Source organism: Gavia stellata, chromosome Z, assembly GCF_030936135.1.
Source record: "Gavia stellata isolate bGavSte3 chromosome Z, bGavSte3.hap2, whole genome shotgun sequence".
Classification (NCBI taxonomy): Eukaryota; Metazoa; Chordata; class Aves; order Gaviiformes; family Gaviidae; genus Gavia; species Gavia stellata.
This window is the reverse complement of record NC_082637.1, coordinates 72,026,970-72,171,148: the sequence shown is the minus strand read 5'-3', so window position 1 is coordinate 72,171,148 and position 144,179 is coordinate 72,026,970. Positions and strand designations below refer to the sequence as shown.

Genomic DNA, 144,179 nt, shown 5'->3' with positions numbered 1-144,179 from the left:
ATGTTCAGATGTTTTGCGTAACAATGTGAAGTGTCTACCTAAATTTTGGTTTTCTATTTCAGGTCAAACAAATCACAGTAAAAGATTATACAATTTCCGCAGATGCCTTTCCAAGAAGTTCCTTTATGCAGAGGTGGAGGGGAGGCAAGATGTTGGCATAGCTGTTGACCTAAAAACCTGCTATGCCAACATATTGTCATCTTTCCTGTCTGTTTGCAGCAGAGGGAAGTTCTACATTGCAATAGGCATTTGGAAAAGCTTTAGTCTTTATAGATATCTTGAGATGCCATTTCTCTGACCTCACTTTTGAGTCAATGTAGCAAGTGTTTATTAGTTGTATAACTACTGAAGGAGAGACAGAATTTGAAAGATTTTTTTGTTAATCAAATGACAAACAGCTTAACTTGCTCTGAAAAAGTTAGTGTAGAGATTCAGTAAGAAAGGGGCTGGGGAGGCTTGGGGACACCATCAGGGGACAGGACAAAGATTGAACGTTTCACTGCCTGACCTGTACATGTTTGCAGAGAGATTATGAGTTGTCAGTTAGCAGCCTGCATAGCAGTAATTCCATTTACATATTTTTTCCCTAATTATGATTATATACTCCTTCCCTATGTACTTTTGATGTTTGTACTTTCTGTTAAGAGCCATCTGGTAAAGGTTTTTGAGCAATGAGAATACAGTGGTAGTCAAAAAATGAATGAGCACCCACTAAAGAAATGTTGTAGCTGCATTTCACTGATCTGTTTCCAATACTTAAATAACAATAAAAAAACAGTAAAACTTGATCTTGAAGAAGGCCTCATGATTGCTGTACAGGGAACCTCAAGAAAAATATAAATTACAGGAACTATGAAATTGCTACCTGTACTTATTCTGCATAAGATGGAACTTAACAAAATTAGACTTTGTTTAGAGAATCTAAAATTAGAGTCTTGACCAGGAGTAGTAGTGCTACTTAAAAAAACCATAATGAAGCAGAAATTGATTCCAGGTTGTGTACATTTGCAGTAATCCTTTTACACTCAGAACTCTTCCTGTCACTTAAGTATTGAGTTCAACCTGTATATGAAAAAAAAAAGATAAACCTGTTATGACTAGGTTGTGTCACTGCCAAACCTAACTTTGGGTTAGTATCTGCACCCACCATAACAAAAGGATTACAAGTAGGATTACAAGTTAAATGTTCCTATCACTTTCAGCTATCTGTGTCTGCAGTGGGAGGTCACACAGGTAATCTATGAACTTCTCATTTTAGTATTCTAATGCACTCATGATCACAAACGTAGAGCAGTGCAGTAAATATAGTTGTAGAAAATTCCATCATTCTTGCAAAGATACAGAATTTTCCCCTCCTGATCCACGCTGAAATTAATCTGCTGTATAAATAACAAGGTCTGAAGGCCAAAGCACATTACATTACTTTTGTTCTTAAAGCAGGATGCAGACACAACTAAGCTCAGTTGTTGTCTAACTCCGCTCCCCTCCCGCCCTAAGCCTACCATGGGTCCACGAGCAGCTGTCATCTTTCTTGTGGCAAGATGACTTCCTGCTCTCCAGCAACAAGTAGCATCCCATTATTTGAGTGCCTAGCCTGTTGTCACTGCAGCTTGTATCAGTGCTACTGTTCTAATAATAAAATAAATCCTACTTGGTTTTCTGAGAAGAAAAAACGGTGGGAGGCTATCTAACCTTTCAGAATGAATTGAAGAGAAATGGATAGAGGTGTTTGATACAGGAAAACAGTGATAATGATCTGGTCTTCATTTTAGTGGCAGTCAAGTCATAAAGTAACTGCTGTAGAACCAGTGTTCTCTCCAGCACCTCACAAACAGAGATGACAAAACGCTTGTTTCTGCAAAGTAATAACTATTTCTCAAACTTTAAAAGAGAATTCAGACCTCTGTATTACTGACTTTTAAATACTGTGTTTTGGCTGGAGCTTAGTGAAATCTGCTAAAGTACCATTGTTCGTTACCTCAAGGGAACAAGTTTAAAGCATGTATACACAATATTCCAGTCCTAAGCAAAGGAGTAGTGTGAAATCTGAATGCTAGCAACAGAATTCATTCCGCATTTCTCTTTCATTGAGCCAGGATCTTTTTAACTCTGAAAATAACAGAAAGGATCATACTTTGTACTTACGGATGCAAGTTTTACTTGCTTATCCAATATCACAGTTGTCTGCATGTAGTCTTACTTTTTACAAAAATTCTTTCAAGTTCAGGTAAAATATACCTGTTTGAAGATTGCATTATCCTAAACGTAAAAGAGGTTATTAAGCAGACAGTGTACACTTTGAACTTAAGAAAATTGCACTCCTGCTGTCTTCAATAGATTCAGTAGAATTTAGGCTTGGTATTTTATCATCAAAAACAAAAATTCTGATCTTTTTGGTAGTTTTGCTAATGTTTAAAAGCTTAAGCTTTTTAAATTTAAAACATAAATTAATTTTTCCAGCATTCATCAAAACCAAATGCTTCTCTGTTTACAAAACACTTTTTCTGTGCTTTCCACAACAGCTATGGCTTAGAAGAGTAGCATACTAACCCAGCACAGTGCTGTTGACTCCTGTCTTAAGCCAGGGTATGTCTATCTCTATGTCTGGCAGTTGCAGATTTGCAGGGAATGTACTTCCTTGCTGATGAGTTTCTAGGCAATACCTTTTAGTTTTTGTTCCTTACAAGCAGTGGATATAGAATGCAATACAAGTATTAGAAAAGCCCAGGTTTTGAGTAGCCATCTAAATAACAAACCCTGGGTCTTGCAAAATAAAAGTTTGTGTCTAAAGGATAGTTTGCAAGTCCTAAGACAGTTTTGGTCATAATTCTTAAGTGTGACATACACTCACAATATTTTTCCTTTCCCTCCTCTCCTCTAAACTTGAAAGATTTTCAAAAGCTATTTGTATTTTTTCAACTTATGTTCACTAAACATGTGACACTGGAATGGTTTCTGTATTTTTTGTCTCAATTTAGGTCCAGATAAAAGTCTTTAAAACTCGTAGCACCATTTAAGAAAGTAGTTGCTTTTTTCCCCTTCCTTTGTGTTTATTAAGAAGTTATTTTACATTTGCATACTAATATTTCATAGATATTTCATGGCACTTCTTTCATTTTGAGTTCTGTTTACGATCATGTTGCTGAATTATATAGTCTGTATTATGATAGAGCCGTGACCCTCAGAATAGTCTTGCAGTTGTGGGCAGGCAGCCTTCTTTCTTCCCACAAGTGCTTCAGAGCCTCAAGCCTGTTGTATGTCATCTCATGAACAACTAAATTAGAAAAGGTCTCGAAAAAATGCAACCAAAGCCAGAAAATTGCAACTCCAAATATAAAAGGAAAAAATTAACATAATTCTACTTGAGACTCCTCAAATGTTAGTAACAGGCCAAAGGAAAACAGGTGAGCTTTTTATTTTCAAATTTGGAGTCACATTTTTAAGAAAAACACTCCATGAATCAGATATTCTTTATCTGACCCTCCTCCCAAATACATGTCGTTGTCATAATGCAAACATGTTACTCCTACCTCGTAACTTCAAGATGTTAAAAAAGTTGATTCCAGGTAAAACAACCTGGGCAAGACATACTTGCATCTGTACTGACATAAGACTATAGTTTTCTTGTGCCTTTCACTCTGAAAAGTAAGGCATTTCAACAGCAGATCATGAAGAATTTTTGGTGGGGGTATTGACTAAACTGACTAAAGCCTTAACCAGTTAACTAGACAGAGTGTAGCAGCATTCGTTACAAAAGACAACATTATAGGATGGTTTTGATGATAATCTGACATTATATACTACTATAAATTCCCAGAGTTTATCAGAAGGTGCAACTGTTTAGGTATTTATTTTAGTGTCTTAGGCATTTCCTTTTGTCTGCTGCTTTAAACTGGATTTAATTCAAGTAAAAACGGATTGGAAACCAAAACTCACATCTTGTGAAGCATTCAGAATTTTTTTGAGGTTTGCTGGACTGGGCCAAGAAGTTAATTTTTTTTAAACACTCTGAAAAGTTTTGACTTGGCATTTCAGCTGCACTGAAACTTTTTGTTTCAGCTCCAACTTTACACAATGCGATGTTTTAGTAATACACCTGTAGAGCCTAAACAATACTGAGCCTTATCTTCAACAAACTACATAGAAATCAGCATATTCCGTGAAGAAAGATGAATTACGGCAAAATCATATTATTTCTGTAGGAAACAACTGTGCTGTAGAAACACTGTATCTGCTATACTATATATACAGTAAATCTTATCTACTATATCATAAGAAATGTATTCTCAATAAGTGCACTTCAAGTAAAGGATAACTGGTTTACTTGTTTTGTGTGTATATAGATTTAAAATTTATGTTAACGGTGGTCTGATATGTTCAGAAAAATGATAAACAGGGCAGAAAAGAGCTGAACAAGAACAAAGAAAATGCTATGTATCTTTCTTGCCAAATACAAGACTGGGCAGAATTATAATGAAGGGGAAGGCAAGGGCCTGGGGTGAGATTCTGACCTTGCTGGTGTCAGCGTAACTACTGTTCCATCCTTGCTTAGGATGAAGATACAGCTGTGGAATTAAGTTCGCTGTTAACGAGGTTTTTTTTATAACTTCTTTTTTATGAAATTTTTAATGAACTACAATCCTTAAAAATGCTCAGGTACATTTATCATCCTAACAGATACTCCTTGTTACTAGCACTTATATACTCTGCTACCCCTTTGACACAGCAGTAGAGGGAACTTGGAGGCCTCTTTGTGCTGCCAGAGGAGAGAATTTGTCCAGGAAGGAGCTGGGGAATGCAACACATAAGCACTCCACCAGGCAGACTGGTGGGTGACCTTCATTAGTCAGCAAGATTCAACAGCAGTTGGCAAGCTCGACTCCTGTGATCATGGAAATATACTGCAAATATAGCACAAAGGTTGTCCAAAATAGGAAAATAGCATTGGGAGAGAAAAAAAGAAAAAGGTAATTGAAAACTAGTAACACAAAGTATCTTCAGAAGTAAGTGGAAGAAAAGAGACTTTGTATCTCCAGTGATCCCATTATCCTCTGGACTGGACTTGGCACTTAGAATCTCTATCTGATTTCACGTGACTACATGTTGTATATAGCATTGATTTTACTCTCCCCTGCTACTTGATAATTGCTACCACAATTGAGACATGCAGTGAGGCAAGAAAAGGCACAGAACAAAGATTTCTATTATTTCATACTTTTGTGATCATGGCCCAAATAAAAACAAACTGCTTGTTTCAGTCTGTTGACTTGTCTGAAGAGAAGCTGTCAAAATTGTTCTAGAAGACGAAGGTCTGTCATCACCCAGATCAACAGCAAAACTTCTTTTCCAGAGAGAGATTATAACTGTTCTTTCATAGCACACACAGACCTACTGCATAAGTCAAAACAAGAAATGCTTGTCAAATGAAGCACTGTATTGAAAGCCATTTGTCAACCATTGTTTGCTTCTTACCTTGTAAATTTTTTCAGTAAATGACAAAGATTTTGCTGGCCTGCCATAATGAGTGGCAATTGGAAGTATAGAAGATGATAAGGTGAAGGTACACCTCGATTAGATAAATCAATTTGAATCTAGGTTGGCTGTTGGTAACAGTTTCTTAAAATACTCTCTTTCATAACCAAGTAATTTCTTAGATTGTTTCCAAGAGCATACGCAGGCTAGTACTTGAAGAATACTCAGTTTTCGATAGCTCCATTGACAAATGTTCCCTGGCATTAAGTATTTTGGATGTACTTGGAAGCAGTTTCATTCATGGCTTCTGCCAGCTCTGTAGAGCATGTCTGATCTTTAATCATTCAGGGATAAATTGCATTATTTCTGATAGATTGTTTCTACACTATTAACTGATTATTAAGATGACTTACCTATTTAAGTTGTGGGAGCTCACTTTCTCTGTTCACTGCTTCATTTGTGTTCTTTCAGAGCTGAAAAGTTTTCCAGTGCTGAAATACTCTCCTAACTGGAGAGAAAGGAAAAGGAAAATGGACATAATTGAGTAGGAGATGGCATGAAACTGTCTGCTTATTGCCATTCAAGGAGGAAAAAGTAGGCTTACTGGGTAAAGACAAGACAAGGCTAATAATGGTACTAAAGAAAGTAGTCCTGTTTGTTCAAGAACAAGAAGGAACTGGAGAAAAGTTGGCATGTGCAGAAGGAAAACTATTTCAAGCCTCCTTTTCCATCACCTGATGAAACTTGCTTGTATTCTGCTGCTGAACTGTGTGCATGTGCGTATACGGAAAGGTTTATTGATTGATTTATAGGTAGGTAAGTATGTGTGTGTGTGCACATTAGCAATTCTGAAATATCTTGGTAAGGTCTACTTAATGTATTTTAAAATTAACACAGCACCAAGTCATTCTTTAGTTGACTTTCCCACCTCAAAACCAGTCTTTCTTGAACCAAAATAAACACAAAAACAGCACAAACACAAATAAACATCTCTTTTGTTCCCTTACACAGCACAAAAAGGAGTAGTTACAATTTCTGTGAATACAGTCAACATTTCTTACACCCCTGTTTTACGTCAGAAAGCTGGTATTCATATGGTTCATAAGAAATTGTCATTAAGAACACAAGAAATTGCTCATGTCTACCTCTAAATGCCTGTTGATCTTGAAGTGTGCATCTGGAATAATTTTAGTTAAGGTGGTACCTCTTCAGGCAATGTACTGGGTTTACTGAAGTAACCATCAGCTGGATGGTTGCTAATCTGGGCTCCTGGCTACTCACTTATACAGATATCCCATCTTCGGGCATAATATACATAATGCAGTAAATTGATGTGATCATTACTCTCCCAGTTGCTAAACTATTCTCCAACAATAGCCCAACAAACACTATGCACACTCCAGTGCTTCCATCTTCTACTGAGTTTACAAAACAGGATGCAAGAATTTATCTGTGTATATATATGTATCTGACGGTGCTTGGATGAGCATATCCTCATAATGAGGTCATAAAGCAGGTCAAAAGGGAGTAGAAAATCTCATCCAGAATTTGGTTGGCATGAAAGGTCTCCAGTGCAGTGTTACTTCTGAGCAGGGATGACTTTGCAAAAGTCTCAGTTGGGAGAGCTCTGCAGCTGCTTTATCCAAATGTCCAGACCTGCTGTAATGATGCTACAAGACTGCATTCTTTTTTAATACTACTATCTTTCACTTTAGACGAGGTAAGGAAGGGCTGAAGAAGGACGCAAACAGTAAACTTCAGTACTGTTGAGGAAGCTTATTTGAGTAACTGTGATTTCATGCATACTGCTTATCTTGATCACGTATCTTCAGTTCCCGGCATATAGGTCTTCAGGGCAGCATATTTCCCTCTAGCTTTTCCATTCCAAAGCGGACAAAGTTATTTCCAAAAGCTGAAGTCTCCACAGAGTAACCAGCACCCTCTTGTGTTCACGGTGCGCAGAGGCCAAACCCTGCGCCGGTAACGGGATAACTCCGGAAGCTCATTCACGGTGCTGTGCACCTTCCCCTGCTCCAAATCTGAGGTGACAGCAGGAACCTGAAGGCTCACACATGTTCCTCCGATGGCTGGCTATTGTCCAGACAGGAAAGTGGTGATTAGCACAGCTATATGTATCTCAGACGTTAATTCACACAATCACCATCAGAGATCTTCAAGCTGAGCAACTTTTGCCTCAGTATTTCCTTGGAGTTACCACCACCTTTCCAGGAAGTATGGAAGTTTCTCAAAAAAGAGTTTTCACTATGTCTTCAACAGAAGACAGAAAGTCTTCAGAGGGCTCTTCGAATCTCCAACACTTTGTAAATTGCACAAGAAATAGTGCAATAGCAATGAAATTACGTAAGTAGATCCAAAGCAGAACGAATAAACAGTTTGGCTAGAGTGCAGCGCTAGTATCTGAACAAAAGCACAATTGATGCAACTACCAGTGGATCAGTTCTCTTATTTCAAAAATGAAGAGGACTGCCAGGCCCTAAACTGTCCACAAATTAAAGATTTTTCCTGTTCAGATTGCTTCATACAGAAAATCAGAATTTAATATAGTTTGTAAAATGTTCCCTGTAGAAACTACTCAAGAGCTGTAGAGTTTAATAAAGAACTGCATATTTTTCGAGCTTTTCAAAATCTTCCTACAGAATTATGTAGCATATACTGTTCTTACTGCACAGCAGTGATTCTCCAAGAATTCTCCAGTATGACCACCATTTCCTGTTTAATTCTGTGGGTTTCTCAATGAATTAAGTCAGTCCAAGTATTTGTCACATGAATATAACCATATTTTATCAGGTTTGTATTAATGTTATCTAAGTAGATTTTTGTCATCTTTGCTAGCTGAGTCTTGAATAACTTTTCCACATAAAGATATTAGTAAAACTAGGTAAATTTGAAGCCAATTTAAAGTCACAAGGTGCCAGATATAAAAAGATGTATAAGAGTTTGTAGTAGGTGAGCTGAATACGTATAAAATATATTCTGAAGAATATGAGAAGCAACAATAGTGCCGAATGCACTCATGAAGATATATTTAAAGAAAAAAGTACTTCTGGCCACAAGAATTAATTCAGCACCAGGGAAAAGACTCCAATGAAATTTCTGGGCCTGGCACTGTCTCATGATTACCATCAAAAGTAATTAAAGCATCTCAAAAAACAGCTTTGTCTCCTGAACCACAGTGTTCCTTATGTATATAATGAAGGTGCAATATTAGATACTAAAAACTGCTAGATCAGCTCAAATGAGGGCGTGACATAATCCAAATTTCTAATGTGTATCAAGAATACAGCAATGAATGAGTATGAAGGGATGAGCAGCTGGCAGCCTGCTCTTGCAGCCTAGGTGGGCCGCAGTGCACCCAACCTAGGTGGTGTGCCTTCACATCCACTAGCCTCCATTGGTGCGTTATGGAGCACTACCTGTACCACTAGTGTTTATAATATACTGTCAGGAGAAAGAAAGTCCCACTTTTTTTTGGTGTCATACCTATTGCTACAAATAAATGAGCTAATCCATCTTTGATTCTGCACGTCAAGAAGTCTTAGAATTGCCATCTTTTGTCTACAAAAAGTAGCTTGAATAATGTAACACCCAGGCTGTATTGGTCTGTTCTTCAGGTGAGTTTAGTAACAGAGTTTTTTGAAAAAAAATCTGTGCTCAAATGCAGAAAAATATCCCCCCCTGCTGGACTTTGTGAAGATGACTGTTAATTTCATGAATACAAATGAGAGGAGAGATTATAATAAAACTACAGCTTGTACAGCATGCTCCATGGATATGGCACACAAAAAGTTATAATCTCTCATTTGCCTTTATGCTTTTCATTATACTCTTAATTTTAGTTGCATTTGGTTTAACACATCAGCCCATTGTGATCACTAGTCTCATTTCAGTGATCTCTATTTGGCAAGGACAGGCACATTGGTCTTGAAGTGTTACCTGTTTTATGGATAAATGCAAGCAGACAACAACTACCAATGTCATCTCCCAAATTCACAACCAGAATTCAATTATACTTTAAACAACTCTGTAGATTAAAGAAGGCCTGGAAGATGCTGAAGCAGACCTTCTAATGCTTAGTTATTGCATTTCTCAATTGTGGGGTGGTTTCTTTAATTTCTTATAGGGGGAAAACTAGCGCATCTAGTGTGACCTCTAGTGTGAGCAAAACTGTGGTGAAAAATGGATCTGTTCCATGATCTTCCCAGGCACAGAGGTGAGGCTGACAAGTCGGTAGTTCCCAGAGTCCTCCTTTCCACCCTTTTTAAAAATGGGTATAATGTTTCCCTTTTTCCAGTCTCCAAGGACTTCACCTGACTGCCGTGACTTTTCAAATGTCATGGAGAGTGGCTTGGCAACTACATCAGCCAATTCCCTCAGGACTCTGGGATGCATCTTGTCAGGTCCCATTTTGTTAGACCACAGGTTCATTTGTCTACTTCAGACATTCTTGAAGTGTGGTTTACCTTCTTAATTCGGAGATCAAGAGAGCTGATGACAGTTCAAGAAAAAAATATTCCTCGAAGCTGCTGAAATACCATTTTTTCCATTAAACCAAGCCATGGCCAAAAAACAAACCAAAGAACCTTTACAGAATCTAAGCCAGCATAAACTTAGAGGAACTAAGTGGATCTCTAACAAGTTTGCAACATCTAAGATTTTTTCCATGGAAGTTCTTAGCTCTGATTTATATAGCTAAAAGCAAGTTTTGTGTGTCGTAGCTAAGTGCCACAGTCTCTTTTTTAAAGGCAGCGATAATTATGTTTTTATAATGACATGGAAAAAATATGGCTTGGCTATATTAACTACACCTGAAAAAAACACCTTTTTCACTCCTTCAAGTTAATCTGTAATTAGGAGATGACTTCCAAAGTACCTACTTCGTGCCCAGTCCTCTGTTATTTAGCATAATAAATTTTGCTTTCGTATGTCAAAAAGCAGTACAGAAAAAAACCGCAACCGGTATATGTTAATCTAAACTGAGTAATCAAAAGGATACATTCATAATGCTGTATCTTTAGAAAGATAGTCTAAAGAACTAAAGGAAAGAAAACAACTTTTGAGGGCAAGAGGTGTGATCTAACAAGAAGAAAGGCTCTTTGCCAGGAAGCTTGCAGAGGGATGCCTGTCAACAGCTGGGTCTGCCCAGGCACAGGAGGCTGGGATTCACAGAAATCAGCATGAGAAGAAACTGCTCCTCTTCCTTGGCAAATTCCTCACCCAGAGGGAAACAGTCCCTCTATATACATACAGGAGGACCTATTGTGCTCTGCAGTACAGTGGCAGAAATCTAGAGCCCCCAACCTTTTAGAGCATTCAGGCCAAACATGCAGTTGGTGTCTGAGAGCAGGCTGGACCATAGCACTGCTACGGCTGTGTGGGCACACTTTTTCCTGGCTGAAGCTGAGATGCTGCTTAAGAGGAAGCCCTACTTCTACTTCTCCTGCCCAGGTCAGATGGATGGGAGATGGTGCTGGCCTTCCAGCCATTAGTACTTAGCTCAGGCTGTCCCTGAAACACACCTCCGCAGTGCGGTATTTACAAACCCCCCGCTGGCACAGTGGTGATGTGCGGTGCCTTGGTTTGTACCCTGGCAGACCCGGCCTGCATGCTGTCAGCCCCTTGGTAGGTACACGGAGCATGAAGTCCCCTGTTCAAGAGGGACGGGGCAGCTGGGCAGTTACAAGCAAATGCTGGGGAGACTGTGCAAGGTGGCTGCTGATACCACAGAACCACGGAATCACAGAATCACTAAGGTTGGAAAAGACCTGTAAGATCATCAAGTCCAACCATCAACTAACACCACCATGCCCATTAAACCATGTCCCACACTGCCTCGTCCACACGTTCCTTGAACACCTCCGGTGACGGTGACTCTACCAACTTCCCTGGGCAGCTTATTCCAGTGTCTCACCACTCTCTCAGTAAAGAAATTTTTCCTAATATCCAGTCTTCATATGGTGAGTGCTGTGGCCTGGATGCATGTTTTGCAGCAAGGGGAGCAGAGCTTCCTCCCACCCTGGCAGCAGCAGGGGCGTGTAGGCACCCGGCAAAAAAGGCACTGTGTTTCACTCTCCTCCTGCAGAGGAGCCTCAGCTTCTGGAAACATCAGATGCTGCTGCAGGTGGGAATGCAAAGCAGATGGAGGTGAGGGAAGATCAGGATGTCTCTGGTCCTATTCACTCTCTGTCCTTTGATCTCAGAGGCAGATTTTGACTTGCCCACCTATAAGTCCTGGATTTTGCAGTGATTTCTCCTAATAAGGTAGGCAGGGGTTAGGAGAGAAACCATGTAATAACATAGCAAACCTATAATAGCAATATGTGTGCATATGTCAATCAGCCCAACATAAAGTATAAAAGCTGGATAACCAATAAAATGAACTTTTAAGAGCGCAATGGGCTTGGGCTGGCTTCAGCCCACATATTCCTACCTAGTACCTGGGGATGCTCATCTCCATCCCCCACTGTCTTGATGGCCTCCCATGAAATCCCTCCAGTTTGTCAATGTCTTTCCTGTATGGAAGGCCCAAAGTGGACACAGTACCCAAGTGAGGTCTGACACACACTGAGCAGAGGCAGATAATCCCTCCTCTTGCTCTCTGGAATGAGCCCTATTCCCACCGCCCTGGGTGCTGCTGACCCTTGTTGCCACCTGGGCATAAGGCTGTTCCCTGCTCAGCTCTCTGCCCAGCAGGGCCCATAGCCCCATCCACAGCATAGTCCCATCACAGTCATGTTGGGACCTGCCAGGGAGAGGCAGAACATTTTCCCAGACCCTAGGTAAGTGCTCACATCCGTATTCCCCACCTCTCTCGGGCTGGATCCTGTGTCTGCAGTGGGCAGTTATTTCTCAACATTGAAATTAGTAGCTGAAAGAAGGAGAACCACAGCTTGTAGAGAAGCAAGCGCCTGCCTTCATTTCACAGTTAACCTCACAGTCAAGACTGGAGATTCATTCTCTCTTTCTTGTGAGAAGATGACCTTACACATTTTTTGCCTCAGTTTTGTATCAGGACAGTCCTTCATGCATGACACACTTCAGTGCAGTGTTTGTAGACCTGACATACCTGTCCTTTTTCCATTTCCATGACAATATCTGCCCCTGCGTCTGGGAGGAGGAAGAGCAGAGAGGGTGGTCAATCCAGAAATTCATCTGTCAGACACTCTGTATCTGCCTCTATTTTGAACACACTCTTCTGAACACAGTTCTAGAAAGCAAATGCATGTGCAGTGAAGTCACGTCTCAGAAGTAATAAAACCAGAAGCAAAACCCAGTTAAACCCTATACCAGTTTTATTCTAGGCCCTGTTCTGATGCCGTGTTTTCTGTAATGTCTGCTGCACTGATTGGAAATGGTTTGGAAAATGACATCTCAGTCAGCATATTTCAGAAGTCAGAGTATAGACCATCAGGTTTCAGCTCACCTTGAAGAGTAAACAGTTCTGGATAGAGCTAACTGTGATAACACAATTGCAAAATGGGACACTGACAGCATTACCACTATCAGATGTTACAGAAGAGCATTTTTCTTCATTGCATGTTTGTCCTGAGAGGCCATGGCAAAACACAGACTGTGGGAGGAGCTGGGTTAGCAAGCAGTATTCTGTTTTTGGCCCCACCAGAAATGCCTTTGAGCTAAGAGCATCGCTCTCAGAGCCTGTGCTTAATGTGCATGTGGAGGGCAGATGGTTAACATCTGCTGTGAATTTTATTTCGTGAATTTTGTCACTGAACTTTTGGGAAGTCTTCCAGTAGGAAAACAGTACCATAGTGTCTTGAGCACTCAGAAATTCTTTGGCTTTTCACAGATGCAGTAACACATTAAGGAAAAAGGATCAGCAACCTCAGCCTGTGATGATCCTCTGTCCATCTCCATACCTGTAGAGCTGTGTATGGGCATTGGTGACTCCTCCTCAGCTGAGGGATTTAGAAGGCAAGTGATGTCCTTTCCAAATACTTCCATGCAGTTGTTAATAAGGAACTCCACCAGCACCTTCACTTGCACACATAAAACCACTGATTTCAATACAAGGGGCAGAAAATGCATCAAACAGTCTTTCTGACTCCTGACCCTTTCTTATGTGCAGAAAGCTGCAGCCATGTCGCTGCTCTTACGAAAAGCTCCTCCACAAGCATTCAAGAGAGGAGACAGCAAGGTACTTCTCAACAGGAGTGCTCTGATCACCCCAGACTGGTGTAGCTGGTTCATAAATTCAGTGTATCTTGTCTTTTACCTCCATCAGCACCTCCAGTGGGATCAGGTTCTCCTCACTCAATATATTAGGTCCAATGCAAATGGCAAGATGGCTGGAGTCCATCCTGCTTGTTGATGAGTTTTGCCTGATGTGGTGCAGCAGAGACAGCAACCTCTTGAGGATGAGATTGGCTCTAGGCAATTTGCCAGCCACCCTAAGGGAACATGAACATAATGTAACACCACTTCAGTGGCTGCTACTTCTTTAAAAGCATCTATTTCATTAAACTTGTAGAAGTGATATGAGTTCTAAAGAGAGGAAAGCATGTGCTTTTTCCATGACTTAGCAGCACTACCATTCAAAAATCACCAATAGCAGCTCAGTAGTGGGTTCACTGTAAGATCTGCACTGACATGCTAGCATTACTGAAGCCCATGTGTTTGAGGACATCAGCAACATTAATAAATCATATGTTGTCAAGAGAAATCACTACATGCTTTCCTAAAGCAGATGAGAGCCTGCAGTTGTGTTGTGTAGCTTTCAAGGTACTCTAAGGCAGCTTTCAAATCTACTTTTCAGGAAGGAAGCATGGTGATGTTTTCCAGCTCCTTGTTTCATTCAGGCCCCCTCAAAGGAAAACTTGTTGTCCATGCCTGATTGACAGCAGAGGGACTACCTTCATTAAGACACTGCAACTGCTGGTCACTTCTTACGAGACTCATTTTGTAGAGCAATCTCAAGTGCCTTAAGGAAGTGTTCTGACTAAAGAAATGCTTTTCTGTTCCACTCCCCCCCCTAAATCCCACTCCACAGCAGCAATAAACCGCTGTCAGAACCAAGAGGATTTTACAAGAAACTGTTAGCTTGCAGGGCAGTCCCAGGCCTCAACCAGTCCCTCCATACCAGTGGCACTACTTGCAAAACTTACTTCTTCAGTTCTTCCAGTCTCTCCTCCTCCCTCAGCTTCTCCAAGGGTCACATCCAGTCCTTGATAGAGGTCAGCCAGTAAGAGTTTCAAGGGGATGTTTCAGAGTAAGACCTGCAATGCCAAGAGCTTCAAATAAGGCTTGGAATGCTCCCTCAGATATCACAGGGTACATCCCAGTGACCTTGGCTTGGAGGAGGAAGGTTGGTTTCAGTGACCTTCTCTCAGAGCTATCCATCAATGCTGACAGAGCAGGCAGCTGCCGGGGTATCGGCCAAGCAAACTCGTACTAGCCTGTTAACAGGACTTCCTGCTCTTCTCTGCCCTCTGCTCTCCCTAAGTCTCAGTGTGCCTCCCAGAGGAGAACACTCAGGAAGAGCATGAAGTGAGTTTTCCATGGCCATGCCAGAAACCAGTGGCAGAACAAGAGGAACAGAAAAGGATACAGAGAAGAAAAACACCAAACTTGGAATTGTAAGTCTGAGAAACAGAGTTTGGCTACACTGTGGCTTTAGCATGGACTCCTGGCTAGGTCAAAGCCAGTCACTGAAATGGAACGTGCAGTATAGCAGGGAGCTCCTGCAGCCTGAAATCAAACGAATTCACCTTTGCAATCACTGCCAGCAGGTGCACAGTTTGGCTTTCCTGGTCAACATCCCCTCCTGTGTCTAGGGCCTCCTTCAGCTCCCGGTATGCTTTCGTGCTGGCAGCTGGTCCGAATATCCCTTCGGCTGATGGCCCTTTCATGTACAATATATCCAGGACCTCCTGTGGGAAACATGGGCCGGGCTGGGAGAACAGGGACTTTGAGGAAGATGGTCCCTGTGGCATGTAAACCTCAGAGACAGAAGCAAGTTTGGACAGGGAGGCACACTCCACTTTCACCGGGATGGGATCTAGGTGTTGCTCCAGGGAAATCACATTGGGAGAAGCCTCATCTGCTAGCACAGAAGTAATTGTGTGCTGATGAACTCCCCTCACTGCCATGAAGACAATCCCACTTCTTTCCTAGAGGGAAACGGCACAGGTCAAGCCTTCACGCTCAAATCTCTCCCTGTCCCTTCCCACTCAACCAAGCCAGGATGTGTCCCCGTGCAGAGACTGCTTAAAGGGGAAGAAAGCCAGTCTTTTGGAAAAAATCCCCATGGGGAAACTGTCCAAGAACATTGTTAGCCCAAAGACAGTGTTTAGATACATTCAGTGCTAGCCCGTTGCAGAGGACTTTTTTTCTGAATACATAGAAATCCCTGGAGGTTTCTGATGCTGAGAGGAGTTATTTGAAGGATTTCTGTGAGAACACAAATATTCATGCAAAAGACCAGATCTACTTCTCTTATTCATAGCTCTGGGTTTTCTCCTTGGGAGCTTTCTTCCAACAGAAGTGGTCTGGTCCAGACCAACCCCCAGACGCGGCTCCTGCCATGTCTAGGCTGCGACCTAACCGGCAGGCTGTGGCTGTCAGAAGTGTGTGCTGGGAGGGAAACACACAAATCACCTGCCTCCTGAGGCCCATGGTATCTTTCCTAGGAATGCTGCCTTTCAGGAGAAGCGCAAGGGATGGGTACTCCCTCGCCAGGTTTGCTTGCCTGGATCAGCTGGGACAATGTGCCATCTTCTCCACAGCCACCAGAGGCTCAAAAAAGGATGCCCTTCTACAGCCAGATTCCAACTGTCCTGGCACATCTGCAGCAGTAGAGGTCTGTCACAAACCAAAGGGACAGGGTAGCATCTTCCTTCTCTGTGGCTTCACCTGCTGCAAATGAAAACAAAAATCAGTTTTAAAAAAATAGGTGAGTGCTCTCCCACCCTCCCCTGTGTGCCATGCAGTCCTAAGCAGTAGAGCAGGAGAAGCAGGGAGCAAACAGTTGAAACTGCAGCTCAGACTCAACAGCATCTGTGGTTCCTGAAAGGGAGTGTGCCATGACAGACTGTCCCAGATCTTGCCCTACCCTGCTGATGCTCTTCTCCAGGGTGTTGACAGCAGCAGAGGCTGTGTGTGCTTAGAGAAACAAGTTCAGCAGCTGCTGCCAAGAAGGTTTCCTTGCTCTTGCAGGAAATGTCCTCACTTGGCATGCCAGACCTCTGTTGCAACACTCCTGGAAGAAGTAAGCACAGCTCCTTCTGCTGAGGAACATGGACCCACCTGGCTCTGACACCAGAGCTGAGGGAGACACCACTGTAACTCCCAGCACTGTCCTCCCTGCTACTGAGTGCAAGGGATGAAACAACAAAGTCGGTACTGAGTCCACGATTGGGACGGTTTTTCCGAGATGAATAACTCAATAACAACTAGTTTGTTATCAAGCAGGCATTCTTTAATACAGCCCTGGGCAGCACTGGGAATTGGTCCGCCATGAGTGCTCCAATGGGTTAGCAAAGCACCTCAGTTCATATACAGAAAAATCATACATATTCATCAGATTCCCTGGAAAGGACATTCTTACGTGGATGAGTTCCCGGAACAAACTTATATAGTCCAAGCATGCACAGTAAAATTAGTGTTAGGGTCTTCTCACCCTCCGGTGGTCATCCATAGTCTTCCTCACACTGTCTGCTTAGTTGAACTTTGGGCTTCCTTTGTCCATATATAGTCATGGAATTAGCTCATTCATCCTTTGGCCCCAGAATGTTACAAGAGGGTCAGTTTAAACTAGTCTTTTGGCACTTATCTTGACACAATTGTCCTGAGTCCCTGTCGTCAGTGATATATTCAGGAATCCTAACGAACTATCTTGAGGCCTATTTGATCTAAGACTATGCAAGTAAAGCTTCTATGTATCACAGTAGGGTCCCAGCCAGGGACTGTCAGGGATTTAACCCTTCATCCAGGAACAGAGGTTGTTTGGGTGGGAGGGACCCTCTGAGGGCTCAGTTCTCTCACTCTGCCTTGTGCTGAAGGCTGTGACTTGCTCTGCGTGAAAGGCAGCAGGCAGCATGAGTTCAGCTCAAGGGGAAGAAAGAAAGATGGCCGTTCCGCAGGTTCTTTTTTAACCTCTCCTGGCAGAAACCACCTTCACTGCCAGAGGGGACCAGCAGAGGACACTGCGTGGTGTCAGCCTGCAAGAAACACACGACGGTTACAGAGCAGCCCCTCAGCAAAACAGGCCACCAGCCAGCTGCCTCAGCCAGGCGGGAACCTGCCAGAGGGAGGGAAGGGAGCGCAGAGGCTTCCTGCAGCCAGCCAAAAGTCCCGCCCCTTCAGCCACATGTTCTATTGTGATTGGCTGCCAGGACCAGCCACCCCATCCAGTCTACCCAGTGGTACGCCAGAGCAGGAAGTCCCTCCCCTCCATGCACAGGGAGCCACCATTTTGTTTCAGCCACCATTTTATGGCAGGTAGCTGCCAGTGTCTTGCCCTGCCATTGGCTGGTTGCTGTTCTACCCACGTGTCCTTTGGTGTCCCTCTGATTGGCTCCCTGCTTCCTTTGGTCCAGGAAATGCTCAGATATGTACATTAGTTTACAATACTTGCGATACAGAAGTAGATGTATAAAGGAGTGAACAAATATGTATAAGTTTATATTTTATTTATTTATACATAGATACACTAGCTTATATATCTATACACATCTACACTTATATACTTACGTATTGATGTATGTATATATGTATATGGATTTATAAATATACAGAAATTAAATACATATATATCTGTAAAAGCATAGGTATGAAGTAGATAAAACATGGTGTGCTATCAGCTAATGGGATGAACAATAAAGTTTTAATGTGTATAAAAAGTAATTAAAAAAGGCAGGTTTGCCCCCCCCCCCCCCCCCGCCGTGTGGCTGCCGAAGTACCAACACGTCAGGGGACAGCAGGAGAGCCAGCATGGACCCTCCGAGGGGCTGGCCAAGGGGGCTCTGTGGATCAGTAGGAGCACTGGGGTGTTGCAGAGCTTTTCAGCTCAGACTATGGTTATTTTGGGCCACAGAGGAGCAGCAGGCAGGATGGTGGCAATAATGGAGCTGTTGGGGCTTTTACTTCTGGGTCCTTGGCTTACAAGCCACCAAAAGCGGAAAAACTGTTACAACAAAGTGCTAATTAGGAAAGCTAAATGAATTTTACATCGCTTCAAGAGTCTTGTTGGCAAGAGGTTACGTGGACAAAAGGGCCCTTAACTGCAGACTGGCCCACATGGCCACATGGTGGGCCAGTGAATGTCTCACATTGGGGCAGAAGGTTGACTTCCGGAGTTAATACATGCATCACCCTCCTATCCAAGGGGATAAAGGGTTGGGAGATCTTTAAGCCAAACAGCAGTCTTAGATATGCCAAGGGCAGTTTCCTCCTTTTACACAATGGACATTATTGTGGTGTTAAGGATGTCAGAAAGGTATTTGGGGTAAGAAACCTTTGTGGCCTTTGTCATACACTGTATAACTTCTAAATATTATTTACAGCTCTGTTATTGCATGGCTGTGCAGCTAACCTGGGGACAAGGATAAGGTGTTCCAGTTGCAGGCTGCTGTGCAGGTCTGGGGAGTTTTTACAGAGGCACAAGGCCCTGACTGTTAAAAACCAAACTGATTGTTTGGCTAAGATTTTGTGTGAGACGTGTAAGGTCTGTAAAAAAAACATCATGAATGTAAAGGCTGGAAGCGTGCAACAAGCTAGGAACAGATCTATAATGTAAACAAGCACCAGTGATCAAAAATCATGCCTATGATCAAAAATCCAGGAGCGGGGCAGGGTTATATTGTCTATGACATGGAACATATGCAGGAACCTGGGATACATTTCCCAAACTACATTTTTACATGGAGATAGCCCTGGATGACCCTTCAGCTGAAGAAGTGGCAGAAAAGAAAACTGAAACGAAACAGGAGTTTAAAGGGGACACATCTCATGCACTTTATTCAGTTGTTTATTGACACAGAGTTCGGGGCTACGCTCTCCTAGTGCACAGTGCCAAAGGCTTTGATAGCTGCTTTATTGTTAGTCATTTTCTGAAGGAAAAAATGGATATGCAATTAATCACCCAAGGTGGTAAACTCATGTATATACATGTATACAGCCTGTGTATATGTTTCATAGAATCTTAAATTTTTTACCCACAAAACCAAGCAGTCTCCCCCATGCTTTTGGTATCCAGAGCTGCAAAGGTTATTTACCCCATTTTTTCAAAACTGCTGAAAAGGACCACCTAAAGAGAATGTGTTTTAACACATTTATGGGCAGATGAGTGGGTCACTATGACAAAATGAGCAGGTGAGCTTGCAGACTGCTTAGCTAGGACCAAACTGTCTACACTGTTGATCCCCAGAGATGTGCTTTTTGGTGGCAGCATAAATGCCATTTGACTATATTACAAAGCAGCTCCCAATGAAAAGCTGTATTGCTGTCATTTTACTAGCCTCTATCCCTTCATCAACAAAACATAACAATACAATACCCTCTTGGGCACCCCAAAGTTATTTTTGAGAATTTTGACACAAGCTGCAGAATATACCTCTAACGTCCACACCATGCACCACAGGGACACCTTGAAAACCAGGGATACCACTGCCAGCCTGGGGTCTATAATAATCCTCATACGTGGATGGGTCAAAACCTTTCTCAGATCTTTTTTTTGTTCTAGACACCCTGATGTGGTCTCCCTTTTCAAGCAGAGCCCCAGATTCCCTCATTTTAAACACACCCCCATAGGGTTTTCCAAACCCTCACAGGGTTCGAAGGGTTTACATCCACCTGTTGGGCTCTGATCACTCTGCAGAAGTTATGACTGTTGTTCTTTATAAATGCCAACAACACATCAACGCAGCAAAAAGTGTTGCATGCTGTAAAGTATCTCTGTCTCTTTGTTTTGAGCACCCTGTTAAAACACTCTGTGACAGAGGCTTTTACTTCATTACCTGCCAAAAAATGGTGATGATTACACTGCTTTAACAGCTTATTTAAAGTTTGATTTAAAAATTTTTTTGTTGGGTTGGTCTGTAATTTGTGAGGCTAGCGTGCCTGGATAAAAATTGTTGTAAAACCCCCTGCTATTTCAGAACTTGTTTTGCCTTGTAGACCAATGGCCCAGGCACGCTTAGATAGTATGTCTGTCACCATTAAGTTGCATTGCTGTTGTGTTTGGAAGACTGTTGCATGTTCACCAAGTCTGCCTGCCACTGTGCATCCACCTCTGCCACAATCACCCTAATTCTTTTGAAGTGTTTTCTGGCTGCCTTGTGTAAGTTGTAAGAGTCCTGGTTTGCAAGCGAGGCTTCTCTTCAAATCAGCAATTCATGTTTTAGCAGCTTTGAAAATGGCATTTATACCCCCCCAGAAATTCCCACCTCCTCAGGAGCATCATAAATGTCTTTTAACAAAAGTGATGCCGTAGACACGTCTACTGACATGCCACTACTAGACACGCGTACAAAATATAACACTGGACTGGACTTTACACTGGACTTTAACACGAATACAGAGAAAGTTTATTAACAGGGTGTGAAGGGAATGGGCTGCTAGTCAGGGTTCTTCAGGCTTTTTCCTTTTTTGCCATTGAACACCACTGTCACTTCCATATTCATTCCTTTTCTTTGGCTGCTGTTGGGTTGGACAGGAACACCAGCAGGTCACAGCACACTTCTGACTTCTCCATGCTCAGACTGCCAACCAGAGCGTTTTGAAATGTTCAGTAGGGTCATCGATCTTACAGACCTTCTAGGAAGCACTTATAGCACCAGCTTGCACCCTGTCATGGTCTTACAGGTTGCTGTAAGATCCACCACAACCGCCAGCAAAGGGAGCTCCTGGCCACCATCTGCCCTCTCTGTGCCACGTTTTGAAATGTAATTTGTGGTTCACAGACCCACCATCTGGTTCTTTGGGTTAGTGTGGGCTTTTTTGGGAATCCCGTAGGGTCCTACCAGCCAATCACAGTGGACCAGAAGTGGGGAGGGACTTCTGGGACAAAGTCTGGCTGCTGCATGGTCCTTCTGTTGCTCCCAGTAGTGCCTGCAGGGGAGAAGGCATTCCCTCTCCATGCAAAACAGGCAGAACCTCCAACTTCCCATCCAGTCAGTTACCTCATACAAAACAGTATTTGCCATTTACGAGGGAGGAGTTAAAAAGACAATACTTGAACGCTTAATCAGTATTTATGTTTTCATTTCTGATCTGGTTACAGCTGCCACTGCAGACAGACCATGTGGAAGGGCTCCAGGCAGGTCCCACAGCCCTTCTGCACAATCTTGCCAAAAGCATGGGTACAGCTGCAGGCTGCAAGAGGAAGGGCATGAATGAGCATCTCCTCCAACTGGCTGTCCAGGGCTGCCAGGCTAGTTCCCAGGAAAAGACACTGTGTGAGAAGCACCAAGGTCCCCTGGGCACGCATGGCCTCATCTTTTGGCTCCTCAACCAATGGGCACCCCCACCAGCTGCAGGGTCCCCAAGCTCCCGCTTGCCATGGCACAGGGGCAGCTTGTTGCTTACTCAAGAGCAAACAGGAGCGAGACTTAAGGCTGAGCAGCCTTGAGTCTCCAACGGCTGCAGGACCACTTTTTCGTTTGCACCTAAGTGCTGTGCCCAAACATCATCGCAGCAAGGGCTGTCTGCTTCCCAAGGGAAGGTGAGCTGGGAGCCAAGGTGGACCCCCACACAGGCAGTGCCCTCACCAGTGGGGCAGAGCTGGGTGCTGGTAACATGGTCCATCACCAGTCCCAGAGAAGGCAAGTGATGAACCATGTCCAGAATCCATCTGGGGAGTGCAGTCAGAGGAGATGGGGCTGGAGATGGGGCTGGAGACAAACTACATCAGCCAGATGAGGGGTCCATGCAGGAGACAAGATGCCTACAGCATAGGTCTGAGCTGCCTCCAGGAGACAGGGCTGGGGACTGACGGGCCCTGCCTGAGCTGAAATGGGGCCTACACAGGTGGGGTGAGGGATCAGTGGGGTGTCAAGCCCCAGATAAAGCTGCTCAGGGCCCTGAGTCCCTTTTTGTGCAGCCTCCCTTCCCAGCAAGGGGTGTCGTCACGCCTTGCAGAGATACAGGTTTAAAGGTGACTTGGGGGGGGTTGTGAGGGGTCACAGATCCTCTAGCCAGGCAAAGTATAGCTGTGTGCTCCAGCCTAATTTACTAAAAAAAAAAAAAATCCATTCCCAAAAATTGCATAATCCAGCCTCCCATTCATCACAGTTAAACTAACACACTCATTTAGACGAGACACAGCTGCTTGCTGAGAACTTCATTCCATTACAACACTGCCACCTCTTGTTCATCTGCAGATTTTATTTTGTCCAGCTCCAGCCCGTGGTGAATCCACCACCAGCAAAAGGCATAAAGCCCCCAATAATTCTGTTAAACTGAAACCTTACAAGACATAGCTACTGAGTGGATGCAACATCATGTACTTCCATACAAGTTACAAACAGGTGAAAAGCCTGAAAACATCCACAGCCATGTTATATCAGTGTTGACTGGTATGTAATTGTTTTCTCAGTTAACTCAAAGAAAGAAGTACTGAAAGAAAGGTTAAAAAAAAAAAAACAACCAACAAAAACCAACCCAATAAAAAATCCCAGAACCCAAGCAGCAGCAAAACCCACCTCAGCAGAAAATGTCATGGGATTTTTTCCAGGGAGTATGAAAGGTACTGTGTCCACACAACATTATCTCCAAACTCTGAGACTTCTGATGTGAATCTCAGTTGTCCTCTCAGTACTTGCCCCATCTTCTACCCCAGAGGCTGCCACCGAAAAGCATATATTCTCCTAATGCCTGTTAATGAAACACAGCACCTGTTCTGCCTCCACCAGGACACCAACTCTGTGAATTGCGTGGAAACCTCCTGGAGAAGACTGGGCTGTAGATGAGTAATGTAAGTTAATCAACTTTGTCTTTGGGTTTCTGACTAGGTGGTTTCTGGGAAGAGGTTCAGCATGCCTTAGCAGCAGGTGGACCAGAAGGTGGATTACACTCTGTGCTGGCAGGTACAACATGGGAAAAGCCCACAGAAAACAGGGAGGAGAGACAAACAGCACACTCCAGCTGGGCCACTTTGTCCCGCTGCTTGCCATTCAACTAGCTCATTTGGTTGGGGTTAGGCTGGTGACAGAGATGGGTTCTCTGCACGGGTTCCTTGGTTTCTATATTTTGTTTCTGTTTCCTTCAGGCTGATTTAGAGATCAGTAATAAATAACACTACCTTGAATTAACATTTTTTTGCTCTTCTTTTTCATGATGTTTCTGTGTTTCAGTCCTGGTGTGTACAGTAGTTGAGAAGGAGTGTAATGCATTTAGCCAGACCCAAGTGCCTGGGAGCTGCCAGAAGCCCCAGAAGCTGATGAGGAGCCCAGGCCCACAGCAGTGATGCCCTGGGCAGTGGTGCCGGAAGAAGCTGCTGGTCAACCCACTGCACAGAAAGAAGGGACCTGCAAGCCAGCCTGTCAGGAGTAGTTTCCTCTTCACATCTCTTTCCAGCTGGAAGATCCAATCATAAAGAAAATTATGATCTTGAAATGGAGTTACCAGCAGGCAAGCAGATTTACCATGGTTGAGTCCTAATGGGCTGACACTTGAGGCAGCTGGGTTTTTTCACTTCATACTCAACAAACACATTATTTCTGAACCATAGGATTGAGTCCAAACTTTCTTACAGCCCTCTGCTGTCTAAACCCAAGATGAACCCTCAAAAACTGTGGTGCTTGTTTCGGGCGCTCTGCTAAGTGGTGTGTAGGGCCCACCTTGAAAGTGATAGTGATGTTCTCTAGCCCCGTCACCGATGCCGACTAAGACAGCCTTGCTTTCTGTTCTCATAGGTGCCCCAATCCAGCCACAGGGCTCCATTTGCTTTTCTCCAGACTCTAGAGTCAGCAGAGGCACAGGATAGTCCAAGAAGGGTTTATTCCTGAATAGTCTTTCCATGACAGGTCAAAACCACGGCAATAAGCATTTGTTCTCTCCACAAGCTGCTCTGGGAGGCTGTCCCCCTTTCTGCTGTCTGCAGAACTGTCCTGTTTCATTCAGCAATCTGTTGAGGAATGTGTCCTTGATGTTGATCTCATCACTTACCTTGTCCTCTGGATCAATGCCCACAGAAAACTGTGTAGAAACTGCTCTGCCCCCTCTGTTTTTTTTTTTTTTTTTCTGTGGGTAAAAAAGTGATGCCTGCAGAACCCAGACACAGACCCGAAGAAGATGTGAAGCTGAGACTGCTACAAGGCCACGTTAAGTTCCTGTTGAGCTGCATGATCCTCAGCTATGTGGTAGGACCCAGCTCTCCCACTTGGGCCAAGAGACCCCATCCTGGTGCCTGGGGCTATTCCTCCCCAGTGCATTTCCCTGTGTTGAACTGCATGGTACACTTTGGACCATCGTCCACGTCAATAATGAAGATGTTAAATGGTATTGACACCAGTGTTGCCCCTGGGGCACACCACTGACAACTGGCCTCCAGCTGTCGGTCTCCCACAGCGCCTGTGGGTGCACCCTGTCAGGCACTGGGGTGCATCCTGCAGGGGCTGCTGGGGGCTGGGAACCTTAGGGGCTGCCCCCAGGGTGGCAGGGAAGAGCCTCAGAGCCAGACCCATCCCACCCCCCGGAGAGGGAGAAGGGCAGGCCAAGGGGCATCAGGCACCTCCCCAGGGATGGGGATGGGCCAGGGCCAGGCTGGCACATCAGCCCACAGGGCCCATGGCCGAGCAGGACAGGGCTCTGGGGAGCAGGAGACCGGCACCCTATGGCATCAGTGGGGCATGGGCTGAGGACCCCAGACAGGGCTGAACTGGGGTGCCTGGGTGATGGGCAGGGTGGGAAGAAGACCTTGGAGGGCAGGAATGGCCCTTGAGACCCATGGTTGCCTTTGAGGACGTTACAGCTTCCTGTTTGAGGGACGCCGGAGACCCCCAGAGGTGTAGGCACTCCCCTGCTTCTAAAACACCACGACAGAGTGTGTCCAAACCCCTCAAAAGGGAAGGTGAAATCAAGTGATCTTTTAAATGAAAAACGGTGTCATCTCATGTCATTGGTGTTAGGAGTGAAAAATATGCAAATGCCAACTCTATCCTGACTGTTACAGCACAGGTTTCCCTCTTCACTTGCTTTTTTCAACCTGTACAATAGAAATCACTGTAATGTAATGTAATGTAATGTAATGTAAGTGGTCATGAGCATAATCAAAGTGATAAAAGCCCTCAGGCTGGTGTACATACTCTTGTAGAGGGTATTCTTTTAATGACAGCATCATGCAAGTGAACCATAAATCCCCGTTTCCTTAAGTTACGTTTTGGATTTATAATTCTGATCTTTATTTAAACCACATTTATAATTTTGAGCACTATGATCAGGCAAAACAAGAACTATAAAATTAACACACAAGTTTGAATCATTCTTGATATATTTTAGTCCAGTATTTCACATTCCAGTCTGATTTTGTGTAAATAAAACATCAGTAAAATTGATACATGTTGAGATGATCTACACTGGACCTGGTTCACTGAGATGGCTGTGGTACCTGGGGCTGGACTCAGTGCTGAGGGTACCACAGAAGAGCAAGCCTAAGCGCTCCATGCCTGAAAGCATCCAGCACCTAAATGTAAGTTCTTTTTATTGTAGGCGCAGGGGGGAACCAAACCCAGATGCTACAAGAATTATTTCATTATTCCACAAGAAATCAAGAGTAAATGCCTCTACAGTGTCTCTGGGAAATACCATAAAGACATCCAGAAGCACAGTTACCAATCTACAAAACCTAACACACGCCTCCAGCCCAGCGAATGCACTATCACACCTCTCCCCCACAGGCCAGCACCCACCCACAGGCACAAAAATTGCAGTCACAGCTCTGCCTGGAAAATCCCACTGCTCCATCCCTGCTCACTTCATATCCTTTTCTCTTTGTTAAGTCCTCCCTGAACAGTGTTCCCACCATTTGCACCATGGCTCCTGCCCTACTTTAACACTCCCCTCCTGCCCCCCCCAACATACACAGCCCCCCCAGATCGGTGCTACCCAGCCTGGTGGCCCCATCTGCTCCACCAGCCTTCACAATCTCTCTGGATGTTTCCAGCTGCCATTTATTTTCTCTTTCTCTGGGCTAAGAAGAGCTCGTCCCTGTCCTGGAAAATAGTAATAATAACAACAGTAACAATGATAAGAAAACAAACAGTGACATGTCTCTTTTGCAGTCAGTTTTTCTGTACCTGTTTCAGCCAGACATGCTCATGTGCTCTTACTCTTCAGGAGTAAGGCAAGTGCCTTACAGAAATCTCTTTTTCTCACAAGTCTCTGGGTTTCTCAGCTGAATTTCTCTCTCTTTAGCACCAGATATGAAGCCTGTTTGGAGGAGTGCTTTTCCCCCACGTCTGCCTTGGCCCATGCAGACCGTCATCTCCCTGCTAGTAGAAATAAGAGCTGATATTGGCACAGACACCCACAGATGAATTGTGACCCAGGGAGAGGCAAGAAGTTCTTTCAGTGGTCCCTCTTTTATGGGAATAAAACGCAAGCAGCAAAGATGATCCAGCCCACGGTGGTTGCCCCCCCTGCATTGCCTCCCCAGCCCGATCCCTGCAGCTGGGGTGAACCCTGCCCTCTCCCAAGGGAAAACCTGAGGTCCAAAGTGTCTCTGCTCATCACAGTCCCTCTGGGCGCCCCTGGGGCAGGGAGCAGCCATCGGCCGAGCCAGCGCCAGAGGCATGAACCTCAGTTTCCAGCCCTGTCCTGAGCCGGCTGACAGCCTGGCTAAAGCACACAGAACTGCAGGTGGTTGCGGTAATTTTGGAGTAACCCTCAGCCTCTCCCTCTGAGTCCTAGGGATTCCTGTGAGTGAAATAAAAAATTCTTCCATAACACTGTCATCAGAACAGCGACTTTATTAACAGAGACAAACAAAGGATTAAAACACATTAGGAGTTTGCTGAAACACACAGTGTATCTGTGGAGGACAGACATATTTATATACATCAGTTCATCGTAGAAACGTGAGCAATTTGGTCTAGATGACTAGGATATCCCCTGGTAGTTTGCAGCGGATCCAGACAGCTTTCTCTCCATGGTGGCTCGGTAAAGCAACCGGTTTCCCCCCAGCCCCACCCCAGCCAGGCTACTGCCGGACCCCTGAACGGCACCGGTCTCTCATGCGGGACTTCATCCAGCGCAGGGTGAGCGCGGCCGGACTCGGCCTGAAACCGGCAGCGCGGGTGAAACCCTGGGGCCGGCTGCGTGCCGCTCCCTCGGGGTGTGCCGAGTTGGGCCCTCTCAGCTGTGGGGCAAGAAAAAGGGGGTCAGGGTGCTTTGAATACATTTCCCCCCGCGCCCCGCCAACCACCCAGGGGATCCCCTTGCCCTGGCCCCTCCGGCCGGCAGCGGGCTCGGGAAGGAGCCGGGCACCCCGGGGCACGGCACGGGGCCAGCCCCGCTTTCGGGCACGGCTTGGGCTCTGCACCGGTACGACACTGCAGCCCCCGGTACCGGCACCTCTACTCGGCAAGGCACGGGCTGGGTTTTTCCTGGACGGACAAAATCAAACGGGGAAGGAGGGGAGGGAGGGGAAGCGGGGAGGAGGAGAGAAAGAAGACAGCTCCACGGATGTCGGATGTCACGGACGGCGTTACGCGGGGGCTTCCCGCCGCGTTTCTCGGGCGGACGAGCCACGGGAAGTCGCCGCCGCCGCCCTGGGCCAGCACGTCGGGGCGGGGAAACGTCGGTGCCTGCGCTCCCGGCGGCTTGTCCCGCGGGACCCCTGCTTACAGGCACTTGAGGAGGAAGGAGTTGCACGAAGTCCCCCGGGGGCAGTCGCAGAGCTTCCCGATGCGGGCTCCCTTCCTCACGGCGCACTGCTCCCCGGCGTCGCACTGCGGGCAGCGGCAGGCGGTGAGGGGGGGCGCCGCCGGCGACCGCCCCGTCCCGCCCCGCCGGGGCACTCACCATAGGCACCTGCCCGAACTTCTTCTCGTAGTGCGGGACCCGCTTGCTCTTCAGCTTCTCCAGCACCTCCTGCAGCGCCTCGATCTGCCGAGAGACCCCACAACCCCCGTCAGGCCGCGCCCCGCCGGGCGGCGGCGCCCCACACCCCGGCCCCGGCCCCGGCCCCCCGCCCCACCAGCTCCTTCTCTCGGGAGGCGCCGCCGCCGCCGCCGCCGCCGCCGGGAGGCCCCAGGTCGCGGGCGCGGCGCGGCGGGGTCGGCCCCTGCCCGCGGGCGCCCAGTAGCAGCGCGGCCGCCACGGCGCAGAGCGCCAGCGCCCGGCAGCTCTCCATGGTGCTGCCGCCCCGCCGCCGCCGCCGCCGCCGCCACCGCCTTTATAGCGCCGCGCCGCCCCGCCGTGCGTCAGCGCCCCCCGCCGCCGCGCCGCGCCTCGGCTCCGCACGGCACGGCACGGCACGGCTCGGCTCGGCTCGGCTCGGCTCGGCTCTGCTCGGCTGTGCTCGGCCCGACTTGGCTCGGCCCGGCTTGGCTCGGCTCCGCACGGCACGGCACGGCACGGCACGGCACGGCACGGCACGGCACGGCTCGCCTCGGCTCGGCTCTGCTCGGCTCTGCTCGGCTGTGCTCGATTCGGCTTGGCTCGGCCCGGCTTGGCTCGGCCCGGCTTGGCTCGGCTCGGCCCGGCTCGGCACGGCTCGGCGCCCCCCACCTCCCGACCGCCCAGGCTTTTGCCCCGAAGCCAGCTGCGCCGGCAGAAGTTGTCCCCGGCACGGCTCGCCCTCTGTCCAGCCAGGCTCAGTGCAAACAGCGGAGCCGCCTCTGAAAGGGAACGAGGGGAAAGCGGCCTGCCCGCCCGCCCGCCCGCAACACCCTGTGTCCTGTCCACGGCAAAGGGCCAGGTCGCCCCATGTTGTGCGAGAAGAGTGGGAGGCTCTTCCCTTGCTCGTGGGGGTCGGGAAGGAGGAGGGAGAGGGAGGCCGGTGGACACCGAGAGAAGCGAGTGGAGGTTGGGCTGTCAGGACGACCAGGCTTGGAAATCAGTGCAGGGATCTGAGAGGAGGGACAGTTCGTAGCCCGTGGGCTAAGGAAAAGCGTGGCGTGATGGGAGGAAGAGCCAGGATGGGAGGATTAACCTGAAGGAGTCGGGGAAAGGGGGGAAGATAAAGACGGTGAGCAACCAGCTGATGAGGATGGCATGCTTGAATGAGGACAGGTGGGACTGTCAACAGGGTGGGAAGGCTCAGGGCCACAGAGGTCAAGGTAAGGAGCAGCATCAAAAGGCCCAGGATAAAAGTAATTGCTGGTACTTGGAGCAGAACTGTGAAAAGGTGCTTGAGGCCAAATATACCACTGAGCAGGTGCTCAGTGAGCACCATCCACCCTGTGTGTGAAATGAGGCCACCTCCTTTCGGGGAGAGAAAAAGCAGTCGCCAAAAGGAGACCTAGCATCAGTGCAGTCATCTCCGTTCAGACCTTCCCACTGACACTTGGCTCTGCAAGCTCAGTGGCCTCGTGCTCATCGATACCATGGCCGAAAAGCTCCCTGGCAGGCCCAAACCTGCCCAAGCCTCATGGCCGTGGTGGGAGCAGGAGGGAGACAGGAGCAGCTTCCCCCACTAAGAAAAGCAGTGGCGTGCCAAGGAGAGCATGGAAGATGAGGGGCAGTGCTCAGCCCTCTCCAGCCTCACGCCTCCAGGCCACGGCTGGGGCGAAACAGGGGAGAGCTGAGCAGCAGCTTTTCTGGCATGAGACGTTGGGTCCTCTGGCATGACGGTTGTGGGGATAAGGAGGCAGAGAGCAGGGTCTGCCTGCGAGGAGGCTCCACTGCCAGCTCCCAGCACTGCAGTGGCATGGGGATGTTCCTGCCCTCCAGCCAGTGGCAGCAGGAGCTGGGCTGTGTCCCTGGGTGGAGGGAGGCTCATATGGAGGAGGAGGAATTTGGAAAGCCTTGTTAACAAAACTCTCCTAGCTGGTTGTTTGTAGAGGAGCTAGGAACAGCCTGAAAAGGCAAAGCAACGTGAGCAAAAAAAAAAAAGTTGTTTAAAGAAAATCAAACAGGCCCAGGGACATATTTTTCCAAACAGGAAGGCAGTGTTTAAAGGGACTAAGAGGACTGTGGCTTAACAAGTAATTTTCAACAGCACCATTTTGTTTGAGGCAAAAAAGACTCCAATCTCTCCGACTATCGTATTGCTTGCCTCCAGAGCTGCGTGTTCACCTCTTGCTGTTACCTCCTCCCACACACTCCTATTGATCATCGCATAGAGCAAAGGTCTCATTCGTAATTGCTGTTCGGAGTAGAGATTGTCTATGTGTTTGCATGAATCCTTCAGTCTCCCTTTGCCACAGGGAAGACTAAGATGTCAGACATCAGGCTGGTTGTGAAGGAGAGAAAGACTTCACTGTCAGGTTCAAATTAACAATTTATTTGAACTTCACTCACAGGTCCAATACGCGACTATTGCAGGTTCTTTTATGGATACAATGGAGGAATGCACTATTGCAATTAAATACACAATTCACAAGCGCGCTAGATATTAATACCTTAAAAGAGTGCACTAATCACGATCTTAAAGCATGCCAAATACCATACGTATGTTTCTTAATCACTTACCCTCTCTCTCAGGTAAGGCCTCTTAATCCCTGGGAAGTTACCTTGTACAGCGTCCTGGACAAGGGGGAAAGAATCTCCTGCATGCCAGCTGTATCCTTGGAAAAAAGACTCTCTCCATTTTTCTGCCCAAACCTTAGTTTTTATTCCCTGATTTGATGGGTGGGGGCAGGCTTATGCACGAATGTCTATCTCTGGTGCCTTTGTGGCTCACCTCCTTAGTCTGTATGGTAATTTAGTGATGTCTAGCACACAAAGTTACTGAATAGTGGTGGAATGGTACTCAGGGCATTTTGTTTGTTAAGGGATCATTCATGGCTCCATTCGGGTTTTGGCAGTGTTCAGGCAACCCTGGGCTGAGCCGTTTCCGCAGCTCCCCCCAGGTCACCTCTGCACGGATAAGGATCTGTCAAGGTGAGACAAAACTGATTCGAATCACAACTCCCTGCATCTCGCCTTTGTGCTCTGAAACCGGTTTATCCGGGTGACCCCATACAGTGGTGGTGAACCACTCATAGCGAATCCCGTCCCAGGCTGGAGCAAAAACACAGCTCTGTGAAGTACTGGAAATGATGGGCTTGCCGAAGCAGAGTTTCTTGGAGAAGAGAAATAACACAGGCTAAGAAAAATGCAACACTTCACATGGAGAGGCAGATATATGGCCTATTCAGCTTTGAAATCAGCATCTGTGAAGCTTGACCAAAAATTCAAGCCATATTTTATAGTGTGAGGATTACTCACGCAGTGTTGAAAACACCAGAGAGATACTCAGAAAACACTGCTGTTTTCTTTCCAACTTGCACTTCCAGTAAAAAGCTGAATTTGTTAGTTCTCCCACTAAAGTTATTGTTGAATGTGGAGGCAATTACAAATTTCTTTTTCCAAAAGTCGTTGTATCTGTCTGGCTACAGACACCCACAGAGCTGTATGTTTCTCTGCCTGTTACTGACTGTATCCCACTGTCTTTGCAAACATCACTGTACCCTGCTCCCTATTCAGCCGTTCTCATAGACTTGTAGTCTCCAGCACTAGGGGGTATAAAAAGTCATAGGACAGAGGATAGCTGAATATTAAATAAGTGTCAGAAGCTACCATGTCAGGGAGCAGAACAGGGTCAAGGTATGAAAACACAAAATCACTGTTTACAGCTGCAAAAAGGCAGGTACTTTTTGACAGCATCAGTAGCCAGTCATAAGACAACTGGCTATGAAATTAGGGGAGTCTGTGGCACTACAGAGCTCAGCTCCAGATAATCTACACGAAATGCCGTCAGACCTCACAGACGGACAGCTCTGTTGTAGCAATGCATTAATTCAAGCTTCTCAAAGTTAATTTACTTTCTCCATACGAATGTTATTGCAGCTGAGGTACAAACAGGACACAGCCAATGTGCATTAACATCTGCATATCAAATGGATAATTTTTGAAGTTGTATACAATATATGCTTTTTATAATCACACTCTTCCATCATGATCAATTAATTGAATGTACTTCTAAAAGCGGGAAAATAATGGAGGTTTCTGTTGATGCTGGTGTCAAAATAATGGAGTATCCATTGAGCAGTTCTGATGCATTTATGTGTTCTAGTTTTGGCTTGACGTAGACAGAGAGTTGGATGGATTTTATGACTACTAGACCATAGAGATTAGTGTGAAGCATTTGTTCAAGTGCTCTACTGAATCAGAGCCGTGAAAGTGGACATCTGGCTTTAAGTGGATGCTTTAAGGCTTTGCTGAAAAGCAGCGGGCTTTATAAGTGCTTTGTTGAATTGCCTTAATTTATAAACCTCAGTTTAAAAAAGAAAAAGCTAATATAATATACCATTGTTGGTTTTCTGAATCAAGACATTTCTTTGGCTGAATTCTGGAACAGTGAGGAAAACCTAAGATAAATTAGGGTTCTGCCACATTTGAAGCAATAATAAGAGTCCAGAGGCATGCTTTAAAGATAACATCTGTTTCAGCAGGAGATACCAATTCATCTTGATGAGTAACAGATTGGAAAAATGCCATCTAAATAAAAGATGGGTTCTCACAAGAACAGCACATACACAAATACTGAGGCTACAAACTCCCCATTAAACTAACCCCAAAATGGGTGGAGGAAGGGTGGGGACAGGCACCCAGTGGCTTCTCAGAAATTACATTTATAGCCTCCCCATTTCTGCAGGCAGAGCTATCGCAGAGGCTGTGGACTAGCCACATCTCATTTCAGCCTTGGAAGCAGGCACAGAAGCCTGACAGTGATTGTGTGTACCAGAGGCTCTGCCCTTGACGTTTGTTATACAAACTGCCACCGATTTTGGTTGGTGACCACATTGTAGGTCCCAGTGGTTCCCAGCACCTTCCTAGCTGCCATGAGAATAAAAAGGTGGCAATGGGTAGGTTTTGTGATCCATCCTGAATTCACCATCTCAGCCCAGGTAATTTGAGAAGCACCCTTGGTTACTGCAACAGTCCGCAGGGACACGATGAGCAGCTTAGCGCACCTCATTCGCAGTTTTCCACTTCCTTCTACAGAGGTGTTTGAAAACACCCTTAAGGTCACAGCATTGGCCCTTTTAAACTCCTTGTACTCAAATGTTGACCTCTCTTAAATTGGCCATGTCCAGCTATCAAAGACAGCTGGAACTAGGTAACATCTCGGCCTTGCCACTGCTCTGAGGCAGGAGGGAGGCATACAGCATACATAACATTTCCTTTCATTAAACATCCAAAAGAGATCCTACTGGTAAAGAAATGGCAATGGAAGGTGAGAATGACTATGTAACGGAGTCCATGTGAAATAAACCTAAATAAAAGGTAGCTGTCACTGCAAGGGCATAAGATTCCTGATGGCAGAGGCAACACAGGAGCTGTGGGTGACTATTTTGAGACAGCATAACTATATCTACCAACATCACCAAATGCATGGGGTCCAACTCCTCGCTCCTGGTGGGTCCACAGAGAACAAGGTTTTCCAGCAAACCTCAGCATGGCAAGAGGCCATCTCTGCCATCAGAGTGCCATCACAGACAACGTGCATTGCGTGCAGTCAGTGCCTACATACGAAGCACAGCACATTAACCTGCAAAAGCTTTTCCAAAATAGTCTGCTTTGCAGTGGGGGAGTGATAATCGCTAGTGATTCCTTGAATCGTTCATCCGCAGTGAAGGTCCCGCTCTGTAACCTCCCCAACCAGAACATGCTGACAGGATGCTAAGCCCGTGCTGATGAATTTCATTTGTTTAACAAGTTTCCAAAAATAAGTATTATTAAGGCAGAACATTCTTATTTATGCAGAGACATGTTTTGACTTGGCTTGCACACATATTTAGAGGAAGAAGTTTTGATAACTAAATAACTGTCAGTTCAGACATAAGAAGTGATAGGGAGTTACCATCCTCAGAAGCATGAATCCTCCCAAACGTATCTTGTTCCATTATCTGTATCCCAGGATTATCTTTTACTGTCTCCAACTCAGAACGATTTCATTACCAGTCTCATTGAAAGAATATATTCAAAGCAAAAATATTATTCCAAAGTGATCAATTTTCTTAGCAGAAAAGGGCAGTACTCCTTACGGCTTTGGGAGTAACAACCTGGGAAGGTGACCCCCCTAATTTAGAGCAGAACAACAACAGATGCCTGAACTGATTACTCAGCTGTAGTAGGAGAAAATACAGAGTGTTTCTTTTTATTGGAAGCCATTAATAGCAACCATTTCAGGGTCTGAAACCTTTGTTCTCCCTGGCTATACTTTATATATACATATTTAAAAGTAGGGTATTTTTAAAGGCATTTCAGAAGTCCAGCAACCATAAATAATATCCCTGTACTTTCAGGATAAAGAAATCCCGGGACCATGCCCAACGTGTTTACAATTCATGTAATGAGACAAGAACAAGAATCAGTAGCACAAAACCACAGGTCTGTGCCTAGTTGCCATTTACTGCAGTATTTTAAACTATTACTCTCTGCTAAATATGTATTTATTATACTAAGAACGTGCATGTGGGCACGACAATGAGATTACATGTGTGCAGACCTACAGAAGTAATCTTTCTAGTGGTGCAGAACACACCAGGATTTGGGTAGATTTCTTCTCAGTAAAATGAGAGTAAAACCTGGTCTTCTAGTGCAATGCAGAGGCATAGCAGGGACCCCAAAGCTCAACGAATGCTGGTCTGCCTGTATTCTACATTGAAAAATCCCCATTCCAAAGAATTATTTCATTTTCACTTTTGCATCTGCCTGAGACACAACTGAGAGGGCTAGTTGTGGTGGTACAGTCCTTCCCCACCTCCTGGGCCACTCTGCGATCTCAGGAATTCCAGGTAGGCCTTCGTCTTTGTGCAATGAGTTGGGTGGTTAAGTGTCCCCTGACCATACCAGGGACACTTGCATGGCTAAGGTGGGGAGCAGCACTGACTGTACCAAGCACTCCTGCTACCCAACTCAAGGCGGGTAACAAGAGTGGGAATGATCAGTCATTCCCTGACAGCCTAGGAACATCCCTTACCTGGATGGTAGCCCAAGTGGAATGGTACCAATGTTACTGGAATTCCAGTAACTTTCCAGTAACTTGCTGATGACTAAAGCCAATCATCTTGCCAATCTATGAACAGTGGTCCCAAGTGAGACCTTTGAGCTCTCCTGGACCGCAGTGGGCTGCAACCAGCATCTCCCTCTGAGCGGGACACCTCTCAGAGCTCACAAACTCTCCAGTTTGCAAAATTCGGAGGATGGCCACAGGAAGTTGGCAATGGGATCTCGGATGAAACCCTCCCCTCCTCGAGGCTCAACCCTTGCCCATTGAGAAAAGCTGGGACATCTGAAGTTATAATTTCATGAAACTTGGGGGGAATTTTTAACAGGTACCTTTGTAGGTGTATCTGTATCTTTGTGTCTGTGTGCGTGTGGTTGTGAATCAAGTCGAGTACTCGATAGCAAGTACAGTACTATCATTCCAAATCTGTAATCAAGTCACTGTTGTGATTGTAGCGAATTCTATCAACTCACTTTGCAAATGTTAAACAAATCAATGATTAAGTGCTGCTAAAATCTTGTGATCCATCTTAAACTGTGAATGAACCAGATTGCTGTTAAATACATATAATCCAGTAGACATAAACTGTTGACCAAGTCTGAGACTAAGATTGGACCTAGCCCCACTAAGCTCCATCAGTTTAGAAAGAAAGGGGGTCTACTTTGAACCTCGTGACTCAACAGGTCGGTCTTCCCTACTCTTTGTATTTCTTCCACTAGACATAAACTGTTGCCCAAGTCTGGGACTAGGAGTGGACCTAGCCAGTCTTCTCTGAACCTTGTGACTCAACGGGAGGATTTCTTTGTTCCTTGTATTCTTTCCCTTAGACATGAACCGCTAACCAAGTCTGAGACTAAGTCTGGATTCAGTCTCACCTGAACTCCTCTCTGAGGAGTTTAGAAGGCAAGGTGGTCCATTCTGAACCTTGTGACTCAACACGAGGGTCCTCTTTACCCTTTTCTTTCTCTGGTCTCTCTGTATAAATCATTCTGATTCGATTCTATTTTCCCTTGTATGTTTCAGTAAGTAACAGAGTGGACCTTGCCATCGAAATTGCAGTTTTTATAAACTTCTATTAAAATTACTTTTGCCAATATCCTTGACAGTGATTCTTTAAGTGGCCTAAACCACTCATTCACGACACTAGTAGCTAGTAGACCTTCCTTCCCTCTCCTGGGGCCAAGGGAAACTCCTCTGCCACACAAGTCTACGAAGACTACAGCTAGCATGTTATCCAGGACAATTACTCCTATTAGCAATCCTTCTTCTCCCCAAAGGCCAGCACAGGGTAGGACCTCCATCCATGTACATAAACGCTTATTGGATTTAATTCTCAGACAGGAATATTTCTGCCAATGGTTATCTGGGCACCTGTAAGGCAAAGCTAGATAAAATCACCTTCCTAGACCCAGCTAGCATGGTATTTGCCTCCTTATTCTAACCACGCTACACGCCAAGCATTTAGTTTCTACAAGGTGAAATATTTCTAAAGAGAACAAATGAAATTATGGATGCTTAATTCTTGAAAAACATTACACTGCAACAAAGTACAATAAACAAATACGATTAACAAAAGCACCCCAGCATCTCAATAGCCCTAAAGTCAGTAGGATTCAGGCATGTCCTCTGGCTGAAGCACTGATCCATGTGGGGGGAACGCTCTCTCTTCATGGAACTAAAACTGCCAGAAGGATCACACAGCAAGATGTTGAAACACCTTTGCAGCCAAGCCCCGTCCCCAGAAGTGCTCTCAGCAACCTGCAACTCCCACAGATACCAGCATATGGTCCCCAGCTCTTCCAGAAAACACTATGCCTCCATCAGGTTCTCATGTTGTTTTGACTTCAGGGATCCGTACAGACACGCAATGTTTTTTTGGATGAAAGCCAGAGAAAGGCCAAAATTCCAACAACTGCATGAAATCTGTAATTTCATGCTGTGTTTAACTCCCTGGCTGCCCTTACAGCACTTCTCTTTTGCAAAAATTATTTACTAGCAAATGTGGATTTTTTTTGTTGGATTGCAAAAATATTTTGCGTTTATAGGAGACATACAAAGAACAATTAAAAGAAATAAAGGAGCCTATAAGCACCAAAAAAGTAGCTTATTTTGCAGATTTATTGATATAAGAGATAGTATCAATGGCTTCTTGTCAAACATATAACACAGAAGTTGCAGTTTACTCATGCAATGCAGTGTTATACAAGCACTGCACTGTGACTGATCGCAAATCACTATCAAAACACTGAAGCACTCTGTGATGATTACTCAGTGAAAATAAATAATGATGACATTTCCATTAAAAATAGCATTGTACAAATCTTTACTTTTTCATCACCTCAACATTGTAGTTAGTTTGCTCTCCAGCCCCAATTAAAATATACAGAGGTAATTTTCATGAGTCTACGTTTAAGTTTACATCCTGAAAACCCCAAACTCTGTCTTCTTCATCGGTGCATTTAATGCTGCACTGAGACTGAGGCCCAAAACCAGCCTTGTGTCAGCTGGATCAATAATTCCGTCATCCCATAATCTAGAAAAAAAAACAAACAACCAAACAATAATTAAAGGAAATGAACATATACAGTGGGTAGATTTTCAAGCACATGAAACTGGAAATAGTTATACTAAAGAGAGTGGACTATAGAGCTAAATTATACTTGAAGCCATGGAGTTAATTCAACTTAACCATCAATGCAATAGACTGGTGTGTATTACTCTGTGGAATTTGTCTTCTAGAAGAAAGTGTAAGTTTTGGATAAATGAAGAACATCAGGTCTACATATTTTAAATGAGATTCTTCATACTTACTTTTAGTATGAAGTCATCACCTTAGAGAAAAAAGACCCTCTTTGTTTTTTAATAGTCACAAGGAAAATAACCTTTTGTCAATGACCTGTCTTCTTCTATTAAGAATGCTACATCATGTTACATCATTATTTACATTATTCAGGTTAGTTAGCTGCCAGATGAGGATGATACAAGTGTTTATTCTTTCATCATTAAAAGAGCCAGAGTAAATTCCAAGTATTTCCAGTATTTGTTGTATTTATTTTCTCTGAGGTCCACTTCTAAACAACCATAAGGTAATACCCTCCTTAACCCAGCCCTGCAGGCAATTAAATTATGAACGAGCAATTACCAAATTCCCAAGTCCCCAAAAGCACAAACACACGTAAATATTCTCTTCGATATTATCCAAAAATTAAAGTACTTGTGGCATCAGTTTTCAATGACAGCTCCATCCTACCCAAAATAAAATTCATGTCAAAAACCCCAGCAGGCCACAAAGCTGTAAATGTTGTATAACTACTACTTCCCCAGCAAGATACCACACTGCTCACTGCAACCCAGTCTTGCTTAAATAAGCATGCATTTTAACCAGGGTCTGCAAAACATATGCACAATATCTTTGGTTAAGACAGTGATGCTCCTTCTCCATCCCACCTTTCCCTAGAGAGACTTACTTCGCATTCGTTTTTGAACTTACTTCAGTGTTGGCTGATGTTTAACTCTTTGTATGTGGAAAACTTAAAAATACAAGAAAGGGTCATGAATAGGGAGCTAAGACTGACTCGACCAAGAGAAAGCATAGCCACTCCTTTCTAACTGAAGTTTCCAGCTGCAAATTTCCAGCTGCAAATTTCCTGCTGTTTGAAGAGTAACTGAAGAAAATCTATCAGACAGGAAACAATACATTTTGCACACTTCTCTCCAATACTAAATGTGCCAACCTCACCCCCAAAACAAAGAGGACTGCAAACTGTACATAAACACATGCTGATAAGGCAGCAGACATTTCTGAGTGTTCTCCATCTTTGCTTTATTTTGGCATTTGCTGTGAAAGTAATATTCATCAAATCAGATAAAAATATTAAGAGACTGACAATGTAGGCTTTTTATTTTAGAACAAATACATGTATCTATCCTAGGATGCACAAAGTAGAATTGTAATAAAGGACACCTGTAACAAGATGAGGCATGAGGGTTCAGACTCAACTTAGGAGCCTGTTCTCCAACTAGCAGAGAGAGAAGAAAAAAGATACCCAACTCAGAAAGAATGTTCTATAAATGTAACTTACCATGCTGCAGCTCCCCAAGTAGAGGAGACTGTTACCCTAAACATGGAACAAGAGCAAAGCTGCAGTACAAAAGGAGCAAGGGGTTTGGAGAAGGGAAGAAGACTTTGCTGTCAGTTAGGCAAAATTACGCTGTTTGTTTTTTGGGACTGAAAACAAAAGCTTGGTTAAATAGTAGCTGTGGCACTCACTGAGCTGGCTGACAGGTCCCAACCAGCATAGAAAGAAGTCTGGAAAAAGGGAATCTTCTTTCAAGGGGAAAAAAAAAGCTATATACCCAAATTACAAATATAAGGAAACTGTAGCTCTGTCTAATCTGTTCTCATTTTAGGATTCTTAGTGAGTATCTCCTTTCTAGTGGGCTAGTAAGCCATGCACTGGAATATTCTAACAGCCACACTTGTGTCTGTGTGGAAGCGGTACTAACAGCAAATTCTGTCACAGCAGACACACAAGAATTGTCTATATCATATTCTGGATAAAGTGCATGGTATAAGGTCTTGCAGTCTGGTTCCTCTGAGTAACTCCTTTCCTAGCTGTAGCTTTAAACTGTAAGTAATAACTCATTATTTTGGTGTATTTTAACAATACTCCATTGGAAAGAGACTCAGAGTAAGCACTTCTTACCATACAGCAAAGACAATTAGAAGCTTTTTCGTTCAAAGTAACCAAAGGATCAAGTATAACTTGGTGTTACTAAGACTTACTTAAGAGTTGTTTGAATTCTCTTGTTCTTCCCCAAGATAGTGGTTATACCTGTTCATATAATCTACCAGGATAAAATGGTCAAGATAGAATACTTCCTATACTGTCAACATCATGAAGTATGCATTACCAAAGTTTAATGCATATGCTTTTCTTTCCATCTTGTATTTTAGATCTTGATTTAGTTTTCATGAATATAGTCAGATTAATCTGCCGAAGGGATGGAGAAGATCCCTATTAATAGTGAAAAGCAAAGTAGTTTTGTGAGGTCAAAACAACCACAAGCCCTTTGTTTTCTTAGGACTGTAAAAAAAAACAACTGTAAGAACAATCTCAAATATAGTAATTTCTATTTTTAAGCAATTTTTTTTTATTGTTACATGTTTGTTTGCTCTACATATCAACTTTTTTTAATGAACACCTGCAATTATCTTTTTTATTTATGAAACACATTAAAATTGAATGAAGGAATTCATACTTTAAAAGTGTTTAATAAATCTGCTAAGGGCCTGGTGAGGGCAGGGATTAACTGATTCAAAAAGAATCACCAACTTAATGCAGTACCTTTCAAGCTGCAACTTCGTAGTGACTACTGCTGTAATAAACACCTCCAAACATGAAGCACATTTTAATGGCAGATTTGCTTTTTGTAACAACAAAATTAACTTACATTGACAACCATAAAGATTTTATGTTGCATGGAAGTCAAGCTGCTTTCATATGGTCACCCCGGCTCCTGCTTCTCTTTGTTTAAAGAAAACTACATTCTCTACTGGGATGTAACATTAATAATTAAACTATCTATTAAAACCCCATTGCTAGAACATGAGTCACAACTACACTCATAAAATATTTGTAACCGAGACACTGTGAATAAAAGAAATGAAGTCCCCAAACGTAAAATGCTCATGTAATTTGTTAAGATGCAAACCGCTGAAATCCTTTTAGAAACCTGTAAGCAGATTAATATAACTCATTAAAAAGGGTGCTGCCTAATGACTCCCGTTAATTAAGACTGCTCACTGTGAAAGGTTCTAATCAAATAATTGATTAAAGTTTGATTAGAAAATACAACTGCAGGGAACAGTATTGACATCCTGTACAAGCTATAATTTAAAAGCAAAATTATATAAGCAGAGTAAACAAGGAAAACTGCTTATATTTTAAGATCATTGGGGCATTTTCCTTCCCTCTCATTATTACTGCTAAAAGCTTGATTCAAAGCCTAATGAAGTCAACTGGAAGGGTCACATCAACCTCAGTGGACATCAGGGGTGAGGCACACTGGTCCCTATATCCTAGCAAGAGGAGAGCATGAGGGAGCCTCCAAAGTGGCTGCACCAAGCAGCAATACAGACAGCAGTCTTTCTGCCCATCTATCATTCTTTCCTCTCAGTAATGCAAACCTGTTTGTTGGAGTTTTCTTGGGTTTTTTGGTGGCGGGATCTAGTTAGTATCTGACAAAACCAAGGCTGTCCAGATTCACTTTCAATGCAGCACCCTGACATCTGGTTGATGGTCAAATGTTTTTTTTTACCATGCTTGGGACCAGACAGGAAGCATCCTTTAGAGCAAAGGGAACAGGTTACTTCTTCTCCCTTACCCATGCCAAATGCTTGCCAATAAGCAGCTGCTGCTGCTGGCTGACAAATGGGTTGGCTCCAAGGTACAAGGTGGCTAAATCCCTCCCTCAAGTACATTACTTGCTGCAAAAACTGTAATCCTACTTCATCTCATTGCTTCTGCTTGGGCAGCCTACTCCACAGTAACGAATACTTTTGAGCTATTAGTCTGAGATCTTGCTTAGCAATAAATGAAGGAACAAGGCACACACGTGACAATATCGGCAGGAAGGCATGAAATCAGGGCAGAAAACATAAGACTATCTACCAATATACCCAATTATCTCTACAAGACAGCAGAGAGCAATTAAGAACTCCTAGACAATGCAGACTGTACCTATAGGGATTGAAGAGAGAGACAAACCAGCCTGGACTGTCTTGACCTGAGCTAGTCACACACTGTTCTCACAAGCACTCCTTGGTGAAAAGGGGCATTTCATTTTCATTGCTTTTAGCCAGATGAACCTCAGCAGGATTTCAGCTTTGACATTTGACTTCATGTCTCAGCTGGGCTTATTAGCTTGAGTGCAGCATCCCTTGAACCCAACCGCATGCAACCCAGACCCACACTAGTTCTCAGCCAGCTCACGTCTGTGCACGTTGTTTCCCTTCCAAGCTACAGGCACAACAAGAAGTATGTAACTACCCTGCTTTTTTAAATGAAGGACAGGACACCTAGCATTAAGAGCACTTCCTAACCTCTAGGCTAGGCAGACTTAGGCTATTTACTGAGGTGCCTTCTGGATTTGAAACCTAACTTCACAAAATGGCCAGATATTCTGGAAACATAAACTGGTAAAAGTTGCTCCGTAGAGAGCACAAAGCTGGTGTTAAATACTCAAGTTTCATGTCTAAAAATCATTGGACATTATTAAAGATTTAGAATCTTACATGTGAAACTACTTTCTTGAAGATTAGTAACTTATTGCTGTAAATACTGACCATTGGTCGGTTGTTTTTTGGGAGAGGACAAGTTTTTATATTGCTAGTATACTAAAAATATGGAATGTTAAATAAATCCAATTATTTTCAATCATGAGTACAAAGAGACTATGACTGTGTTTCCAGTGAACATATAAAAAAAAGCAAATGTAAAAAAAAAAATCAAACCATTCATCTTCTCCTCCATGGTAGGGATTACTTTTAAATACAGACAGTTTGTCTCATTTTTAAAATGTAATTATGTAAGTGGAAAATTCTTCTCCTTAAAATCCAGTTATAAAAGATGACAATATGTGTTTTCATTTTTCCTTCTTGCCTCAGGGCACAAGGTTTTGTGACACAGGTACTAGGCTTGATCTTTAAGGGGTACTAAAAGAGATAGCACAAAAGTTTTTAACACCATCTCTCAATTTGGGGAACATCCTATGAAATTTAAAATGATTAAAAAGATTTAAAAAAAAAAATCAAAACCAGTGTGCCACCAGAAAGTCCATGTCAATAACAATTCAGGATTTCACAAAAGTATCCTCATTGACTATGTATAAAAATCCCAGTAAACTGTAACTTAGTAGCAGTGGGGGTTGTACACATGCATAAAACCTCAAGAAGTGGAGAATATCTACGATGCTCTGCAACATTACCACATAGGTCTTCGCCAGAAGCAGAGACCAAACAGTGACGACACTAAAACCCTGCCTAAATCCATGACCCGCATGCTATATAACTGCACCACTGAAATTTGCCTAGATGACACCACAAACCCTGTGCTACATATTCTACTGAGAATACTTACCCCATTACAGCACCAGCCAGGGCAAAATGGCAAGAGCTTCCATTTGATGAAGGCACTCATTTGATTAAACATTAAAATGAAAATGTATTCCCCAGGTATGATTATTTCAGTTAAGTTCATTCCACTATCCCAGCAGAAAACAGAGTAAAAGCTACCACTAATTTTATATCTTCCTTCAGATCATGACAAACTATTCATAAAGGAGCTCACTGATGCTATGCTGCTGCTGTTGCTGCTGTATCAAATTTGTCATACATGAGATTAAGCAGGTATCAAGGTAGACAACAAGGCCCCCAAGCCCCTTCTCTTATTGGCATCTCTATGACATTGACAGAGTATCTTGCACCCACTTGTTCACATAATTTCTGTCCATGATGCCCACATCAAAATTTATCATATCGCAACCACTCTATACTCAGTTTGTTTCCAGACTTCCCAGCTTGCAGGTAAGAAAACCATCAGTAATTCTAATTGAGCTACACAAAAACATACACACAGCAGTCTCCACAGTTGTATGAGACTAATATTCTGCACAATGAGAAGCCATAGAGGCACAGTAAAGCCCCGTTATTATATGCTACCCTCTATCACCATTAGCAGCTGAGAGTCTGTGGAGAATTAGCTTTTGGATATCACAAGCAGGAAAATGTGCAGGAATATTAGTACAGACAGGATGAAACTACTGTACAGTAACAAGCAGAGGCCAAGAAAGCCTCCAAGCTAGTTTCCAGAGGTAATACTCCAGGATGCCACCTCGCTTCATTAGCCTAACTAGCTCCTGGGCATTTACTAAAATTCCATTAACCTAAACTCAAAAAGCTGCAAAGAACTTCTCAACAAACATGAATACGCTTCACCCATCACCCAATGCCCTATTCAAATTGCTACCATCCAATACAGTCACCTACCAAGATCATGACCTGAGATTTGCAAATGGCTTCAGGTCTTCCTGAAACTTCTTTACCACTGGCCTCTTCTACTTGCACAATCCCACTAAAATTACTTCTTCCTAACACATATGCAGCCACTCATTACACTGTTCAATGGGCTTTAGAAAGGTGACCAGATATTACACTGGGGAGAATGATATAAAATTTATCCAGAATAAAATACACAGAATACAAACTCCAGTGTACCATATAATCACTTGCAGAACCAGCAGAATAATTCCTGCAAGTGCATGCCTTCTTCTGAAACAGTACATACTACAAAGTCTCAGAGACAAGACAGACAAAACATTGATTTGAGGCTTGCTGTGTTGTACTCCTGCACATCAAACACAATATTTGCTGCAGATTGCTCTGTTCTCCTGTTCCTCAACACCAAGACTTAGATATTATTGTTACATCCTCTGATTACAATTAAAGTTTGCAAAAGTCATTTATATGTTACCTTGCACTGGAATAATAAGGGTTTCCTTCTTCCTCGAACCTCCTGATGATTGGCTCCTTCAAAGCTGCTTCATCTGCCTCAGATAACTAAAAAACCAGGCAAATAAACAAACACAGATAAGATATTCTTCAATATTTTCTTCCACAATGACAGCAGAGCTTTATATGCAGCATCAAACTCAAAAAAACTGCCTAAATCATCTCCCCAAATTTTTTCCCCCTTTTTACACACAATTACCAATTTAACGTATTTGACAATAAAATTAAAATACCACTTTTCAAAATGGGTGGGTGGGAAAAGGAGAGTAAAAATATACTTAACTGAGTATAAGAATAATTGGAGATTGGCATCTGAAAAATTGCTGAAGCTACTGTACTGAATAAACCCCATTCTGAGTTGCCTTTGGCAAGATTTTTTAATAAAACAGGTCTGTGCTATTCTAACACTGGGTTTCTGTATGATCCAGAGTGGTCACCACTGTAATTCAGAAAATTTTCATGTTTCTAACACATTTTACTGACATTATCTACAATTATTTTTCTCGACCTTCTTTCTGGGTATCATCCTGTCCATGTTAGGGATTTGGGAAACTCAGACAGAAAGAGATGAGGGCAAATATATTCTATCCACAGAAAGCCCAAGTAAAGTATAGAAAAAAGAACTCTTGAGATAACATGTACATACTCCTTAATTATTCTGAATAACTACTCATGAAAATACAAGCAATTTTAAGATATCACAATAAAATCACTTCTTATGGAACTAAAGCACTGCTATAAACATAAACCATGTAATTTAAAAAAACACAGCAGAAAAGAGTGACAGAGAAACTGGAAAAGATTATTAAACAAAATATCTCTAATTTTCAATTAAAATGTTGAAATGAGTCAAAACCTTTTCCAAACCTCTACAGACTTCTGCTGTTTTGAGTTTCATAATTCTCAGTCACTGAATAATTTGAAGATCAGCTTTCCATAAAACTGCCTACTTCAAAAATAATTGTAAAGACACTTTGTTCTCACATATTCATTCCTCCTCATAATCCCAAACAAGGGAGGATACCTGGTTGCTCATCTTGAGCAGAACTAATGTTCTGGTGAACAAAATACAAAAAGATCATGACACGAGAAATAATCCTCTTTTTAAGCAAAACCAAGAAATGTCATGAATGATCTTCACATTTAGAAGATGTAAACAGTAACATTCCACAAATGCTTCATGTTTGTCAGTGCACAAGGTGGCATTGGGAGAACGACAGTTCATTGGTGTCTCACTCTGTAACACCCTTTCCTAGCTCATGAAGTGAGCAACTCCAGTGAAAGAGGAAATGATAATGACATTACTGCAAATGAAAGAAGAAAGATATACCTGTTTTCCCTCCCTTGCTTTTTGGTCCTTAGCTATTGTAGCTAGAACAGTTGCAGCTTGTTCCCCTCCCATCACCGATATGCGAGCATTTGGCCACATATAAAGAAATCTTGGACTGAAAAAAACCCATATTAAATATTAAAATAAGACATTGCCTTATTTCCTAGTAAAGAACTAATTCTCACTCAGCTAAGAACTCATTTTCATGCATGACAATCTTACAATGTATTGTTTTTTTAAAGAATGCAAATTAATGTACTTAAATGCTTGCAGCATTGTTTGAAAATGCAAAAATTCTGCTCATTTCCTATATTAAAGCACCTTAAAAAATTATTTCTCTCTTTCTTGAGTCTCTTCATCTCAATACACTCCCACCCCCACCCCTGGAATTTTTCTCTTTAAAAATATCAAAATATCACCAACAACTTCAATGGTATCAGGGACTCTGAAAAATGAAAAAAACATTTATGTGAGTCATGTCCAAAGGGTCAAAAAAAAAAATATCCTTAGGGGTTCTGCAAACATTACTCATAAAAACAGGCTTTTTAAAGTGAATAAGGATTTTTTACACAAACTGGTACTCTCCATATGAATGCAGAATAAAGGACCAGCCCATACTGCCTAATGATTGTTTAGGACTGTACATTTTTTCCTCCGAGAGCTAAAATGGGAGAAAAGCATGTTAGCATGCTTACATGTCAGAAGATCTTCTCTGTCACCTAATTCAAGGTTAATCATGAGCTTATCAATCTCTACAGGTTTGTCAGGTTGTTATTTACTTATGACCATATTCACCGAGAACTGTTTTGTTTTCCACATAGTGCAACTTCTGCAACAGTTTAGATAGATTTTCAGAATGGTACTTCAAGGTTACGTTCTCTTAACTTAGTCTTATGTCCTGTCATAATTTGAAGTAACACTTACCTATATGCTCTTCCACACATTCCGTAATTTCCAGCTCCATAAGAGCCACCGATAATCACTGTTATTTTAGGTACACTGGCACAGGCTACAGCAGTTACCATCTTGGCACCATCTTTTGCTATACCTCCAGCTTCATATTCTCTACCAACCATGAAACCTGAAGAATTACAACATGAAAAAAGGCTCACTAACTTTATATTATTATACTGTGCTATATGTCATATTATGTGCTTTACAGCACATGCAGAAAAAACTGAAGAACAAATCATAAGGCAAGGCCTTCACCAGCTGCTGACAGGCTGACTTCAGAACAGGCTGGAGATGTAGGTATAACAAAGCACACAAGATGCTGTCTAAAAGTCACAGCCTCAACAGTTAACAACAGTCTACAACATAGTGGAACTTCAAAATATTGAGCTTATTCACCTGTAATATTCTGCAAAAACACAATGGGAATATTTCTCTGGCAACACAACTGGATAAAATGTGTACCCTGTGGAGAGGAAAGAAAAAATAAAAAAAAAGTAAGCCATTAAAAGTTGGATCAGTGAAGCTATCACGACCAGCACTCTGAGGTCTGTGACAAGTCTCCTTCCACTGAAGTCCATGGAAGTATTTGCATCATGAAGCCCTGTACTACTTCTGCTTCATCCAAAGTCAACTGCAAAACATGCATTCACTCTAGCAAAAGAAAATGCCAAAACTGTGTGAGTCGAGGTAAAGCAGAAATAATATTCTTAAAAAGCATTACTGCTGATACTGGAAAGCTCAACTGTTTTGACTCAGCCAATATGTAGTTAAACCAGACAGCTTCACAGTGTGGCATCTGACATCGAGTTTTTTAAGACTGTGTCATGGAAATTAAGAGAGCTAGTCAGAAAAAAATATCTCCCCATTTCCTGTACAAAAGAAAATTACTCTCTGAAACTGGGAAAAGCCCACATACAGCTGTAACACTCTTTCCTTTTTCTTAGGGCAGATGCCCTCTCCCCATTTTCTAGGAGAAGACCATTTTTCTAGCAAAGATACAAATGGTAGTTTCCAAGATTCTGTTTCAACTAGAAATAATCTAAATCAATAACATTCCTCAGGTTACTTACACACTGCTGGTAAAAAAAAAAAAAAAAAAGGTATGTAGCACAGCAACTGAAAATCCTCTAACCTCTTCACAATACAAAGCCAGCAAAAGACCAACAAAAAAGAGAGAAAAATCATAAAACATAATCTTTAGCTAGATTTTTCAGAGAAGCACTCAAAAAGCATAGTGATGATCATGGGAAAAAGATGTGTCACAACTCATTACAAAAATGGAAAAGAAGAAAAAGGAATTATTGTTAGATTATGATGCTTACGGAAGCAACATTATCAACAAAGGCCTCTCTAGAAGCGAAACAAGTGAAACTTGGCCATCTCCTCCTACAGTTCTCATAAGCCAGCAAAAGTCAGCAGGGGAAGATTCCTTACATTTTTTTTTATTGGTAGGAAAAGAGTTGCAGCACTAAATTATCAGAAAAATACTGAAAGTATTAGAACTACTGAAATAGTTATTTTCAACTTGAAATAACTGTGTTAAAACAAATGCTAACTGAAAACAATGTCACTTACTGCAGTGCTCCAAGTTGAAAGTATTCCTTCAGAACATGAAACTCGATTTTGTGTATTATTTTATTGCAGCAATAAATCAAGTAAAATTAACTTCCTTTCTCCAAATCTCTCATCAAAGCTTCCTTTTTCCTATAGCTTTTCAATACTGATTTCCTCACCATTAGTATGAGAAGCCTGCTAGAACAGAACTACCATATATAATTGCCATTACAAAAAATTCAGCTGACAGTGGTTTCTCGAAAAAATAAAAAACTAAACCAAACAACACAAAACAAGACAAGTAACCACTCTGCCATTCCAGAGTCTCTTTATCACCACCAATCCCCCAAGCCCAATCTGTAAAGCACTGACTGTAATGCAATCACAATATTCCATCACAGATGCCCTTTAATTCACAAAACAGGTATTTTAGTTCACAGATTTTATGAGACTGCACGTTTTCACTTACTAGTCTAAGTCAGGAGCTGCTGCAGCAAAGTATGAAAATTAAATCTCTGGTAAACCAATGAACTGAGTACTGGAATCCAGGTTTGAAATTTTCCAGTTATTACGAAACCAATGATGTGATTTATTGTAGTACTTCACATTTTAGAGTTTAGGAATTACGACTAACAGGGTATTTTATGCAGTCAGCATGGACTTTTCTTGTAATAGCTGTTAAGTTTCAGGATATAATATTTTAACTGTGTTGTAGTCACACAAATTCAAACGCTGTTTTTCTAACTAAATACAGTCAGATTTTTCTGATATTAAGTAAATAGGTCAATAGAAAAATATTAAGCTATTTCATGTTTACATGAAAAACATGGAGCCAGGCCACTTGCATTACTTAAAGAAGTTGCTCATTTCAAGAGCAAGTTGTCCATCAGAAGTTTTGTTTCTCAATGGCAAAGCAGCTAATAATCTATTTATTTACCTTTTTTGCTGACTCTGAGAAAAGAACTCCATTGTTTCCAATAATTCCTACTGGATAACCAAATATCCTTGCAAATCCTGAAGAAGAAAGATAAATTTGTAAATTTTTCACATATAGCATGTATATATTTCACATATAGCATATATAGCATATAAAGGTAACACTTCCTCTTGGTAACGGAAACTGCTATTCTTTTGAAGAAAAATGTTATTAAAAATATCAATGGGTGAGCCAAACAGAATGAATCCAACTATAAAACCAGTGGGAACATATACAGAATAATTATAATATATTTCTAAATACCTGTAATTAAAGTATCCCCATACAAGGCTTTGAATTCATCAAATTTACTTCCGTCTACAATTCTAGCAATGACCTTAAGAAAAAACAGAAAAATAAAATGAAATTCCTAATCCTTCATAGTTTTTCATTTGTTTAGAAAGAAAGACCACGCTAACATATAACTTAAAATAAATGCTTTCCATTTAGAGAACATCAAGCAGCCCACCATATAGATAGTCTAGATGGCAGGCAAAGCCCATTTACTTTTTAAAGTGTGATTTATCTACATGTTTATAAAAAATGAAATTTCAAGATTAAAAATATTATACCCGAACAGTTTAAACTGTACAGGAACAAAGTCTTCCTGATTAGTTAAATTTCAAAGAAAAACTGCTACCTCTGGTTATATTAAACATTAATCAATAGATACACATTTATAAAGAGGAAAACATAAACAGCCATGAGTCACTTTCTTAGAGATAAGTTTATTTTTAGCTTTGCTTAAGTTGGTGACATACAAAAATAATGAAGATTTGTCCTGAGGTTTCTCTGCGATGCAAAGGAGCCATTTTATATAAATATAGATCCACTGCTAGCAAGACATTTGCCAGAAGATATTTATTTCAACTTTAAAAGAACATAAATCCAAGCTATTACAACTTTTTAGAGTGTAGTACAAGTGAGACTCAATAAAAGTCTTCATCTTTTTTTCCCTTAATGCAAAGCAAATCCTAGTAGTTTCTGACAAAGTATTTTAAGAAAGGTACTAAGACCCTTCTAAAATAAATACTTGGTTGGTAGTGAAAAAGTCTCTGAATATGGGATCTACGCAAAATATGAGAAAGGATGTGGTCTCAGATGAAGGTACCGAGGCAGTTAATTACACTAGACCTGCAGAAGAGTACAATAGTCTTCATATGTGGTTGGGAGAGCACTGGATTGTTTGGGGTGCTTATGCTACATAAATTTTTAAACATTTGATCTTTACTTTCACAGGATTACCAGAAAAAGAAAGCTATCACATCACACAGCAAGTCTATAGAATGCTTTGCTAACGCAAAGTTCCCTATTTTCTGGCAGCTTTTTCAAAATGTTATCAATCTCTCATCCTTGCTCATCCTTCTTAAAAGTATAACCAAAAAGCATTATACTTTCAACATGTCATTGCCATTGCAATGGTTCTGCTGGACACAAATATGAAAAAATACGTTAAAAGATTTTATGAAATTTAAATATTCACTATATACCCCAAATTAGATTTCTGTAGACAAACTATGATGATATAAAGAGTGATTTCCTGCAAGCGAATTGAATGCATCCATGTACGGGCATGCAGATCTTGCATTTATATTCATACCTCTTTGACATCAAAGTTTCTTTTTAGCTGGTCGCCAACTATTCCGTATATTTCATCAGCAGGAAATAAAGGCTCTTCTGATGGTTCTATAGTCACCTGTAGCAATTTAACAAAACAATTTACACAACAAAGGAATTATTAGTCCACATTATGCCTTAAAAAACCAAACAACAATTAATTTCCCAACTGCTTTGAGCACAGTCTTCACTTCACCAACCACATCAAAATGCCTGTGCTGGCTTGTCCTCATTTTGCATAAAGATCAAGTTTCTTAAACTGAAGGTTAGTAACACTTTCTCACTTACTGTTACCTTCGTTTCTACTCCTACGTATACCTCCATAGGTGCTCCACTTCTTCCATGTTAGCAAAAATTAAGCAAGTCCTCCCATTTGCTTACTCTCCCCCTGTGCCCTATTAGGCAGTATTATTCTGAAAAAACAATGAAGATTTTTGCCACGCAACTGAATACAACATCTTGCCTTCCTTCAGCTGCTAGGCTTTAATCTTCAATTCATCCTCTCATGTCTCCTGTCAAACTAAGTTAAGGCAATTCCTCTCCCATATGTTACCCATCCTGTTTTCTACAAGGAATTTTTAAATCAATACAATAAAATGACATGATTTAGGTCTCTCCCCTCAGTTTTATACCCTTCATTAATAAACATAGAAAATATGTATTCAAAAAGATGCTTTAGCACGTATCTAATTTTAAGTCCATGGGAATGACCATGTGGGCTTAAAATTAAATTAAGCACCTTGCACAACTGGGTTAATCTTAAAGTGCAATTCTGTGATTGTGAAGCACTGTTTTAGTTGTTTCGCTCTTGCATGTAATCCCAGTGATGCAGCAGGAATGTAATTGCAGAACTGAACACATTAGAGAAATCTTTAAGGACAAGAACCAGAACTTCCATTTTTAAAGTGTCTAAAGTCAGAGACAAAAAATATGTTGTATAAATAAGGTGAGGAAAAGCATACCTAATTTAAACAATGCAGTGTTTTCAGATTCTATACACTTACGTCTACTTTCTTTTGGCGATTTAAACTTCTTACAGCTTTCCTTGCTAGATGAAGTGCATGATTATCATCCAAAGCATAATGATCTGTTACACCAGATTTTCTGTATGTAAACAACAGCAATAGGAAGACTTAAAAAAAATAATCTGACAATGAAAATCTGAGGTTTTAAAAACTTAATACTTTAAAAGTTTCACATTATCTTTAAAATATAGATGCTACAATACAGCTCTCCATGTTTTGTTATGAAATTACTTTCAAAATAAAATCCACGCCTGAACTTTTCTTTGAAACAGTACATTCACTTTATCGGACATGACGTAAAATAGCAACTCTAGGAAGTAAAAAATCTCAACGACAATATAAAAGATGACAAACATTGTTCAAATGGAAATTAAAATTAATTCGAAATTATAAAGAAAACATATGTTTACAGAAATGTTACGAACTGCCCTTAAAAACAATTCTTCATTCACTTCAGTAAACTGAAGTAAAAATTAAGCATTTATTGTACAGTAATACTTAACATACTGTACCATAATACCTAACTTTGTTTACTATTCTTTTAATTTTAGAACTGGAAAGTATGTAGAATCCTTTCTTTTGATAAGAAGTATTCTCTTACAAAAACACAAGTTATTTTCATCTTGTTTGTAGTAAGTTTTAACTGACAGTAAGAAAGACACAATCTGCAAAATGTTATCTTTCTCGATGTGTATTTTTCTATTAACACAGTATTAAACAGTATAGAAAAGTCCTCCATATTATGTGTGATGCTGCAGTACATTAGACACGTAAGTATTTTGAAATAGTTAATGAAGGAAACAAGATCCTAACTAGAGTAACATAAGGTAACTATGCTACTCTAACAATAAAATGATTCACCAGCACCAGATAAGGACACAGAAAATCTTAATTTTCAAAATCTAAACATAGTTTTGAAAAGATCTACATATAAATTAAAAAAATAAAAAAATAAAAAAAATACACCCTACTAAAGTCTAAAGCATGGAAGCAATTAACTCTGGGAAACTATTTCTTTAAACCTGCAGTGAAGATCTGCGCCTCCAAGATCCTCTGCTGATACCTCTTCACCTGTTGCTGCTTTAACCTACCATAAGAAAAGGAAAATGAGCTTTAGAATTAACACTTGTCTTGCATTAATATTTATACTGGCTTAGTTATAGGAATAAAACAGATCTTTACAAAATGCTTCTTCATTAATATTTCTTTAGTTACTCTCCATCAGAGCATTTAAAACGTGGCAACATAGAACCTTGTCAAAATTACTTAATTTCTCTGACTTTGTATCCTTATTCTAGCATTATTATGTAGTTTTTATTGAGAAACATTCTCCACTTACTATTGTATTTATTGCTGTGTCCATTATTCGTGTGAGTATACTTACACACCCTCTAGATTTATGAACATGCATTTTCACAAAAATTTTTTTAGCACTTAGCAAGCAATTTCAAATGTGATACATTCCTGCATTGTTTCAAACAAACAATACCTCAGTTGAAACTTAGCATTCTTTGACTTTGCTTTCTCTACAGAAACTCTTCTGTGAATTTTAACTTACTTATTTAAATATTAACCATAAAACAATCATTAGCAGTTTTTATTTTCTAAATCTTCCATTAAACACACAATAATTTAGTAAGAATAATTTTCTTAAAAAAAGCATATTAATGGCATAAAACTGTTTGGATCAAGTATGATGTCTCCATAAAAATACTTGGAATGCACCATCTAAATCCTAGATCTGTCAAATCTTAGACCTGGCAGGATAATTCAAGAGTGAGTGAACTCCTTTAAACAAAGCAGTATCATTTACTGCATGGTAAAAAAAACCTTCGTGATGCATTTCCACTCTACTGTAACTGCTCTGAAAAGGATTTCTTGCAAGCTGGTGAGACCATTATCATCACGCATGGAGAGTACAGAGAGTACAGACAAGGGAAGAGAAAACTATCATCACTTCCAAAACAGATGTCAGTTTCCAAGTTTTGTGCCTAAAACCAAAGCACACTAAATATATAAACACACACACGCACTCTTCCAAACTGTCAAGTCTGTAAAATTAAGTATAACTAGTTCTTCACTAGTAGGATTTTTGCTTTTAAATTTGAATGGCTACCCATGTGTGGCATTCTGACAGTAATTAATGAAAAGTTTCTGTCAGAGATGTAATTAACTTGAGTCTTCTTAAACAACAAATAGAAGAACATACTTTTAAGAGAAATTAGGAAGAACAACTTCACCGAAAGGGTTATCAAGCACTGGAACAGGCTGCCCAGGGAAGTGGTTGTATACCATCCCTGGAGGTATTTAAAAGACATGTAGATGAGGCGCTTAGGGACGTGGTTTAGTGGTGGACTTGGCAGTGTTAGGTTTACAGTTGGACTCGATGATCTTAAGGGTCTTTTCCAACCTAAATGATGCTATGATTCTATTCTATGACTCCAGGAAATAATTCTATACATCTCTCTTTATGGGTCTGACACATTATGAAGTTATAACATATTGTGGTTCTGTGACTACTGCAGAATTTTGAACAAATCTGAATAAAGCATTGATTTCTATTTGCGCAGAGATCCGGACACTCATTGTAACAAACTTTAAAAAAATGGCTCTCTTCCTCTTCCACAAAGGTGACATTTTCCTTCTCTAAATCACAGAATCAGAGTTGTGGAGTCTGTCAGCCACCCTGGGAGACTGTCTAGTTTAACTCCCCTGTGCAAAGCAGGGTCAACCAGAGGAGGTTGCTCTTGACCATGCACAGTTGAGTTTTGAGTATCTCCAAGGATGGAGACTCCACAACCTCTCCGGATAACTTGGTTCAGCCACCCTTGCAGTAAAAATGTGTTTTCTTACATCTAAATAGAATTTCCTACATTTCAATTTGTGCCCTGTAGCCTCCTGGCCTGTCACTGGGTACCAATGAGAAGTCTGACTCTACTATCTTTACTCCCCCCTGAAAGGTATTCACGTACATGGATCAAGTCCCCCTGAGCCATCTCTTCACCAGGCTGGAAAAGTCCCAGCTCTCTCAGCCTCTCCTTGTATCACAGATGCTCCAGTCCCTTCATCACCCTCATGGACCTTCCCTGACTCACTCAAGTATACCCACGTCTGTCTTGGGCTGGAGAGCCCAGAGCTGGACCTAGCACCCAAATGTGTCTTATGAGGGCTGAGTAGATGGGAAGGATCACCACCCTTGACTTGCTGGAAACACTGTCCCTAATGCATGTCCAGGATGTTGCTGGCTGCCTTTACTGTAAGAGCACGTTGCTGGCTCATGTTCAACTTGGTGTCCACTGGTACCTACAGTGTGTTTTCTGCCAAGCATCTTCTCAACTGGTTGGTCCCCAGCCTGTTCTGGTGCCCAGGATTACTCCTTCCAAGCAGCATTTGCCTGCTGTGTTTAACTTCAAAAGGTTCCATTGAGCCCCTTTATCCAGTCTGTGGAGGTCACTCTGAAAGGCAGCGCAATCATCTGCTCTTCACAGGTTTTCATCATTTGCAAATTTGCTGATGCGTAACTTTGGACCATTGTCCCGATCACCAATGAAGATGTTAAAACAGTATTGGTCCCAGTACTGACCTCTGGGGTACACCACTAGTGACTGACCTCCAGCCTGAGCCCAGCAGTTCAGCCAGTTCTCAGACCACCTCACTGCCCATTTACCGAGTTGTACTTCACCAGTTTCTTGAGGATGTTATGGAAGACAGTGTCAAAAGCCTTGTCAAAGTCAACATAAACAACATCTACTGCTCTCTCTGCTTCCACTAAGCCAGTCATGCCAGCACAGAGGGCTATCAGTTTGGTCAGGCCTCATTTCCCCATTGTAAATTTATGCTGACCATTCGCAGTCACCTTCTTGTCCATAGTGTTTTTGGAAATAGCTTCCAGGATTATTTGCTCATCACCTTCCCAGGTACTGCAGTGCAATACAGCATTCTACAAACTGTAGTTCAAAGAGTACTAACTTTCTTAAAGTTCACTAAATTCCAACAGACTGCAAATAGAGCCTTGACAAGGTATATGGGGATTTTCAAAGAAATCCTTGTTCAAGATACTTCAGCTAGCAATCATCAGGAGAAACAAACACAAACTTCACATAAATTGTGCATTTCCCACAATAAAGCAGGCTGACATGTAGAAGAGTCCCCAGCACATAAATATACATGAATTTGACAAACTTATCCCTTTTTACCAGACTTTCCTTCACTGCTAAGCACAGAAAGTAGCAAATTTTCCCTGGGGAAGGAAGAATCAGAAGTTGCTGGAATGGGATGAAGAAGCCTACAGGTCAACATGGCATCCTGAGCTACCAAGCAGTATTGCCAAAGGTGAGGATACAGATTCCTCAGCTTGGGGTAGTGCAGAAGAATGGTCTAGATATTACTACTACTGTGACACTTCTCTTATTATTGAGATCTATCTGTTCATGAAGTCATTACTCCTCACCTTTCTAAAAAGAAGGCCAAGGACACTGGCACTTTAGACTCTCGACTGTACCTGCAACTCACTTTTTTTTGGCATACACATCCCAAGACTAATTACAACTAACATCAGGGATTTTCTTTTGCTTCCTTAGGATGTTTTGTTTTAGGCAGGTGAGCGATAAAATCCAATCCAATTTTCTTCATATAGGATAGACATTTTGGGGAATAAAGGATACACAATAATGGCTACAATATCTGCCACGGCATGGAATGGAAATTTCTATGGGAGTCTGAAGTAATTTTGATGCTTAGAGAAAGGCAAGCAAAATATTTTCAGTGAGAATATGAAAAGCTCTACCAAACAGAGAAGTTGACAGGTAGTGATATTAAAGTTTGATCTATACGCACAAAGATAAGTATCATTACATCCGCAGGTTGCTAAGGAACAAATTAAATTGGAAGATAGTTCTGAAATCTTCTGGAAGTGGTGAAAAGTTTTCATCCTTTCTAACTTCACACCCTTGCAGTCCCTGACTTGCCTAGCCAAGTCTTCCCTTTGAGACCTGACTCAGGCCACCCTTTTTCAGCTGCCTATCCTGGCAAAAGTCTCCTGCGCTACATCTCAGTAATACACACGTGTGACCTAAATTCCCTTGTGATGTTAAATGATTAACATCCTCTTGACAATAAGAGAGTCTGTTCCCTTTTTTTTCAGCTTCCTAGCCAGCTTCCTGGGTAGTACTGGATATTAGCATCTTATTTTGCACCTGCTTAATGCTGGAGCTTGAAAGAAACTGGCTTTGAGTAAGCTCTCCAGGACACATTACTCAGTGCACCCAAGGGGTCTCCCAGGGTCTGATGAACCTTTCCAGCTCTAACATAGCTCCAAGCAGAATAACTCAAGGTGCACAGCACTCCCCAGCACTCTTGACAATGGAAATACCATGTCAGAAGAGCTGAGTTTGCTCAGTCTTTCAGGTTTACTAGCTGAGCTTCTGCAACAAATTACTTTGAACCTGTGCAAGCCCCAGAGGCAGTACTGCCACTTTATGTGCCAATGGCTATAAGCTAATGAACTGTGCTGGACCTAGAAAGGGTTTGTACTTAGACAACTCAGGTGTTCCTGCAACCAGGACAGTTATTTGTAACACAGTAACCAAGCTACCAACAGTTTGATGTAAAAGTTCATCAAGTTTCATCAAACTAATTTCCTTACCTCAATAAAAAGATGTATGAATCACCCAATGTTACTCACTCAACTAATATCTTCATTCACATTTATGCCACTTTTCACGAAGCAACTCCTAATATCTAAATTACAGTGATAAAATTATAGAAAATTACTTAATTTTGAGGGAGGATTTGTCTGTTTACCTATAAACAACAAGCTGAAAGAGACTAATACAAGATAAAAAGGAACAGAGACCTAAGTAAGATGTTGGAAACAATTACTGCCAAAGAAATTCCAACAGAAAAAGACATTCTAGAATTCTAAATTCTAACGAGCAGTAAATAAATTAGTGTTAAATGACATAGTTACTAGTAATTAGTTAATCTATTTTTGCTGATTACTGTGTTCTTTTCAACTTGGAAAGCCTCCACTGAAATAAAAAAATACCTCAAGCTAAATGTGTTATTTTATTATGGTAGACAACAAAGTATACTTGTACTTACAAGTGTGTGTGTGTGCCCGCTGCTTTCGATAAGCCACTTACATTCTGAATTTATTTAAGACGTTCTGGAACAGTAATTAGCATTTACCAGCCATAATAAAGTATGTCTGCATAAATGATAAGACTTTTTTTTTTTTTAAGCCGCACAAGAATTTTAAATCTATCTATACATTGAACTTTGGAAGAAAAAAAGTGTACAAAATGCTAAATCCACTTTCAGCATCAAGATGACACAGTAGGGAAAAAAACACCCTAAAGTAAAGGAAAAGAATGAAATGCAAAAACATACTGTGGAAATGAGAGCAGTGCTATGCAAATAAACACTAAATGACATCACAGGTAAATTCTTCATGCTTTTAAGGAAATGAACAATCATGCCGTAGGAACTGGTCAACAAAAAAATCTGTCAACGGTTGTCTTCCCACAGTTTATGGGACCTGCTACATTTTCCCAGTATTTTAAGTGGTGGAAAGATGTGATTTCCAGCAAACTCCCCTCCTCCGTTACTACAGGAATTGAGTGGAGCAGTATCTTCATTACAATGCTGTCACAAAGTGATTTCTTGATTTAGGCCTGCTGAAGTTGGAAGGACTTTTGAGAGACATTTGATTTGCACTTGGCTTTGTCACAGGAAGCACACCTAAAAGGTCCCAGAAGACTACAACCAAAACAGAGCCAACATGCTGCCTCAGCCCAGTTTGTTCAATGAAACAAATATTTGACTATTTAAAAAAAATCAAGTCTATCCAGTCAGACTTCACTGAGACTAGAATAGTTTTGCTGGGTGCTGCCCTACCTGTTAGCTTGAGCACTAACATAACATTTACCACTGGAAATTCCTTTCTTCTCATAAAGCTTGTGTTAAGTAAAATAATCTTTGTTAGCAAAGATTATCATTTGTATCAGTATAAAACTGAGCTTACACTAGAACATACACTGGTACAGCTGTTTTTAAAAAAACAAACCCCACACAAGCACTCCCTTTCCTGTTGGAGCCAAACTACTATAATTTTAAAGCTGTCTTATGCTGCAGTATTTTGCAGTCACAAATTCCACTATGAGCTCCAACAATACAGCAAGTTTCAATTCAGTTCTTCAGGTCAGTTTCCTTAGAAACAACTTCCTTACTAAGAAAGTAAGGAAATGATGACAAACTCCATCGTAAGTGCATCTCCTTTGTCTGTAAACTGACATAAAATATAGCAGATCAGCCCTGCTTCTGAAGGTTTCTGATCTTGACTATGAGATATAATAAACATCCTTGTAATTTTTTTTTAATTTAAAGTCAAACCTAGGGACTATATAATTGAATATAGAAAGCATTTTTATAATTTAAAACATGCACGGCAATCTAAAAGCAGTACTACAAAAACACCTTAACAAAGTCTGATTTGTATATACACCTCTAACATAGAAAAGATTTAATTTAGGATATAAACATTCAGATATACTTAAAAAATGCAAACTAATCTACAGAATATCTGGAAATCTCTCACCAAGAAAGGTCTCAATAGTTTAAGCTGTACAATTGTCAGTGGCACAAATTTTTCTGGGGCTATGTTACTAGAAACTTCCGTATCCTTACCAGTGGTGGCCCTCCCAAGAATATTGTTCCCTGTTTGCCAACAATAATACTTTCATCAGCCATTGCAGGTACGTATGCTCCTCCTGCCGTACAGGATCCCATTACTACTGCTATCTATTGGGAAAACAAAAACCACAAATTAATGATTTGTCCAACCCTTAAAAATAGCAAATGCACACACTACTATTATATATTGTACTGATTTTAATACAGGTTCTGGGACAGCACTACAAGATTATTTTTGCCTGACAAAGCAAAATTTTTATTTATGTTTTAGCTTTTCTGCAAAAAAATAGGGAATCTCTCTAGTTTTCAGCAGTCTCTTAAACTATGATCTTCCTGCCACCCTGCAGGAAAATTAATATATGAAGTACCACGAGCTATGTACGTGAAACGTTGAAAAGGCGTACATTCTACCATGAAATTTGTTTTTACTGATGAATGGTAAAAGGCTGAAACCTAGAGATTGTTCCTGGTATTTACACTTAAGTCAGAGCTTCAGTTGTTGCTTATTGGCATAATTTCACCAATGTTAACATCCTTTTAAGAAAATTCCTCACATCTACTAGTATGTAACTTCAGTTCTTCAATGGATCAACTAATTAACTCTGTCCTTTCAAGGCATGTTGAGTGTCTCGTTATAGGCTTTAGCACTAATAATCTCTGTTTCATCGTTATGCCTAATTTTGAGATGAACATCTACCCATTGGACATTTTCTACCACTTATGTTTTGGTGACACTTTCCCATAACTGACTTGACCCTAGACATGATGAATACTGTAGCAGCATGTGATCATGAAAGTGAAGTTTCTGACTTAGCTTCTCCTTCAGGGGAGCTCCCTCAAAGTCCCTTTCAAAACAGCTTGTAAAGCAGAAGAAATGGAATACTCCTATGGAAAAGGCAGACAATAAGAAAGTAATTGTCTAATCTAATGCTTTCTTTCACAACCACACACACAAAAAATTGAAACACAAAACAATGTTATTTTGTGTTAAATTTGGAAATATTTCTGAAGTGACATCAACTAGTGCTCTCTGTTAAATGATAATTTAATGTGCTCTTAAACGAAAACAGCACACAGAAATAAAACTTCCAAATCACATTATCTGTGTCTAAAGCAAGAGTAGATGAACTACGTCAACTTGCTATCATCAAATCAAACAGCTTTTTCAGCAAATCGTTTTCAGTATCTTAAACTACATTCACAGTCACATGATCTGCAGTATTTCTGTTGTGTATTTAATAAATACCTCCAGGTAAATATAAAGCCTCTAGAAATGGGAGAAACTTGGGGGAAAAGTTAATTTGATTTTTTCCCCAGGATTTGTGGTTTTTTCCTACCCTTAATTTTACCATAGTTGTGCTGAAAAATGTGCCTGCATTTAAACTTTAACTCAGGTGTTACTTTTTCCGATACATAAATTGGAGTATGTATACATTGGAAAACCCAAAATCTGCTTGTCAAATAGCACAACCTTAAATTCCCAACTAATATACTACTTCCTGACTTCATTCTTTGAATTACTGCATAGGAAATTACTTAGTGCAATAAAAATCAACAGTTCTGAATGCACATACAGTATTTCATACCCACTGATCAGCTCCCCATTGTATCCATGCAGCATATGAGTGTGAGAGAGCTTAGGAAGCGGCTAACAAGCAGCTAATCACAGTGTTCTGATTCACAGCCATACAGACATCAATGCTATTAAAAGCTGCAGTAGGAGTATAATAAATTAGTCACAGGTGAAAGTGGAGGGGGAAATTAAAAGCACCATAGGCAACTGAAAAAACACACCCCACCAAAACCAGGCACTTTAAGAGCAAAATTGAGAAGGACTGATGAACTGATGGAACAGACCTTCAGGCAGGCCACAACAAAGACCAGCAGGTAGAAAACTAACAACATCCAGACTCCCATGTCAAAAGAATTAACCAGAATGGAAATCAGAGGGAGCATAATTTCCTAACACCATTTCCTAATGAAACATCCTCTCAGACAGGGAAGATGAGTCTAGCTACCAGTCTGTTAGCACCGAATCAATAGCAGATTTACAAATGTTAATAGTGCCTTTTTGAAATGAAATAAAGGACAAAAACATCTCCCAAACAAAATACACCTGTATTACATCCTTTAAATGAAGGAAGCACTTCAGTAAAACATTTTTCCCAGTCTTCCATAAATATTTTAAGAAAGTTAAATTTTCATCAGTGTCATACCAAGAAAATTAAACTTTTGTCAGTGTCATACCAAACAGAAATGTGTTTTATTGAAAGGCAAATCTTTCCTACACTTAGTTTTTATTGTATAGGAGTACAATGCTACTCTTAATGCCACACTATATGGTAATCAGAATGAAAACAAATTCAGCTTTATTAGGAACTTTACAAATACGTTAAAGTTGTTTCAAGATATTCAGGAAAACACCAGCATGACTTTAGGGCTAGGCTTTTCTAGAAAGGTCCTACCTAATGTCAGTAATTTCAGCCTTGCAAACTGGGTTTACATATTCATCTTTGACATGACATCTAAAAATCACTACTCTTATACCAGCCAATAATTGGAGTCTCTAGAAAAAATAAGGTTTAGCAAAAGTTCTCCTAAAAAGATAATTCAGCAGAACAGCCCTGTGACTGTCTTCTTTGACACCTGCTGTTCCACAAAAATACTGGGACCAATTTTATTCACATGTATAAATCTAAAGTACAACCTAGACCTATCAGTGACTCTGCAGGATGGCCAGCTTGTAAACTTTCTTCCTAAATATTTTTGTTCTAACTAAACAGCCCTTTTCCTCCGGAGACCTAGCTAATCACTACAATTCCTCCACTTTTATTGCTGGGAAGAAAAGAACTGCAGAAGTTAAATTATGTCAGACTTTCTAAAGAGATTTAGGGTATTGCTGGACTCTTCAGCCTTGGATTTCTCTGGAAGCAATGGATTTCAGGATTCTTCAGTAGAGGAAAAGATGGTTGAAGATCTGAAGTCTGACTTGCTTCCAAAATGTGCCAAAAAGGTATCAAGGTAACAAATGTAGTTTCCTCAGAAATCATGCAAAGCCAATGTCTGCCATATAAGGAGTCGTCAGACTGAATACTGTATCCTTGACCGGTGCGTCTGCTTCACACTGAAAGGAAGTATTAGCTTCTACTTCCTCTTTTTGTACTAGGAGATTCAAGCAAGCACAGCTTCTCACAGAGAATAAATAAAAATGGTTCCAGCCCAACCATGCCTCTCAATGACAGATGTTGGTAAGAATGAAAAAATAAACTTCCTACTTCCACTTTACATTAATGATGAGTTCAATAGTCCAGCATGTCAAAACAGCATGGTGGTGAAATACTTCCATGACAGTACTCAGATGAAACAGCAAGTTAGCTAAACATTTACTCTGCTTGAGGTTCTAACACCTATTTCTAAGCCTAAAGTTCTAGAACAATTTTTCTTCTCAGGTGGAATATCTTGAAAATTTCCTTCACCTTCTTTCATCCAGCCAATATAAAGTGATAGGCATTGAATTGACAACCACACCTAGGAAATTAAGATAATTCAGTGAAAACACCAGCTCACTGCTCAGCAGTCAAAAAAACCAAAGATGTTAGGAACTACCAGCAAAGGAATAGAAAAGAGAATAGTGTATATCATTATGCTATTTTATATATATACACCCATCAGTTGACATATTGAGTAGTGGAGTCTGGCTCCTTCATCTCAAAAAAGATATAACAAGACCTGGAAAAAGGTTTACAGAAGATAAACTAGGACCATCAAAAGTACGGAACACTTTCTGTAGGAATAATAGCTAAGTAAGCTTGAATTCTTTGGCCTGCAAAGTGGAGTAAGAGGCAGGTGAGAGGGCTACACAACCATATGAAAAGGCTGGGAGCTGACTGACTAGATAGCAACTCTGTAGGAACGACCTGGTCATCTGCTTTCCTGGAGCACTCCTTTATTTGGAGGTTATCTTCAAAGACCATGGACTCACTCCTCCACCCTCCCTGACAGCCTCTCACAGGTCTCTGCTGCCAATTCCCTTAACAAGCCCAAGACTACTCTCCTGAAGTCCAGGGTCTTTATCCTGCTACCTACCTTCCTCACCTCCATGAGGACCTTATAGTCTGCCCTCTACTTTCACTGCAGCCAAGGCTGCCACCAGCAACCACATCCTCAAACAGTTCTACGTTCTTCATGAATAACAGATCCAGAAGTGCACCTCCCCTAGCATGCAACCTGCGTCAAAAAACTGACCCCAATGCACTCCTGAAACATCCATGACACAAAACCACTTCTAAATCCAGGAACTGTGACTAACAATAATTCTATGCATCATTAATACATTAGAAAATAACCTCATTGTTACGGCAGTTTTATCATAGAGCACATCAGTGTATAAAATGGATATATAAATATATGCATACCCCTGTTAGTAGAAAGTATGTCTCATTTACTAGCCATCATCAAAGGGGTCCTTACCTTTACAGCGCGGATGCAGAATAATCAACTGTTCCAAGAGATTTCCTAGTGTTTCCTCACAGGGCCCTACATACTGTGTTGTCAAGTCCCTTTTTCTCCCACTCCAAGATAGGAGCAGGTAAGTCATGTCATTAACACTAAGGCCAAGAAAGAAGACAGCTTCTCCAAAACTATAATGACTTTTTGTGGACAGTTACTGTGTTTACAGTGCCTCCAGTCCCCAGACTGGGCCATGAGGTCAGCACAACACAGTGCTGTCAAAAACAAAGCACGGGTACAAACCTTGAAACCAGATAAAGGCAGCAAACATAAAAACTAATTAGTACTTTTCATTCTTAAGTAAAAGCAAATTACCTGTGGAATTCCTTGTGAGGACATGACTGCTTGATTATAAAAAATACGGCCAAAATGATCTCGATCTGGAAATACTTCTGCTTGCCGAGGTAAATTTGCTCCTCCTGAATCAACTAGAGTGAATGAAAATATATTAAGAAGTCTTGGAACAGTGTTATATGCTTAAGTTGTTGGTAAAGTATCTGCACGTTACTTAAAATATAGAGCAATTACTATCACTAACACTGTATATATTTCCATGAATCTAGGAATAGGATCTTCTTCTTGGAAAAAAAACAGTAACACACCCCCCCCCCAAATAACATCCATCCCAATCATTCTAATAGAAAATAAATTCAGATATGCTTAGAGATGCAATCGTACCTCCCTACACAAACTTCTAAACTCTTCTTACTGCAAAACATGTAAACTAAAAACACCTTCAATATACAATTTTAATTCAATTATTCTATTGCAATTCTGTCACAAGTTCCAGAAAAGGGCAAGACTAACCACCACTGAGTTCAAGAGGTGTAGCATGTGTACTTTCATACCCTGATTACAGAGGCATACCGAAGACCTCACACTATCTTTAGGAACCCTCATTTATTATGTGTCCTTGCCTCATGATGTGCCCTCCAGCTTACAGGTCTCCAACTGCCGCTACCTCTCCATTCCCAAATAACGAAAATACAACATGTCGTAAGACTCCAAAGAAGGACAGAATACTAGAAGGAAATGCACAGGGAGGCCAAGCATCTCTGAGAACTCTGGCTCCTGGTAATTATTTTTTACCTACAAGCAACAGCCCACACGCACATTCTCATGTTGCATGCCTGCAGCCAGTAATGTCCCACATTCAGCTTTACCGTGAAGCAGGGTTTTGATTCTTTTCCCCGCCCTTGCAGAACCCCTCTCCCAAACCAGCATCAACTCCAGCAACTAGACAAACTCCAACCTGGTCAACATACCAGTGTTGTGAAATGGGCTACTCCTGAACACACAAGAAAATGCCCACACCAGTGACTGACTCAGTGAATATGGTACCAGGTGTCCACATCAGAGAATTAACACCCAGGCAGCTACCACTGAGGAAAAAGGCAGTTCAAATGGCATGAAAATTACACAGTCAGCAAAGTGCTGACTGACTACAAAGCCCTCCCTCTTGATCACACAACTGAAATGAACTGAAACAAGCCCAGATACAGAAATTGCAAAGGTAAAATAATTCACCAGGTTTGAGTGATGAGCAGTACATATACAGAGACTACACATATCAAAAGTGGAATAAAAAAATGAAACTTTTGTTTCAAAGGCATATCTATGTTCCACAGTTCCTCATTCCATAAGATGTTAAAACAGTAGAATCACACATAATTGCTCACTGATAACTCACTAAAAAAAAGAGCTGTCTGAAGAGACAGAATTTGCTGATAATTCAGACTAAAAAAAAAATCATACAGTTGTTTTGCAAACAGCAAAGCAAAGTTTCTTCTGGGTTTTATGACTAAGATAGAATTTTGCCTCCAAGACTCTTTCTGTTGCAGTATGACAATCCCACAAACTCCCCACCCACACTGGTCCTGTATCCACCCCACCAATACTTTCAAGTTCACATTTCTCCTAATCTTTCCCTCAGTATTATTTGCATGTTTGGCCTACCAGCAGGGCAACAAATTACAAATGCTTATGCTGGCCAGGACCTACATTTATGTTGACTTTTTAACTAGTACAAGTATCCTGACTGGCAAACCAATTAATGCCTCTCAGCTGCAATGTAAGCTGCTAAGCCAAGCAGAACAGACAAGGACTAACCCATTCTATTTTTTAAATGAAGACAGTAGAAGGGTCTTTCTCCTCTGATGCCGACTTAGACAAAATCCACAGGAATACATACCCTCTTAAATCTCTTTGTCAAATCTGGCTGAAATTGGCTAATGGGTTCTAAAGTTATTGGACTGGGAATTGAGACCAAAAGACAGACACTGGCAGAAAGCTCTTCTATTTGTACAAAACCAGGCTAAGAAAATACTACCTGTAATACACTAAAGACATTTGGCACTCTGATCTTGATCTCTAATAAAAGTACACAGAAGTAAAACTTACATGAAGGTTTGGCTAAATACTGATTTAACAGACTAAACTCAAAATGCAAAATAATATACAGTGAAATTTCTGCTTCAGTAAAATTCATCCCAAATTGTAAAAATCTATTGATCCAAACTATTATTGACACTTCTGGCATTGAGACCTTTTTTCATTTCTTTGGTATGTTCTCTACATGCTCCACCAAAAGGCAAAGTAACTTCTTTTTTTTTTCAAACTGTAATTTGAATTAAGACTAGAGGAGACTATAGAATGCATTGCTCAAGTGTGACAGAAGAGAAAGGAGTAAGAAAGAAGTGCTACAGTGGCATAGTTATATCTGTATCTTATGAACCCAGCCCTACAGCAGTGCAGAAGATACTGCTGAGAAGCTATGGGTACCACCCAGTTAAGATTTGCCACCGGTCTGTAGAGGTAACAGTATTGATGAAAATACATTTGAATATGTGCGTCTAAAATACAAACCTGGTTAGTCAAATCTGGGGACATATCAGTCTCAACAACATTTATTTAAAGAAATAGTGTCTTATCTACAGAGCCTGAGCTGCCCTTAACAAAGGATATTTGCTATTTCTGCAATGGGACTTACCCAAATATAGGCAAGGGAGATGATTTTGCATTGCAATTTCTTGAGCACGTAAATGTTTCTTAACTGTGATGGGATAATAGGTACCACCTTTGACAGTTGCATCATTAGCCACAATCAAGCATTCCACCCTAAAAAAAAGTAAGTTTATGAGAGAGAAAAATATTTCTAATGAATAAGTATGTTTGTTGGTTAAGAACTGCAACATGCCAAGGACCCTCGAAGCCCTGATGCTCAAAAACAACCCTCCTCACCTGCGTTCCCTCAAATGCACATTGTAACAGCAGTCTCAGCACTACCATGACCTGTTTCACAGCCCCTTAACTCCCTAAAATAATGTTGTATTTAATATATTCAAATTATATATTTAATATATACAATATATATAATTAATATGTAATATTTAATTATATATTTAATTTCAACAATAGTCTTGGAGGTACTTCTAGTGAGCAAAACTAATTCTTAGCCTAGAATACCACCCTGTTTTTTGAAAATTGCCTTACTGATGCACTAATCTCTCTCCTTCATTGGACACCAGAAACTCTGTGTGTGTTCTGCTTTAATATGAGATACACTAACAAAAAACAAACAAACAAACAAAAAACCAACCCAAAAAACCAACCAAACAAACAAAAAATCAATCCCTTTTCACTAAGAACAAATTAAGATACCAACTTCACTAAGAACAAATTAAGATACCAACTTTGCTGATTTTTTGGATGTCAGAAATGAAACACTAAAAATGCGAATAGCTTAATACTGGAAACTAAACAAAATTATGCCTTCTTCCTTTTCATATCACCAATAATGTAGATCATTGCTATCTCTCACCCAGATACTCGTCCAATGCCTGTGATAATGCCTCCTGCTGGTACCTCTTCATTACCATACAACTGGTAACCTGCAAACTGGGAGAACTCCAAAAACGGAGACCTGAATAATCACAAATATAACACAATTTTAAGAAGGAATTGGCCATATTTGCCACTGAATCTCACTTAAAAGAGTAGATTTTTAAAAATGAGGTGATTTTTTTTAAGAGAGATGAGTATTTCAAAGAACACTTCTGTAAAATTTCAGCTGTGTTATTTGCCAGTGTTTATGGAAACTAAACAGAAAACAACCCTGTTGCAGTACTTACCTGCAAAAGAGAACCTGAAGTGTTTTTTAAAAAAGCACCTACCCGGGATCAATAAGCCTGTCAATTCTCTCTCTGGGTAACAGCTTTCCTCTTGATGTGTGAAGCTTACGAGCTTTTTCTCCACCTCCTGTGACACAGTAGTAAATTGTTAGATTTACTACAGACGCAGATAGATAAATCATCACATTAAAACTTAGAATGGAAGCACTGAGGAGTTCCCAGTTTTTGAAGTATGGACATTAATGAATTTAATAAATAATGGTTTTCACTTCAAACAGGTTTAAGGTTTATTAATAAAAATGCTTGCTTTTCAGAATCTACTCTATTTTCCCCCTCATTTTTTAGTTAGCCTTGAGGTGAAGACTTTAACGAACACAGTTGTCTGCAACTTTCCCCCACTGCTTGGCAATGAACAGAAGGGTTGAAAACACAAACACAGACAAAAGCACAGCAGTAAGAACTACAAAAAATACTATTCCCCAAAATTGGTTCAAAATAGCTATGCTGAATCCAATCTTGAAAGAGCCAACATAATCTGGATTCATTTCCTTAGGTCACTCCAAAACTGTAAGCAGAGTTCAGACACACAGCATTTAATATCAAGTTTATCTTCGCTTCATTTCAACCCTTTACTTGAGGTTATCCTGAATCATATCTTTTGCTCTCTAGAGCTTTATGTCGTTCATTACTTAAGATTTGTTGACACACCTCAGCCTCTTTATAACAACAACTTATATAAACATTGTCTATGTAGACAGATCACTGATCTACCTCATCACTCTACAACTGTCTGCCCCATCCAAAATAAAGAGGGTGCTATTTTGCTAACATTTCTCCTGAGACTTCAAGATTTGTCAGCTAAGCATCACTGAAACAGAGCTTTTAAGACTACCCTTCAAGCCCTTTTTCTTACCTCCTTCCTTGATCACTATGCACATAATTTCCTACCTGTTAGGCATGCCAGAAAGCCCACAATTTATTTCTGAGTCAGCCTGTTCATTAGATGTGTATATCCAGCCCAAATCTAAATCTTGTAAATTCTTTCTGTACAAATTCTTAAGATACAACCTCTCGTATCCACCCACAGAGCTAATACTCTCATCCAAGTTCTCAACAACCCACATCATAACTACATTTTCTCTGGCCTCCATCTTGCATTTCTCATTTACGCCCAGAGTGATGCTGCAAAAATAATTTTCCATCCTGCGATTTTTGTCATCTCTGTGCACTCCCCCTCTTCACACACAAATTGTAAATGCTTGCTCTCTGGGCCCTGTAGCCATTCTACTGAACTTTTATCTTCCAAGATCAAGAACGTTCGCTCTACCCGACACTATCGTCCATTCTGTAGACTGTGAGAAGCAGTGTTCCTGACAATGAAACAAACTTGGAGGCATCTGAAATCCCTTCTTTATTTCTCCTTTACAGTAATGTCTATAAAAACTTCAGTGTGACTGCCCATGTGCTATGATCGCTGCCAGTCACGGAGACTAAAAGTATCCCAGTTGCTTCTTGTGCTTGTCATCAGAAATCCATCTGTTGTAACTCATCATAGCCTGTAAATTATTTGGGGCAGGGACCATCTTAGAATCACTGAATTATAGAATCGTTTAGGTTGGAAAAGACCTTTAAGATCATCAAGTCCAACCATAAACCTAACCCTGCTAAGTCCACCACTAAACCATGTCCCTAAGCACCTCATCCACACGTCCTTTAAACACGTCCAGGGATGGTGATTGAACCACCTCCCTGGGCAGCCTGGTCCAGTGCTTTATAACCCTTTTGGTGAAGAAATTTTTCCTAATAGTTGTAGAGAGCAAGAAGGTCTCCCCTGAGCCTCGTCTTCTCCAGGCTAAACAACCCCACCTCTCTCCCAACCGCTCCTCATAAGGCTTGTACTCCAGACCCCTCACGATATTCCTGTTGCACAGCTGGGGATTACTCAGTACAGTGGGATACATGCTCACAAAAGCCCTACCCACTGAAGTAACATATAAAGGATGAAGCATTCATTACAAAGACATCAAGCAAGAGCTCATCCTCTGAAAGACAGCTCTTATAAAGGAAAAGATGTTACACTTATCCTTCAAAAGTATTCAACATAAGTACCTAATTCTTCTCATATACTTAAATGACAGGCAAAGCAATCTCAGTCGACGTCACTCGAAACTGTGCATTAACATCCTGGTAGAGTTCCCTAAAGCAAAAAGATGAGGGACATGTTCTTGTCCTGTTATCATGTAACGGGCAAGAATAGGAAAACATGCAGCAGTGAAGAAGGCCATGATCATTAGTTCATGAGCCACATAGGGAACTGCTGAACAGTCTCTACACCCATAAAAAACAGAAGTAGTCCATGGGTTTCAGCATCTCCTCAGGAAATCCTGCAGCTTTGTTTCACAGCAGGCAAGAAAAAACACTAAGCACATGTGCTGGTTTTGGCTGGGGTAGAGTTAACTTTCTTCATAGCAGCTAGCATGGGGCTGTGTTTTGGATTTGTGCTAAAAACAGTGTTGATACACAGGGATTTTTTAATTACTGCTGAGCAGTGGCTGCACAGAGTCAAGGACTTTTCTGCTCCTCACCCCACCCCACCAGCGAGTAGGCTGGGGGTGCACAAGAAGTTGGGAGGGGACAGAGCCGGGACAGCTGACCCCAGCTGACCAAAGGGATATTCCACACCATATGATGTCATGGTCAGTATATAAACTGGGGGGAAAGCTGGCTGGGGGACCGCTGCTTGAGGACAGGCTGGGCATTGGTCAGAAGGTGGTGAGCAATTGTTTTCATTTGTGTCACTTGTCTTTCTTGTTTGTTTGTTGTTGTTATGTTCCTTTTCATTACAATTATCATCATTGCTATTATTTTATTTCATTTATTAAACTGTTCTTATCTCAACCCACGAGCTTTCTCACTTTTACTTTTCCGATTGTCTCCCCCATTCCGCTGGGACAGGGGAGGAGTGAGCGAGCGGGTGTGTGGTGCTTAGTTGCCAGCTGGGCTTAAACCACGACAGTCCTTTTTGGCGCCCAACGTGGGGCACGAAGGGTTCAAGATAACGACAGGTTTGATTGGAATGTGCTAGATCGAATTTATAGCTGTTATTGCTGTTCACCTATTAATCGGCAGGCTCCTCTGCTTGCCACGGGGCTTGCTTGCCCTACTGTATATTAGAGTCTGGTGCTCGTTAGTGGCTGCTTTTTGCCTTCGCTGCTTGCTGTGCTGCTGTACTGCTTATCATCTTGCTCTGCTGTGCCCGGGAACATTTTAATAACAGCAATGGCCATGCGCCTGGGCTGGCAGATGACCGGGGCATCGCTGCTGCTTCTGTGCTGCTGTACTGGACAGGCTGGAACTCCAGTGTGAACTCGAGTCAAAGGGACTGTGACCTGTGGATGAGTCCACGCGGGAGCAGGACACCCCGAAGCATCTGTGGCCGTGGTTATGTCTGTGCCGCAGCAGGTGTACCTCTGAAGGGACTGTGGCCCAAGCATAAGCCCACACAGGAGAAGGTACACCTCGAAGCATCTGTGGCTGTGGATACGTCCATGCTGCAGCAGGTACACCTGGAAGCATCAGCGGCTGTGCATGAGGTCATGCTGGAGCACCTCAAAGTGTGAGGCCATGGATAAGCCCACGAGAGAGCAGGCACACCCCTGGAGAGACTGAAGCCATGGAAAAGGCCATGGTGGAGCAGGTTTACTTCTGAAGGGACTGTGGCTGTGGGTAAGGCCACGTTGGAGCAGGTGCACCTCAAAGTGACTGTGGCTGTGGATAGCTCTCTGCTGCAGCAGGTATAACCCTGAAGATACTGTGGTGCACAGATAAGGTTCCACTTGGAGCAGGTACAACCCTAAGGGACTGCAGTCTGTGGATAACTCCAAGCCGGAGCAGGGGCAAGGGGAGGAGTTCACTGCAATGTTAAACCCTATGGTCTGGTCCAAAGGGACCAGGGGTGGAGATTGTGATGGAAATACCTTTAAACTGTTGTAACCCATGATTGGAGTTGCATGTTATAGCAGGAACCACCTGAACCAATGGAGGACAAGCCTTACAAGAAGCAGTGCAAGTGCAGCAGTGACCCCATCTGAGCTGGCTGTGGTGCCCAATAACTCCATTCAATACAACACCTCTTCTGTCCTGAGTGACCACCATAACAGACGGAGCCCAAAGTCATGGACTAAATGAACTCAACAGACATTTTGTGGACATTTGTGGACATTTTACAGACATTTCACAGGGGTGATCCATAGACTAAGGGAATGATATCTGTGTACTATATCAAAGGATGGGAAGGGTGGTGGTAGGTAATGAGAATGTACTGGATAGTGTGCTACCCAAGTATGACATAAATGGTATGGAATAAGGGGTGGAGAATGTGCTCATTTTGGCTGGGATAGAGTTAATAGTGCTTAGTTGCCAGCTGGGCTTAAACCATGACAGCACAAAATCTTAACTGTGCTCCATTCCGAAGCTGTAAAATAAATTGCATTATATAAGAATCAGTATATGAAGGGACAACAGTATCATGATAGACACAAGAAGGGGAGAATTAAAGCTGCATGCTCTATCTCTGCCAGCACAGTTAAGCATTTATAAACCATTTTTGTTTTACTGTCCCCACTAATCATAGTCAACTGTAATTAATTCAGGTAGTCTTACAAGTCAAGAAGATGAAACACAGATTTAAATCTTTTAAACTATTACAGACTTGCTTTTGTTTGCCAGCACAACTACAGCTACGGTCTTTGAAAATCCTCTTTGCACGTGAAGAGACTAACATGCAACTCGAACAGAAGCACATTTGCCAAACCAGTTTGTTATAAAAGCAGGCAGCAGTGGATGAAGCAAGGAAGCAGGTGAAGTGGAAAGTGTACCACTAAAAGCATTTTCTTAATAATCCTATCTATTTAAAAAAACTTTGCCATTAAAAACGTACATTCCATTGATAGCAAGATCTCAACGGATTAAAAATTAACTGACTATAAATATCCAGTTTTCACTGTCTACTTGCTTACTTTTTGCCTCTCTGGCAATGAAATTAATCTTCTGTTTGACTAAATCAGCCTTGCTTTCATTTATGTCTGCTTCCAGTAATTTATGGATTTCCTTGCATTAGCATATTGCTCTGATATTCAACTGGCAAACAAAAAGACGTGTTAACACACGAGATACTGTGGTAAACAAAAGTGCTAATGGTATGCACATTTTTCTTAGCTAGCCTGAGTTACTTAAAAAAAAAACCCCTAAATTTTGAACCAGGTTAGCTTGGACACAAACCTTTTGAGATTTTCAACTGACAGAAGACCGTAAATATAGATTTAAACAGGTGAGCTAAAATTTTGGTATGACTGCTATAATCCAGCAAATATGTCGTATCTAAATGAACTGATCAATGAATGTACAGCCACAGGGGGAAAAAAATCCAAAGAACAAAACCGGGTTTTGGACCAAATCAAACAAGCGTTCTAAAATCTAGACTATCATACTTACCTAATCTGATTTTTTCTGCTTGCTCTTGGAGTTCAGTTACCAGTGCTTTCATTCGTTCATAGTTTTCCTAAGTCGAGAACAAAACAGCATATTAAGTTTAACGAAGAGTGACGGTATTATTTTTTAATAAACAGAGAAAATACAAGACTTATTTACCTTCCAAATTTAATTTTACCTTGTTAAATACTGGCTCTGTATTGTCTTCAAAGTAATAACATTTCTACCTATGTATCAGCTTTCCTCAACCCTACCAAAGCATTTAATAAACACGCCTCACAAAAACTCTCGAGTGTATTAGGATTGTAAAAGACTAGTTCAAAATTTAATTAACAAAAATAGAATTAGTCATTATAGAGTTGAAGTGCTGTTTTTCAGTTTTTGTTGATTTTTTGTTACAGGTTTGCTTTTTAAATCTAATTCTGTAAAAAACATCACGAGGATTCAAATGAAGTGCTGCTATGTCTCTTGTACCAAAAGATGACCTAGACCAAACAGAATCTGGCGAACACTTTTTACATTCCTGTTGTTTAGGTAGAACATAAAGATAAAACAAAGCTTTTAGAAACAAAAAGTTTGGTGTTCTTGCGAATACCCCTCCTAGAAAAACAGAGACTCTTAGTTTTCAATATGAGTGATCCAGTACTGAGCTCACCATTTCTATCAGAATTATCAAAAAATCTGCGTGCTCATTACAGCAGTTTTTTACCACTTCTTCAGTATTAAAAGGTATTAGTGAAGCTTAATTTGTTTTTTTTTTTTTTTTTTACAGACACAGTAAGAGCTGTGTTACCGCTTTGAAAAGTGTAACTGCAATAAGGGAACACAGTAATTGCTGCATTAAAAAATCATACTGCCTTGTCTAATTCTTGCTTAGAAGATTAATTTAGAGTCTACTTTAACAGAAGAAACAATCTGGTGACTCTATATTCGGACTTGAACACTCAGAATTAAGCCTACCCCTAGCAGCAACAAGTGTTGCAGTTAAGTTTGTTCAGCTCTGTCTTAGTCACTGAAAGGCACCAAGATGCAAAGCAGGAAGAAAATAAAAACATGTACACAGGCACCTTGCATTCAAACTGTTTTAGCCGCACGGTAAGACTTTTAAAAGAACACGTTTCTCCCCCTTTGTAATTGCTACAAATAGATGTAAGATACTCTATTGAAAGGTAAAAACGTATCAGGTGAAAACAGGTCTTAGCAATTTTATCAGCTCGTATACAGTTAATACGTAAGGTCAGCATTTAGAGGTCGTCCAGCAAGATCATGGTGACATACTGAAACACAAATTCCAACTTTTGTGCCTCTGTTGGCTCTTGGGAAGGATTCCCCATGTTCTAATGAAGTGCCATCTGCAATATGGGTCACAGCTTGCACTTGTATGCATTCTGTACCACCCAATTGCTAGCCAACACCTAAGCGCATCCCAAGATACCAACCTCAGTTCATGAAATCTCTCTGATGTGTGGTGCCACGCTGCAGCCCCCTGACTACAGAGGACACGGGAGGTCACTAGACTTCTGCATCTCCTCCCTCCCTTGTAAGGCTGTATCAGTGCATTCACCATATTATTTCCCTTTCAGTCTACTTCTTTTCATACTTTAATCCTCCCTCTCCCTGCCCCACCCACAGGCCAGCTCCAACACCTACCTCCACAACTGGTTTTCTTCCTCCTAACCTGTGAAATCACAATGCAATGACCTACTGGCAGTTTTACTACTGTCACAGCATCCCAAAAACCAAGAACAAAACAAGCCATGTCTTGTTAATTTGACTCCGTCGCTCCTCAGAGAGACTATGGACAGTAACTGCAGCCACACAACCACATGCAGCACTAAAGAAAACAAAACTCGCTTCTAATCCTTTCCAAAAGACTATTTTTACAAGTTAACTTTCTTCCCCTGCGAAAAATCTGTAAAACAGCCATAGTAATTCCATCCTTTTAAAAACCTGCAGTTGTCACCACACCCAATTTTAGAGTGAGTGTTCAGCTTGTCCAGCTGGATCATTTTGCCGCATTACATATAAAGCATTTTCCTCATTTCTCCTTGTTCAGTCAGCCTGTTTTCTCTAAATACACTCACCTTTTGCACACAGTACTGAGCTTAAAAACTCACCTTTAACATAGGGAAAAAAGCAGCCGAAAATGGCAGAGGAAATTAAAAGAGGCACAGCAATCACAGTCATAGGCTTGTTTATTAGAGTTTGAATTAACAACTGACTGTAGCTACTTTAGCTACTCTACATGAAAAATTGTGAAAGGACTTTTTAGATCATCTATAAAAATTATTGTACTGAAATACTTGAGTTGCTTAAACTCACTTAATTTCTACCCTTATCTTTCATGCCTTTAACCAGAACACAACATCATTATACTTTACAAAGGAAAAGTAAAGATGCGTTGAAATCTTACTGTAGGTTTTGAATACACACAGAAAAGGTTCCTCTCAGAACCAAACATGCTCGTTGTACCATATATTTGTGGGCTCTTCATTAACTAATGACAAAAAGGCCAATGACGTGCTGCAAGCTCTTTCTGGAAACTGGCCCTTGCACCAGTAAGTTCTATAAAATTCTGCTGTTAATATTGGGGCTTCCACAAACCTTACAGCAAAATCAAGAGGCAAAACCTACAGACTAATCCTACAGTTACTGCACGAGCTAAATGATTTACTGCTACACAAGCAAAGTGGCTGCAACAGCTAATCCTTGGAATCTTTACATAAATTTTCCTTTCATTTCCAGAATTTAGACTTACTCATTTTTAAATTACATTTTTACCTGCCTGGTTTGAAAGACAGTTTAGACTACGAAGGCCAACCTGTCTAGCCGAATTCACAGCTAGAAAGGCAAACATTAGCTAAAGAAGGCAAGACCTTCATCCCGCATCGTTATGCCTTCTTGTGTTTGCACTCTTATTCCCTGTATTACTTCTATTTCAGATGGTTAAGTGCCTCACAGCTGGGACCTCAGTCTGTGAACCACTACAAGCATTTACAGTGCTCTATAAATTATTGCTACCAAATACTATTAGCTATTTTACTGCTTCAGTGATGTACCAGATGTATCCAAGCAAGAGGGCTTGTCTACCATAGCTAGGCAAACTTTTCCTGTCTTGACATCCCACTGGAAGCTGCTGTCAAAATACATGAACACTAAAAAAAAAGTAAAAAACATGTCCTACAAAAGTTACCAAGCCTTGCTTTTCTTTTGAGATCGAAAGGTACACACACACACAAACACAAATCCAGCAACAGCTTAGCTGAATAAACACATTTATTAAAATATTACTTTTTTTTTGTATGCAAAATATGGATAGACACACATATATATACATACAAGCTTTGTGTGTGTGTGTATATACACATAGTGAAATTTCACATAAGTTTCAGTCAGCTAACTTTGGTCCCAAAATTTAGTTTCTGCAAAACCGAACACAGAACCAAATGAAATATTTCAGGAAGAATACATGTTGTTGACTCACTTGCTGTTTGACATTTTACTTGGAAAAAACTGAAAACAAATGCATGCCCTCCTACCAGTTCTGATCCACACCCAAAACTGTTTTTCTCAGCCTAACTGTAAACACGATTTTTATCTTGAATATGATGACGTTAATAATGCTCCATTAAAAAAAACCCAAACGATTTACACCAGATACAAGTACTGTTCTCTTTGTAAAATCCCTCCTTCCTCCTCCTCAAAAGATGATTCTTTCTGCCGATATCCTGTTTTCTGGAGGCATGCCCATGACTTTGCAAAACTATTCCACCTCTTTTCAACTCGGGAATCGATTTGCAAACAGAAGAAAACTTCCGACTTGGGAATCATCAGGCACCACCGTCAACCGCCTACAAACTCCCTATCTCATTAGTACGGTATCGACCAGCTCGTCAACATCGAAAATGCAGTTAAGAGCTGGAATTCTGATTAAAAAACCAAAGTAAGTGTAAAAAAAATCCACCATGAGGCCGACGATGGCACAAACCCACGTTCTTTTTACACGGTACCTTTACACACAGCCTGAATGAAACAACCAGAACGTGGCATTTAGGAAATAAGAAAGGGGGAGCAGCACTGTAAAACCTGGCCTGCGTGCAGGGTGACCTCGGGCTGAGGCACAGAAGCGCACGTTTACCACGTACCAGCGTATTACACGGGCACTGCAATACCAGCTATCCGACGGCCGCTGCCGCGCTTCCCCTCGCGAGCCCACGTCCCCCCGTTCTGCTGTAGCTCTCCCCCGCACGGCCCCCAGCAGAGCACGCCGTTCCCGCCGCCCCGGGGCGCCGCTCGCAGGCCGCGCGCCGCGGGTGGGGCCTCCCCTGACCAACCGGCAGGTTTGTCGTAACTGAGGCGCGGAAGCGGCGGGCGGCCGCGGCAGGCCGGGAGCCTCGGCACCGCCCGCGGCCCGCTGCCAGCCCGGCTGCCGGCTGGCAGGGGTGGGCAAGGCGCCGCCGCGGCCTGGCTGGGGCAAGTCCAGCCCCTGACTCCCGCGGGTCCCCGGGGCTCGGCACCGCTGCCCGCCCCCAGCCCCCGCCGCACGGGGAGGCGACCGCCGCCCGCCGGAGCCTCCTCTCGGCGGCCTGCGACCCATCGGGCGGAGAGAGCCGGGCCCGCCCGGCCCGGCCTACCTGGTAGAGCGCGGAGCCCGCGTCGGGGCGCGAGCCCACCGCCGCCACCGCCTCGCCGCGGTAGGCGCGGGCGGGCGGGGCGGCGGCCGCGCGGCGCAGCAGCCGCCAGGGGCCCAGCAGCTGCCGTGGGCCGAGCAGCATGGCGGCCGAGCCGAGCCGAGCCGAGCCGAGCCGGCCGTCCCAGGCCTGCCGCCGCCACTCCCCCCGCCGCAGCCAATGGGCAGAGCGGGGCCCCGAGCGGCGGGGCCGGGCCGGGCCGGGCCGGGCCGGCGCGCGCTTGCCCGCGGCGCCCGTCAGGGGGCAGGTGCGGCGTCCCCGGCCCCGCCAGCCCCAGGGCCGAGCCCCCGCTCCCGCCCCCTCCGTCGTGCCGCTCGTGGGGTGGCTGTTAGTTTGAGAATTAAGCTCCATAAAATGCAGAAGCCTTTCCCTTTACAGATCGGCGTCAGGACACCACAACTGCGCGCTCCATTCGGCCCCCCTGGCCCTAGGTGCAAGATAATGCTGAAGAAGTCCCCGTGAAAGAATTTGTTTGTACACTTCACTTTTCAGACAGGATTACAACTTGTGCAACTCGGAGAGCCCTTGCCATTCTTAGACGCGTGGGGGCTTTGTCATTAACTGCAGAACTGCTGAGATGCTGTAGTAATAGTGGCAGACTTTTTTAAAATCCTAACCTCTTTGCTCGAGTTGCTTCCTCATTGGAAAGCTTTGCTGTTTTCCAGCATTCCAGTTTTGTTTTTAAACAAGGCTGCAGTATTCACAGAGATAACACTGGGAAGTCAGATACTAAGTAAATTAAGCTCCATTCTAGAACGAAACCACAACCACACAAACAAAAACAAAGCCCCTGTCAAAGTGTAGTCAGTCTGTTACTACCATACAAGCAGGCCTGTACACATCCCCATGTTGCAGCCAGAACCTCAGCCCTTCATTTAGCCCACACTTTCATTAACTTACTGTATCTATGAGCACTTAAATACTGCAACTGATATTCTAAGAAATGGAAACACAGGTAATATAAAATAATTTATTCACATAATTTACATCCAGAAAATGACTATTTTCTTTGAAACAGAAAGCTTATATGCAATGATACAGAGTGTCAGACAACTAAGCAAAGCAGTCTTAAAGCCACATCGTCGTAAAAAAGGCTGAACTAATAGGCATTGAGATTTCACCTATCTTTTCTTACATCCTTCACCATTATAAAACTTTCATACACAAAACAACACAAACTTGTCATCTCTATCCAAATTAAATTTGTTCTTTTAAAAAAAAATCCTCTAACAAAGTGCATGTGATTTCCTTCGGGGGAAAAAAAATGTGTAGCCCCAATTAGCAAGGTAGATAAGGCACCTTAAATCTTAGTAATGAAATAGTTGTGGGGTTTTTTTTTTCCCCCCTTGTAATATGAATGCAAGCTAAAATGCACGCAACTAAATGCAGAATGGTTATCACCTCAGAAAGTATTTAGGGCAATTAGTTTATAGCCACTCCCCACAAATCTATTTTTAGGCTGTATCAGTGCAAGTCATTTAAACATGCCACATGTATCAGGAACTAAACACTTGCATACATAAAATAGTATCTACAAGATATACAATACAGGGAGCTTTATGTATAGATTAATCTATTTCATAATGTTTACAGTAAGACAATATTTAGATAAACACTTCAAGTTAAATGGATTAGGCAAAGCAAAAGATACTGTCTGAACAGAAAATGTTGGTGGTGGGTTTTTTGGGTTTTTTTCAGGGGGGTAGCCAGGTTGACAGTATGCTTTCAAGTAAGTTACTTTACACTGGGACTGCTAGTCCCATTTCCATCACCTCAAGAAGATACTGCTGCTAGCGACATTAGATTGACAGAGGCCTGATAATGTAGCAATTTGCAGTAACAGTAGCTTTCCTGTGTATTTTTCCTTATTGACAAAATTTTAAAGGCTCCTTCAGAAGCCTTGCCATAACTTCTAAAAAGGCAAACATTTTCAAGTATTTCAAAATTACCTAGATCCTTATATGAAAATATTTGCCAGTAAACTATTAACCAGTCCAAAGCTGAACATAAGTTTCTTGAGAGCATAACAATACTATTTAAACATCAGTTTCACTTTCATAATAAATAATTTGTTTTTCAAAAGTACCTGCTGCTATTAAGTAACAGAAAAATTTAGACTACTTACATCTACACACTCATTTTTGTGTAATAAGGAGTTTCAGTATAAATACTGAATCTTTCAGTGACCATCTGACTTTGAGACTACATGAACCTTGTTACCTCATCAAGACAATCTTCTTGATGAGGCAAGTAAAAAATTAGACTAAAGCTACACCAGCATTTTGTAGTGAATTACAGTACAAGTAGACATGCAACATGAGGAAAACCATTCAAATTCAACTGCTTTAAAGTAGCAAATCCTAAAAGCAACCACATTGTATAGTCATGGTTTAAATCCAATATCTTTGTGCTACTTTGCACAAGGCAAACCAAGGAAGTCAGCAGAGATACAAACACCTACACATAAAACCAAGGAAAAGAAATGGTATATATCCCCTTGTTTTGAAATTTAGAAGGAAATTAGCATTTATACTAGTAAACATTAACCTCTTCCTCCCACTCCAATAGGACAGTTGCAAAGATTCACATTATGTAGCACCTTTTCGTAAATTGTGTTTTTCCAGTTGTTCTCAATACATTTTTAAGGAACTAAACTCACTTGGCTTTTCAGGTTAGGATCTTTCAATTTATGTAATTAAAAACTCCTACAAAAATACATAATTTGGAGATGCTAATAAAAATACCTGCAGCGCTGAACATATCTATATGTTTACTACATTACTTCCAGTATTTGCATCCCGATCTACAGAGATTACACTATACCTAAGAAGTTCATTCCTCCTTCTAACACACTAACATAACATACTTCACAAAAAGAAGTAAAGAACTTGTATAACCAGTACCACAAGCTTTAGCATTAAAATTCAAAGGGATATTTGTCACAAGACTAAGCATTTTTTCATTGCACTTTTCTGGAAGATAGTCATGCACCCATTTATCAGTTCTAAACAAGCGAAACTATAAGCCAGCAGCTGCTGGTCTGGTTCAATGACATCAATGTAGTGGTTTAGATGTCAACATTTTAAAAGTATCCAGGTCACTTCAGAAGGAATCTGCTTCATCTTTACGGAATTTATTAACAACAGCTTGGCTGACAGTAAGTGTGGCATAACGAACATCAGAACAAATCAGAACTTTTTTTAAAATACTCATTTCTTGTTGCATTATACTCTCAGATCCCAGGGTTTTATAAAGCCAATTTGCTATTCTGAATCACCCACTTCCATAAAGATGTCGCTGAAAAAATACTCAGAGATTCTGGTCGGCTCTTCTTCCTTCTCTTGATCTTTAGCACAAAGGGGTGGCTTCTCAGATGGCTCATTACTTGGAACCTAACAGAAAAAGAAAAGGCTGCTTTTAACACTCTTAATCTGTTCATGTGTGCCAGTATGTGTATATCTATCTATATGCACTTGAGCTTCCAATTTAGATAGGAAGTTTAGACAAAAAAATGAGCATTTACTGCAAATGGGAAACAAGTAGATGTATGTGCAGAATAAAAACAACTTAGTTCCCTTATAAGTTTCCTAGACATGCACAAGCCAGGATTTATTCACTGGAGCCAATCTCTCTCTCTCAAAACATGAATACTACATACCCACCTACCCACTCCTGAAACAACTAACTCACTGTTCTTCACATGTCAGAAATGCAGGGTCATTCCAAAGTAAACACATACCGTAACTGCAGCATCAGCAGCTTCATACTCCGTAGGTGATGATGTGCTTGTAGAGGGAAGGCAACAAGATTCCCTATCATCCTTAGTGGATGGAGTGAGTTTTTTTAGACTTCGCTTTGGAGTCACAATCCGAGGTTTTTCGATCTTCCCTCTATTCCCTTTGGTATCTTCTGCAGATTCAGAACTACTCTTTTTGCAAATTAAAGATAAAAATCCCAATGGTTTTCTTCCACCCCTGTTCAAAACAAATACAGTCAGGATGTCACAGGATTGCTCCATAAAAGGAAGATGTAAATAGTATTACAGGAATCCAATTCATTACACAGGAAACAAACACACACCTCCGAGATCTATGAACATTCCAAGACAAAACCGAAAAAGTAATTCTGGAAAAGGCTTTTGTATTACTGAATATTCTGGCACAAGAGTTTTTCAAAGAGTTACAGAAGACTCTTGACAATCTCCAACACTGAGAACAGGAACCTACTATTTGCTACTAAACCAGAGCCTGTAACAAGCTACCAGGCCTTCAGAAAGAGATTCCAAGAGATACGGAGACACACTCCTAAAGAACGAACTGAAAAGAGTATCCTTCATGTAATCAATGGAAAAAGAAACTTGATTCTCAAGGATGGGGCGACAGCAGACTGTCTTAAATACCAGAAAGACAACTATCTGCTGCAGGGTTTCAGCCTATTAAAAGCATCATACCTAGTGCCAGTGAACTTAACAGAAGTGACAGTGATGAGGGAGGTATAGAGAATATCAACTTTTCATGTTGTTAAGAGTTTACAACTTAGAAGGTAAAGTTTAAGGCAAGGATTCTGATGTTAATGCATCATTATCCAATTCTTGTGGATGGCCCAGGTACAAATAACCAGTTTTGGTACCCACACAAGCATAATGAAAGAGTAAATGACAGGATCAGAAGAGACCAGTGGAGCACCACAATCAAAATCAGTGAGCACAAGAGCAATAGAGAGCAGGAACTCATACACTTAAACATTATAGAATGGCATATTAAAAAAAAAATCAGCAGTCATATGGATAGATAAGAAGAATATCCTCTGAGCTGTCAAGACTGAACTCCTTTGGGGAAATGATTGGACTTGATGATCTTACAGGTCTTTTCCAACCTTAATGATTCTGAGATTCTGTGACATATCTTAAGTTAGTCCTAAAAATCCAGTGTGCTGAGTACTATACCAGTAACCAATCTTACTGGCAGGACAGAAATCAAAGCAAGTGGATGGGTGTATATATCACAACATTAGATTCAGCTAAGGAAAACAACAATTATCCTAAATCCATATCATAGCCAACGGATGTCTGCTTCAGAAGAGACATCTGTCAGTGTCTAAATAGACACACCATACATCAGTAGTGTACCTTGGTCAATCTGCTCTTTTAATGAATAAAATAATTCAAATTTCAAAGCAGACAGTTTGATACTTTCTGATTTGCTGAAGAGGATAGATACTGTAACTCTTAGCCATGTAGGTCGCAAACAATGGTATTGCCCTTCTGTAATACTAAGTGGAAAAAGGACATAAAAACTTCAATATGGAAACAAGGTCTTTTTTACAGAAAAGGGTGATAAAACTTCTTTGCATAAATACCTGAGTAATGGAGTTTTTGAAGATGATGCTAGACTTCCAGTATGTTCTAACTGTCCAGATTCATGCATATCCCCCTGCTTTCCTTGTCCCCTTATTTCTGCTTTTCTGTTAGAGGTTAATCTGGACATCACCTCCTCTTCCTGTTTGGATGCTGAATTTTCAAGTGCTGCTTTCCCTAAGTTCTCCAAAGTCTCAAGCTGGCTTCTCTCACCCAGTGGTGACATAGACTCAGACACCAACACAGAGGTAAGTACTTTTTCCTTTGCTGAAGCCTCTGTTTTTTGAAAAGGATTCCCTGTAAAACGAGTTCAGAGTAATTCAAAGACTTCAGTTACTTAACTTCAGTGATAACACAACACCCCAAAAGACACATGTGATGTTAAGATGGCTTGCACCATTACAGGAGAAGGGCTGAACTTTTGTTCAGTTTTTTTGTCATTTTATTTTTTGAAGTCACCACTAAGAATTAAAAGTTCATGGTCTACTTTTAAAGTCTGTAAGATCTTACAGACGTTATGGGGGAAGCTGGAAAAGCTGGTAGAAGTGTGGTTTTACAGCACAATCCCCCCTCCCCCCCCCCCTCCTTTACAGCAGACCATACAACTTAGTCAAGTCATCTAGCTGTTTAAGCTTCCACAATTTCCTTTTAAAGTCTTCTTCAGGGCCAAAAAGTAGTTTTCCAAACCCTTCACAGGCTCAGATCACTGACGATTGCATTGTCAGCAATTCTGCTTTCCCCCTGATTCTTCAGAGGCAGATTAAGCTTTCAAACAGTTACATTGTGCATATATTTCTTTAAAAGACAAACACTAAATAAATAAAAATGTGTTATTTTGGCATAGTATGGTTAAAATACCAGTTAATATCTTTGGTTATCAGTGCTCTCCAACAGGTGGAAACATTTGCTGAAGAGAAGATACCATGTTTAGTCAAAAAACCTCCCAAATTTCACAAATAGACTAGCTACAGCAATGTTTTTAGAACCATTATTAAACTAACAGCCAGTTATGTAATCCAACGCGTCTAGTTTATAGCAGAAAACATGGAATGGTGGTATTAGGGTATTACTGGTAAACTTTGCTTCTACTTTTTTATGTTAGATATCCTGAAACAGGACTATTTAGCACGATGACAACCAGTATTAAACTGTGCTATATTAGGCATTTATATTCATTATACTTTGTTTTACGAGTTTAAGTTTACCTACCAGAAGCTATCATTGGAGCATTTGTAGATTTAATTGAATAACCCTGTATTTAAAAAAGAAAAAAAGAAGTTATTTCTCTATTTCTCTCACTATAGAAGAGACAATGGAAGTTGATAATGTCATATCACGCATGTACAGTTCTAAGAACAGGAGTGATAGAGAGGACTACATCTTCAGTACAGTATCATTCATCATTTAATGCATTTCCTGAGCAGGCTTTTCAAGGTGTTCTTATGACAAATTACTCAAGACAAGGATGTCAAGATGAGAGGTCAAAGAAGGAAAAGGATTGTTATCCAGTCCTTCCTAGAAAAGCTCTCTGAATCATGTGGGGAATTATCATCCATTCCCTCACCTAGACACACTACACAATCTTGGCCTACTCACAAAAATGAATGGTGGTCACTGCCACAAGCTTGGTCATATTCTAAAAGCACAGAGGGAAGCTGGAAGCATGCTGGCCAGTTTTTATTTGCAGTTTGTTCTTTTAAACTAATACCCGCTATGTTAAAAATGGTAGGAACATATCTAACAACTTCTTTGCGTAACAAGACACCACGAGGAATAATAACATTTTTCAGTGAACCTAGACAGTGTGCCAGTCATCCAATATACATCCAGAGTTTCCTCTCCTGCAGTGTCATTGTCAGAAAGGCTATGGTGAATGAACCAAGTAAAACATATTACCAGTCTGCCTACGAGGAAACCTAATAAAAAAACCTGAGAGCCTATGATTCTCCAGAAAATTAGTACTAGATCAACAGCTCAAAAAGTGTTGCAGAGTTCAAAATAAAAAGCAATCTATGGGTGTTGATTTTCCTTTTATGTTGTACAGGCAGTACATTTTTAAGCAAGTGACACCGTTAAACTATAAACATAATTAAAATGTGCTATTACATGTTATGAATCTACACCATGAATAAAGACTCACTTACCAAATTACCATCTCACCTTATAAGTGGTTTCCAAGTTATCTTCCACTACAAAAGCAGGCAGAGTTTTCTTGGCTGGAGGAAAATTATTCTCTTCAAGATCAGCAGCTGACCTTTTCTGTGTTTTCTGCAAATTTGGAACGGGCTGTACTGATGCACTCCCTAGCTGTTCGGGTTCCATACTGCTGTTTAAAGGTGCCACAAATTCATCAGCTGCAGTTGTCAAGGATCCAATGCTGTTTATATATAAAGTCATTATTGTGACTGTACAAGAAGCCAAAATTTACCTTTTATAACATTTCTGTATGGAAATCACACATGGATCTACAGTGATACTCTTTCTTGCTTAATGTCAATATTAACTTCAAATGTACTATTTATTACTCAGCAACATTTTGCTGGGCTATCTTGAGTTACAGAATTGAGTTTTTCCAGTCATAATTGAATCTAGTTACTTTAGAACCCATTCTATTTGAACTCCACTTGATATTTTCATAAAATGTAAAAATATGACAACTGATTAACTGCCCTAGAAAAATCTAAAATAACAGTATTACTTATACACACAGTTGAATCTTCATTCCCAAGGCCCTACATCCTTCCACACCCCCACCACTATGATCTCAAAAGACAGCAAGACATCAAGGGAAGCAGCAGAGACTAGGGAAAAAGGGTAAAACGGTGAGGAACAGTGAGACAGAAGATGCACTCTAACTCCACCTGTCAGCAATTCTGTCTATCATCGGTAGTTTCACAGGAGTTAGAATTCTTACATTGTATAGCCAAAATTCACTGTGTAGCCAAAATTCACCCAAAGACCTATCCTTTCAATAACTAAGGGAACGACATTAACATCTGATGTCGCAGGGCAAGGTCCTCCACAATGATGTTGAATTGCATCACACCTCTAGTTATGATCTGAGAACTTACATTAATATAGTAATAGGTTTTATTACAATTTTGCAACACTCCCTATTCTTCAGAATGTCTTTTTCCTTTGATGTTGTTTTTTTTCCCCTCCCAAACTGACCGGGAGATTTAGTTCAACTGTAATGTTGAAATAACAATTTTGTTACATTGCATTGAGGAGTACTTGTAAAAGAAACTCAAACCCTTTGTATCGCAGTACTGCAAACCAGCTGTTATTAATAGTATATAATAAAAATACATTTATTATATTTATAGAAATATATTTAATTTGTTTGCTTTTTCAGCTCTTCTGCCTTTTGACATGGCACAAGCTCAAGACAATGATATCTGAATTTATGTCCACTGCTTATCATGTTCTCCAGAAGACCATCTACACTAAAAATTTGGAAGAGCAATTAATAAACAGCTACTTTAGAAAACTGTTAAAGTACTGCAAAAATGCAAACATGCTCAGATTTTTCATTTCAATTACTTTCCATTCTATGTATCTGTGGCAGAACAGACTCAGGCTGGACAAATGACTTCTACTAAAAAGGAAGGCTTCCTCTAAAGGATAAATCAGAATTCAGGTTGACACCATAATCCCAGCTAACTAAAACACTAACTTTAAACCACTGATGAGATCTTTCTCAAATCTGACTAGAGCCCTTTTCACTTTCTTAATTCTCTGACCCATCTGCCAAAATTATTTCCTCTCGCATTTCTTCTTTTGAGAAGTTCTAATCTGTTATGCACATTCAGGGAACAATCAAGGTTCACAAAAACTGTTTCACTTTGCTCAAAAATAAAGCATTTACCTCTCCACTTCCGTCACACTTGTTTCACTTGCATTTATTGGGTTGATAAGTATTGGGGCTGGTAGTAATGGTTCTGAAGTTTGTTCCAGCAAAGCAGATGCATCAAACTCTTTTGAGTCAGCTGGGATTTCCACCAACGTTAAAATGAATGTCTGTTCCTCCTCTGGACATCTATGATCATCATTCACTACTATATTTTTTTCAGGGAAATAAAGAAATAACAAAAATTCAAGTTTGAAATTACACTGTTCTCTTCATGCCCTCCCTACCTTGAGTAATTAAATTTCAGGTACTCATTTCTCCATGGGAAAAGGCAGTGGGGATATTCTTGAAATAATATGCTTCCTTTCTTCTTAGATGAGATACGCATCGTCACCGCCTAGAGCCTATTCATTGCAGTGGAGTCCTGATTACCATTCAGAATGAAGAGTATTAAAAATGCCTAGTAGGAATGGAGCTTTTTAAATGAGTGTTCTAGCAGTAAAGAACAATTTGCATTTTAATTAAATTTGTGTAATGGTGGCCAAATGGCCCCCTGTCTTTAATTGCAACTGTCAGGTATTAACAGTTACTTCTTTAAACGGCAGGAGTCTGCTGTTTTGACAGTAAACACAAGGATTTTTCCCCTCACTGCGGACTTGTGGAAGAGGACCTGAGAAGTATAGTCCTGAATTTAATAAATTAAATATATAAATAATGTAGTCAACAGATGGACATGAACAGATAACTGCCAACTGCCATCCATTAGAATGAATTTAAGGAGAGAACATTTGTAAAGTTTTCAAAAGATGGAAAACAACAGTGCTGCTCCATTACTTAAGACAGCTCTCATTCCTGATGATGTAAAGCTGCTGTTATTTCCACCTCAACTCGCTTTGGTTCTTTAAGTAATTAAAGATGATTTAAGATGGTCCATCCCAAGATCCTTGCAATAACAGAGCGTAACAGCAGATGTCTAAGAAGTATTAGCCCTATCTTTTGCGCATGCTGAGGAGTTACAACTTTGGATTGCAGTTTCCATGTGAAGTAAGTATTCTGGGCTTCTGACACAGTCATTTCCCCATACCTTATACAAGTTTTGGTTCCGAACCAGCTCCATTTCAATTTGTTTTAGGGAAAAGCAGCCATCACCTTCATATTTTTCATCACATCTAATCAGTTAGGAGTTAATCTGCTGACTCAGCACAGCTGAAGAGGGAAGTCTGATTGTTTTCTTCCTTTTTCTTCCCCTCCTCTCTGCCCTGCTCCACACTTGCACAGTCCAGCCCTCCTACTCACACAACTCTGACACTCGACAACTTCATGAGCTGCTGTAGCTCACTAAGCCAGTGGAAAACTACACAGGTTCTCTCCCTCTGTCATTTTCAATTTTTGATGGATAAGTGAGTCAGAGGCTCATAAACGGCTCTAACAACTGCTAAACCTAGCATGAGGTAAGCAGCAGGAGCTCACAGCAGGGAGGAAAGAGCAAGAACTTTGCCTTCCACTGATATTTAAACTTAATGAAGCACCATTCAAAAAGTTCCTAAGTCTAGTTTGTGTTAATGAAAGGTAATGATAAGAGGCTAGGGAGGGGAATGGCACTGTGTTGTGGGTCATTATTTTTGTTAATGAAATAGATTGATTAATCATGTCAATGAAAACATTTAAATTTTTTTTTTATTCATCTTTGTGTAACTGCAAGATACACAAGTGTGGGCTTTTGCTAACTTAGAATATTAGCACATTATACCTGAAGTCTCTTCTGCGCTGCTTACACATTGTTGTTGAGAATCCTGAGCACAAGCTTCCTTCTAGAAATAATACATTTGAAATAAAACAAGTTAATAAATCTGAGAAATAACTCTTGAAAACAGGAAAGAAACAAAGCTTGTCAAATGCTGAAGAGCCAAAAAAATCTAATGACATCATCATAATTGCATTTGGTCAGCTTTTACTTCTAGCTATTCTAGGTTGAAGGATACTAGCCTGAAAAGGACAAGAAACACTTGGGCAATATAAAATTTATATGCAGCTCATCGTCTGTATTGATGGTTTGTCAAAATAAATTTATACTTCCTACAGCACAACTCTGTCAAGAGATGACTCACGTAATAAATTGCTCAATGGCACTAAGAACACAAATTCCCCCAGCAATTACAAAACCACTAAGTGCCAAAGAAAAACACCAAGCTCTGCAACTCATCTATCCTTTTCCTTTTGTGGCATGTACCTTTTCTAAAAACAAGGAATATTCCATTGCAAGTCGCCTCTTCTCACACTCTCTGCCAGTCCTGTAAAAGCCAAATCATTCTTGTACCTTATTCTAACATGAGATCAACTTTGACACATCAACAGCTTGCACTGAGGAAACAAGCTACTACCCATCAGCTGTTCCACCATAACTGCATGTACACTGATCTCAGGCAACACTAAAGAATCTGAGAGAACTGAGAACGAACCTTTCTCTCATGAAGAAAATAAGATACTTCTTGTTTATACTACAACAGGGATACACAAACCACTGAAAAGAAATGGATGTGAAAGACATAGTGTTTGTCCATGATAATATGCATGTAAAACTCTTCACTGGGTTTTGAAATAAATGGGAAAGAGTATAGCAAAGGATGTTTGTTTTAAACAAAGCAAATGAAGGTGACAATGAAAATGCTGCATCCAACAGTGACATTTTAACTTAATTTTAATTTAAACAAATAAAACAATAGAAGGTTAGACTGAATGAATACATGAGTCCTAGGTAACTTCTTCTGTCAAAACTCTTTAAAAAAATTGCTCAAAATTTTGCTAATGTATTTATCAGTTATTGCTGAAATGCTATAAACTGAGGCTTGCAAAGATTAAGTTTGCCTGAAAGATTAAGTTTGGTTATGCCTTTGCGAAAAAGAAAGTTTCATTCTGATTAGGTACTAGGTCTTTAAAATGGTTGAGTACATTTGCACTGAAAATCTCTTCCTTTACAGAATTTCAGAAACTGGGCACTTCTAGACTGCAATTAAATTAAGTTCTTTACCTGAGTAAAGTTGATTGCGGATATATCGTGCTCAGGAGGACAAGGATTTTGCTCAGGAAGTCCATCCACAGAACTTTGATTTGGATAATCCTCTAGTCCAAGGTGAGATTTTTCATGTTTTGGTGATGCAGTTACAGGTCTTAAATCTCCTGAATTTCCACAAGCATCTCTCTTCTCTGTTCTGTAAGGTATATATATAGTTAATTTGAAACCAGCTGAAGATACCCTGTGCATGGGGTAAATTCTGTATAATTATTTATTTAATATGAAGCTTATGTAGTTATAGAGAAACAGGGCACCTGTTTAAGAACTACATTATACTACTAAACAAAATGCATAATCTTTAAACAAGTCTACATAAAGTATTTCAGTAAAAAGCCTCCCTAACACCGCTAATCAAGACATTACTACTAAAAGCATGACAAAGCAGGAAGCCTTACAAGCTCATTAACATTTCCAAATCGATCAACTCCTTAACATTTCCTTTCAGACACAGTTTCATGGGAGACAATTAACCAGCAAGGTAATTACTAAGTTCTGAAACAGCAAACACAAGTTACTGTTTTACCTCCAAAAGCTGTAGGACAACATGCAAGAGAGAAAAACTTTAAAAATAAAAATCTAAACTGTACACTTATGTGCATAAACACACACAGAATATCCGTAAGCACAGCTTCCATCACAGACGCATACTACACACAAACTTTGGCTGCATATTTTAAGAGACTTTAGGAATAAAGTCAATATTAACTGATGATTCTTCCTACCTCTCAGTTTTGCCTACTTACTTGGTAAGTTCCATACTTCCAGTTGCAAAATCGTGAAGAACTGAAGAATCACCTGCAGCTGCTCTGACCTGTTCTAGTTCCACTTTCTGCATTCCTGCGGCACCTCTCAGGGTTGTAGACTCTAAGATATATAAAAATAAAAAGCAAAATAATTTTTTGTGTGTGTGCATGTGTGTATATATATGCATATTATTTCTACATATAAGCTTTTGTATATTAAAATGTGTATGTATGTAGATATGTATACATAAACACACTACAAAATTATTAACGATTTTGCTGTATATGTACAGGTCTTATATAAATGAGACATATACACATATCTCATTTTGCCTGTGGTATGTTGTGCATTTTGCTAGTGATATGAAGCTAATTAAGAGTTTGAAGACCACCTTTTTTTGTAACTGCTTTAAGACTACCAAAACAGTTCTGTATCTCTCCCCTTCTAGTTTTAATAGAAGGGAAAGACAGTAATCATAGAAAAAAGTACACTGTATTGTACTGTATTTCTGTAATCAGCAGTCCAGTAATTGAAGGGCTTTCCAGGTAATTTAAGACCTTCACAGAACAGCTGCTATTCAGATTTCATTGAATTTTACACTGAAAGATATACTTATGTATAAAACTATACCATAAATGGATGCCCTATGTTACACTGATGATGCATCATCTGTGAACATGGACAGAAAGTGAAGACTACTTTCAGCTTATTTTATTCCATAAAGAGCTATGAATCCATCAGAAGAAACCATTTTCAGAACCCTAGGGTATGAAACAGGCTTACCACTTTGAACTTGCTCTAGTTGTGCCACAAGTACATTTGTGTTAAGTGACTTCTGAATTGTGTTTTCATTGGACTTCAATACTCCAAAGTCTGGCTCAGGCTTCAGCAGTCTGCCTCCTGTCAGTCTCATACTATTCACAGTAGGCAAAGAGCTATCACTGCAAGTAAAAAGGAAAAATGCTATCAATATACTTCTTTACTTTTGACAGTCTGTTGTGAGATGAAATTAGTATTTCCAGCAAAGATCACTGTGCAGAGAAGACATAAGACAGATGGAGTAGATGAGATGATGAAGAGCTGAAATACAGACTACAGCTGGCAGAGGAGACAGAATACTATTTGGCAGAACAAAAATAAAGTTCATCTGGGAATCGGAACAGGCAGGTATACTGCAAACTAGGATGTTCCCTACTTAGAGAAAAAAAAGAATATTTGAAATATTGAAAAAACATGAGATCAGAAATCTAACATTGATCACATGGCAGTAAGTTCTGGTTAATAATATAATAAAAGAACCACTGGACTTAAAGTAAACTATTGTGCTGGTTTTGGCTGGGATAGAGTTCATTTTCTTCATAGTAACTAGTATGGGGCTGTGTTTTGGATTTGTGCTGGAAACAGTGTTGATAAAGCAGGGATGTTTTAGTTACTGCTGAGCAGGGCTTGCACAGAGTCAAGGCCTTTTCTGCTCCTCACAGCACCCCACCAGAGAGTAGGCTGGGGGTGCACAAGAAGTTGGGAGGGGACACAGCCGGGACAGCTGACCCCAAAGGGATATTCCATACCATATGACGCCATGCTCAGCATATAAAGCTGGGGGAAGAAGAAGGAAGGGGGGGACATTCGGAGAGATGGCTTTTGTCTTCCCAAGTAACCGTTATCCGTGATGGAGCCCTGCTTTCCTGGAGGGGGCTGAACACCTGCCTGCCGATGGGAAGTAGTGAATGAATTCCTTGCGTTGCTTTGCTTGCCTGCGCGGCTTTTGCTCTACCTATTAAACTGTCTTCATCTCAACCCACAAGTTTTCTCACTTTTACTCTTCCGATTCTCTCCCCCATCCCACCTGAGGGGAGTGAGCGAGCGGCTGTGTGGTGCTTAGTTGCCAGCTGGGCTTAAACCACGACAACTATCTTTGATTATAATTTTTCAGGGGAGTATAATCTGATAGTTTCTTCAAGCAATCAACAAGTTAAATAGTCTTTCAAATAATACAACATGATCACCAGCAGATTTTTTCTGAAAAGGTGTTCCATCAAGCTGTTTCAACATTCACAAATGCTTGAACAAAATTAAAAAAACATAAAGCATTAAAAGACATAATGATAAAAGATCAACTGGTTCCTTGACATCCCTTTGCTCTAAATCTTTGATCTACGTCCTGCAGCAGCAGTGGCACTTACGCAATTTGCCTTGGCCTGATTAGCTGTAAAGTACTTTGGGAAAATGAGCTTGGTAATTAACAGTGGATCCATACCACCTAAATTCAAATATTCTTTTCTCCCACACCAGGGTAAACTTAACTTCAGGAGTGAGGAACAAGTTCTACATCCCCAAAATTATATGCCAACATCTCATAGAAGTCATAAGAATGAGACAAGAGGGGTTTTCCAGATTACATACCAAATTACATAAACTGAGAAACCTTTGCTAAAGCAAGACTGCTTGCAATTCAATAAAAATAACAGAAAGAACCTAGCAAAAGTAAGCAGTATCAGAGGATCTCTCTCCCCAAAGAAAATTAAGTAGTAATTCAACCTGGTATTGGTCACATTTTTCTCAAAATATTCTTTGACGCGTATTCTTGTGCCAGTGCTTTGATCCTCTACATTAACGTTGCTTCCATCCTCAGGAGGAACCAATTCCTTGGTAGAAGTGTCTGAAGAAAGTAAATACTGACTAGGAGTTCTATTTTGTTTGGAGTAGGCGTGGGTTACAAGGCTATTGGCCATGTCCAACTCATCTTGAGCAGGTACAATGTGTGTCCGTTCTGGTTAAAACAACAAACAGAATAGAAAAGCATAATGTAAAAGACTCAGGTTTGGCATATACATAAAGCTATTTTACAAATGTTCAACTTCAAATCTCGTTTCACAAAGTCTGCATTCTCCAAAGATGCAAATTCAAATCCCAGGTAAATGCAGTCCTAAGATCACACTTTTGATAGTGAGAATGTAGAAACTAACATTCAACCAATGAAAGCAGATAATAAATTCTAAATAAAAGTCTATCAAAACCTAGACTAAAACCAGCTGATTTCAGGTTGTAGTTAGTTAGGTGGAAAAAGCTATGCTGATAGTTATGGTCATTTAAGCCTAATTCCTTTCTTTTGTCCAACCAGATTAATTCAAACATGTCCCTCCTAAAAAAGGTCTCAGAAATATCTTTCTAGCACAGTGATGCAGTTGGCAGTATCCAGTAAGGTGCCTTACTTTTTCCAACCAAGCTGCATTGCCTAGTCTCACTATATGTTATAATTCAGCAGGACTAGAAGCATAAAAGACTCCTGACCTCCTGCTATGCAGCAGGATGTGGAAGAGCTTTGCTTAGGTGGACCCAGAAAGTACAAGCAAGGCTTTGTCCCATAAATCAGATCATACCTTCAGTGCTTGTTTTTAACTGGAACGTTGGATCACCCATTGCAAGTAAAGTCATGGCAGCTTCAGTGCTTCCATCAGTAATTCCTGCAAAGTTGTTCACACATGTTAAAAATCACAAGCACATTAACCAGAAATCCACTGACCGTATTCAAAAAAGCATTTGACACTATCATCAATATAGTGAAGTACGTACTTTTTAAATTGTTGCCATTCATGGATTGAGATGCTTGTAGACAGACAACAATTCTCATCCACTAAATTCAAACTATTGTAAAAACATTGAGCAGCAATATTATTCCCTTTAATGGTGTATTGGGTACAGGTGGCAAGGTGTTGGTAGTAGGGGGGCTGCCCTGGTTCCAACTAACCCCTGCAGGACACAGCTGAGCCTGTCAGCCAAGATGGTTGCAACTTTGGGAAACATATTTAAGAAAGGGGAAAATGTTGCACAGCAGTGAAGAGTGAGGGAAAAAGTGTCAGAAACAACCCTGTGAACACCATGGTCAGTAAGGGAGGAGGAGGTTCTCCATGTGTGGGACCAGAGATTCCCTTGCAATCTGTGGAGGAGACCTTGGTGGAGCAGGTAGATACTTCCTGAAGAAACTGCACCCTGTAGAGAACCCATGGTGGAGCAGACTTATCCTGAAGGACTGTACCACATAGGAAGGACCCAACACTGGAGCAGTTTGTGAAGGACTGTATCCCATGGGAAGGACCCCATGCTGGAGCCAGGGAAGAGCGTGAGGGGAAAGAAGCAGCAGATATGGAGTGTTAGGAACTGACTGCAACATCCATTCCCTGTCCCTCTGTGCCACTTGTGGGGAGGAGGCAGAGCAGTGAGAAATGAAGATGTTAAGTTGAGCCTAAGAAGGTGGGGAGGGAAAGGTGTTTTAGTTTTTGTCTTTGCTTCTCACTGTCCTACTCTTTTTTATTTGGCAATAGATTACATAAGTTTTCCCCAAGTTGAGTCTGTTTTGGTAAGTAATCTCCTTGTCTTTATTTTAACCCAGAAGCTTTTCCATTTTATTTTCTCTCATCCTGTTGAGGAGGAGGAGTGGGAGAGCAGCTGGGTGGGCATCTCGCACCCAGCCAAGGTCAACCCACCACAAATGGAAAAGAAAGAGGTAACAGCTTAATCACAGAAATCTATGACCTATAGTGTTGATCCATAGCCCAGTTTAGACTCCCAACTCCTAATCTCTACCCAGAATACATACCTTTACCTATCACTAACTAGGCATATCGGACAAACATTTCCATCCTCCAAAGCTATTGTACTGAAAGAAATTGAAAGAACAAAGTAGGCTTCCTACTACTTTGAAGGAGGCTTCAACTAAGACAGTAGCCTACTCAATTTCCAGTGCTTCCTAGGAAGATGTACTGAGAATGTATTTAAATTTAAAAGTGAAAGCTATTCTAAAAATTAATAGATCCATAAGAGTTTGTAACATATCTCCCATGGAAAGAATATTTGCTTCTGGAAGACCATGATCACAGTCTGTCACACATGCTATTTTACCAGTTTAGGATATTTAAGTCAGAGATCACAGAGATGACAAAGCTATGAAGCTGCCTACTCTTCGTATCACTCAGTCACACATCAAGCAAGCTGCTAATAAGGACTTGCAAAGTTTCCTCTTCTCCCAGTACAACTAACCACAGCACGGGAAAGTGATAGGACACACAAAGGACACATTCTGACCCTGGGAAACAGAATCTTGCAATGCTTGGTTCTGCTACTTGATAGAGACAGGCGAGAAAGAAAATGGTTTAAATCTTCTCCAAAACATAAAAGCATCTAGTATCTCATGAGCAGGTTTTTTTGTAAGATATATAAACCTCCAAACTTCCAGCAAGAATAACTACATATTGCTAGCAAGTTAACGGGAAAGATGTGAACAAGATTGTTTCATATCTACCTTTGTCCACCACTGGATTTTCATGTACGGTTGTTTCCTTAAATAAAAAGAAAACCAATATCAAAGTTCTATATAAAATCAGTCCACAATTTTAATTTAATGCTTACGATTAAATTCTCTGCCCAAAGGTTACCCTGGCTTTGAAAGGGTATATTAAAGGCTAGCAATATTTACTTACATAGTTTTCCCATAGCTGTGTCCTTTGTATCTGTGTTGGACAGGTAAGAGTCTATTAAGCTATACCATTACAAGCAGACATGGGAACCAGACACTGTCCACGTAGCTTTCTATGTGCTTTGAAACAAAACAAAAAAAATCCCAACAACAAAAGACATTCTTACAGCTGTCAAGGTGCTTATTTTTTCCTTCTTCTGTACCACCGGCTGGACAGATGCATGAAAAAGACCATCAACATCAGTAGCCACCTGCACATCTGGTATATTCACAGATATTTCCAGCTGCAAAAATAATTTTAAAAGATTTTCAGTTCATCAGCCCCAAAAGAAAATCTGTCAAATGCAAATTTTTATAAACCACATATACTTATCAGATCTTGAACGTTTAGTGGGATCCTTCCCCCCAAAAAATCAAGTCTTATACTACATACCTTCGCATTTAAGAAGGTAGCAGTTACATGAACTGGAGGCAGAACTGGTAGCGCTGCTTGTAACTAACTGGAAGCATCAGACAACCTAAGACATTGTTTCTAATTGCTTATTACTCCATCAAACTAAGTTATGCAGCTGAGACCTTTCATGGTGGATGTTTACCTCAAATGGGCTGTGTTAGTCTTCACACTTTCTCTGCTTTGTAAGTCTTCAGGAAAGAAAAAGTTCAGCCTTTTTCCAAAGTAAGACTAGGGAATACCCCACCCCCCATTTTACCTATATTTTTTTTTCTTCAACACTGTCTTTTCACTGAGAACTTCAGACATTTGACATTTTCAGAAATGAGGACTTGAAATTTGGCAGAAAGGTTACAATATTTGCAGTGAGGTTCTTATGAAAAACACTGCTCAATCTGGGTAGCTTTCAAAGACTTGCACTTCTACAGCTATTTTCCACTGATCTATTTAAATTTGACAACAGCTGAGTCCTCAGGTGTCTAACCACATCCCTTACTAGTACTCGTGGCTCCTGTGTATTAAACCAGGAAACTTGATCATCATCCCTACACATAATATAGTCCACATCTTTGAGATCAAGGGATTTAGCAAAACTTTCTGTGCAACAACTTTCCTACCCTTTACTGTTCTAGAGTTTCCTTTGGTGTTTTGACTAAGATTTAAATTCTCTTGCTGTTTCAGCCAGAGAAAGAAACAGTGTGACTAATTCAAGACACAAAAAAGCAGGATTTCAATGGGAGAAGAGAGGAAGGTGACTAGCAGTAGTAAGCAAAAAGAATTGGAAGCGAAAGTGAATGGAAAGAAGTAGTGATGAAGATCTGAGGCATGAATGGACCAGGTCAGATAAACAGATTTTGAATGAAGCGAAAAGAAAGAAAAAAAAAAAAAGAGCTGTGAAGACACATCACTGAGATAAGACAGGCTAGAAGGGACAAAAAAACCAAAAGAAGCCACGTTGAATGATAGGGAAATTAATAGAAAAATGTCTAACTAAACGTTTCAGCATTATCCCTTTCAAGGCCTTGAAGAGAGTCCACTGTTCCCAAACCTCAACAGTTACCTGATGACAAAAAAATATGCCATTTCTACTCTAGTGACTGGTCTTAGCAGATATGATACCAAGTCCAAGTCTTGCTACAGTCCTACAGTCTCGAGTTTTATTCTAGTCTAAGACTACAATTAAAACAGAGGCCTGCACTCTAGACTTCAAGTTTCCAACTCTACAAATGGTCCATAGAAGAGCTGAAGCATACAGCTTTTGAAAAAAATGGACAAAGACATAGATTGTCTCTCATTGACAGTAGCAATGACTGAGGCCCATGGATCTGCCCTTGCCAGGCAGAGCAGGAACATCCCTCAATGGACTGCAGCTCATGGAGGACCCACGCTGGAGCAGCGGCAAGGAGTGGAGTCCATTGCAATGACTTTTTTTAAACCGTTATTTGAGCTGTATGCTATAGCAAGAATAACATGAATCAAGGGAAGACAAGCCTTAGAACAAACCAGGCAAGTGCAGTGGTGACCAACCTGAGCTGGCTTTGGCACCCGAAAACTCAACACAACGTGCCGCCGCTCCTGAGCAGCCACGTAATACATGGAGCTCTAAGCATGGACTAAATAACTCAAAGGACATTTTATGGACATTTTAAGCGGGTGGCCCACAGACCAAGGGAATGATATCCATGTATACATCAAAGGACAGGAGGAGAAGTTGTGATTAATAAGGATGTACTGATAGTGTAGGACCTGAGCATGACACAAATGGGAAAGAAAGGGTGAAGGTTGTACTGTGCGTGGCTGGGATGTAGTTAATTTTCTTCATAGCAGCCCACATGGTGCTGTGTTTTGGATTTATGACTATAACAGTGTTGATAGCACACCAATGTTTTTGCTATTGCCAAACAGTGCTTGCACAATGTCAAAGCTTTTGTTTTCCTACTTTTTGCCCCAGCAAGTAGGCTGGGGGTGGGCAAGAGGTCAGAAAAGCACACATCTGGGACAGTGGACGCAAACTGAACAAAGGGATATTCCATATTATATTATGTCATGGCCAGCAATAAAAGCTCAGGGAAAGGAGGAGGAGGAGGAGGGCATTTATGGTTACGGCATTTGTCTTCCAGAGTAACTGTTACGCAGGCTGAGGCTCTGCTTTCCAGGAAGTGGCCTGCCAATGGAAAGTAGTGAATAAATTCCTTATTTTGCTTTGCTTTCACATGCAGCTTTTGCTTCACCTGTTGAACTGTCTTTCTAACAATCCATAAGTCTTCTTACCTTCCTTCTATTTTCTCCCTGTCCCACATGAGAAGGGAGTGAACAAGCAGCTGTGTGCTTGCCTGGCTGCTGATCAGGGTTAGCCCACCACGCAGCTGGAAGTTTCCTGGCAAGGGGGATACCACGTACAGAAACATCTCCCTCATCCCCTTATTTCCTAACATTCAAATGTAAAATTGAAATGCTCCATTTGTTCCATCTCGGGCTTCAAAACACATAGTAAGCATGGTAGTCTGTGCCTACATTCAATCCCAATAAACAAACTGGTGAGCACCCTGCAGACCTATACACAGTTTGTAAATGTAACTGGACCTTAGACTGATGTAGGATTTTGTTCAAAACCAAGTACATGTGCCAAGTAACATCCCTGCTACCCTCAATGCCATTCTTAAAAAATTAAACTAAATTGCAATAAACCCCAAGTACTCAGAGATGCAATTAGAATAAAAGCTGTTTAAACAATCAAAACAAAAGTACATAGGCAGAACCCAGGTACATGATACCTCCTCCATGGTTTCCTCTATCTGAACAGGAATAGGTTTTGGAGATCGAAGACCTATAGGAACAAACACTGGAGCTTTGTTTACTTCCTCCGGTGCAAAGCATTCATCTTCATCATCAGGCTCAAAGTCATCTGTCTCCTCCTCTTCCTCCTCTTGAGAAGCCCGGAGGGTCACCAAGGTTATCTTTGAACTTCTGCGCTCCTTTCCAGATTTCTTTCTATGTGTAGTTTTCAAACTTTTTTCTCTAGTAACACTCAATTTAACTTCTTGCCTTTGATTACCCTTCTCACTGCAATCAGCTTCACATTCAGAGGCAGACGAAGCGGCAGTTCTTAGCTCCGAGACATGTTTTGGCAGTGCTATCCGTTTTGATGACCTTCTGGACTGCCTTCTAAAGTACAGAACAAAAGCATGTTTAAAAAAAAAGGTGAAGTCCAAGACATCCCAAAAAAAGGGTACCAGAAATCAAAACAAACTCAATGAATAAAAAAGGATCATTATGATCAACAATACAATCTGTTTACTTCCTAATGTACAGTGACAAAAATGTATCCACATACCATTTAATCAGAAATCCTGACTTCTTCATGTATGCACAAAGTGCTGGTTGTAAATGTGTATTAAGCAGTTTCAGAGTGTTGGAAAGCTGCACAATTAAATTTACAAGATACAGAATTCTTTGATTAGAAAAGGATGAATTAATTTTAATTTTGAGGAACATGGAAGTCGCATGCTTTTTATGTCATGGGAACATTTCCAGTTCTCTTTTGCTAAAACTATACTAGCAGCCCCAACTATGATACTTCAGTTGATCAGACTAATGCCTAGAAACTAGAACTATTAGATGATAACTAATCATCTGCTCTGGTTTCTCAGACAGCAGTCTCTTCAATAATCAGCTGCTTAGTGCTTCCCTCCTCAAAATGATGGGTACGACCACTTTGGGTACCAAAGGCAATTCCAAACTTCCCCCAAAAAGCATCCTCTTTGGTAAACCGGTGGGGAGGGGAAACAAATAGCAGCAGAGGACGCTTCCAGCACCGAGTTTCTGTTTAGGTTAATCCCACAATCCCTGTGCCCCCAATATGAGTACTTCAAAGTCCTCCCCTTTAAAATCAGGAATGCCTGTTGAAACCAAAGGTGGACCCTGGGATGGGCTGGTGGGAGTGCTGATTGTGTTCATTTTATGAGAATGCAGGCAGGGTAAGAGACCCAGGGGTATCTGCATGCACCTGAGAGAGTTCAGATGGAAGACACAAGGACTGACATCCTGCATGCGCTCACATAACACACTGCAGAACTATGGGTCATAATTACATGTTTAAAACAAAAGCCAAAACCAATCAGTTGAGCTTACAAGCCAAGATTATTTTACCTTGTGAGATTGTCCGATTTTTTTTCGTGAGGGGTGGAAAGCTGAGAATCATCTTCTTGTTCGACTTGACTCTCACTCTCTGACGATATCTCTGGAGACTGGAGTCTACTGTCCTGCCTGATTCTTTTACAAGATGTTTCTTCCAAAGGGTCTGTAAAATTGTGTTTTCTTGTAGCCTCTGAGAAGGATGCAGTTTCCACTATATTACTGGAGTTTTGCTGAACAGAGGAGACAATTACTACCATATTAAGTGCCAAACATTTTTAACTGGTTTTCATGACAAAAAGATTTAAAGAACTAAGTTTCAGATTCTTGAAAACATGTCCGGCTGTCATCTCTAATAGCTTAGGACTTCTTTCCCCATTTTCTTTAATTTCAGGCTCTATAGCAGAAGTGTCATTAGATGGTATTAACTATGATGCCTGAGTTGCCAGTGCTGCTGCTAGTTAATAGACCAAGGCCATGCTCAACTTATTAAGAGCAGCAACTCAGAAGCTGGAAAGAGGAATCATTTTCTAAAACTGCCTATTAATTTAAAGAACAATTTGACGGAAGGAAAAATTCTTTTTTTCTGCCCCGGGAACAAACTAGAAAGAAAAAACTATCATAGTTTACAGAACAGCATTTAAATAGTATTCATAACACGCCAACATAGAAACGTATCCCAGAACATAAACATCAGTAAGCACAGTTCTGTCAATTATGGATGCTTGGCTAAAATAATATGTTAACTGAAAGATTTTAGTGACCCATCTAGAAAATAATGAACACCAGACAAACTTGATTCAGGTACCGCAACTTTAGACAGAGAAGGAACCAGTCTGTGCTACGTTAGGCCTGTTGAGCGAATTTAAACAGAAGAAGGTCTAAACTTCGTTCACATACATTTCAACTTGTAAGTATGCTTATATGGATTTTAGGTAACATCTGATGGTAGACAGCTGCCTTAATTTCCATTGTTCAACAAATAACAGACATTAAATTAAATGGTTACAGTGTCAGCATATATTTATAATAATGTAGACTTCTGACCATATAAGCTGTAACGGACAACACTGTACATTAAATATTTCCACAGTTTCTAGATTCTAAGTCCATTTATTCAGCATAATTTCCAATAGCGAATTAAAAAAAATAATCACATTAACCTTTCACAGCCATATTACTGGATTTCTGTGCCATCTATGGTTCTAAGAACTTACACAAGAATTGAGGTATAAATTGGCTCAAAACACATGTTCAACACTTACCATCAATACACCTGTTTTTTCTAACGCCAAACACACTTCTGCATTTCTATTCTCAGTGTTGTCGTCTTCTCTGTTTTCACCTTCTTCAGGATAATCTCTTTTTCTAGTGCCTTTCATTAGGTTTGGCCTTGGTTTCCTGAGGGGCTCCCTCGCTCGATGCAAAGGTTTTGTATCTCTCTGTTTACTTCCTTCTCCAGAATTTAATTTACCATTAGACCTACAAAAATATTTTTTAACTTTTACTTCTCAGGAACTACAAAATATACTCTACAAGCTTGGTTTACTATCAAATATTTAGCACTTCCAGCTAGAAATGAACTTAAGTGTTCTGCATTTTTATTTAGTTAGCTGGTGAAGTTTAAAAAAAAATAAGGGAAGAAAAAAACAATGTGAAAATGAGACAATGGGCTTTTCTGCAGTAGTGGACCTTTCTGACTACTTTTGGAAAAATCTTTTGGAAGGAAAACAACATTAAGTCGTCAGGTAGAGCCGAAAGTTTCAGCTATACCGCCACAGGTCCCAAAAATTAAGCACCCATAGGAACATTATATTAATTAATTACAGTGCTCAAGGTACTACTGCTTTTAAACAGGATGAAATTCTTAAATCTGTTCAAGCACATTCAGATCAGTAAGACTGAAATCTTGGCCTTTTAAACTTGTGTCTCAGGAAGGGGCAAGAAGGAGGATCCAGGGAGCTACAGGCCAGTCAGCCTCACCTCGGAAAGTGATGGAACAACTAATCCTGGAAACCACTTCCAGACACATGAAAAACAAGATGGTGACTTGGAGCAGTCAGCATGGATTCACAATGGGGAAGTCATGCTTAACCAACTTGATAACCTTATATGATGAAATGACTGGCTCAACAGATAAAGGGAGAACAGCAGATAGTGTCTACCTTGACTTCAGTAAGGCTTCTAACACTATGTCCCCTAACATCCTCATAGAAGAGCTGATGAAGTATGGGCTGGATGAGCAGACAAGGAGATGCACTGAAAACTGACTGAATGGCCAGGCTCAGAGGTTGGTGATCAGTGGCACAAAGTCTAGTTGGAGGCCAGTAACGAGGACTGTGACCCTATGGGTCAATACCGTGTCCAATCCTGTTCAACATCTTCATTAATGATCTGGATGATGGGGCAGGGTGTACCCTCAGCAGGTTTGCAGATGATGCAGAACTGGGAAGAGTGCTTGATACACCAGAGGGTCATGCTGCCAACTAGAGGGACCTGGACAGGCTGGAGAAACAGGCTGACAGGAACGTCATGAGGTTCAACAGGGGGAAGTTCAGAGTCCTGGATGTGGGGAGGAACAACCCCAGGCACCAGTACATGCTGGCACCCACCCAAATGGAAAGCAGCTTTGCAGAGAAGCACCTGGGCATCCTGGTGGACGCTAGGTTGAACACGAACCAGCGATGTGCCCTTGCAGCAAAGGAAGCTAACGATATCCTTGCCTGCATTAGGAGAAGTGTTGCCAGCAGGCTGAGGGAGGTGATCCTTCCCCCCTGTTCAGCGCTGGTGAGGCCACACCTGGAGTTCTGTGACCAGTTCTGGGCTCTCTGGTATGAGGGACATGGACATACTAGGGATAGCTCGTCAAAGGGCCATGAAGACGGTGAAGGGACAGAAGCATCTCTCCTATGATGAAAAGGCTGAAAGAGCAGGGACAGTTCAGCCTGGAGAAGAGAAGGCTCAGGGGGATCTCTTCAATATCTATACAAATACCTGAAGGGAAGGTGTAGAGATAGATGGAGCCAGGCTCTTTCCAGACTCTTTCCAGTACCCAATGACAGGACAAGAGGCAATGGGAACACACTGAAACACAGGAGGTTCCTTCTGAACATCAGGAAATACTCTTTCACTGTGAGGGTGACCGAGCACTGGCACAGGTTACCCGGAGAGACTGTGGAGTCTCCATCCATGGCAATATTCAAAAGCTGTCTGGACATGGTATTGGGCAACCATCTCTCGGCGGTCCTGCTTGAGCAGGGAGGGCTGGACCAGATGACCTCCAGAGGACCCTTCCAACCTCAACCATTCTGCGATTCTGTGAAATGCTGCCATCACAGAAGCCAAGAAGACTGTAATGTAAGGCCCTTGTCTTGTTAGCACAAAGAATCTGGGATATCATTTCAATCTAAGTTATGGAAGAGATTTTAAGCAGAGGCTCAGACACAGGAACCAGATGCTGATTTTAGAAAACAGCAAAAGTAAACTGATTTGAGGCTGCCCTGTATCAGTTAAGATTGAGCAAAAGATAGCTTATAAACATAACCCAGAACTGTTACATGTAGTAAATGGCACTATCTGCCTCATATTGCACATACATAAAAAGCATCCCTTCCACCAAAGAACCAGGACACTGCACACAGTTGCATGAACTTCTGCTGCTGGAAAGAAAAAGTGAAGAGACTCAGAATACATCTTAGACAGCAAGCTCATTTTATGTTACTCTACCTACCACTTCTCAATTGTGAGTGCAAACAGCACTCCTCAGTCTTCCTTTCAACGGACCACACCCATAGTGCACTGTACCCTAAAATGTATTACTGAGAAATTCAGCTAAACTCTGATTACTTGCTTCTACTCTCATCTGCAAAATACCTTCTAAAAAGGGAAACAACCTTGAGAAAAATTCTGTTAAGAACTCTTACATTACCTAAGGATGCCACCTAGTGACTTTAGCAGCATGCAGCATATAATAAATAGTACAGCTCAGAGCCTACGCTTCAAAAAGCAAGTGCTGTATGAAAACAACTGGACAAATACACAGAGTTTTCAAAGAGCTTTTTTACTTTGTCAACAGGGAACTTTACCTTTCTATGGTATCCTGAATGCCTCCTATTGCATCTGTAGGTAGATGTTCTTGTTCTCCCTTACTGTGGCAGTTAGCTGATGTTTTAGAGGAATAGAGTGTTTCTGACTTCATACTTTCTGGATTTACATCTAGATTGTCATTCTTGGCCAAATTCCCCACAAACAATACTTCCATGTCATCCTTAGATTTGAGAAAAAAAACCCGAACAATATTAGCACAAAATACATCACCTGTAAAATAAAGCATTGCAAGTTATGATCAAGACATTAACCTGAGACAAAACTTCGCTTAAAACCTTTCATGTAGTTTATGGCACCCATCACTGTTCCTTTAAAGAAGGTATTTATCTAATAAAAACAGATGCTATAACCAACGTATTCTTTCATGAGCAACCACCAAGGAGTTCAGGTGAAACCCAGCAACAGAAATATGGCATGCAGGTAACTATTCATGTATCATGAATATGACTGAAATTTCAAAGTTTAAATGAAGTCTTTACATTTGTTAACAGTAGTCTATATATTATCAAAGTGTCATTAACAGAATTTTAGAAGACCACATATTAAGGTGCAAATATTAAACAAGAATGTAATTCTTAGTAGTCCAAAATTAATTTATGCATTTAAAACAGCTTACTTAAATGTCTCAAAAACAGCTGGTATGGAACCAAGCATCAGAAAGTACAGTCAGAAATATCTGAACAGAATTCTCACTTTTGAACAAAGAGGTTCCTCAGATTCTTCTACCACAGGAAGATTATCTCCTTTATTTGCTTCTTCCTCAACTGGACCAGCAAGTTTCTGCGCCACTGGAGATTCTTTTTCACTATATGCTCTTTCTATGTTTGGTCTAGTTCTCTGAGATCCACTCCTTATGAATTGTCCTAGCTTCAGAGCCCCCAGCTTGCCTTCTTGGGAAGTGGATTTTTCAGAACTAGTGAATTTAAAGCAAACAAACAAAAACAAACAAACAAAAAAACCCAGAACGATGTCACTTGTCTCTGGTTGGGAGGGAAAAAAAGCAATTCTGCATTCATTAAGTTTTGAATCAACACTTATACAAGAGGGTTAGAGACTGATACACTGTTTTGTTTAAAATCAAGAAAATCATCTCTTCAAATATATATTTCTCATTTTGGGCATTTATGATTAACATGCGAGAAGGAATAAGAACATTTCTCTATCAAGGCATTTTTAACATTAAGAAAAAGTTGTGTTGCTAACCATACCAACATCAAAGTATTTGCAGCCTAATACATATTTAAGATCTTATTTTAACAAGAGCAGCAGTAAAACAGAAGAGCACACTGGGATCAATGAAAGACAGATCTCTGACATTTTGCAAAGCTTATATCTGTTACATGTATGATTGCTGTATATGCAAATACAAACCCGATAAAAGAAAAGCTTGGTCAAAAAGAGCTATGAGCTCATACAGATCAAGTATGTACCACATAAACAATGGCAACTAGTTGAGCTGAATTAAAAATGTGCTCTGAAAACATGGGAAGCTGCCTGTAGGCATTGAAAAGGAAACATTAGGGAAAGACTGGTAACAGGAAACAAAAGAATTGACACTTGTAAAGGTGTCTCATGATGCACTAGATGAAAGCTCTTCAAATGCAATTTTGCTAAACTCTAGCCTCACCTGCTTTGTTCAGACAGTATGTTTTCAGAAATACAGGGCACCTGAGATGCCTCTTGCTGTTCCTGTTCGTCATTGCTCAATACATCTGCTTGACACAATACAGCTTCATCTTCACCCTTTAATTTGCAGTAAAAAAAGAGCATGAAGAAAAAGAGAATCAAGTTTTTAAAACAGGAGTGTATTTTATAAAAAAAAAATATAAACTACAGATCTCTGTGCTATTTTCCCCATCTGAATCAAGACAAGAATCACTTTATTAAGAATAAGCTGCCTGAGGACATAATTCAATTTATAGGTAAGCAGGAATAGAAGTCTTTTTAGTCCTGGGATACATAGAGTTAGGCTCTTAAATACTATATGCACTCAGGCGTTATGGGTAACACTTTTCTATTTAGCATTCAATCAACATGGAGCACTATAGGAACAAAATACTTTGGCAAATGGAAAAACCTTTGAAAACTGGACACTGCAGAGCACAGCACAGACACACCCAAGCCACTATAACATAATCTCAGGTTCAGAAGGGCTTACTAGTTTTACTTCTGTATTTGGTTCCATAAAAAAGCCACTCAAACACATCCCTCAGCACTCCAGGTCTGTGACAGCTTTATCAGTACAGAGAAGCATCAGACCTGCTGTGGTTCTATGTATTTGCACCGCACAGAGCAGATGTACGTGCATGGCCCACAGGCCACAGGTATAGAACAGCCAAAACTGAACCCCAAGCAACTACCTCAGCTATGGGTGAGCTGACACTGTGGCACTGAGAAGGAGACTACTGATGCAGTGCACTCATGCTCCTCTCTGGAATGCAGCACACAAGTACTACAAGCTAGCTCTACACAGGTTCAAGAACAAACCCAGCTATAACCACTCCAAAAAATTAGTCACTCTTACAAAGCTTAGCTGTTTTTGAGATCTAAGGCAAGTCTACACAGAGACAATTCATGCCCACATCCATGACACAATTCATGAGCAACCCACAAAATGGTTACAGAAAGTTCATCACACTGTAATGGCTTTTGAGGACTTCAATACCTTTTACAGTGCCTAGTAAAGTGCCTGTGGGGATACACAGTGTAGGTGAATGACTAAATTTACCTATGTAAAGGAGAGGAGTATCAGGCACTGTAGTGGTGAAGGCGGTCAAAGCTTACCAAATTAATAAGACCTTATTTTTTACAGAAAAATAGCTATTCTCTGCCTTCTCTTGATAGGCTATGCTAAATTCCTCAACACAGACTTGATTCATCCAAAGAGGAAAGATAAAATGAGCAAAAAAGCCGATTTTTATGTATTACAATATAAAACCACATTTTTATTCTAGAATTTACCTTAAATGTGCATAATCTTTTTTTCTACCGTGCAATCCAATCAAAATCAGATCCTCTTTTTTCAGAAGACATTAATAGTACATGTTGTAGACTTCACTGATATCATACCTGCAATACCTCAACATACCAGGGTTTTGGAGATTTTTCATCTACTGTGGTGTCTCAGCTTCAGGGAATGCAACTTAAATGTTCTAATTTAACTTCATAAAATACAACTTGCAACTTGGAACCATACTTTTGAAGACAAAGCACTTATTCTTATTAGACTTACCATGCCCGTATTGGCAAACTCATCTTTTCGCAATACCAACTGCTCTGCTTCAGGCTTTTTCTCCCTCTCATTTTCCGATATTTGTAATTCCCTCTTTCCAACAGCTTTTCGCAAGTTTGGCTTGTACCTCTGGAATCTGCTCCGCACTAACTGGACAGGTTGAAGTGGTGTTTGTTTACCTCCTTCTTCAGTGGTATTTTTGCTACCAATGCTAAGTCAGACAGAAAAAAAATAAATCCAAAGCTTAATACAAAAGCATGTCTTTAGCAAAGACAGGCTCATTATATTTACATACAAAAAACAGCTGAGTTTTTAAAAGAAACCATGTGAACGTAAAGTTCTGCTGAGTTTAAGTTACAAACACAAAACTTTGTTTCAGCAAAAATTTCAAAGCACTGGTCTCCTAACTACTTCCAGAACAGAACTAACTCACCCACAGGAGGCATTAACTTACTGTCTGCTTATTGCTATAAAACCAAAGCAATTTTCACACAGTTTCTCCAATAAGCGAACTAGTATTCCTCTGCTTACGTGAAATGAATCTAGTGTTTCAGATGATGAAACAGTTGTAAAATGAATGCTCATTAATTTAATGCTTAGCATAGAAGTAACTGGAATTTACGTATAACTAGTGTCAAATCTATGGGAACTGAGATTTCGTTCCGTATTTTTATTAGATTTTCTTTGCCAGTTAGCAATCCATTGGCACAATGTTTTCCTTTTAAAATACTTTCATTGTTACAGTTAAGAAACAAAAGTAGCTAAACCCTTACCCTGCATTAGTTGGTGAGGTATCATCTTGGTTAACTTCAGGTAGACAAAACTTGAGTTCACCATCCTCTGATCTTGAAAGTGTCTTTGGGGACTTACAACTTGACCTTTCAGAAACCTCCTGAGAGCCAAATGAGTGCTCCTTTTCTAAGGATTCCAATGGTTGCAGGACTTTGTATTTTCCTGCTTTCTGAAAAATATAAACACCAGAACCAGAAAAAGTCATGATACTAAACCAAAAGGAGACATTATGATGTCCATGAAGTTCAGTACTAATCACCCTCTGAAGTATTTCTTACAAAAACCCCTCTGTAACTGCTCACTAATAATGTCCCAGTCTTTCCAGGACAAACACACATTTGTTTCTGTTAAACAAAATAGCTTGAAATCTAGATTTCTTCTTTGCCATCTTCTATTAATACTTTTCTTTCTTCACTGTCAACTCTACAAGGCCACCTCAGGTCAGAAAGACATCTGAACACATAACGAGAGATACAGAATGGATGTAATCTTTTTCTCCTCACATACAACCAAGTGGAAAGTACAGGAGTTTTCATTTAGAAGATTCTAGCTTTTGAAAAAATTGTTTCAAAAAATATTAATTTGTATTTTTTAAATCATCAGTATTACAAACCCAAAAGCTCAAATATAACTACAGAAAAAAAAAAGCCTTACATCTGTATCAGGAAGGATGCTACATTCACTGTCATACTGTGTCTAACTTTCTTCCTTGTTGGTATTTTTCTGGGATACACCTTTATTATTTACATCCAGCACTTCCTTTCTACTAGTTGTTGTTCTTAAATTTGGCTTTGGTCTCTGGAATCGACTCCTCAGTAGCTGTGCTGGTTTTTGCTGGGATAGAGTTAACTTTCTTCATAGCAGCTAGTATGGGGCTGTGTTTTGGATTTGTGCTGGAAACAGTGTTGATAAAGCAGGGATGTTTTAGTTACTACTTACAGGGCTTGCACAGAGTCAAGGCCTTTTCTGCTCCTCACACCACCCCACCGGTGAGTGGGCTGGGGGTGCACAAGAAGTTGGGAGGGGACACAGCCGGGACAGCTGACCCCAACTGACCAAGGGGATATTCCATTCCATATGATGCCATGCTCAGTAGATAAAGATGGGGGAGGAAGAGGGAAAGGGGGGACATTCAGAGTAATGGCGTTTGTCTTCCCAAGCAACCATTACGCGTGATAGAGCCCTGCTTTCCTGCAGATAGCTGAACACCTGCCTGCCGATGGGAAGTAGCGAATGAATTCCTTGCTTTGCTTTGCTTCCTTGCACAGCTTTTGCTCTACCTATTAAACTGCCTTTATCTCAACCCATAAGCTTTCTCACTTCTACTCTTCCGATTCTCTCCCCCATCCCACCTGAGGGGAGTGAGCGAGCGGCTGTGTGGTGCTTTGTTGCTGGCTGGGACTAAACCACGACAGTAGCTGAGCTGATGATACAACAGTTTTCTCCTCTTCCTTCTGAGGACCAGATTCCCTAGAAAAACAAACAAAACCCAATCAAAGGCATGCAACAACAGTGGTTCTCCAAGTCATGCATGACATACTTGTATGTAGCTCTCTTCAGTACAGTAGAGCCAAGTATAAAAATCCTTAGCTTTCTTAGAGCAATAACAAAGTTACTGACATTGTGAAAAAAGATCCAGTGAAAGCACACTGAACATCACCAAAACCCTGTGTATCTTATAAATAGGGGAGCAAAGATAAGTTAAAAAAATATGCCATTTCAGAACAACTGCAACTTCCAGTCACATTTTGAGAGGGATATAAACATTTTACAAATGCCTTTCTTTGTCTAATCATGTTTAAAACTACCCAGTAGATTTACAGGACAGTTGGGTTTTTTTAAAGGACATTTTAATAGGTAACCAAACCCTATACTCAAGGATTTACATAAGCACATAGGGATGCACTGTTAGGACCAACATGGAGAAGATAATCACAGGAACTGAGCATCAGAAAAACATATTTATTTGAAAACTGGGCTCACAGTCTAAAGATCAAATTAACATCCAACGGCACATAAATATAGTGCTTTTGAGCTCTTGGCGTTTTGTTTGTTTGTTTAAGTCTAGTATTGTCTTGATTAAACATCTCATTATAGATAGAAAACTTGTTTTGAATATTAGTGTTGAATGTAAAAGTGTAGAATACCTAGAGATATTGATGGTTTTGAACACCCCTTCTCTCCATTTAAAAAATAACCTTACCCTGCATTGAAATCTGAAACCTGTTTCAAGACATCTGACAATCCCTTTTCATAGCTTTCTGCTTCTGAGGACTTTTCATGGGAACACTGCCTTCTATGTATTGAGTTCATTTCACAATCTGTAGAAACACTGCCTTCTAATATCACATTGCATGGCTGAGTGTCTTCATGAACCACCACATCCTAAAAGGAATAAAAATTTCACTTTATTAAGATGAAATATTTGCTCAACCTCTCTTTCAGAAGAGCAGGGGGAAAAGAAAAAGTTTTATTTTAGTATCTCTTATAAAAACACTCAGAAAGATCTCTCTTGCTTCCTGCACGTCCAACTAATATCAGTAGATACTCTAAAAGTAAAAATTTGTTATTTTTCTACATATTTTCTATCTGAAGTGGTCTCTTTTTCCAAGAGACCTTTTTCCTCTGCACTCCTCTTTTCAGATCTGGTATCACAAGTAATGCAAAGTGAGATATAATCAATCTATCCATGGAAAACAGAACCTAAGTGCAAGCATGAGGAAATTCTATGACAATTCAGTTTATTCTGAAAGAATAAACAAAGCATGCAAAGACTATGCTTACGAATTATGTGGTATGTACCTAGATTTTTTTTACTAAAGGCTTCTACTTAGGCCCCAGCAAAACAGTGTTCCTAAGCAACTGCTCAAGAAACTTACATTTTTGAGGCATGGATCATTGTTTTCATCCCTATGGTGTATCACACTTTTTTCTACTTCTCCACCTTGAGTTTTCTGCTCTGCAGGATCTTTTTCATCTGTCTGGTCTTTTTGCCTTGCAACAGTTCTTCCTAGATTTGGTTTTGGTCTCTGCACTCTGCCTCTCTTTAGAGGTGTTGGTTTCAGCATGCTCTGTTTGCTATCTTCTTGTAAACCAGCTGTTTCATTAGGCCTGAAAAAATACATAAGTACATACCACATCTGAAAGCATGAGGAGTCTTGGAGAAGTGATATTTTTTCTTTTCTTTTTTTTAAACAGTTATTGACATACACTTATCTAAAATGGAGCTATGCGTTACTAACTTCATGAAACAATAAAGTTAGAAGTTTATCTGCTAGAGACTGAAGAAGTACCTGAAAAGGTTAAACTTATGTTTGCCCTGTTCTTTTTCTTTTCCCACTGGAGACAGGATACCACACTAGACAGACCTTTTTCTGACCCATAATGGCTCTTCTTGTGTTTCTATTTGGTCTAGTGGCAAATGGACCTAATTTAATGAAGGGTTAAAAATCATAAACATGCAGAAAATACATAAATAACTTCACAATCTTACTAACATAAAAATATCAGAGGCACATTATTACAACTATCAGATACTTCTATGCCTTTTTACCCTGAGCACCAAGTTACACAGCACGTTAATGAAACAAATAACTGCTAAAGTATTTTTCTGCCAGATTATGAAATCCAGTTTACCCCCCTCCATCCTCTTCACTATCCCTCTTTAAAAACAAAACTTAGGGGGTTTTTTTGTTGCTGCTGTTGCTTTGTTTTTGTTATTTGTTTGGGGGTTTTTTTGGGGGGTGGCTTCCTTGGTTGTTTTGTGGGTTTTTTTGGATTTTTCTTTTAATAATCTCTCCTTTAAAACATATTCCTCCTCTTAGACTACAGCTACCACTTCTCCACTGAAGAGAAATATAAGAAACACTTCTTAATTAACATGTGCATGAAATTATCCACACTTTGGAATTTTTTCCCCTAATACCAGACACCTAACTACACTTTAAGAACAAACACTTATTCCTATTGTTTAAATACTTAACATTTTACACTACTGAAACAGATGCATTTCAGTATTAAAGCTAGTGGAGAATGCTTGTTTGAGTTTTCAAGGGACTAACTTTTCAGGTTTTTTTGCATTTATCATAACTGACATCTCATTTAAAAGCAGTTTTAAAAACAAAAATGTTTGGTCTATTTGTTTCATGCATTAAAAAAAGATTCCTATTCTTCCCTCAATTTCTGTTGCATTGCATAAGTTACTTCAGAAACTTCTATGATTCCCACACTATGTAATACTACCAGAAGTGAGATGGATGGCAAATTGCTGGAGAGCAGCACATGTCATCTCATTTTTCACATACTTACTGAGACACTGTCTCCAGGACTTTATCATCTTTTTCTGTAGCTTCTTCGCTGGTAGCATCAGACCTATTACTTTGGTCAGTATTCTGAATAGAAATAGAACATTATGGCATTAAGTCTCTTACATTTATAAAGTACAGCATTATCTAACAGACCAGGTAACTGTCCATAACAGGATACAAAATGGACTGCTTATGACAGACACAGGCAATTACAGAGTACATTTCACATAGTCAGGAAGGTGCAGTAAAATATAGATCAAACAACTAAAGCTGTATTCACTACAGGACATGAAAGGTTATTGGCATCTATTGTTTGTGTGACAGCTTAGCCGAGGTCTCTAAGCAATATCACACCGTCACCGCAGGTGAAGTAAGTGGCTGACTCCTGGTCATACTGGGGGAAAAGGGAAAACAACAACAACAACAAAACAGAAAGGGGAAAACAAACAAAAAAAAAACAGAAAGGAAAAGATATCGTTGCTGTTGCAGCCAGCAGCTTTTTAGCTAACGCATTATCTCCAGTTACCTTACTCTATTAAATACCTTTTTGGTCTCTCCCTTAGGCTGTGGATGGGACATTTTATCATTTCTTGCATCTTTTCCAGGCTCTTCTTTTCTTGCAGACACTCTTGTAACATTAGGCTTAAATCTCTGTCGACATCCTCTAACTAGTGCCTTTGCAATTACAGTTTTTTCAGGCTCTCTGCACAAAATATCCACAACAGTGACAGTTACTCCATAATACTCAAGCCTATGTAATATTCAATGACTTGCACAGCTTTCTTTACTGGAACTGGGTTGTCTTCAGAAGGATTTGCACAAACTTATGCAAGTTTCTTCACATAAGAACCAAACTTAGTTTAGTCTTACAGAGCGTGGTAACTCAATTTATCTACCTGTTAAAAAAATATGAAGCTATCACACAGGGGAGGAACTTAAGTAGACTGCATACCATAGGTGCTTCTGCAAGTGTCAGAAGCAGAGCCTTTAGCTGGCAACTGAGGGTGGGAAAAAGGCGAAGCCGTAGTTATCACTTCCTTCCCTTCCCCATCCCAAATCCCAAGCATAGATGGTACTTCATGAAGTAATGCTTTCCTTAACTTCCCAGAAAAGAAGTACATACCTTCTACCATAGTCCCACTTGGTATCATCCAAGAAAATACCGAAGTCAAATTTAAGATTTATATTAAAACTCCACAATTACTGTTGTATTTTTATAACAGCACTATGTAAAATAAATTAACAATTATAGCCAGTTAATTCCAGGAGATTAGAAAAGTTATCTCCATACTTACTCAGATTTAGTATCCAAATCCATGTTCTGTACTTCTGTGGCTCCATTTCTGTTTCTTCTGCTGACTTCCTCGGAGCACTGGAATTGACACAATGAATATTACTCTTGGACAACTGTACAGATACCTCAGCAGCAGCCGTCAGAATACTAGACTGTAGCTGGTCCACAGCATCAGCATTGGTCAAAACAGATACAGCATCAAGAGCACAGTATATTAAGCAACGTTCCTCCTTCTGACCTTTTCATCCGTGTTCACAAGGTTTGGAGAAGTAGTCTCGGCCTCCATTTTCTCTTGGGTGGCTGCTTCTCTCCTTCCAGATGATCTCACTGCATTGGGTTTAGGTCTTTGCAAGCACCCTCTGTCTGCTGGCTTTGCACTTTTCCTTGAGATAAAAAAAGAGGTGGTATACATTATTACCAAAGAGAAACTTGAAGTCTTATGTGGTCCAAGATGTACTTCAAGAGCACCCCAGACTGCATGGGTAATGCAGCAAGAGAATAAACTGAAAAAAAAATTACATCTTTCTGATATTAGGAGATATGTTACTACTTAATGCAAAGAATGTCAAATAAACTTCAACAATGTTGCTGGCTTTTAGGGGAATCTACTTTAAAATATCTGAAGGAAGTGTTTCTTGCTGTTAAATAAATAGGAATACCTCTTCTCCTAGGGATTCACAACTGATGTCAGTGTGAACAGGCTTACTGATTTCAATAGAAACAACAGAAATCTGCTCCAAAGTAGAGCAGATTTACCTTATGTACAAAATTTTGCATCTGCCTCTCCTGTCCCTCCATCCCCTTTCAAAGCTATCCTACTCACTGAACTACGAACTGCTGTTCTCAAACACCGTGTCCTACTGCCAACATCCATATATTATTGAAGAACGGGGTACATACTTCAATCTCTGTGTCCTTAACCATTGCAGTAGTGTCCTGGGATTCACACACTGTTTGACAGAGCCCTACAGCTTATCAATAATGTTCAGACTGGGAACTACTACTTCTTCTTATATTCTTCCTAGGGCAGGACAAATAAAGCTTTGACAGTCTTTATCATAAGAGTGAGCTGCCCTTCAATATGGGAAAGACAGAAGCATGAAAAACAATTTAGCATTAACTAGTAGCCCATCCCTAAATCACCTTTAAAAAAACTGTATCATGGAATAGGAAGTTGCTGATCACAAAAAAAGGGAAACTTTAGGTACAGACTTGTTTAAACACCACTGCTCAGTGATAGCAGTAAGTGTAAGAAACAGTCACAAAGATTAACTTCATAAAGGAGCGCAGGCAAGACAGAGACAGCTTGGACTATCTTCTAGAGGTGTGACTCAACTTAGACTCTTGCACTGAGTTCCAAAGACCAATAGTTTCCAATTAGGAAGGTATGAATACATCATACACATCATGCGTGAAGCTGATAAGCTCCGATGGACAACTGCAAATTTCAAAGACGACAGTGAGGCCCTTTTATTAAAAAAAAAAAAATCAACTTTCACAATCAAGGTTCAAAATGGCAGAACTTCTTCAGAGAAATCTCTCATTCTTGCTGACCATAGAGGTGATAGCTTAGTCAAGTCTTCCTCCTCATTCCCATGTAACATTTTAAAGCTTAGTCAAAGCACTGCTCCTCAGTGATCAAAATTTCTACCAAAAAACTTCACTGAATATGGAAAAAGAGTTATCATGATCTACTGTCTAGCCCAACCTACTACGATCAATCAGAATTATATCCAAATTAAGTAAATGCAAGTATCACTGCAAGGTAAAATAATTTTACTTACATGATTTCAGAGTGAGAATCACTTTCTGATGCACTCTGCTTTTCATGTCGTCTTCGTAAGTCATGTATGTCTTTGTTCTGAGTAAGGAAAAAAAAAAGTTGCAGAAATTAAATGATAAATGTAGAACTCTTTGCTGTAATGTAAAGAAAAGCAGAAACAAGAACAACATTCACAGAATGGTTGAGGTTGGAAGGGTCCTCTGGAGGTCATCTGGTCCAGCCCTCCCTGCTCAAGCAGGACCGCCGAGAGATGGTTGCCCAATACCATGTCCAGACAGCTTTTGAATATTGCCATGGATGGAGACTCCACAGTCTCTCCGGGTAACCTGTGCCAGTGCTCGGTCACCCTCACAGTGAAAGAGTATTTCCTGATGTTCAGAAGGAACCTCCTGTGTTTCAGTGTGTTCCCATTGCCTCTTGTCCTGTCATTGGGTACTGGAAAGAGTCTGGAAAGAGCCTGGCTCCATCTATCTCTACACCTTCCCTTCAGGTATTTGTATAGATATTGAAGAGATCCCCCTGAGCCTTCTCTTCTCCAGGCTGAACTGTCCCTGCTCTTTCAGCCTTTTCATCATAGGAGAGATGCTTCTGTCCCTTCACCGTCTTCATGGCCCTTTGACGAGCTATCCCTAGTATGTCCATGTCCCTCATACCAGAGAGCCCAGAACTGGTCACAGAACTCCAGGTGTGGCCTCACCAGCGCTGAACAGGGGGGAAGGATCACCTCCCTCAGCCTGCTGGCAACACTTCTCCTAATGCAGGCAAGGATATCGTTAGCTTCCTTTGCTGCAAGGGCACATCGCTGGTTCGTGTTCAACCTAGCGTCCACCAGGATGCCCAGGTGCTTCTCTGCAAAGCTGCTTTCCATTTGGGTGGGTGCCAGCATGTACTGGTGCCTGGGGTTGTTCCTCCCCACATCCAGGACTCTGAACTTCCCCCTGTTGAACCTCATGATGTTCCTGTCAGCCCATTTCTTTGTCTTTTAACTGGGTGAAGCTGATAACAAGACTCCTTAGGCAGTATCAGCTATCATTACTTTCCAGGTCTAGTATTTAAATCATTTTCCTAGAGAGCACTGACCATCACTCTGAAAATGAAGAAAAATTTGACAACATTGCAAACTAATCACAATTACAGCAAAGATTTTATGGAATTTATTTAGTGAATTAAGATAAAAGCCTGCTGCATAAAAACATTATTTCTACACTTTATTTACCTCTTTAATAATATCAATAGAATCATATTTCACATCACTGGTTGGCTAAGTATTTCTAGTTTTAGGTCAGTGATTATGTTCATATACTTTTAAAGTAAATTAACCACAGCAGGCCAAGAGAATTAGAACTGATAGAAAAGGTCTTTCGAAATTATCACTTTTACAGATTACTATGCCTTTTTCTCATGTCAAATAGCCATAATTAATCAGCCAGAGAGCTTAGTTACTCAGGCTACTGACACCATTATAATAGGCTGGTGTATATAGCACATTGCCCTGTTCAGTTCATTGATTTTTATAAATACTATTCCAACTAGTATCAGGAGATTGTATTGTTATAACATATTTCCAACTACAGGCACTTAGTATTTGCAAAGATTCTAAGTAGCTGATTTTCTATTAAGATGAATAGGTTATTTTAGGTACTAGAATCTAAAATAAAGGCCAAAGGACAAATAATTTGCCCGTCACATTAGGGAAACACTAACACTCAGAATTTCCTAATCTCTCACCATGAACTTTAGCCATAAGATCATTCTTCGTCTTAGAAAGCACAAGAGAAAGTAATTCATTGCCCCTCAGAACAAGTCTTTAAACAGTATAATATTAAGTTCCAAAAATGACAATGATGAAAGTAGAGAAGAATGATCAGAGAAATGGAACTTTCTCTATATGAGGAGAAACATAAGATCAGGACTCTTCAGCTTGGAAACAATATTGTTGGAGAAAGGAAAAAAGTGGCTTTATAAACAAGAATAGCTTGGAGAAGATGAACAGGAACATCATACAGATGAACAGGAACATAACAATGGAAGTACAGTGCATATTAAACTACCAGGCATCAGGCTTAAAACAATCCAAAGAATACACTTTTTTTATTAAGTCAATAATTAAAGGAATGAACTCTAGGCAGTAGTATGCAATTCATGACAAAGGTCCAGATAGATGCAAAAAAGCAGCTAGAAAAACTCATGAATAAGAGGTGTATCAAGGGCTTCAAAAGAAGCTAGACACAATCTCAGGAAGTTTCTAAACTGCTGGACCTGCTTAGAACGTACCTGAAGAAAGATCATTCAATCTTGGTCCAGTTTCTTATATCTTTCCTGAAACACCTCATGGCAGCCAGTACCAGTGGACAAGAGTTTACACAGGTTTCCATTCTGATGCAGCACAAACAATCCAAACCTCAATCCCACTCAAATCAGTTTCTACCATCGCTCTAGTAAGCATACACCAGCAAAATCTTGTTCCAAGGCTTTACTGTTGTTATTGTACTGCTTCACTTTTGAATAATTAAACTGTTCAGCTGTTTAAACTGCCTGTGAGGTAAGCCAGGCATGCACAGCATACTCTCTGAATAAATTTAGTATAACAGAAAACCCATTAAAGTCAGCCAAATTTATAGTATTTAAATTTTGGTGATGTTCTCAGGCTTGCTGCCCTTTTTCCACCTAGTGGTAAAAACATCACAAAAACAATCAAAAAATTACTTTGATTTACAAAACCACTTTTAATGGTAAAGAGGAAGATCTTAAGTAGTAAGAATTACATAAAAAATAAAAATACCTTTGTTTCCCTAGTTTCTTCAGATTGTCTTTCTTTGCTTCTAATCTTCGAAACCAGTAAGTCTGAAATCTGGCTTTCCTGTGATGTATCATCTCTAATAGCTAGGGTTCTCAGTTTAGCAGATTCCATTTCTAGTATAACATCATCGCGATCTTCAAAGCTGAAATCAACAAAAGCACACAAAAACATCGCATTAGTGTGCGTTAATAAAAAAGCTAATATTGTTTACAGATCAAGTTGCACAGAAAAATTACACAATTTTGACATTAAATAACAACATATTTTTCAGAGAAGCTGACAAGTTTTAGTGACAGTTGCACGGTATGAGCTTTAAAACAACTTTTGTACTTTTGCAATGCTATTACAAGAAGATGTTAAAATCCCATCTGAATATTCTAGACTAGATAGTTTTTTAAAACAGACTTTACTAATATAAACACTGTATGCCGAAGCATTTTTTCCCCTGGTCTTCTGTAACAATCTATGTTGAGTTCAAAGACAAATACTGTTCCTTCATATGCTTCCAATGAGGTATTGAAGCACATAAAAGTTCTGGCAATCTCTATGAAATAACAAAGAATTACAATACAGCTAAATTGGGGGAGACCTTGTCGCTCTCTACAACTACCTGAAAGGAGGCTGTAGAGAGGCGGGTGTCGGACTCTTCTCCCAAGTGACAAGTGATAGCACAAGAGGAAATGGCTGCGAGTTGCGCCACTGGAGGTTTAGACTGGATACGAGGAAAAAATTCTTCACTGAAAGGGTTGTCAGACACTGGAACAGGCTGCCCAGGGAGGTGGTTGAGTCACCATCCCTAGAGTTATTTAAAAGACATGTGGATGAGGCGCTTAGGGGCATGGTTTAGTGGTGAACTTAGCAGGGTTCGGTTTATGGTTGGACTTAATGATCTTAAAGGTCTCTTCCAAACTAAATGATTCTTTGAAATACAACAATTAACATGCAAAATTCTGAAGTAGCACTAACAGCTTCATAATGACTTTTTAGATTCACCACTTTCTTGTATAAGAAGTTTAATAAAACAAACATTCACTTTCTTTCTAGTAAGAAAGTGCCCAAAATTGAAACCAAAAGCTTGCCTCCCACCTAGGTTCTGCACAAATAAAGTCCAAGCAACTTCTCTTCCCCACAAGAACCATCTTATTAAAAACAGATATAAATTCCAGGTGTATAGCAACACTACTTAGCAACATTACCAAGCAGTGCTTTGAGAGAAATATTAGGAGTTAGGCTAAGCCAATAGCCTTGATGAACACCCTAAAAAAAAGTTAAAGCAGTTTTGAATGGTGTTTTAGTATTAATGTAAATTAACTTTGCAAGGGCAGCCCATCAGGGATGAGTATATATTGAGAGTGTAAATTAAAACTAGCTTACCAAAACCCAGGACAGTCCTCAGAAACCAAAAACCTGCCCATTCTGTGCCAGTTAACATGATGGTAAGCTTGAATAAATAAAACCAATACTGAAACTTTAAACTATTTTTTATTTTGCCTAAGCTTTCCATTGTAAACATTACCTGCATAAACGGACATCACTTTCTCCCTCCATTTTGTCATCCACTGATAAACAGGACTCTGATCCCTCTTCCGCTGTAACAGCAGTCTCATCTTGTTTTCCTTCAGTAATACTATCCAGTTCTTTTCTACAGGTAGCATGACCATCATAGTTTCCATCACATACCATTTCTTTTTCTGCCAATGAATGAGAATTAAATCATTTTGGACATTCTGGGTAACATCTTAGAATTCCAATTCTTACATCCTAGCTACAGTGAAGCAAGAGTTAATTTAAAACAAAAAATCCCAGTAGAACATGCCTAAGTATTAAGATTTAAGAGAATTGTTCTCAGCAAAAATAACATCATTAGATTTAGTATGAAAGCTGATTTTAAAAGGCATTGTTCCACAACCTCCCAATGCAGATCAGTGATAAAAATGAGAACTTGGGTTTTGATTTATAAGTTTGCAACGTCTTTATAGAAAACTTATATTTGAACATTTGATAGTGAGCATTTTGCCTCTTACTTTCCTTAGAGGACTTCCCTTCTTCAGCAGTTCTTGAAGGGACAGCCATTTCTTCTGGAAGATTCTCTACTTCCTGTTCAAGATCATCTTTTCTCTTCTTCTTTCTCTTCTTTTTTGCTAACACTGGCTCTAATGCAACCTGTTCTTCTGCCTGTTCAGAAACGTCCAAAGATTCTTCATTTTCTTTCTCAGCTGTCACAGCATCTGCTTCTGTTTCAGCATCAGAAATTCTGGCTTCCTGAAGATCATCTTGATCATTAGCAGCTTCTGTGCTGGCAGCTTTTGCTATGGAGACAATATGGTTTCTGGCTAATAGACTGGTCGACTATAAGGAGCCATAAATTGCAAAGGTATTTCCATTAGCAACATCTTGTGAGTTCATACATCACTGCCAATGTACTCCCAGGCATATGAGCAGGACCATGAGAAGTCAGCCACTGACTTAACAGAAAAGCTTCAGCATAGATTAACTTCAACACTAAACGCAAAACACTTTCTGAACATGGGACAACACTTCACCAGGGTAAAGTCAATACAGTATGTAAAGCCAATTTAGTAAATGTTCTTGTTCCTATACTTTTTAACAGGTTACACAGTCACTTTTGGATCCAGGAAAAATAGGCATTGCTATTCCTGAAAAGAATTATCATATCTCTGCAGAAAGAGGTGATGATGGTTGCAGAAAGTATGCCATGAAAAAGTGATTTTGATCAATAGATGTATTGTAGTTAATCATTCTTATTCACATAAGAAAGCTGAATTATTATTTAGGTAAAAATTCACCAGTTCTTTTTAGGGTTTAATGAGTTTCTAAAATTCTCCTCCCTCCCCTTTTCAGGACATTTTGTCTTGATCTTGCATTTATGCAGAACATCAACCACCAAGAACCTTTCCCTGTCCTTTTTATTATTCTTATACAAACTTGTTCCCCTGCAATTAAGAAATCCAAAATGCAAGAGAAGTAGAAAAGCATAATCACACTGCTTTACATAAAGTACCTTTAATCTACCATTAAAGTCTATGTACAGAATTTATGTATGTAGCTGTAAGTCCTAATAAGTGGGACATCTTACTTAATCAAATCTGAAATCAAGGCTATAGAAAAGCAGCAACTATGTCAATTCGAAGAATTAAACAGCAATGTTGCCTCCTAGCTAGCATCCACTTTAAAAAGTTGTTCACTTGTTTGTTCCACAATACCACTTAGAAGAAAATGGGTTCTTGTGGAACAAAGTGAACAAACCAACAGAATTAGCAGGGACTTTATGAAATGGTGTCAGTGTAATTGTTTTTAATTTCAGCACATCTGTGAAAGGTCCTTTCACAGGTACTGAGGTAGTAAGACACTATATGGTGATCAATAGTAATTAAACATAATCTTTATCCTTTATTTTGAACAGACCAGAACTAAAACAACTTTTACAAAACTCCCTTAAAAGAATCACACCCTTCAGACTTAGAGAGTCAAACTTTAATTAAAGGAGAAACAGAACCCTTAAAAGAAAAGGGTTTAAAATATAAGAAAAATTTAAATTTAACGTCATGCAAGAGCTTGCAAAAAAATATGGGTTTGGCCCAAGGATTCTAAAAGTGAATTTGTTAGCAACTCATGGAGATATTTATCAACTGTTAATATATCCTGTTTACAATATCAGAATATTAGAATATCAGAGTGTGGAAGAGCACTAATCTCAGTGTGGTCTCACATTTCTGCCCAGAGAAAACACACCTCAGGAAACTGGCTACTACCGATTATTACCATCCCACACACCAGTAAACTACATATGAAAAAGTTACACTATGAAGCCAGGATCCTCTTGCCCTGTCCAGAAGAGCAAGGAAGATTCCTTACGTGATTTTTCCTCTGCTAGCAAGACATTACTGACCACTGTTCTGTAATGATATTTCAAACGTCCTTTTGAAGTACCTTTCGGCTTCTTCCGAGGCCTTGATGGCTTCTTTTCCTTTGGCTTCTGGCTTTTAACAGTCTTGTGCTTCCTCTTTTCCTCATCTGCTAAGACCTTCTCAAGCAACTGTGCAAAGAACTCAAAATCAAAGGGCCGCTTTTCTTCTACCAGATTAAAGCAAAGAAATAGAAAATATTTCAAAGTTGATAATTTTTCCAAGTTTCCGCTTTGTAAAATAATCAGTGGTACATGTTATGATATTAAAAAGCAGAGGTTCTATAAATTTAAACAGAGAATTGTTTTTGAAAATACTTTCTGTATCACTTGAGCAGGGACTAGAGTTGACGTATATACAGATTATGGTAGCTTGGGTTTAAAAAAAAATAGTAGAAAGGTTACAGTACTTAGTAGTTTAGAAAATTTAAGCAGTGACAAATACATGAATTGTACCATAGTATCAAATGATGTATTAACATGCTGCTCTAGGACTTATGTAGTTCATTCAAATAACACACAAAGACTTTAAGGATTCTCAAAGCAGTTTACAACAAGTAACTGTGCTAGAAATTTCCATGAATCAGAATAATCTTCAACTGAACACATATAGGAAAGTTTATATTAATCTCATTCATCAGACATACAGAAAAGCCAGAAATTAAACCTAAAGATCTTTACTGCTAACCATGCTTGTTATGAAAACCTAAGATTCCACAGCTTCTGAACTCACCTATGAGCAAAAACTATTTTTTATAATTAATTCAAGCAAGGCAAACCACAAAAATTACCGTGAAAAAAAGATGACTACCGTTTAATGACTCATTGTAGGGTGGGGTACATTTACTTTACTTACTGAAAGCTTTGTCTATCCTCCATCCATTAGCTTTTTCCTCACGTTTGAACTTGTTCTAAAAGCAAAGGTGTATTTGTCTTTTTCAGTAAGCAAGAAATGCAACAATATATTGTACAAAATGGCAGATCAAGATAAACCTTCCTCAATGCACCAACGTTTTCTACCAACGGAAGTTGTTAAAACTTACAAGCACACTCACAGAACACAAGTTTGTAATTAATTTTAAATATAAAATCTGTCACCAATAGATATCACCAGTCAGAATTTTTTATTACTTTCAACATCTTTGTCCTTACTTCCAATCTAAGCAGGGTTTGAAATAGCAAAGATTTTCCCTGCTGGATACCACGGACGAGGCAACACAGAAGACCCTCACCAAACATCCACTTATGCTTAGCAGCATTCTTCAATTAAAATAAAATTGAGAAAAACTGTGTCTAGATATGCTAGATTTAGAGATGTTGATCTCTACTACAGATGTTGATCGGAATTCAACTGAGCATATTAATGTTTCAGATACTTACTACCTCTTGGAAACACATATTAAAAAAGCATTGCTACAGAGCCAATTAGCATCCCCATGATCAACACTAATAGAGGAAGCATAGCAATAGCAAATGAGAAACAGAAAAGTGGAAACAGACATTAAATTGCTTTATTGAGTGCTTTAATTTTTACCTTAATTTCTGCTCTGGCTCTATGAGGAAACAGCCGTCCAATCAAGGAAAAGTCTGTTCCTACCATACTGATAGCTAAAAAGAACATGTCTGTTTCTGGAGGAGAAGAACAGAAGAAAAAAAAAAGCATACACACACTTAAGTATTTAGTTAACCGTCCTTCTTGCTATCTAAAATACAAACACCTTTAAAACTTAATGCAACGAGACAGGTAACTTTAAGGTTATCTACTGTGGCTGCAAGTTCAGCTGGGCTGGAATATGTATGTTATTATACCTAAATACCTCTCATAACATTTGCTGAATGAACTATTAACAGAAAGAACTGTCTAATCTATTATAAAACCGCAGAATGTGAATAAGTTTGTAAAGCTAGTACATCAAAGCTAACCAACCCCAAATTGCCAATGTTCATTTTTATTATGAACACAACCACAAACACAAATCAGAAAAAAGCATGTGTAAAATAATAACGGGGATGGTATTTTGTTAACAGAAAAAGTGCATTCCAAAAGCAGTACAGTGAATTCTGAAGCCAATTTTTCCATCTACGGTTGTAAAAAAACATTTCCAACTGTAAAAAGTCTTGCACAGTGCTGTCAGCCTATGGATAATAGTCAATTCACAGTAGGCATAACTAAAAACCAACCCACTCGCTCATAAAAACACAGCTGTCCATGTGCACCGAAATCAGCCCACATAGAGATGGCTTATAGAATTTATACCTGCCCATGCTGGAAGAACCAAGTAAAGAAGCTGTTAAGAAGTGCTAACTGTTCCCTACAGAGCTCAAATAACCAGATACCACAATCCAAAATTATGCTTTTGATAAGGCAGACTAGCATCTAAATATCCATGACAGGAAAAATTCACAGGCAGCCTGCATATCATAAGGCACTGGATTTTTTAAACACGCCAATTTTCACAGTAAACATCAGAGCTCTGCTTGTTGTAAGTTTGGAGGCTTGAGACTACATCACACATAAGTAGATCCATTTACTCCACTGGAAATAAAAATTGTTGAGTACAAAGCACAGATGGAAAACTAAGATTTTTCTGCAGACTCAAAACCTGAAATGAAAAATACACTCACCTTTATTCGACCATGGTTTCGTGTAAAAACTTTTCCTGAAGCTGGAGTATGTAGTTGTAGAGCCACGCTCAAAGATGGGATCATTTTCTTCTACAACACATGGACCTTTTGTTCTTAGAACTTCTACAGTTAAACTGGAAAAGCAAACACACAGAGAAACTCATCTGAAAATATTGCTAACAGACACGGGCCAGCAATTCAGAGTTTTCCTGCCACAAGTCAGAGTTTGTACTGTAATCAGGTTTAATAATTACACTAACATGTATTTTAATGGAAGAATGCAGCAAGAAATCACTAACCTACTCAGGCTGTGCAAGTAAATTTGCTTTTCCCTTTTATAAGATATAGTACAGACAGACATAATTAAATATCTTTTTTTAAAAGATTGTCTTTTTAACATTCAAGAAAATTATTTTGCAAAACCACAAGAGCCTCTCCATATCCTTTTAGAATACTTTCAAATTCCTTTACCAGGACTGCTCTAGCCTTACAACTTAAATCTCATGCTAATAATACACTTGGGGAACTCAATAATGTGGTCAGCTAATACTTTTAAAAAGTAATATTTTAAGCAAAGTTACTGAAAACACTGACACCTGAATAAAGCAGCTACATTCAAGATGCAAAGCTGAAGCAAATCATACTGACAACTGAATAACAGTAAGAAGACATGTGCAACTGTGAGAAAGAAAGTTAACTAAACAGAAGACATTTGGAAGTTTGACAAATATGCAGTATTCATTCACTGTAATAAAATACGACATCTCCCTCTCTATCTCCTACTCCAAAAACATTTCTCATAGAGAAAGTTTGCCACCACTGAGAAGCAGATAACCGCTCCTCATATTTTGCCACATATTTGCACTGTTTCCTAAGTTAGGAAATATAGCTCAACTCTCAACACATAAATACACTCATGTTTGTCCCTGTCCAAAGTAACTGTTCTCTATTCACAAACTAAGCAGCAACATAGCATATATAGTCCTTGAGTCAGGCACAGAATTTGTTACCTTTCCTCATCCAGAATAATTGAGCCGTCTTCTGCTACCTTCACACGAGGAACTAGAAGTGGACCATCCTGACCCTCCTCCCCATTCTCTGCTTCTTCCTCCTCATCTTCCTCTTCATGATCAGGAGTACTTTTCTCTTCCTGTCTACAATTTTAAGAGACCAAGCAAAAATATTACTTTTGTTAGTGATTTGAATTGCTGCTCTGTATGCCAGACACTCAACAATTTAATGAACCACCCCGCAATGCAACCCACTAGCAAGTTAGTCAAGACCTAAGCTCTGGAATCTGCTTTTCACTCTAATGTAAAATGGACAAATCCAAAAACATAATATTGAAAGCAAAATGCTCTTTAACCACCCTTACATTACAATTTTTTATAAATAAGGGCTGTGGCATTGAAACAGTGAAAAAACCCCAAAACCTACACTGTTAGTGTTACCACAGAAACATGGGGTTTTTCCCCAGCGTCAGAATACTTCTGATTATAAGTACTTCCATCACCAAGACTTACTCTTTCATTTGACCCAGTGCAGAATTTTTTTCTGTTCTCTTTTCTTCTGCCAATGAAGACCTAGAATTTTATAAAAAGCTACAGATGAATGTTTGTACAGATACATTTCTGCTCAATTCCACAAAACCTGCTTTTAGTGGATAATGGGCAAAGAAACACAAAGCTTTTTTTTCAATTCTTTAGACTCAGTCTAGATGTGGTACAACTGAACAACCACCACTGCTTAATGAATTTTGCTTTTTTTTGTATAAGCAAGGACAAAAAAGGTATTTCAAGCAGTAATCCATTGTAAGGGTACAGGGAATGTAAGAGCATCTGGTTCATTACCTACCTAAGGACTATTCAGTGTGAAAGAAAATATAACAAGGAAAGTGATAAATAAAAACACACAAGCACACAAACATTAACAAGCAGGTGGTAACAGACAGTAACAGAAAACTCCTCTGCTACTGAGAGAAAGAACAGGACTAGGATAGCTGAACTTATGTTTATGTGATTGGTTTTGGTAGTTGCAGGAGAAACACCCTGTTCTGTCTGTGGTACTCTGCAGCCAGCTGTGTTAGTGTTCCCTGTATATGTGCACCTCTGGGATGCTCACTCAGTGTTGCTAGTGGCGAAACCTGTAAAGGGAACAGTAGCAGCTACATCCATCCATCTGGAATGGAGAGACCTCCTGGGTCTTGCACTGTGTTTTGCACTTCAGCACCTAGGAAGGAGAAATGCTTAGCTTCCTGTAGTCCGCTAGATTCGGTGGGCAGTCATAGCATCTCCAGCAGCTATAACTAAAAATTTAGCAGCAGCGAGTTAAAAAAAGAAAAAAGTTATCTTATTCTGCATTTGTGCAGAGATGATGAATCAGATAAACTGGAGGACAGGTTCATGTTTTTATATTTCAACAAATACACTAATCCCCATTCTCATTTCTGTATGAAGATTGAGTAGATGTGAAAATGTCTAGAACCTTTTGTTACCATTCCTACAATACTATATCTATGCTAATACTCCAGATTTCAGAATTCTCCTTTTCACAATTATTAAATTGGTACAAAAAGAAAAATCATTTAACCTAAGGAGGTGGAGAGTCATACTTACTTCATAGGATTGTTTTCTGGCAGATAGTATATCAAGTCTCTCATGGTCATTTTAGAACGATCTGGTGGAGAACGTCCCTCAATTATTGGAGGCCTGTGTTTCAACTGTTTCCATATAAAAATAAAAAACCTTAAATTCACCCTGAAAGTACTCTGTATTTCACAAATTAATATTTTTCTTTGTTTATGAAGCACCCCATTCAGGGAGTTTTGTTGTTCCCCCACCACCACCGCCCCAACAACTAAAATAAGTTTTATCTTAGAAGTGTCCCTTTGTCAGAGAGGATGCCACAGACCCTTAAGTGACCCTCTCAAAGAAATTCAATACTTGGCACAAGTGAAAAGTTATTCAAAATTACAGAACTCAGTCAACAACCAAGTTGAAAAGATATAAGAAACTCCAAATCCCAAGCTCCTTACAGCACACTTCCCCACTGTACTAGCAACTGTGAAACTTTTAAAATTGGAATGTTGACTATGATATAATAGCAGGTCTCATGTCAAAAAGGCTTGTGGGTCTAACCAAATGAAACGAAAATCTGTATTATGAGGGAACACAGTGCTACTACTGCTTATAAACAGACTAAACCCATACAGAGTTATGAGATATCACAGACTATTAGCAGTAAGCAGCTGATGATCATCAGAAAACACTACTGCAAAGAGGTAATGTATGTTAGGTGAATCACAGGTCTTTGCCCTTCACAGGTCAGCACTTCTCAACACAGAGACCTACCATCCGCTCTTTCTTCAGCTCTTCTTTAAGCATTTCTCTTAACTTCCGAGCTTTGAGGATCCTTTCACGGTCAGAACACGTTCGTTTCTCTTTTATGGGAGCAGGTTTTGAAGGTAGCTTTTCCTCCTGTGTTCCTGATCTTTCCTGCGTTGGTCTCTCCTTGAGTGGGGAGGGTACATTCTTCTGCAAGGTATCATCATTTTTTTGAGCAGCTGCGCCCACAGTTTGCTCTTTGTTCACAGATTTTTTTAGTGGGGAAAACTGTGGCACTTGTGGCACAGGTGTTTTCTTTTCGGGCAGCATGGGAGACTTTAAAGAGCTTTCAGCATTACTCTTCTCTGACAGAGAGGAATCCTTCTGAAGTGAAGCACTGCCATCAGGAGCCTGTGATGCTCGCCTCTGCGGTTTTGATGCAGAACGCTGAGCAGATGAAGGTCCAGCTCTTGGTTTGACAAGGTTGGGCATTGTGGAGATCCGTTTTCTCCTCTGTGTAGGCATCTCTGCAAGTTTTGTAGCTTCTCCAGCATCATTTGAGCTATCAACCTTGTCATCACTGGAAAATTTAAAAGAGTATTCTGAAATACTTTACAGTGACACCTTTGTAACTCTTACTTTCAAGATAACGTCTACGCGCCAATCAGTATAAACACAGTGCTACTGAAAAATACAGTTATACACAAGAAGCCACAGGTTTGGAAGAAGAAGGAAGAAGAAGGTTTGGAACCAACCTGTAACTGGTAATTCCTCATAAACTAATGAGCTATAAGAACTGGTATATTATTTTTCTAATATTAATTACTATTAATCATTATTACTGTTACAAGCTAGTTGATCAATAACGTTAAACTCACATGTTCCTTCCCCACTCCCCCTTTTTTTTGGAAGGCTCTCTACTTTCAGCTGAGAATACCAAACATCATAATACAATAAAGCTTTATAAAAAATAACTCACGTAACATAGGTGACATATTAAAAACATTTTAATAAAGCCATATGCAAGAAGCGGTTTGATGATTTTTCTAACAAGCAATCTGAACATTCCTCTTATACATTTGCAAGTAGATGGTATGTAAGCTGTGAATTCCAAAAAACTTCGGCAGTCAAACTGGCTGCTGTTATTCTACTGCTCACACTTAACACATCAAAAGTAGCCTTCTAGAGGCAACAACTTTTAGCCTCCCTGGAAAGCTTTCTTATTTAAGTATTTTTTTTATCTCTTACACAGAAATAATTTTCAAAGTGCAAGCAAAATTGCCAACCATTATGATCTTCCTAAATATGCAGACTCCTCCAACATTTGGCTCCTTGACTCCAGCAGACTTATAACTGATCAGAAAAATTATTTTTAATTTTACACTGAAACCATGCCTTGTTTCTGTACATAAGGACAACCACACCCATGGCTCACTTAGCCGTCTTCAAAAACAGTGAGAAGCAACTGTCTTTCAAGGAATATAAGAAAAGCATAAACATACAGTGAAATTTTTCCAAATCCTCTCCAGCTACTGACTGAGGCAAATGCTGCCGATGATGCTTTTGTATTTAACAGCCTCTGTTAAATGGCTGAATCAATTTGTCCCACGCTGTGAGTTCACATGCATTTTTAGTACACAGAACATCCCTCAGCAAGGAGTTCAGCAGCCTTACTACATGGTCCCTGCCTGTGTGTTTTGAATGAGAAGCTTGCAAGTTCCATTCAACACCCTCTGGTTTTTGTACAGCAGGAAACAGCAGAAAGTAATTCCTTGTTCATCTTCTCCATACCACCTGTGTTTTGTGGAGTTTTTAGAGTGCCACACCAGATTTCTGAACAGTTAAATACAATTTAGCAGAAAACAGATTTTGAAAAAAATAATCTTATGCTCAGAGAATTTTCACTTCCCTGATAATAAACAAAACCCATTCAGCATTTAGAAAACAAAACAAAATAAAGTAACTGACACTACAGATACATGTTTGAGCAGCTATGAAGGAATGTCTTAGGTTGGAAGGATAAATATGCAAGGTATTTTCACATTTGCCTTTACTTTTCTTGCAGACCACACAACAAACACATTGTGAGTATGTCACCAATTACTGCACACAAATTGTGTGATTTCCCTCAAACCCACTCTTCCTGAATCTTCAGAAACACCCAGGTGGCCAATCCTTACAATACATCATGTAGAGAGACAGCTCTCCAAGAAGCTAATACTGCCTACACTGCAATAAATCCCTAGGCCTACTCTCTCCTATTGGGTTGCTATACGCCTTCAAAAGCAACCAAAAACTTTAAGAACCAGCTATTCAGTGGAATTTAGGGTGACCACATGGGGTCAAGAAGGGAGCAGCTCTCACCTGTGCCTCTACTACTTGCTCCCAGGACTAAAAGTTCCCCTGAGAGCCTCCCAGCAGTTTTATGTTAGATACTACCTTCTCCCTCCAGTTGAGCTGTGGAACCCACCACAGCACTCCAGTGGTCCACATGTGTCTTCTAGCAAGTGCATCATTTTCCAACCTGTACTTCTCCAAAGAAGTTCTTTCCTTGCCACATCCCACACATTTCACTGCCTTGGCAAACGGAAGAGGTTTGTACGCTACATTCAACATCAACAACTTCCACCACAAACAGTCTTAAATTTCTTATAACTGCTCTACTTTTTCTTTAAAACAGCAGGATGTGGTTTTGAGGATTTGTTCACTTGGCTATTTTTCGCATTTATTGAGGATAATATTTTATATGCCTGTTACCTATATGGCAAAGGTCTATTTTTCAAGCCACATGAATAGATTCTTTAGAATATTCTCCCTTTCACAACAGCATTGGTGCCTAGTTTTGAAACTTAAAAATTGATTACACTGAAGCACCCATTAAATTACAAACACAAAAATCTTTAATATCTCTGCTGAATTGCAACAGTATCACATAATTGAAAAATACCAACCAAATCTTCATTTAAGAAAAGAGTTCTGGATAACAAAAGATCCAGTAGCCTCATCTCTGTAATGCGTAAATTTTGTAAATAAAATTTGAAAGAAAAATATCCTTACAGCATGCTGAAAACAATTTTAACTATAAAAGACATAAGATACAAGTTGAATAAAAAGCAGCATGGGTTTACCAAAGACATGCCATGCCAACTAGTCCAATACCTGAATTTCTAGTCACAGGAAACAGAAGACTGTAAGACCTTGTATTATGTCATAAAGGACAAGTTTTCAACTAAAAGAATAGAGGTATTCATGCAAGATGCAAAACCAACTAGTTATAAGAAGTGAGAAGGTTGTTCTGAAGGCCAGTTATCAGATGGGGGAAATATCCTGAAGAAGTGCTCTGTACTGCTTTTGGCAGGGATAGTTAATTTTCTTCACAGTAGCTCATATGGTGCCATGTTTCAGATTTGTGACCAAAACAGTGTAGGCAGCACATGTTTTAGCTATTGCTGAGCAGCACTTACACAGAGTCAAGGCCTTTTCTCATGCTGCCCTGGCAGTGAGCAGGCTGGGAGTGCACAAGAAGCTGGGAGGGGACACAGCCAGGGCAGCTGCCCTCAACTGACCAAAGGGATATTCCATACCATATAACATCACACTCAGCAATATAAAGCTGGGCAAAGAAGAAGGAACAGAGGGATGTTCAGAGTGATGGCATTTGTCTTCCCAAGTAATCACCACATGCATGAAGCCCCGCTTTCCTGGAGTTTTTTGCTTTCCTGATTTTGCTTTGCTTGCGTGCACAGCTTTTGGTTTACCTATTAAACTCTCTTTATCTCAACCCATGAATTTTTGCACTTTTGCCCTTCCGATTCTCTGCCCATCCCATGGGGGGAGGGGGGGGGAAGGGGGCGGGTGGGAGGTGGGAGCTGAGGGAGCAAGCAGCTGTGTGGGGCTTCGGGGCCAGCCGGGGTTAACCCACAACAGGGAGGTCCTGAAGGACTGGAAGGACTGGTCCTAGGACCAATCTTACTGTGCATTTCCATTGCAATGAAAAGCACTTAAAAAATTAAACAATCAAAAAAGAAAAAGCCAGAAAGTAACACTGTAACACTCCCTCGCTAACGCATGAAGAAATGAACACAAAACAGGAAGTGCTGTAAGAATGTAAAATCAAAGTCACTCAGTTATGGAGTGCAAAGAATTTTTGCTGTACACAGCAACCTGGAGCTCCCTGCTGCTGCAGTGCCAGAAAAACTGAGTATCGGACCACACCAGGCCCCGCCTTTGCAGTCTTAACTTACATATTATTTCAAGCACCTGCAGTGCAACCGCAGTAAAGAAATGCAGGTTTTGGTTAGGTTGCAAACGCGTCAAACACCCAGAAATCATTGTCTGACTACCACATACACAACTATCACCGGGCACCGACCGGAGGGCAGTGCAGCACCTCTATTTCAGGAGATCTTCAAGACGAGAGAACTCCAAATCAAAGCAGGGACACCCTGGAGTTAACAAGCTGTGACCACAAACGTTAGTGGAGAGCCTGCCACCACCACATCCCCAGGGGCTTCTGAAGGGCGGCGGGGGTGGGTCCCCCCACCTCCCCAGGCCCGCCCCACTCCCACGGATGCACGGCCGAGCGTTGTCAGCGGCCCAGGCAAGACCGCGCCGGGGGAGCCCGGCGGTGCGGGGCGATGCGATGCGGTGCGGCCCACCCCCCCCCCCCCGCAGCCTGGGCTACCGCGGGGCCTCGGTGGAACTCACCTCTCGGCCCGCCACGTAGCCGGCGGGGGCTCGGCCGCCGCTCCCGCCGCAACCTCTGGTCTGGCGGCAGCCGGGGAGCCCGAGCCCTGAGGCTCCGGGTCCGCCGCGCCGCCGGCGCCCCTGCCCGCGGGTCGCACATTGGGCCGCACGTTGAGGCGGGCCCGGCGGAACATGGCGCCGGCGGCTCACTCCAGGCGCTCGGCAGAGGAACCCACGCACGCGCCCGCCCGCGAGCTCGGCGTCAGCGGCGCGCGGCCCGGTAACACCGCGAGCTCAGTTACCTCACGGCATGTCACCCTCTCCCCGCCCCCCGGCGCGCCCGCAACATCATCAGCCCGCGGCGGCAGGAAGAGGAGGGGCGAGAGGGGGCACCGCCCGCCCCGCGGGGAAGGGGGCGGCGGCGGAGCCTGTGCGGCAGTCCACGAGGGGCACTGCTGCGGCACCAAAACGCGTCTTTAATGCCTCAGCAGCTCAAACCCCGTTTTTTCCTTAGTTCGGCCATCTCGTAAGCAGCTTTCCAGGCGTCAGTTTTGCCCACGATGATCCATTTTAATCAAAGGAGGGAGGTTCCTGCGGTTGGGAAAGCCTTTTCCTGTCGGAGGGCTTGGGCTGCATTAAAAACGAAGCATCCCCGGGTGGGCAAAGTACGCCTCTGCTCTCGGTGTGCGCAGCCAGGAACGGCAAGTAGCGCCCGAAGAAGGCAGCAAAGTCACTGTTCTGGGTTTAACTTCCCTGGGTGGTTTTAACTGACAGCGATGCGTAGCGATTTCTTTTTCCACTCGACTGTTGGCCGAAAGCTACGTGCCCTTACATGAGGGCGTCTCGAAAACTGTTCTTTTCCTTTAGTCGTATGAATACAGCCTCCTTTGAACTCCCCCGCCCCTGACGGGAGCTCAGCTTGCTGCGCTGCTCCGACACCGAGCGCGCCAGGCCGCGCACCAGGCGCTTCCCTCTCTCGTCACCCTACAGGCGCTTGGGTCGCCTACAGCTCGCCGCCAGGGACGCCACGGCCATCACGCGCAGCATCCCTTCCGCATTTCCAGGGAAAGACTCGGGGCTGGAGCGACAACCCCGACCGCCGCCGCCCCTGGGAGCAGGCCCATGCTCGCCCCTCAACGGCCGCCGCGCAGCCCTCTCATTGCGGCTGCGCCGCGCTGACGGCAGCGCGCATCCCGCTGATTGGGCGAGGCCTTTAGGTGGTGCACCGCCTGCCGCGCGCCGCAGTGACGTAGGGGGCCAGTGAGGTTTTATAAGGGGCGTTAGCGGCGGGGGGCGAGGGAGAAGGTTCTGGCAGCTGGAGGGGTGTGTGGGCCTCTTGGCGGCGGTGGCAGTGGTGCTGCGCGGCCTGAGCGTCTCGCCATGACCCGTGAGTGCGGGCAGGCCTCAAGGGGGCTGCGCCGGGGCCCTGTCGGGGAGCGGAGAGGGCGGTGGGCCTTTGGCCGCTCCACCGGCAGGGCGGCGGGCCGATCGGCACCAGGCCGGCGGAGGAGCGCGGCCTGGGCGCGACGCCGAGGGCAGCCCGGCCGTCGTCCGCGGTGTGGTGCCGCTGTCGGGTCTCGGGCCTTGTGGACTTGGCGTCCCCATGGCGAAGTCCCGCGGCGAGTGCCTGGGCCTCAGGGGCTGAGGCTTCCCACATCCTGCCGCCGTCCCAGGCGCGGAGCGAAAACATCCGCACCCTGTCCCCTGGCGTAGCTGTGTTGGGAGGCGGGGAGGAGGAAGAAAGACGGTGATCTGCTGGAACAACAGCAATGCTCAGCTGCAGTCGTGGCTACCGTCCAGTCTGTAAATAAAGGGGTTTTGTATCCTTGCTGAATACTTAGTACTGCGTTGCTTAAATGGTGGTTGTTAAGGCTGCCCGTGAAAGGGCAGCAGGACTTGCTAATAATCACCTTATTCAAAAGTAACGTTGGTATATCTACTCTAAAATGGCAGAGAACTGTGAACCAAACCTAGGATACTCCATCTCACCTAACTGGTGGGGTTGCTCTTTTGGTTTTTGCATATTATACCTGGCAATACAGAAGCTGCCCGTGTTTAATTGAGGAGGTGCTTTTACATTCACACTTAACAATATGTGCTTTTGAACCACTGTACTGCTGGAAGTGCAGGTGAAGACCTGCAGATGAAAACAAAACAGTTTGTGCACAGATCAGACCTTGAATGTGAGGAAGAGGCAGGTTTATGGCTTTGTTGATATTTCCCCTGTTCTGCATGATGCTAAAATAAACATAGCTTAAGGCTAAAAAGAGGTACAGCATCCCAAACCTGAGCATAACAGAATTGTAACATTTCATTTTAGGATGACCTAGTTTAATACAGTATCTGAAATACTAGCGGTGTAGAAGTTGCAGTGTGCTACCATACAGTCTAGTCTTAGTTTTAGTGCATGTTTCCAGAGTTCAGTGCTTTGTTATCAATCAGACCTGGACTAGACCCTGTGATTTCAAGTGGACGTACAGTAAAATAGAGTAAGAATGGATTGCTTATTAACAACTACTTACTGTGCCTCTGAGCTCATAAATTCATGGTACTTGTTGCACTGCCAAATTTCAGGCTACCTGAAAACTTAATAAATTTGTGAAGATGGTGACGACTAGATGAATTGGAGGGTTTTTTGTCACTTGCCTTCCATTATTGCTTTGTGTTTGCGTCAAATGTCTCTGTTTACTTCTGCATTCTATTTTTGGGACATGGTGGCAGGCACTTCTCTGCTTCAAGTTCTGACATGTGATTTGCTGCTCAGATAGAACTCCAGAGATGATGACCTCAGTAGCCAATCCTTACTGCCATTCTCTTTGACCTCCTTACAGCAGAGATGATTACTGCTTGTTCCAGTGCTGTTCAGAGGTCTTTTGCTTATTTTTCTCTTCAAGAATAGCTGGATCTTGGAAGAGCAGGGACAGGTTGAACTAAGGCATATGTCTTGCAGAGGCAGGCAAGTATGGGGATGCTCAAGCATGGGTATAAGCAGGAAGGGCGTACTTGCCTTTATGGGGCAGTTTATGCTTGAATGTCACATTATAGGAAGCTGAATTGTTTTCTGTCAGGACTGGACCACAGTTCATGAAAACTTAGGTTCATGTTACAGAATGTAGAAAACAGCACTGTCTCCCTTGAAGCTAGGGATATTCATTGAGCATTCCAGGTGAAGTACTGGGGCCAAACAGTCCTTGGCAATGTTTATGTCGAAGCAGGGGTGGTACAAGTAAGTTTCTTTTCAAATAGCTGTTTGGCTCTGTATGCCTTGTGTGCATACTGTATTGCTCTACTTTCCTACCTGCTCTGCTTTGCTGAGGGGAAGTGGCAGCCAAGTTTTTCAGTGATGCCATTCAGTTTGGTTCTCAAGTTTGCAGTCTTACCATGTGTATGGAATAACTCTGCAGATGCCCTGCACATTTGCTTGGAAAGGAAGGAAGTACATAAGGCTAAGGGTGGAAGATAACTGCTACATGAATTCTGACTGTATCTGTGTTTTGTCTTCCTGCCTCTTTTTCTTCATGATAAAAGAAGATACTTCATTTCTTTAAGCACCACAGAAGAGCTGTTTCTTTGCTGCTAACTTGTTCATATGACATTCATGCCTCCTGAGCACTATAAAACTCAAAAACCATTTATAGCCTGGAATGTATCATCTGCTCATGAGTCATTGAGTTCTAATCAACACCAGTACTGCCAGAGATGGATAGCTGTTTTAGTTCAGTTTCAGAACAAAAGTGGCCCTTCTTCCACATGTACTTTAGGGACAGGATCTCACTGAATGCTAGTGAGGAGGATGGAGCAGGAGCTCTCTTAGCTTTTTCAGAAGGTAGTACTTGATGTCCTGTCACAGATGAAGTGTATCTTCCAAGGCAGGAGCAGCCCTCAGGAAGCAGCAGTCATAATACGCTGTTTTCATTTGGGCTTCTGGCATCTCTTGCCAGACAGTATGCGTACTGGTGTGAAGAATGCACAGAACCCCTGCTTCTGCAGGGTTGCTCTTACCTGTTTGTTGATGTGGCAGGTACCTTTATCAGCTCAGAAATGGGGTGAGTACAAAGGTGTGGATCATTATCAACAGGTTGCTGTTTAAAATTGACCTAGTCCTAAACTGCTTCCATATACGTGAAATTACAAGCACCTGAAGATTGGAGAGATCTCCGAGTTTGAAAGATGGCATAGGCAGTCTTAAGACTGGAGAGAAACTGAAGAGAGGCACAACAGGAATTACAGGGAGATGGAGCTTTCATTTTTGAGCATAGAAAAACGTGATCATGTTTGTTGAACAGCACAAGTGATTACGCCTAGCATATCTGGAACACTTGGAGTCCAAAAGAAGCAGGGCAAAAAGAAATACCAAGCAAGTGAAGCAGCTCTAGCAGGTTAGAGCAGACTAGAACTGCTGTGAGGAGGTGGATACTAAAGCAAGATCGTCAGCTAATGCAGAACAGTTTGTAATCGTGATGGCTTCGGCCGTTGCCTCTAAGACCCTGAGAGTTTAGATGAAAGGTTGCATCCACTCTGAGCAGCGGTTCTGTTGTGCTGGTTTTGATGTCATGCCTTGAGGAATGTTGTCTGATCAAAAAGATTGCACACCTAACTTGCCAGCAGTTCAGGGGGTTGGTAGTCCTGGGGAAAGCTGGCTGTCTCCTGAAGAGATGTCCTGTATACTGGCAACAGGGATGTGGTTTTGTGTCTTTATATAGATAATGTTACTCTTCTGACTTTTGTTGAAAGTGAGGCTAAGCACTTGCTAAGGCCATACTTAAGTGCTGCGCTTAATTTCAAATGAAAATCTTTTGAGGTCGCCTCTTAATAGTGTTTGAGTGTAGTTAATTGAATGGACTAACAGTCCATCACAAGCAAAGTAAGTAGAACAACTATAATTGTGCCCTTGCTGCCAAGTTAAGGGAACACATTGTCGTGGTTTAAGCCCAGCTGGCACCTAAGCACCACACAGCCACTCGCTCACTCCCCCCCTGCCCCAGCGGGATGGGGGAGAGAATCGGAAAAGTAAAAGTGAGAAAGCTCGTGGGTTGAGATAAGAACAGTTTAATAAGTGAAATAAAATAAAATAGTGGTAATAATGATAATAAAAATTGGAATGAAAAGGAAAATAACAACAACAAACAAGAAAGGCAAGTGATGCAAATGAAAACAATTGCTCACCACCCTCTGACCTGTGCCCAGCCCAAGCACCAGTCCTCCGGCCAGCTTTTGCCCCAGTTTATATACTGAGCATGACATTATATGGTGTGGAATATCCCTTTGGTCAGTTGGGGTCAGCTGTCCCAGCAGTATCCCCTCCCAACTCCTTGTGCACCCCCAGTCTACTCTCTGGTGGGGTGGTGTGAGGAGCAGAAAAGGCCTTGACCCTGTGTAAGCACTGCTCAGCAGGAACTAAAACATCCCTGTGTATCAACACTGTTTCCAGCACAAATCCAAAACACAGCCCCATACTAGCTGCTATGAAGAAAATTAACTCTATCCCAGCCAAAACCAGCACACACTCACATAGAGAAACTCATAAAATGAGGGCAATTGAAAAATACAGATGCTGGTTTACAATGAAATACAAAAAGGATGCACAGGAAAGAAAGCTATGAAGAGAAGCCCATAATAGTGCACGGAAGGAACCTTCCTGAATGCTTGTTTGCTAAGTCCTTCAATAGCATGAAAATACTCTCTCTTGTGAACAGCATTAGGGTCCACCCTATGCAGGGACATATGCGCACACCTGTTTTGGGAAAGTGGTAAGTTGTCTTATTCTGAACAAGGTGTCTTGACGAGGAACTGGAATTTTGGTTGTGTGTTAACTTCAGCTTTGTCAGCCCCACTTCTTTTGCAAGGGATCCTGCGATATATGGTAGGTAAACAAAATCTTGGGCTGAAGCTCCATAGCTGCCATAGCGTCATGCCGCATACATGTCAGCTGCCTTGGAGCAAAAATGAATTAAACCTACATACAGCTGCTTGTGTACTATGTGTTCTTCTCTGCTTTTGTGATTCCCAGAGTAAGGCAACTTCACCATTCAATAGTGCTAGCTGAGCTGCTGCGGTATGAGTGCCCAATAATGCATTATGAATCCTGTGTTAAGTAGTTTTGGGAACTTCATCCAGTCAAAAATAAAGCCAAAATTCCCATATGTATTAACTGTACTGGTCATCTTCTAAGTGGCATCTGCAGAAGTGTATTCTTTCTACACACATGTAAGGTCCCTAACTGCTATTACTAAGCATGAGCAAGACTTAAAAAGTTCATGGTTTCTCAGGCTGCCCTTGTTTTAATGCTGTTCTTTCAGTCTATAATTAATTTGTAAGCTATATTGGATGCTGGAATCTGTTTGAGATCTGTTTGGGAGGGTGGTTCCTCTTTGTATGAGTTACTGTCGTCATTTTGCCTGGGCTGTTGATGGGGTGGTCTGCCTTCAGGCTTTTATGGGAAACTGCATTGCCATTCTGGAAGGAATGTTGGAATGGATTTTGGTGATCTCTTGGACATGACCTGTAGAAATGTAAATGTGAGAACTAACAGGCTTTCATGCCTTCCATTGTGCACTGGAGGGGGAGACTGTGATGGAAGATGTTGCCTACTACAGAATCATAGAATTGTTTACGTTGGAAAAGACCTTTAAGATCATGAAGTCCAACGGTGAAGATACTGCCATACCAACTCTACAGATTGAGCCAAACCTTACCACCTTTATAACAGACTTCTCCACAGGCAAACTGTAAAAAGTGGTAGTACCTGTATAAACTATATATTATCTTACAGGTGGGAACCAGCGTGAACTTGCTCGGCAAAAGAACCTGAAGAAGGCTCAGGAGATCCACAAAGGGAAAAGGAAAGAGGATAGCTTGTCTGCTTCTCAGAGAAAACAGCGGTAAGATCCAGTACAGTTGAGTGAAATGGTTGAGCAAAATAGGAGAGGAAAATGGGTCAGAAAGAATCCAGTGTCTTAGCTGAAACAGCATTTAAGTACTTTGCCTTGATTCACGGTCCATTCACATGCCAGAGCATAAACAGTGGATGTGGGGTTTACTGTATCTGCTGTTAAACAGATTTATTTTTGGTAAGACCTGCAAAGCTTTTATTTCTTTTGAGCAGCTTTTTGGCTGTTAGGAACAGGAAAAGGTTGTGTAAAACTTTCTTGAAGATGTTTGACCCATTGTGTCCTTTACTTCTAAAACTAAAAGAATTATGTAAGATCTACTAATCAAGTAACTTGGCTACCTCATGGGGTACTGTATTGAAAAAACAGGATAATAGAAACAGTGTGCTCATGGCTAACTGAGAAGTTTTATACTAATCTTCTTCCCTTCTTGAAATGGGGGTTGCTAAAGGGCAAAAACAAGCTGGAGGAGACTCTACTTAGAAAAACAGTGAGCCAGGATCTGAAATCCAACTTTTTTTCTTCACAGAGACTCTGAAATTATGCAGCAAAAACAAAAAGCAGCTAATGAAAGGAAGTCTTTGCAGGCAGGAGCAAAATGAGCTGCCTGTGTGGAGAAGATGGAGTGCACCAATGAAGCAGAAGCGCCTAGAAGATACTCATGAAAGTGTCTGGCCATTAAATGATTAAACGTCTATCTTGCAGAATTGTTCAACTAGCATTAGTTTAGAGTATTTTCTGGTTAGCGTAGGCTTAGTTGTCTGGAGTGCTATTTCACAACTGACTACACTCTTCTGCATGCATATGAATAAAAGTACCAAGCAATAGCTTTACTCCAGCTTTTGCTGCATTTGTTGGTTTCACTTAATGGTTCCAGTAACAACGGATTTCTGAATCTACAGTTAGACCAGATTTTCTTGTCTTAATTCTTGAAGTACAGCTTCATTCAGAATGGAACACACTTGTGAAATGTGCTTAATCTTACAGAGGTCTGAACTGTAAATCTCAAATTATTTTTATAATAAAATGTTGCATGAAATAACTGTCTAATCTGAAATGATTATGCTTGATAATCAGTTGATTTCTAAGAAGGTACCAAGAACATAATAGATAGAATTGTGGAGAAATGCAGTGTAAGTATGTAAGTATAATAATATAAGTATAAATAAGATTTATGACATAAGAAATGCATATTATGAGCAATATAATACGCAGTGGTATGTCAGCACTATAGAAAAAGGTGCCTATTGAGTTGCAGACGTCATTGGTGTACGTAACTGACTGAATCGGCTACTGGTACTAACTTTAGAGAAGCTGCAAGCTTGAAGTTAATGAGTTGCGGATGCAAGCAGATCTTGAAATTGCTGCGTCACTGAAATGATTTAAAATTGCTGCTTAAACTAGCCTCAAGAATAAAACTTAGTGTGAAAAAACACAGCGCTCGCTTTACAGACATGCTTGAGCGTGTTGAGTACTGACTGAGGCCAACAGCATCCTGGCCTGTATCAGAAACAGTGTGGCCAGCAGGAGCAGGGAGGTGATCGTGCCCCTGTACTCGGCGCTGGTGAGGCTGCACCTCGAACACTGTGTTCAGTTTTGGGCCCCTCACTACAAGAAGGATATTGAGGTGCTGGAGCGTGTCCAGAGAAGGGCGACGAAGCTGGTGAGGGGTCTGGAGCACAAGCCTGATGAGGAGCGGCTGAGGGAGCTGGGGTTGTTCAGCCTGGAGAAGAGGAGGCTGAGGGGAGACCTCATCGCTCTCTACAACTACCTAAAGGGGGTTGCAGAGAGGTGGGTGTTGGTCTCTTCTCCCACGTGACTAGCGACAGGAGAAGAGGAAATGGCCTCAAGTTGCGCCAGGGGGGGTTTAGGCTGGATATTAGGAAAAATTTCTTTACTGAGGGAGTGGTGAGACACTGGAATAAGCTGCCCAGGGAAGTGGTGGAGTCACCCTCACTGGAGGTGTTCAAGGAATGTGTGGATAAGGCACTGCAGGACATAGTTTAATGGACATAGTGGTGTTGGGCTGATGGTTGGACTTGATGATCTTACAGGTCTTTTCCAACTTTGATTCTGTGACTCTGTGAAACCTCTGGAAGGAGAGAACTTTGAAGCCTTCACTTGTATAAGATCCAATGGATTTAAGCACATGTATTGTTAACAGGCCCCTGGCGCAGCTTGAGGAGAGCC

The 144,179-nt window shown here is 40.9% G+C and overlaps 4 protein-coding genes across 4 annotated transcripts; 1 reads left to right on the top strand and 3 right to left on the bottom strand.

Annotated features, from left to right (window-relative positions):
• Window positions 1–28,286: 28,286 nt before the first annotated feature.
• On the bottom strand, window positions 28,287–32,511 carry CARTPT (CART prepropeptide). Its single transcript, XM_059834036.1, has 4 exons — window positions 31,719–32,511; window positions 28,643–28,810; window positions 28,468–28,551; window positions 28,287–28,394 (listed from the first exon to the last, which is right to left on the bottom strand). Exons 1-4 carry the CDS (start codon window positions 31,761–31,763, stop codon window positions 28,287–28,289), a joined length of 405 nt encoding a protein of 134 aa, XP_059690019.1. The 5' UTR covers window positions 31,764–32,511.
• Window positions 32,512–37,705: 5,194 nt separating this feature from the next.
• MCCC2 (methylcrotonyl-CoA carboxylase subunit 2) lies at window positions 37,706–79,228 on the bottom strand. The gene is made up of 17 exons (XM_059834035.1): window positions 79,088–79,228; window positions 74,457–74,523; window positions 69,006–69,090; window positions 68,654–68,755; window positions 67,823–67,950; window positions 65,149–65,261; window positions 60,319–60,432; window positions 53,655–53,719; window positions 52,612–52,711; window positions 51,591–51,686; window positions 50,255–50,327; window positions 49,952–50,028; window positions 47,857–47,923; window positions 47,431–47,587; window positions 46,507–46,621; window positions 45,139–45,224; window positions 37,706–38,138 (listed from the first exon to the last, which is right to left on the bottom strand). The coding sequence occupies exons 1-17, from the start codon at window positions 79,226–79,228 to the stop codon at window positions 38,021–38,023; spliced, it is 1,704 nt and encodes a 567-aa protein (XP_059690018.1). The 3' UTR covers window positions 37,706–38,020.
• An 878-nt stretch (window positions 79,229–80,106) lies between these two features.
• Window positions 80,107–135,293, bottom strand: BDP1 (B double prime 1, subunit of RNA polymerase III transcription initiation factor IIIB). The gene is given in 43 exon segments (XM_059833733.1): window positions 80,107–82,536; window positions 82,884–83,118; window positions 84,503–84,797; window positions 85,710–85,752; window positions 86,661–86,877; window positions 88,369–88,558; window positions 90,101–90,161; window positions 91,379–91,549; window positions 92,130–92,287; window positions 92,951–93,108; window positions 94,706–94,937; window positions 95,548–95,640; window positions 97,467–97,503; window positions 97,808–97,924; window positions 100,866–101,256; window positions 102,241–102,458; window positions 103,491–103,707; window positions 106,311–106,492; window positions 107,026–107,245; window positions 107,960–108,075; window positions 109,565–109,766; window positions 110,338–110,525; window positions 111,011–111,167; window positions 111,767–111,826; window positions 112,560–112,741; window positions 113,236–113,467; window positions 114,665–114,747; window positions 115,207–115,366; window positions 115,959–116,059; window positions 116,196–116,340; window positions 117,742–117,818; window positions 120,523–120,682; window positions 122,057–122,231; window positions 122,565–122,849; window positions 124,492–124,635; window positions 125,322–125,376; window positions 126,000–126,094; window positions 127,091–127,224; window positions 128,101–128,244; window positions 128,614–128,673; window positions 129,706–129,809; window positions 130,441–130,993; window positions 135,121–135,293. Coding segments are annotated over 43 exon segments (7,149 nt in total). The 3' UTR covers window positions 80,107–82,407.
• A 6,577-nt stretch (window positions 135,294–141,870) lies between these two features.
• LOC104256724 (small EDRK-rich factor 1) lies at window positions 141,871–142,822 on the top strand (the record flags this gene model as incomplete). Its single annotated transcript, XM_009811265.2, has 2 exons — window positions 141,871–141,980; window positions 142,519–142,822. Coding segments are annotated over 2 exons (183 nt in total), but the record flags the coding sequence as incomplete, so codon positions are not given.
• Window positions 142,823–144,179: the final 1,357 nt, after the last annotated feature.

What these genes read in the sequence shown, in the direction of transcription:
- CARTPT (XM_059834036.1), bottom strand. Translation starts at nt 31,763, where the DNA reads ATGCTGATTTCAAAGCTGAATAGGCCATATATCTGCCTCTCCATG. An exon ending in CATATATCTGCCTCTCCATG is followed by an intron (nt 28,811 to 31,718) that starts TGAAGTGTTGCA and finishes CGGCGGCGGCGG; the next exon opens with GGCGGCAGCACCATGGAGAG. An exon ending in AGTTCGGGCAGGTGCCTATG is followed by an intron (nt 28,395 to 28,467) that starts GTGAGTGCCCCG and finishes CGCTGCCCGCAG; the next exon opens with TGCGACGCCGGGGAGCAGTG.
- MCCC2 (XM_059834035.1), bottom strand. Translation starts at nt 79,228, where the DNA reads ATGCTGCTCGGCCCACGGCAGCTGCTGGGCCCCTGGCGGCTGCTGCGC. An exon ending in GGCGCAGATCTTCACTGCAG is followed by an intron (nt 52,712 to 53,654) that starts GTTTAAAGAAAT and finishes GTTTACATACAG; the next exon opens with AAAATCTGGTGTAACAGATC. An exon ending in TCTCAGAGTCAGCAAAAAAG is followed by an intron (nt 47,924 to 49,951) that starts GTAAATAAATAG and finishes TCCTCTCCACAG; the next exon opens with GGTACACATTTTATCCAGTT.